The sequence below is a fragment of the Papilio xuthus genome, unplaced genomic scaffold (assembly GCF_000836235.2).
Source record: "Papilio xuthus unplaced genomic scaffold, Pxut_1.1 DF829758.1, whole genome shotgun sequence".
Classification (NCBI taxonomy): Eukaryota; Metazoa; Arthropoda; class Insecta; order Lepidoptera; family Papilionidae; genus Papilio; species Papilio xuthus.
The window spans coordinates 2,190,082-2,334,260 of NW_013528891.1; the positions used below are offsets into that span (position 1 = coordinate 2,190,082).

Sequence of the window (144,179 nt, forward strand, 5' to 3'; positions counted from 1 at the left end):
GGCACAGAGTAACACAACCCACCTTCCCCCTTCACCAGTCCATCCAGTACGCACAAAATCAGTCGCAGAGACTTCACCTATGCATACTAATACACGCTAACGGTACAGTCGACTCTAAGCGTTCTATGTTCCCTGTTTCGACAAAAATCACTTGAAAATCCGACGTTTTAACTTAACCGACGCAATAAGTCGCGTGCGGCGCAAACCGACAATTTACCGCTACTTCGTCTACGTAAGCCGTTTCCGACTGCAAGTGAAAATCTTAAGGAATTAAAACGTATCACAACAGGTACACGACTAAATTCATTGCCGAAAGTTAACTCTTGATAGGTGTCAATGTACCGAACGAATATTTTCACATCCAAGAAAAACTTTTAAAAGTTTTCATTTTCTTAACACTGTTACTACGAATCTGTACTGATGTTTATAACTATAATGTTTATAATATGTTGAATTAAATATATAAAAATTTAAAGACACGAAAAGACATGCGTGTCGTTTCGGTACGATGGGATTGAATCGACTGAATGCCGCGCCGCCGCCGCGTCTTTCCCCTCTGTTGTCACTGCGCAGGTAAACCAGGTGAGCGGGCGCGGCGTTGCCACACCGTGCATTATCATCGATGATGAGATAGCCTACCATTGAATTTTACGCATCGCTGCCAACACAATAAAAATACCGAAAAAATTAACTCGTTCCTTTACCATTCGAAAACAATTCTTGTAAATCTTCAATTATAATTAAAGATTTTTAAGTGTTATTATAAACTTATTTTATTAATTTATTATTATTAACAATTAGTTAATAATCAGATAATTTTACTTTCAAGTGCTTTTAAATTAATGAAATAAAACCTATAGATATAAATGTTTATATTTTAATCCAGTGGAAACTTCAGGAGATTCAAAAAGTAATTGATTATTTCAAGTAAGTATTGTTCCTCTAGAATATCATAATTACCAAACACTTTTCATAACAGACCCATAATAAAACTTGTTTCCATACTACCCACTACATTGGAAAAAAAGGGTTTTTTTTCTTTCGAGGTACGGAATCCTAAAAAAAACTGTTTTAAATCTCTGAAACATTGCCCTTCTCATCATCAACCTGGCCTTATACCTATTGGTCGGCACAGTATGTACTACTCCTCCATACATCTCTATCAGCCGTCATATCCGAATCTACCCCCTTCCTACGCATATCCTCTTTCACACAGACATTCCATACTTTTTTTGGTCTTCCCCTACCCTTGTAGCCATCCACATTCAATCTCATTCCTTTTTTGCTTAAATCATCATCATCCCTTCGCATAACATGTCCAAACCACGCTAATCTTTTACCCCTCAATTTCTCGATCACAAGCTTTCAAACTTCCAAAAAAAAACGTGATAACATTTAAATAAAATAAACCTCATATTTTATATCACTCAAATCGTATTTACTATCTGTTGCCCGCAATTCGGAATTAAAAAAAGAAACTTTATTAGTAGCCTGTGTTCTTTCAGACTATTTTATGTATGTATGCCAAAGTTCAGCGAGATCGATGCAACCGGTCTGGAGATACCTTCTTAAAAACATCCATCCATCCAAACATTCGCATTTATAGTATTAGTAAGACAAACTATAGCAGTGCTAGTAGTAGTTACTTACGGTTAATAAGTGTTGAACAGTTTTTTGTAGAAACTACGTTTAACGATTTTTTTATTCTCATTTTAAGAAATGTTAAGAATTTTTGCGACAAATATAATTAACGGTAAATTAAAAAGCATGTTACAATTACGAATGAATATAACGCGGTTGTTTAACTTTTAAAAAAGTTGATTCCAATCTGATACTGATAGTTTGCATACTCACCTTGGGTTTCCATTGCTGAAAACTGTAAACAAAAATATATCGTTGTTGTTGTTGTTTTTATTATTCACTCGAAAGAGCAGGCAAAGGAACTAAGCCATACAGCCTTGTCTTTTTTATTTTGAATATAGAGAATTTTATAATGTATAGGCCGCAGCCAAGTCTTATTTTTCTTCCTTCCATCTCTTCAAAATCCTATACATCGTCATGCCTTTGACTCTTTAAAAAAAAAACAATATTTTTCTGTAAATATAAAGAGGCATTTTTCTTTTTAAAAACGTCACCGTGAGAAAATATAAAATCTATTTCTATTAATTATGATGTCTGTGGCAGGTTTCTTTGCAACGAATTTAAAAAGTAAATTAGGTTTTTTTTATTAATGTTACCTTGTCTGTGGCATCAGTGACGTCTTTGCCACGGTCCATGACCAGCAACAGTCGGAACCCATTGTTTAAATAACCTTTGATTATTTTTAGTATATTTTAATTATAATATTAATACAATTCATATTATTTTAACTTATTCGTGGTTTGGCAAATATCCTAAGAAATATCTGAAGTAGTTCTATATCCATGTGATGACTGTTGTAAAGGTAAAAAAACATAAACGAACGCTATTCAGATTTTTTGAATTAAGGTTTCAAATAAAAACAAAACAAAATATCTGATTTGTGTTGCCAGCATGTGTAAAAAAATAATAAAGGCTTTTTAACGTAAAAAATTGGTAAAACAGCAAGCGGCCACCTAAATTCGCCAAAATAGCGAAGCAACCAATGCCCATAGACACCTACAATTGCAGGTGCGATGCTTACCTTTAATCACAGATAGTAGTAGTAGAATATTCCCCCTTCCAGTTATTTTCCAATAAGAAAAGGGTGGGAAGGAAACATGAATTAAAATTAGGCCTCGAGGACAACCTCAGGGAAAATTAATGTCGCCGAAAATACGTTAACTTATGAACGTTCGTTAGCTTATAAAAAAAACTAGCTACTAAATAATCAACAGATACTTAACAAATTGTAAAAAAGTCATATTTTGTTAATATCAGAAAATTAACAAAAAACAATAATATATTCTCAAAATTGACAAAAGCTAACGACTGCAACATATTAATAACAGCGTACACCTCCTTTAAAAGCCGGCAACGGTTCCTCTGGCGTTGCGAATGTCCATGGGCATCGGATCAAATAATTTTAGGTTATCCATTGCTCTTTTGTCCCCTTCTCCTATATAAAAAATATAAGGTCAATGAACTATACGCTTTGGCGCGAATCCTATTTGTTACTATGTGAGTAAAAGCTCGCTCATTTACATATTATGATAAAAAAACATATTCCAGTCTGAGGTCTGTCCATTTCGATAACTTTAAAGGTATTTAATGGATTTTGATTCAGTGATTTCCAAACAAATAGTCGTTAACATTAAGAGAGGTAACTTCAATTATTTCTTTATTTATTAATTTATTTTTTAAATAACAGACTAAATTTAACCACAACATATATTATAGTAACTACGAGTACCTAAACACCTCAAGGCCAAGCGATTGGAGCACCGCTTATTTCTGCAGAACGCGAGTTCTATCCCTGAATAAATTAAATATAATTTTAACTTTTTTAAGTCATATTTCTTTACATTAAAGAAAGAAAGAACATTAATCCGATGTTATTACTGTTAGGGAGAAAATCCGACACTGTGCCGGTGTACCGACGCAACACTAGGCTTATTTAAATGTCAACGTTTAAGTCCCCTCACTAATCAATCTGACATTTCACTTGGTAATGAAAACGCGCCATTCGCGCCAAAAGGATATTTTCTAAAATTACCTAATTGCTTCAACATAATAAAATTATCCTATTCAAAGTTATCATAGACTACACTTATTTAAGTTAAAATTTAAACCGTACTAAAAAGAAAAAAGTCTTTTGTTTTTAAATCCGCTCTTACTTATAGCAAAGAGTTTCTATTGTAATTTAAAATTGGAACGAATCCAGAAATTCGCGCCGCCTTCACGATTGAAACTCTCTTATTGGCCGGTTGCAATTTAAAATCCAAGATGGACGCCCACAACTCGGATTACGTACGTCCACATGTGACAATAACAATCCCGGCGACGAATGACTGACCCATTTATATTACCTACGTTATCGACACGCGGTCGTTTAGCTGATTATGTAATTAATTATGACTCGCTCAGTACTTTCGTTTGATAACACTGGTCTGAAAAAAATCACTCCTTTAATTTTTGATGGTGAATAATTTTAGAAAAGAAAATATATATCATAGAAACAAAAAGGTTAAAAAATAAGGTTGGTTTAATCAATACAGACATGTAATACCTATTTTATAATTTTTGAGTAAATAAATCGAAAATTACAGAGAAAGACGAAAAATTTGAATTTAAAAAAAAATTAAAACACAAAAAAAATATGTTTACAAAAATAAATTTAGCTCAATAAAATCTCCATATCCATTAAGAAATTTCTGAAAGGTTGATTTTGACAGTCCAGTCGTCAAATAAATTACCCCGAACATACACGAAATTGCAAACAGACAGACAAAAATGAAAAAAAAATCCCTTATCTGTAAACCTGACGTACAAACACTCCAATTTCATAAATTGTATAGATTTAATGAATCAAATTATACTTGGTCTTAGAATTAATTATTTGTATTCCGTCGCCAATACGCAGAACTGACGTAAAACAAAGTTCAAGAAGGTCGTAACTATAACGCATAAGAATTATTTTTAATTTCAATTAATTAACATAGTTAACTTATAGTTAAATAGAAAACAGAACAATTTAATAACTCTGGATAAAATGTTCATGATTGTAATCCATTTATGCGTTAATTGGGTACGAATAAAATTCATTGTAATTAAAAAAATAATTACCCAAACTCAAAATAAATCAGAGCATCGATGGCTCACGAATTAAGTCCTTGACTTGAAATCTGCGGGTCCCTGGATCATCCCGCCATATACCAATGTTCGATTTACATATGTACATTTATCAAACGTTCTTACGGTTAAGTAAAATATCGTGATGCAACCTGCACATATCTAAGAAGAAATTCAAAGATATTTGTGAAGTCAACCAATTCGCATTGGGTCAGCATGGTTGACTATGGCCTAGTAACCCCTAACTTAGGGTAGTCCCTGAGACCCTCAGTAGGGACGTATAGTGAGCTGATGATTATGATATACTGATCACTTAGTGTCATTTAATATTATATTTAAAATTGCAATTTACAATTACTCAACGGAATTCCCCAGAGTCTTATCGTATCAAGAAAATACTTTTTTAGCTTTATTTCTTCCTACTACCACGTTACTATTTTCCTTTTATCTACAATATTATGTGCAAAGTCTAATAGTGCGTTGTAAAATCTACATTTCGGCGATGCATGACCCAACCAGTCGTTCCCTACACGACACGCCTCAGTTACTTGCGCCTAGTTTTTGCCGATTGTTGCATTAACACTGGAAACTACGACATGCACAATAATAATCCTTTTTTTATTTAGCAAAACCAGTAATAAAATATCTCTGGTTTCCTGTACGTAGATACATATATACAAACACAACAGAGAGAACATTAAAAAAATCAAAAGTGTAAAAGGTTTAAGGTTAGAAAGAAAGAGGAAATGCAATATCTATTCTTTACAATAATTATCATATTACTCGTGCCCTTTTTCTTTTATAAAGTTCCTGGCGACAGCCAGCATAACACGATTACAAATTGATCAACTACGATTTCCTCATAAAACCTTATTTCATTTTTTTTTTCACTTGTCCGTTGTTATTCCTTTTTCCAATTGTCTGTTGAAGTTTTATTTTTTAATTAAGGTTAGGTTAATGGCTTAATATTAATATCATTGAACACCTTTCAATTAGTACGGCAAAATTATTACTTAATAATATTAAAGAATATTAAAATATGCTCTGATTGTTCGTTAGTCTGTATAAATTTCAGCTATTATAGTGCGCCTGACAAAATATATTCTTTTAAATTACTCAATAATTGATTTATTGAACCTTTCAAAACATTCCAAGTTAATGTAGAATGAAGCAATTCTATAGGCAATCAACGCAGAAACGTACTGCATTATGTTAAGATTCAAACATTAGAAAAATAACGTTGAATCGTTTTTTAAGGATTAAGGTTAGGTTAACATTCTTAGGTTTAAAGTTAAAATCTTACAAAGTAATATAACGTAATATAATATAATGTTATATAAATATATGGCGGCAGGACATAATTTTAAAATAAGATAAGTGTAACGGTCAAGCCAAGTCAAGAGCACAAACGTGTGGAATAATGGAACATATGCTGGAACTACCCATTTCTTTCGTTTTTTTACACCTTATCTTATAAATCCAATTTGTCTTCCCGAACTCATACAATATCCTGTAAAAAAAAGGTTTTAATTAATTGTATAACGTATCGCATTTGACAAACTACAGGCAACAAAATTTTATTTTAAGCTTGGCAACATTGTTAGTGACAGATGTTTACGCGCCAAACAATTGAGAACAATGGTTGCCTTATAGAGCCGTTTTAAAGTGTTGTATTCGTGTTTTTAATTGATTGCGTGTATTTTCCTTTAATTTGCTCAATTAACTTGTTCAATAACAGACTTGACACGAGTTTTACAAGATGTGTTCGATATTATCTTCAATGCTGAATGTATATTTTCAAAACTAAGTGATGGAGGCGCCAACTCCATAACTTTAAGCTCGTGTGCGAAATTTCGTGACATAATAAATATTGCATACTACAAAAAGATTCACGGATATGGCTACGATAACACCTCGTCGTTCTTTGCGGATTCCTCATATGCATACGCCGAAAATGACCGATAGGAAAAAGGGGTTATTTCAAGGCGAGGCACCCCCACAGCCGGAGTCTTTGACGAAGCATCGCCGGCTCCCCGTGCTGGACAGTGAGAGTGACAGTGATGACTGCGATCTTGGCATCATAAGCACCATTGATTCAAGCTCTGGAGAGGAAACTGATCAGAACACTCCTAAGACGCCCGAGAGAACACTGTGGCGTGAGTTATTCGAGTATTAATTTCAATTAGTGTCCGAATTTGGTCCTGTCTGTTCCTTTAACCTAGCCACTCGAGTAATTTTGTCATATTGTTATGAGTAAATAAGGTTTTATCACTACTACAACTTGGAGCATTTCCATAATCTTGGATAAACTAAAAGTAACATTGAACTAACAATATCCTTATTTCATACTGTTTTCCTTTTAGATACAGGTTTTTTATAGATATAGATATATAGATATATCTTATATATTAGATATAGATGTATCTTTGTACAGCAGGTATCCTGCATACCTATAACAGTTTATTTTAATATGTGTTTATTTTTTATGTTCACAGATGAAACTAGAAGCCAAACAAAGAAATTAAAAGAAACACATTACCTGAAGAATTTCATGAAATCACCTTTCACACTTAAAAAATATCAGACACAGTATTCATGTCCAGAATCAAAATGTGGTTCATCATCCACACCAGCTACCCCCCACCTCCGTAACCATCCTGTTACACCTTCATCCACACATTCATGCACCAGCATACATACAACTTCATCTACATCAAGCAAAGCTCGTAAAAGCCTTGCCAGTCTTATAGCTGATACAGAAAGCTGCAGCAGCTCTCTAAAAGATCTTAATTTCGATTCAGATTCTGCTACAGACTCAAAAGAGAACACACCAACAAAACCACTAAGACGGTCCTCCCGTAAACATAAAAATTCACCCAAACTTCACAGCTTTAAAGGTGTGCTACTCGAACAGAAGAAAAATGTATCACCCATAAAATATCCTGTTGTATGCCTAACAAAAATGGATTTCACCAATCTTATATCACCCACGCAAATGTTAAAAACACCACACAATACAACTGAAACTAAAGATTCTCCACCAAAATTAAGTCACAACAGACGTTCCATACTTGAAATTGAAGAAAGCCCCGAATCTGTTTGTGATAGTGAAAAGAGTCATAAAAGATTACACTATGATGGTATGTCTGATAATGGACCAAACTCTAAATTACCAAGATTAGACCCAAGTGTAGCACCGAAGGCACGGCTCTCTTTATTCAATAGTGATAAACTAAAAGAGATATTATCAGCTAAGTCATTCTATGGCAAAAGTAATCCAGACTTAAATACAAGTATAGCAACAAAACTTTCTAATGCTATAGAATCAACTGCAACTCATCCACGTCGTTCATTCGGTAATTCGAAACGCAAACGAAAGCCGGGACAGATTAATATGGGTGTTAAACACAAGATACGTAAACCTAAATATAATAAACCCAATATATCCAGTGTTAAAGTGAATACGAAAATTGGAGATATTAGTTCTCAAACTTTAAATAAAAGTGTCACATCTCAAAGTTCTACGAATGATGTAGAATTCAATGCAACGGAATTAGTAACAGGTGAGAAGTTTTTAAATATGTTTTTGTGTTTTCTTATTGGTTAGTTCAATCCAATAAAAAAAATGTAAAGTCCAAACTCATATTTTTTTTTCTTGTATTGAATTGAAAAATAATACTTTTACAAAAAAAAATGAAAAATTATTTGTTATAAAGCGAAAACTTAAGTTTTACATTGAATAGTTAATATAAAAAACTTTATGGATCCACAATGGGTAGGTTTGGTACAAAAAACAGTACTTAAGATATATTATTTAATTTTATGTTTTAAATATTACATTTTTTTTAGACAAAATCAATCCATTTGTACAAGAACAGCAAACAATAGAAGCATTATTAAGTCAATGGACGGAAGAGGAAGTTCCAGAATCTGAACTAAGTTTCCGGAAAACAGAAGTTCCATGTTTTAATAAATCAATAATAGAAGAGACAAGTACAATCTTCCAACCAGTTACGGCCACTCTGGTGGAAAGTTTACCACTTCCAGAAGACTCTGACACCATTATTGTTGAACTGGGTGCAACAAACAATGGCCAAGGTAATCCAGGTCAAGAAGAAATGGTCACCCAAGATATTATTATGGCAGATTCTATGACAGAAAACAACTCAAAAACTACAGAATTTCTGCCTGTTGATGGAGGATATATTGTTGTTGAAGATAATGAAATTAAAGGTAAGGTTCAGAAACCTTGGATTTCCTGTTATTACTTATTATGTAGATGACTGAGTAAAATAATGTGTTACCAGATAATAAAAATAAATTTATAGTAGTGAAATAGTTTTTATAATCAGTTCAATAGTTTTTGAGTTATCCATAACAAATCAACAGTTCTTTTATTATTTGAATCAAAAACAATGCATAAAAGTAGTTTTTAGCCCCGATGATGAACATGCTGTTATTATTAACTAGCTGTAGAGTTGCCTGCGACTCTGTCCACGGAGATTAAAAAAAAACACTTCATTAGTAGCCTATTTGTTGTTCCAGACTATGTTCTATGTTTGTGCCAAATTTAATTAAGATCAGTTGAGTCATTCCAGTGATGCCCTTTAACAAACATCCATCTAAACTTGCATTTATAATATTAGTAAGATTATACTTTGTATTTTTTCTAGAACCAGAAGAATTAACAGACCTGGACGCGATTGAGCGTGAACTAAAGATGTTAGATGAACAAATCCTACAGATGGCTCAGTCCAACAACATCAATGCTGAGGCAGTGCTCGCATCCACTGAGAAAGATATACCAAGAGTTAGTCCTGGTGAGTACATTCTTAGTTAAAACAAAGAAACTGCAGAAACCAGAGTTTATTGTGGTTTTCTGTTACGATTTTTTTTTTAATTTAAAAAAAAATTACCATATCATTTTCCATATATACAGTGACTAGCTGTCGCCCGCGGTTCTGTATTAAAAAAGCTTAATTATTAGCTGCCAGACTATGTTCTACATCTATGACTTATTTCAGCAAGATCTGTGTAGCCATTCTGGAGAAACATTCAAACATCCATTCATCTAAACATTGGCATTTATAATATTAATAAAGTAAAATTAGTAAGATGATAAGAATTAAAAACATCAGTCATTAAATAATTCTGTGTCTTCTGTAATAATTGTCAATATGAAGTTAAAAATGTTATTAACCAAAGTAACCTATTTTCTAATTTTTTTTTATTACAGAATTAATATCGGACGAAGAAAATAATACATTAAAAACCAAACCTATGAAATTGTTCTCGATTTTCAACAAACCGAATCCTGGAGTCTCCACTCTATCAAAAGGTAACATTTTTAGTCACTCATTGTTATAATTAATATCCTTAGTGACGATAATAGCTACTATTTACACTAAGATACTAATTAAGTGGTGGTAGTGTAGGTGGATTTGACAGAGTAAGGGACATATAGAAAGGGGAAATATCCTCTTTCTGTGGGACTTCTATCAATTTAAGGTTTGCACACATCTACAAATGCAGATGTCTATGGGCAACAGTTGCTCATTATTTTGGCGAAATCAAGTGACCTCTTCCTTGTTTGCCACCTTGTTAAAAAAAAATTAAATGTTTGACCATGGGTTTCTAAGAACAAAATCTATTCATCTGTCATTATTTAGTTTTTCATCTCAGAAACCCACGGTGAGTGGCAGTTAGTAGTATTCAAATTTATTTACAGTTTTTTATTTTATTATCTTCAATCTTCAGGTACAGATAAAAGCAGAAGGTCAATACTAAAGTCAATAAAAGACCAATACGTAATAGACGCTGGTCAGAAAAAATTCGGAGTCACTCAGTGCAATGAATGTGGAGTTATTTATCAGGTAAAGTATCTAGATATTTAATTCCTACTAAAATTCTCGTGTCACAATGTTAGTTACCATACTGTCCCGAAACGGCTTGACCGATTTTTATGAAATTTTATATGTATAGGTGTGAGAATCGGCTCCTATTTATTTTTTAATCACGCGCGGACCGAGTCGAGAGGGACAACTAGTTTTAATATACATTTTAACGTGTAACATATTGTTGACTTTGTATTTTCAAAGAGATTAAAATGGTTTATGTATTTAACAGAGCCAAGTTATATTTTTATAGATTTATTACATTTAAAAATGTTTATTTCCAGATTGGAGATCCTCAAGATGAGCATGACCATTTAGTTCATCATAATGCCACAGATGTGCTTAAATTTAATGTAAGTTTTATATATTTTTACCTAGTTTTTTGTAGAATTGAAGTTTTTTATCACTTGGGCACTATAAATATTTATTTTGCCCGCAACAATATATGAAAAACGTATTCAGAAAATCAGAATCATAAAGTCAAGTACAGTATTTTATTTTTTCAATTAATTTTATCTACAGTTATTTTACTGACTGCTATCATAAATAGCTGAAATAAAAATAATGCCAGAAAAAGACTTGGCACGAAAGTCTTGTTTCCGGGCCATAAAATCTTCAAAAAGACTAACCACAATCGAACCTCGGTTAGCAAGAATCATTGCTCGACGAACAACCTTCATAAGCGAGAAACTGGTTGAAATAAACCTTTATAACCGAGAAAAATATAGCGATTAGACTCTGGCTTATCTTGTCTTTGTTATATTTCCAGGGTTGGAAGGAGGAGTGCGTGGTACATCGTACAGAGAGCGGTCGTGTGGTGCGTGTGCGCGGCGGCTGCGGCGGCTGGCGGCGAGTGGCGGCGCTGCTGGCGCGTCTCGTGCACGCGCAGCTCGGATACGAAGCTGCGCTGCCCAATGAACAACATCACTATACTGTATATATACTTATTATATGTATTATTTTTCAATCTACCCTCTTTTACAAAAAAAAAAATTATGACTTCATTGTGGTTAAGTTGTAAAAATATTCAAAATTTGTCATTTAAATTTTCGATGTCAATTCAAAATATTTCATAAAAATCATGTTTCATACTATTGTACTAATTTTGCTAATATTATAAATGCGAATATTTGGATGGATGGATGGATGTTTGTTAGAATGATCTCCAGAATGTATGCATGCTCTTCAATGAAATTTGGCATAGATGTAGAACATAGTCTAGAAGAACACATGGACAACCAAGTTTTTTTTAAACTTCGCGCGAACAAAGTGACGGGCAAAAGCTAGTCTAACTATATTTTTCAAAATTTATTAACACAAATTTAAACCTTTTTGAGACCTAATAATATTATTTCTCATTACAGGCTTATTTGTATGTTGAAAAGAAGCAGATAGTAGGCTGCCTAATAGTGGAGCCTAAAGTCAAGGCTTACAAGTTGATACCTGGAGACCCGGACTGCTGTAGTGTCGAGGATTACCCAGTCAAGTAAGTACATATTCGTTATATTATTTGCAATGTTGTTTCATATCACAGTAGAATCAAGATAAAAGAGAAACCTCTATTAGCAAAAAAAATATCGCGGTCCCTTGGATTCTCGCTTATCCAGGTTTGACTGTCTTTTCTGAACTGTCAAGAGATTCCATAAACTACAATAAGTCTATGTCATAAATCCTACATATCTTCTTACGTATAAAATGCGAATGTTTTGATGGATGGATGGATGTTTGTTTGAAGATATCTCCAGAACGGCTGTATGGATATTGCTAAAATTTGAAATAGCTACTAATTAAGTTTTTCTTAATATCGGGTACGCAGAGTCGCGGGCTACAGCTAGTTAATAATAATCTTGTTAATACCAGATGCGGCGTATCTCGGATCTGGACGCACGCCAGTCACAGACGCAAGCGCATCGCGTCCCAGCTACTGGACTGCGCACGCGCAACATTCCTGCACGGAGATGTGGTGCGCTTGAATGAAGTCGCCTTCAGCGCCCCCACTGCAGCTGGGAAAGCCTTCGCAGCTAAGTATACTGGAACTGAAAACTTCTTTGTATATGTCGATTGATTGTTTACTATTTTATACAAAAATTCGTGGGTTTATTACTGATACATCTTAACAAAAACATTTTAACTAAAATTATTTCATGAACTACTCCAAGTAAGAGCTAGAACCCATGAACATTGTATGTTAACTATTAGACTATTGGCGCTTTAAATCCTCTATAGAAAGATATATTTTTGTAACTTGTTTCGGCAATGGAAACCCACGGTTATTGTTTGAATTACATAATGTAATTATTATGCTGTAATTACTTTATCTTTAGGAATATTCGTGTGAATTTTGCTCAATATGTGAGTTTAGATGTATTTAGCAGAAAATGACATTTAAAATGTGTAAAAATTGCCATTCGTGCCATAAGCAACTTAATAATTAAAAGTCTAGTTCTAGACAAGACATAAAATGTTTTTATCATTCGACTGTCTTATATACCTATGTTTTGCTTTAATTTTTTTTATAGGATAGTAGAGTTTTCACAAATTTTTTACAGCAGTTTTTTTAGATTGTACCAACGAATTGAGGTAAAGCCTGTTTGTTTGAAAAGACATTTTATAATTTTTTTTTTTGACATGAATCACTCGTTTTTTTTTTGCTAATATAATTTTGAAAAGATATATTTTATAATATAGGGACCAATATGTTTAAAATACTCTTTATGTTAAGATAAAGTGCCAAACTTATTGATATTTTTCTATGATTATAAATTAAAAAAAAATTTAGTTCTGATAAGATTTTTTTGATATCTTTTTTTCAATTTGCATGCATCATGTATATTAATAAAAAGTTTACTTTATAATTTTTATATAATAAGTTTTTCTTTTTCTACTAATCGATTTATATTTTGAAATTTTAATTCTGTTGTCTCAAACAATGAATTTAAAAAAATAAATAAAAATTTTCAATTTAAAAATTGGAAATAAATCTTTTTACAAGCATCTGAAATGGAATTTGTAATCTCTATTTTTTTAATTTCTATTTTTTTTTGCTACGCAATATTTCTAGATATAGTTGTATCTTAAGTTTTTTTTTAGTTATTTTAGGATGTTGCCAGTTTTAATTTATACGATACCTCAATATTACCCAAATATTTAATTTCTGTATATGTTTATGTTCTCTTACGGCTTAAGTTTTTTTCAAGTTAACACTTAAGTTAAAAATGTACTTATACATTTAACATGGCTGCCAAAATTCATAAAGTTATGTGAATAGTTTAAGTAGTTTATTAGTTTTTTTTTCTTTAAAAGGTTTTGATTTTTTTTATTAGTTTGTGCATAATTTAGAGTTCTATTTTTGCATTGTAAAATTACAATATGACTTTTTCTCTTCATACAATTTGCATTTGCTTTTTTATGACGTCATATTTCTGAAAATAAGCATTAACTAAACGTTACCGACGAAGGCTAAGTTTTTTTGTGTAGTTTTTTTTTTATTTTGTATAGTGCAGTTTGTCTGACGGGATTGTGATTTTTTTCTGTTTTTATTTCTTTAGACGTGATAAATTGTTCGTGAATTACAGACTGAATGAAATATTCATAATTTGATGTACGTCAAATACAATAAAAAATTTAGTTAATTTTTTGTTTCGAATGGTGAATTAGTTATTTTTGAAATTGGCGGATTTTTCATACTGTTGGTAACATATTTTTACTATAGGTATTGTACATTTATAGTCACAAGTCTTCAGCCTGAATCTCTTAAATGCTGAATAGTTTTAAGTTTGAGTTTAATTTCTTTTTTATTTATAGATTTTTTGACATTAAGCTTTTTGTAATTCTCTTTTGACTGCTAGAAAGCCTAGATTATGGCTTAATTCTTTGATATTATCTAGATTTATATTAATTCTAGTTTTCTATGCATTTAGTTAACAATGTTTTGTGTATTAAATATTTTAGAATGTAATTTTGTTGTTAGTTTGTATATTTTGTTTCGTTTTATGCATGTTTTTTTAAGTCAAAACAATTTATATTATAAAAAAAAATAGTTTTGAAACTTTTTACATAACTGACACATTTCTTGTCGCTTATGAGCCAAGTGCGGTTTTTTTTTGTTTAATAAAAGTTTTTAATTTTTCTTTATGTAAAGAAATATACTCTGGATAGTATATAAAAAGTTTTGTTAACTCCAAAGACGATTTTGTACCTTTCAATACAGCCATAGACTTGATATATTTATTTATAATTACATATCGAATATGTTTCTAAGGTAAATTTAAACGTAGATTTCCACTACACATGTTTACAGGAATAATCCTCTAATTTTCCTTGAAAGATATGAAACTGTTTTTGTGTTTTGACAGTGGAAACCTACTTTAACATTTGTTCATTTCAAGACAAAACTTTCTCTACTGTTGTGAATTAAATGTGATTTACTAGTTGATTTGAAATTAAAGTTGACATTTTTCTAAATATTTTATATTTTATTTAAAAAAAATCCACGGCCGAGGTGTAAAAAAAATGAAAAAGCACAATTTTTTTTAAAACAACATTTATTTTTACATACATTTAAGTCGGATTCAAAATGCCTGAAACATACTGATATTTGTGTACACATCAGTTACAGATTATATTAAAAATTTCAGTGGACAGTAAACAATATCTTTGCGATGAAATCACGTGGAAATTAATTAAAAAAAAATAAAAAAGCGCCTGTTTTTTTTAATTTCACAATCGCAGTAAATACTACTATACATCGTAAATATTAAAAATTTATTTTATCTTTAGGAAATTTAATTAGGTATATTTTTAAAATTAAAATTTGTTAAAAATATAGATTTTTAGTATATAATAAAAAACGTAGGTATTTAATAGTAAATAGACCGCGGTCCGCGCGAGCGTTTACCTCACACGCGTCCCCACGTGTCCTAACCAAAAGTACTACGGGACAATCGAGAGAAAAATATCTTTGTGCCTCTACAATTATTTATAAGAAAATAAACGAAGGCGCCCCCTAATTAAATGCCATCATAACGTATCTCCAAAGAGTGAGGGGGAGCAGCATAGATAAAATATTACCAAAAAATATTCGCAGTCCGCAGCTGCATTTTGTACGAACCGAAGGTCGGGCGTTGTCGCGCCCTCACATACGTTTTGTGCGCAAGTGTACATTCCATTTAACTACTATGAAGATATATATTTAAAAAAGAACAAAAAGGAAATGTTCAATACTATTTGGTTATTGGCAACGGACGTAACATTACCCACTACAAGGACCGGACCGCAAACTAACTCGACACTACGCTATCCGATTTTCGCTTAGAAAGAGTATGTAGAAATGAATTACATTCGGACTTACAGCGCGTATAGAGGTAACTACATATATAATTTACAATTACTCTTTTTAATTATTTCACGTCGACACTGGCAGTATATTATCTAAATATCGAAAAACATAGAAAATATTCTATATGCTACTTTATACATATTACATGACTCACTTGTTATTGCGATCTCTTACATCGTACGAGGACAGCGGCCTCTCGTCCAACACACAAATATATAGACTTTATAATCTATAGACTGACCACATCAAAATATCATAACAATCTTGCTACAAAATATTTAATACAATGAATATTAAATTGCTTTTTTATGTTTATTTATTTACCAAAGGCAAGATTGTATAGATCAAATATAGTTAATAGTCTATATATTAGTTAGTCTAGTAAATAGCGTATGACGTCATATATTTTACAAGAGAAATGATACATATAGTACATAGTGTAAATATGCATCGTGCGCTTTTAAATAAGTAACCAATGAAACGGATATGAACGAACTTCATAACGGCAGAAAAGATTCGCGTGAACTATACTCGCATACATTTTGATATCGTAGACAGTATGTTCCCGTGATAATGCGGATTGTCTGATAAGTTTAATATAAGCCTAATAAATCACAAAAGAAGTCAACGAGATTTTTTTTTGATGTACGAATTACGTTAAATTGGACAGTAAAAGTACGGTTTTGTAACCATTACAAAATCTAGTAATAAACGTAGCCTTTATGACCCGGGAATAGTGCAGCTTTTAACAGTGAAACAATTTTTTAAATCAATTTAATATTTTCAGAGTGGATTCAATGCAAACAAATCGTTCCCCTTTATAATATTAGTATAGAAAAATGTTTATATTTAAATTTTTATCAGACAATCCACATAAATCATACATAATTTGTATCCGACTGGACAATAGAAATGTAAAGAGAAAAATATCCTTAAAAACTTCAGCAGTCTACTTATATATATGTTTTGCATTCATCAATACCGCTTTACACTAGAACTTAGTTAAATAGCTACCAAATAGTTTTTTTTTTACTTTTTAAGTTACATGTACAATAAGTATTTAAGATGCCGTGTTTACAGTTCATCGACAAGCGAAAATAGCTGCCTTCTGTCAAGCAAAACACTAACTAAACTAGAATAAGTTTTCATATTAAAATATTCAACAAAATAAAACATAAAATTAGAAAACAAGAGTGAATAAATAGGTAATTTTGCATTTTTAAGATTTTTAGTATGTTTAGTATCATGGGTTTCTGAGACTCAAATCTCTGTATAAAACATATCATCATCCCTGTCACCTTTAATAGAACTATAGATAACAATACGTTTTAAACGGAGACTTTGAGCTCAGAAATCCACTATAAATCATTCAAAGTAATAAAATCAAAATTTAAAAATGCTACATAACCTCTTCACAACTCATGTCAACTATCAAAAAAACCCAAGCTTCGGTGACAGTAATGTTGCCAGTTGTAAAAAATATAAATTACATTGAACTTTGGCATCTTTAATTTTGCCCTCCAAAGAGGTTAACTTTAAAAAAAATCAATAAAACCTGTTTAATCTCTAAGATTAATAAATCTAATTAAAATGAATATCGAGAATAAAAAATCGAGACATGTAAAACATCCGATGTTTGTAAATGGTGACCTATCGGCACCATATATTACATTCCGCTTATATTCAAAATTAAACTTAACATATAACATAAAAAATTGAATAATATTAATATATATTAAAAAAAATAACATGTTATGTAAAATAATCTAAAAATGGCGATTGCACACATCGTAGAGATTTTCTAGCTTGCTCCAGGTGACAGTCAAAAGATCATTTTTATATGGTAACATTATTTGTATGGTGTTTCCGTCGGCAACACTTCATTATGGCACAAAACTATAAAACAATCTTATATTAAGGACCATACACGGTTATAACCTATAATTCAAATCACTACGAAAAATTACATAACCGTAATTAAAAAAAAACAACTGAATTTATTTTTGGTACGCAAAAATCCACAAACGTCAATAATGGTACTGTAAAAAAACTAAATGTAAAATAAACGTAATAATACGTTACTTTAAAACTCGTTGCAAACAATGGCTTGTTTATGCAATTATTAAAATCAAAAAGAACATTCTATTAGTTATAGAAAAATGACAAACAGGAAATTACATTTTTGACATTTGTCAAAAAAAAAAACCAACCCTAGTTGACTTAAATTACAGTTGCACTGTTAAAAAATATAGAGTCGATAAAACAGTCCAATATACTATTTTACCGACATTAAATCTTGCAAAATAAATATAAAATAGACGACACAAAAATCAGATTCCAAAACTAAATAACATAAATAGATCTCTCGATTTAAAAGCAAAACTATGCAAATGTAAGTACATAAACCTTCCTTATAAGTTAAAATATATATTAAAGTTAGTGACATTTGAACTTAGAATTAATAATCGAAAACTATTCAATGGAAATAATAAAATAATGAAAAAATATATTTTTTTTAAATACTGCTAACATGCCATCTACGGCCCGCATTGAATAGTTATATCTTTGGACCTTATTATTTCTAAAAGCTCTACTACCCTACATTACAACTAAAACAGCAAAGCCTGTTAGAGTTTAAAATTTGCGCTACATACTGCGGCTAAAACTCTAAAAAAAAAGTGTTAATATTTAAAAAAAAATTACATTTGGAAGACAATCCATAGAAACTAAAACTTACAACTTAAAAAAAACTATTAATAAAAACAAAAAAAAAAACAATAGGAAACATTATAATCACATTAAATAGCGTAATTCTTGAAACAATTATAAAAATATATAACTTTCTATCATCAGAGATATTGCTAAGAAAAATTTACATTTATATGTAAAAAATGTACAAGACAAAATATTTGTGCGAATTACTTTTTATAGTAAAAAAAATGTCTTGAGCTTATAAAATTGCATTAAAGTGATATGCATTAAGATATAATTAAATAAATCGAAATGTTAAGAAGCAAAAAAGTGCCGATATCAATAGATAATAAAAAATATAATAAAAACTAGCCTCAAAACTATCAGGCCAATGATCCTTAATATAAACAATGATTTATGAATAACAGATTGCATTTATAAAATATATTAGAATTTGTATATTGACAAATCTATAAGATTTTGAAGAATATATTTTTGTTCAATGCCAATAGAACATTGAAATGTAAATTTAAGATCATTTATAAATCTTCACATAAATATTACAACATAAGATATTTAAAAAAAACATTTTTTTTATAGATCCGATTTCGAAATTTAAAAAATCGCATTAAAATTTACATCCATAGACAATAGCAAAAAGACACAGCGACAAAAAATACAGAAATACGAATAGAATATTAAAAATTAATTTAATAAAATCTGCGATAAAAAAAATAAAATCAAAATAATCTATAAACAACTCTTGTGGGATGAGCGAAAAAGAAAAAAAATCCGTGTCTATGGCTGCGAGTGGCCGTTCGGAAACACCATGCGAACGACACAAGAGTGTCATAGAGCGAGCGCGAGAGATTGCATTCATCGACCAAATTATCTGTAAGTGGCGCCACTGTCGCTAGTAAATTCTTTGACATTTCAATACATTTCCTTTAGTTCTAATTTCCGCCACTTGAGAGATAAATTGGATATGTAAAACACCACAAAGTAGGGGCGTATACAATATAATTATAATATAGTGTAAATATTGCTGTGCCGTGTCGGTACATTGGTGTCATCCGGAGGCAGCTGGACCAGGAGTCGCCTCCAGCGCTTGCCTTTGCTTTGCTCTTCACGTTCTCTGAAAACATTTATTAAAAAAAATATTTAAAAAAGCAGATATGACTCCCCCTGCACCCTGACGACGAGAACGTGTCTAGATATTATGAGACAAGTGGTATAGCTTACCGTAGTGGTAGTAATGTTAGATATATTAATAACAAGCAGATCAAGCCAAGCTTCATCCCTCTCGGGCACCCTCCAGCCCCAGTCTCCATACGCTAAGCGGTCTAATAGCTCGGTGGCCTCTCAATCCGGTAACAATAACGATGTAGTAGCCCGAGCCGAGGAAGCCAGGCTAAACGCCATCTGCACTCGGCCACCTCAAGCCCGGTGAATATGTAACAGTGATTTCTCAGTAATAAAAAGAAATAGCTTACCGTTGTGTGAGGGTTAGGGGTAGGTGTAGTAGTTGTGTGGTGGTGTGTTGTTAGAGCAGCTCGTACTGGCGCAGGTGCATGCGCTGTATGATGTCGCGGCAGTCGTTGAACACGCGCTTTATGTTCTCCGTGTCGACGGCGCACGTGAAGTGAGGGTAGCAGTAGTGCTTGCCTTCGCCACTCGCTGTGCTGATGCGCTGTACGACATACAAAACAATCAGGGGTAGGTAGAAACAAGACCTCCAAAACAGATGTATAAAAAACATTTATCGCTTATAAATATATGTTTTTGTTATTTATGTATTATTAAAAAGTACTAGGAGCACAGTAACTTATGGGAGACATAAGTTATTTTTGCTAATTAAATTGGGAATGTGAAATGTTTTGACGGATAATTGTGGGTACATTAAATTTAAAATTATATAAAAATATGCATTTTCCTCCACCTTTGAAATCTTGTATAAAAACATATTACTCTTAAAACAGCCAACAGAGCACTTGTTTTCTAAACATGTTTATCAGTGGGAACATGCAATAATTAACGTGATAAAAAGTACTAGGAGCGCATAACTCACGAGGAACTCATCGCGTATGAAGTACTTGGCGCGGGCGACTTCCGGGTGGTCGCGGGCGTCGGGCGTCGCGTCCGGCGGCGTTTGGTAGCGCGCGAACTCAGCGAAGTAATCCTCCAATCGGGACTTCCCCGCCAGCACCTTCTCCGCGAGCAGGTCCTGCTTGTTCAGGAACAGGATCACTGATATCGTGCGCAGCCATCTGTACACAAAACATTAAATCCATGAATTACTCATCGAATGAATGATTAAATAACTGAGCGAATAAATAATTTCTGAAAGAATGACTTATAGTATATGTCATCATCATCTGTAGTTCATTATACGACCCAACTGAGAAGCTCGGAGCCTACCTTAAGTCAGTGACTAGGCCATAGTCAACCACACTGACCCAGTGCGGGTTGACTTCACACATGTCTTTACAGATAAGTGGACATATTGCTTGCATCACAATGTTTTCCTTCACCGTAAGAACATCTGATAAATGTACATATATAAATTTAAACAATCTGAACTGTTGCGAGAAGTCTTGCTATTGAATTAATTCTATCTATATATAAAACCTACTTAGACAAATAAAATGACAAAAAAAATGACATAACAGCTACAGTACAAAGAGGATATTGTAAAATTTGACGTTGACAGAGGGGCGCTAGTATGCTGTCATAATTTAGTTTGATATATACCAACCAGTTCAGACAGCTTTGGTCTATAAATTATGACTGGGCAAGTGAATGAAATAATTCTAGGTTACCTGTTATTCCATATGCTTTTGAATAGATCGAGCGACTCCCTCAGTCGGTTCTGTGTTGGATCCTCACGGAGCACCATGTTGTAGGAGGAGCAGGCCGTCACAAAGATGATGGCCGTCACATCATTGAAGCACTGGATCCACTTACGACGCTCGTCCCGTTGCCCGCCCACGTCGAACATACTGAAATACATTTATCTAATACTAGCTTTTGCCCGCGATTTTGTACGCTCGGAATTAAAAAATCTTACTAATATTGTAAATGTGTATGTTTGGATGGATGGATGTTTGTTTGAAGGTATCTCGGAAACAGCTGCACGGATCACGCTGAATTCAGCTTAGATGTAGATGAGCTGGAAGCTGGAAGAACATGTTGGCTACTAATTAAGTTTTTATTTAATTACGCACGGACGGAGTCGCGGGCGACAAGCTGTCGTACGTAGCAAATGTAGCCTATGTTGTTCCGTGATAATGCAGTTACCAAAGTCAAGTGTCAGAATGATTAGTGAGGGGACATAAGCGTCGACATTTAGTAAGGCTAGTGTTGCGCCAGTACACCGGCACAGTGTCGGATTTTCTTCCTAACATTATGAAGGTTAATTTAAACATATTGAATGGTGTACTAACTGAAAGTTGACTTTATCCACGACGAACTGTGTCTCGAATATTCCCGATGTGAGGACGCGGCAGCGGAGAATATCTTGCTCCGTAGGCGTGTAGTCCGGCTGCTTTATTATGTGCACCTGGTCTAGGAAACTAGAAAAACAAATAGCTTGTTAAAAAAAAATATTTCCTCAAAGATATTACGACAGAAAAAAATAACAATGTCATTTTGACGTAATATTTTGACCAATAAGGGATCAGCTGCACGATTCAATGATGGCATTTTCATAATTACGAAATTCCATAAAAAATCACGAATAATATGACATTTAGGTTAATTTGCTAATGTATTTCGATGGATCCGTCGCGTTTACGCACCGATTGTGTGTCTTATGTAAGGATACGTACTATTTAGCGCAATCTATAAGCTGGTACTCATTACTACGCTCGTATGTGCGCTGCACGCCTTGGTCCTTCCACAACTGTTCCGTGTGCTCGTAGAACTCCGACGGGTAGTCAAAATCGGGCTGCGACGCTACATCCTGGAATATAGGAGATAATACTTGAACATATTAGCTATGTTGGCTATTGTGACCAAAATTGTAATGTTTCGGTCAGTGGAAACATATGGTGGTACATGTTTACCTGAATGTAGTCGACGCGTGCCTTATTCTCCGGCTTCTCGAGCGGTATAGGTGGTGTCAACGTACTCATAGCCCCTGTGATTGTCTGAAACACGAATACCAATCTAATGAAATGGTAGTACAGTATCTTACTAATATTATAAATGCGAAAGTTTAGATGGATGGATGTTTGTTGGAAGGTATTTGGAGAACCACTCAACGGATCTCGAAATTGGAATAAATGTAGAACACATCATCAGCTTACTATACGTCCCAAATTAGGGTCTTGGAGCCTACCCCAAGTTAAGAATGGCTGACATAGTCAACCATGGTGGTCCAGTGCGGGTTGATTGACTTCACACATATCTTTGAATCTCTGATATGGGCAGGTTGCATCACGATTATTTCTACCCTAAGAACGTCTGATAAATATACATAGCACACGGGCTACTAATGAAGTTTTTTTTTAATTCATCGCGAACGACAGCTATACGATAAAGGTATATCTTACTAGGATAGCATCTCGTATATTCTTCTTAATGTCTTCAATCTTCTCGCGGCGCTCCTTGTCGGAGAATCCGTTGACGTGCAGGATTCGCATCTGCTTCACAATGGTCGACTTGCCGGACTCACCCGCACCCAGCAACAGTAGACGATGTGTCGCCCGATACAACTGGAATACAACGTGTTGTCTGTACAGCGTCTCGTCTTACGAGCTATTCAGTGTGGACTGTACTATAATTATGACCATAGACAAAGCTATGTGCTTTAATATAGTTACCTGCTTATCTTTCTGAAGCTGTCGAGTTATTGCATCGCTCCTCCGCTTCTGGGATTTGAGGTCATCGCCCTCGCTGCTCTTACCGCCCGGTGAGCCGAAACACCCCATCGCCGACCACGCCGCCCACCTACACACAAACAAACACACATCTTAATTCAAAAAGCTAGATTTTACCGTTTGCCGCGCAACAACTAATTTGAATTAAGATTTTAAATATTTATTAAAATAAGAAAAACCTTCAATACTACACTATCTTAAAAATACGACCTAAAACATGAGTAAAATTTTACAGGCCAGTGTTGTAAATACTTTATTAAATACCTTAAAACTCTAAACCGACATTACAGATATTGCTCACCAAGCAAAACCATTTTTTTTAATATTATAAGGTGGCAAACGAGCGAGCGGCCAACTGAAATCGCTGAAATAGCGAAGTGACCGTTGCCCATGGACATACGCAATTGCATATGCGTTGCCTACCTTTCATCGACGGAGGAGAGGATGCACAGAAAGAAAATATTTTCCCTTTCCATGCATCCTCTCATCCGAAAAGTCCACTTCCACTTCCCATCCTCTCCTTATAAGAAAAGGGTGGGAAGGGAAAGAGGACTAAATTAGGCCTCCGGGACGCACACTCATCAGACGAAACGCGGAATTGCTTCCACTTCACGCCTGTTTTCTGTGTGGTGGTGGTATTTCACCGGGCGAACCTGGCCGATTCGTGCGAAGATGTTAAAGCGGGTTCAACCACTCTTAAAACCATTTCTATAGACAATAATTAGCAATAAATAAAATTAATGAGATATTAAGCTATTGGCATCATGGTCTGACCCACAACATGCGTCATATCAGCCTAATAGCCTGACTTAATAGCCGGGCTAGCCATACCGAGGCGTGAGGAGATCGGATGCCGCGAATACGACCTCACTGCTGTTAGAGACCGGCGCCGCCTTGACTACAGTAGCCATAAATATAAAACGAGACTAGAACTTTTAAAGGTATATCCATCCTTAGTTGTTATAAGATTTATGTTTGACATACAACTAACTTTGATTGTATCCTCTTTCGAAATTCATTTAAAAATAAATACATTATTTTTTTTTTTCAAAAACTTTAAATACCTATATCTTACTTATGTTATAAATGCTTTTTGGACGGATGTATGGATGTTTGTTAGAAGATACCTCTAGAATGGCCTACATGGATCTCGTTGAAATTTAGCATAAATAGAACATAGCCTTTTTTTCAGAGGGGAATGCTTTATGCATACTCCGCGCCCAGGGCGGGGGGGACGCGGTAGTTATGTGGGATTCTCCTCCATAGCAGAGGCATACCCACTAAACCCCTCTGTTCCTCCAACGCATCGGGACGGGACCACGGGCACGCTTTCGCTCTCGTCCGCGGCCCAAATAGAACATAGCCTGGAAAACACATCATCATCATCATCAGCTCACTATACGTCCCCACCGAGGGGCTCGGAGCCTACCCTAAGTTAAGGGTGACAAACACATTGTCTACTAATTAAGTTTTTTTGTTCGACGCGGACGGAGTGTCGGGGAACAGCTAGTCTTTACGTAAAGTAGAAGTACATAAGTACTTATTCTATCATATATGCTTACAAAAAATTACCAAAAAATGTCCTAAATTTTCCCAAAAGTATGGCTACCGGTATAGGGCAATTCTATCCGCAATTGTCCCCGCGCGGCAATACAGCGAATATGCTAATGTGCTATTATACGATGGCGTGTCGCCACGGACGTACGCTAAGTGATTTTAGTAGCTAATTCGATCTGCCGTCTAACAACATAATTGTCAGTTTTCTAAACGAAAACGTTGACTAGAAAAGATTGTCATAACTATATCTTTGTATGTGCTAGAAATCATACTAATAGTATAAATGCGAAAGTTTAGATGGATGGATATTTGTTAGAAGATAACTAAAACGGCACAACGGATCTTGATGCAATTTGGTACAGATGTAAAACATAGTCTGGAAGAACACACAGACTTCTAATTAAGTTTTTTTTTATATTCCGCGCGAATGGAGTCGTGGGCGACAGCTAGTTTCGTAATATATTCTAAAGTTGCAGTGGAGGGATGTTTATTAGAAGGTACGGATAAACCGATCTTGACAAAATCTTACTTATTACGTTTTGTTTTTTAATTTTGTGCGGACGGAGTCCCGGGTGACAGCTTGTTCGTAAATTAATGTCTCAAAAGGTCGTCTTTTAAAACATGATATCTTTGGACATAGTTGAGTTAACCATTAGGTAATTAGTTGGCAATAGTAACCTTTAACCGCACACCTAGTCGTTGATTTGAAAGGAAACAAGATCGCATACCTACGTGTTCGTAACATGGAACTAATTCGGGTCGTAGGATACTTCGTGTATATTAGAAACGGACATAACAATTTGAATTACATTTTAGAACCGAAACATCTTGACTATTGGGTTTCTGAGACCAAAATATCTGTATAAAACATATCTTTGACAAAATAGAGATAACAATATATTTTAAAAGGCTCAAAAACCAACGGTTAGAGGTCCATAAAGAATATTCACAGACTTATGCATATCAAGAGATTTAACTGTAGATATCTCTCCTCTATTATATGCCACTTTAAAGACGTTACATGTAAAAAGTTAACATATGTTTTTATATATAATACATGTAGGGCATTCCCCCAATAAAATTGTTGTTGTATATAGAAGTTTGCTACTGTTAAGTACATAACGGAATTATAATTGAATACTATTCAATACATATGGCAATAAAAAGCGATAACTTATCATAAATTCATTGACAATATTTCAAAAGAATTCGCGTAATATAATGTAATATGAAATCGATTACTTATCACAAATTATCATTCTTTAGATAAGAATAAAATAATATTGCTTTATACATCTTGGATATGAAATTAACAATGCCCCCTGTATTGATAACTTAAGTCTCGAACCTGAGTGCAAATTTGATAATTAAAAAATAGTTCATATAGAATTATTCGTTGATTTAAAATGAAATTATCTATAATAGGTTAAAATAAACCAAAAATGAAGTAACATAAATTCTTGTTTTTGAATTGACGAAATTATTTACACACTAGCTGCCGCCCGCGACACTGTCCACGAAATGTAAAAATCTTAGTTAATTCCCGGCAATTATTCGAATTTTTTAAACCTTCCTTAGACCTCCACGAACATTTCAAGACGAAGATGAGATAAATCTGTTCAGCCGTTCCCGAGTTAAAACTCGCTAAAGCGAGTCTAACGAACAGCAATTGATTTTTACATATATAGATTTCTCTGGTCGTTACTGCTTTTCATTGTCTATGGATTCCGGAAATAGGTCTGTTTTTAATCAGTTTGTGATTGCCAAATTATAAAATTAAAATTATCTCGAGAGCTTTGTCATAATTTTCAATTGAATAAGACTATTCCCCCTCTATCTATCTCTCTCTCTCTCTCACTGCAAGAAGAGTTAAAAAGATCGACCTTTTTTATTTCAATGAATACGAAGAAGCATATTCTTATATTTCTCCACATCTTTATCTCTTTATAATAAAGTATCCTGCGTGATCTATTCTAAACGTAAGCTTTCATTGTCTCTCTCACATAGAGTAGTGGCAAGTTCATATTCCAGATAACAATTCGAGAATAGAACCTGAGTACAACAATTGGTAAAGAAACTGTCAAAGTATCAACTATCATACGTCAATCACGCGTCACGGTCATAGAAAGAGCGTAGTAGTCACATTACGTAAGCGTAACATAACTGTCGGTCGTCGTTAAAACACATATAAAACATATTTTCATCCCTCTCACTCATTTAGAATAGACAGAGACAGTAATATGTTTGAATACCAGTGATACGGCATAAGAATTTCACTAAAGAAAATGCCCATAGCAACTTGTGGATTCATGGCGCGTATCCACACAATACCAACGTAATATGGACTGAATTTCTTAGTAACGTAGGAAAGTACGCTCTCAAAGTATTGTCTTTCTCCTATTTATTTGTATTAATATTATACCAGGGCTTCTAAATTAATATCACACATATTATTTAAAGATATGTCAACCAACCTGTACTGGACCAGTGTGGTTGACTGTGGACTAGTTCACTTGGCAGGCTCTGAGCCCCTCGGTGGCAACTTATTTGACGACGACGACACACATTATTGAGAACCAAAATTTATAAAATTACGTATATTTTTTGGTTGTCATCTGTCCTTTTCTAATGTATTTCTATAGATTGAAGTTGTCATACACAATCCTATTTGAAACGCATTGTAAACACGAAAAAATACTAATCAGAGGGCTTAGCACGAATATTTGCGACACGCGCCTACATAGAAGAAAAATTGTATGAGAATTGTCGATATACTTTACGTTCGGTAGAAGCGCTGCACAAAACAAGTTTTGTCGATGACGTTTCGAAAACGTTCACACGAATATTCGTGTTAGGCTCTCTATTATTTAAAATACGGAATTGCTCAGGTAGATTTACTTTCTGGTGAACGACTATCATTAAGTATAAAGAATATATAGAACGAGCAACGATTAAAAAGAAATTAAACTGTTTGTGAACAAGATTTCAAAGTACAAAATGACTGTAATTCGAGTGTTAATAACTAGTTTAACATTAACCAAGGATTGTAAACAATTTTAAAATCCAATCACTTCATGAGACACTATGCTTCAAATTGTCATCATCATTAGCCTTTACGTCCTAACTGAGCGATTCGGAGCCTTTTTTTTCAGAGAGGAATGCTTTATGCATACTCCGCGCCCTGGGGAAGACGTGGTAGTTACGTGGGATTGTCCTCCATAGCGGAGGCATACCCATTAAACCTCTCTGTTCCTCCAACGCATCGGGACGGGGCCACGGGCACGCTTTCGGTCTCGTCCGCGACCCCGTATGACTCGGAGCTTGTCCTAGGTGACCACAGTCACCACGCTGGCTTTCTTCTGTTCCGGCGGTTTGAATTAGGGGACTTTTCTCTTCTATTTATTTATTTATGTATAGAAAAAGAGAACATTTACATTAACTACAACAATAAAATCATTTTATATGTATCTGGTACACTCACGTAATGTTTCAGAAGGTTCTTTATAATTCTATCAACTGCGACGTTTTCTATTGGTAGAAAATCCAAAGACATTTCCCGCGCGACGCCATATTGGATATGTTGAAACCAATTACGTTTATGTTAGTGTATTTTGATTTATTGTATGTGTAATATAGTTTACTAGATGTCCCGAGACTATTAAAAAAATAATAAAAAAATTAGCTTGTGTCCTTCTAGACTATGTTCTATATATGAACTAAATTTGAGCAAGACCCATGTAACCGTTTTATAGATATCTTCTAACAAATATCCATCCATACATTCGCATTTATAATATTAGTAGGATTTGCATTATTACATAAATTAGAAATCAATAAAGTAATTTTACTAAATTTAAACATAACGTATGCTAAATATTACGTTCAAATATTAAACTTTTTTTCACCAAATAATGTTTAGAATCAGTACAAACAAAACTTGTCAAACTTAATTACGACTCGGTCGCAGCGACGATGTCTCCAAAATAGTAAAATCTAATTTTAGATACAACGCGGGCTACTTGTCGAAGTATTGCAAACGAAAATACTCCTCCAACCCCACTCGGGGGTAACTTTTTATAAATAACTCGGTTGATGCAAATAGGTCAACTCTCCAACCTGATTAAAGCAGTAATTTTATGTCTTCTCTTATAACGAGCAATCGTCATAGTATAGTTTAAGACTAAAATATAATATTGCAGCCCCCACACATATACTTTCGTGATTTTACTAACATGTTCAGAAGAGATGGAATTCTTATTACTATTACGAAATATCGGGAGTAAAAAAATCTTATCGCGGTAAAAAAACTCGTCTCTTAAAAACTATAATTAATACGATACTATTTATTCAAAAAAGAGTAATTATTATTAGAAAAAGAAAATGTCAAAAAGTCTCATTGATTAAACGAAAAAAAAAAATTTTTTAAGTTCGCGCAGTTTCAATCTTATAAAAAATTTACAATATGGAAATATGTCTCTGTCTGTCAACATAAAAACCCTGTCGCATTTACATGACAAAATCCTTGACCTATCAGGACTTCCCACTCCGTATTCTAGATTGTTTACAATTGTGCGTTTTTTTTTAAACGCACTTCTTTTTTCATAAAATAATGAAAAAAAATTAACGAAGCAAAACCCGAGGTCCAGTAAGACAAACGGACGAACAGTTCACCGCAAAAACAGCAACTTTTTGTTTGACGTTCAATCGGAGCGAAGTAACTCTTCGTATGTTTAATCCCCAGTTGGGTTGGGGTTTTCGGGTTTTGTAGGATTTACCGGGACTAAAATTCCGTTTTGTTTTATTAATTCGGTAACAGATTCGCGACCCGCTTAGCTAAAGTTGGGTTTCAATTCGAAATTAACCGTTTGATGGATTTTAATGTGGTTACAAACTAATATAATAAAATTTACTTTAAAAACATTAATCAAGCATTGATAGATATTTACGTCAAGATTTTAATTTAAAAAAAAAAATTTACGCGTACCTTAGAAAAAGAGTCTTGACAGACAGACGGACGGACAACAAAGTGATTCTATAAGGGTTCCGTTATTTTTCTTTCGAGATACGGAACCCTAAAAAAATCTTGTTACGAGTCCGAAAAAATGTCTATACTGCTTTCATCAAAGATAGTCAAATATGTATCCAATTTCCTAAACGAAAAAAACGAAAAACTGGAAAAATCTTAACAACTGAAGGATACGTGAATATTCTTCAAAAGGAACATTCCAAATCTTTTTGTTTTAAACAATATATTAACGAAATCATATGATGTCTCCGTACTGAAGAGCCATTAAATATAATTGGCCACTACAGAAGTACTATCGAATGTGAACAACTGTATCTCAAGTACAATACGTTCGATTGTCAGAGGTCCTCGACTATTGCAGTAAAATACGCTTCAAGTTAAAACAACCTAATTATTATACAGCATGATGAAAGATTGAAAACCTGGTTAGTTTATAATCTAACTAGGAGTTGCCTGAGACTGCGTCCGCACGTAATTACAAAAATGTAGTATTAAATATAGCCTAAATCATCCGGCGATAGTGTGGCCTACAAACAGTGAAAGAATTTTTCAATTCAGTTTAGTATTATACTTTCAGAACTTATTCAATGCAAACAAACAATCAAATGTGTCTATTTACTATATTAAAATATATATGCGCAACATACATAAATATCTTTTTACTAATATGTATTAAGCATAAATTAAGCATCGTCCTGTATAGTAGTAAGAGATGGTCACCCTATAGTTACCGGAGCTCGTATTGTCAAATCGTATTGTGTGAACGCGAGTCGCGCAAAAACATTGTAACCATGAGAGATGACATCCTGACGGAAGTCTAAATATAGATTCGGCGCGTTCTTGCCGAATTTTGTATAAGTCAACGAGCCGTATTTCATATGGCTCAATTTCTTATACTTATATTTATGGGAATATTTTAGCATCAAAATATTATTCCATTACGAGTTGAGTTTTGTACGTAAAGTAATGAGATTGAATGTGGATGGGTACAAGGGTAGGGGAAGACCAAAAAAAGTATGGAATGACTGTGTGAAAGAGGATATGCGTAAGAAGGGGGTAGACTCGGATATGACGGCTGATAGAGATGTATGAAGGAGTAGTACATACTGTGCCGACACTCGATAGGGATAAGGGCAGGTTGATGATGATGAGTTGAGTTGTGTACGTACAATTTATATGTGCACTTATCTTATAAGGTTGATTGGCCCATAACAATGCCAAATACATATTAAGCGATAGTTTAGGATCTCATAAAAACAAATTATATAAATTAGATAAACCATAAATATGAACATAGTAAGTATATGAGTCTAATGTAATTAGTACATATCTCTAACTAGTTTTTTTTCAAGTAATTTACTAGATTAACATATTCGTATTACAAAAACTATGTACTTTGTTTCGTATATGCTTTTAAAATCTCGTAGTAATTTTGGTTGAAATAGGACTACGTTTTACATGTATCAAAATTCACAAATTCAATAAAACAGTTGCAAAGGATAGAATAGTTAGCAGGCGTTTCGGCCTCCGAAACATCTAGAGACGTGTAACCAGCGGCCCTATTCACTGAATAAATGAATAAGATTTTGAATGGATCTGGCACGGTATAACTTTCTAGTATCGCATCTTAAATAAGGCCTTCATACAGAGAAATACTGTTAGAACTTTATATGTACAATTCATATCTATACATAGTAATAAAATTGGAGTGTCTGTATGTAATCTCGAGAACATCAATTATGCCTACTAACTGTGGGTAAATTCTACAAAAAATAGATGCTGCATTATATTTCCTTGACCTACGCAATAAAAAAGTAAGTGCCTCGTTCATACCTACTATAAAACTGAGTCAATGTTTACACAAATTCCCGAAGAATCACAACCGCTCATGAAGCCACCGACTGAATACACTCCGCGAGAAAAACAGATATATTTTAGTGTGACCACGCAATAACATAACGTAGGACAAGTTTCTTACGAGATAAATCGTCGAAAAAATCTTTTATGATAACACAATATAGAACAAATGACAAATAAAACAGTGAATTTTCAACAATTTATATTCCACGACTTAATATAGTACGTACAGACATCACTTGTTAACCGTTAAAACTGACATGGTTTAAGTAATCGATATCCGTCTGACCTTAAATCAGAATATAAGGCTTTAGTGCCAAAGTTTAAAGTAGATTTCTGTTTAATATACTTGTAATCATGTCACATGCGTTAATACGATGAAAAAGATGCTTTCTTAGTGATTGATTAAAATTAAAATTAATAATTTTAAAACAATTTTATCTTTTCAAATACGGTAATATATTATACCATAACTGTTTTAATTGTTTTATAAGTAATAAGCCGATTTTGTAGTGGTAACGTAGATAAATGTTAAAAATATAATATAAATTCAAGGATTATAATGGTCACCCTACAAATCTTGAAGTGAAATACTGATGATTCATTTCGTTTCGCGTATATTCCAGATGTCAGTTATCTCCGGTAGATTATGTACCATTATGTGTCTTCCGATCAAAGGAGAGCAACCATTATTGTCAAAAATTAACACGTTCATTGCCGCTTCCATTTTTTTTTGTACTAAAGTGAACTCGACAAGCGAACCATTGAGGCTAACCGTAGGTTTCCGAGACCATATTCCCCTTTCAAAACATATTGACAGAGATGACGATAAGAGATTACGTCTAAGAAGGTAAGGGTATAAAGAATGGGTAATTAATTAACTCCGTATAAAACCGCGGGGAAAATCTAGTTGCAAGCATCTATCTTACAGGTGATGTCTATGCAACGGTCACTTTGCCATTCTAGCGATATTAGGCCACTCCTTCGTTAAGTACCATAGACTGCCAGAATATTTTTTTTACTATCAATGAACTGGTACAAAAATTCTAATGACTAATCATAGATCAGAATCCAAACAATATATTTAAAGATAACATAAAAACACTATCAAACTACTAATCAAGATTAATTTACACGATGTTATTTTATCTGTTCTATAATTAACAATGCACTACAAAACCAATTAATACAATGATAATGGAGTAGGCGTTGCAAAATACGCGGCCATAGACAAGCCGCCATCGTAGATAAATAAATAAAATTGATTGATTGATCAAGTTCAAGTTCATTGTTTATATTTTATTAACATTTATATTTATTACTAGCGCTAGCCCGTAACTTCGTCTGCGCAGAAATAAAAACGTATCCTATAATCTGCCCGCGTGCTTCATCTACCTTCCCGTCCAGGTCCCGTTAAAATCGGTCTAGCTGTTCCCGAGATTACCCGGAACAAACGCGGCCTTGCAGACAGCCATACAGACACACAAACAGACAGACAGCAAAAATGTTAAAAATTTGTTTTTTGTATCAGCAAAGGAGTCATTACTAGTACGAAATATTTAGTAAATCGATATTACGTACAGTTTATTATAAAACTACGGATTTTTTGGCGCGATCCTGGCACTTCACTATCGCTAGTCAATCTATTAAACGTCGGGAGAAAATGTAAATGACGTAATCCACAATTGTTCGGTGACTTATACAAGAAAGTCACATATCCAATAAACCATATATCGAGTCGTAAGACTTCCGTTGCCTAGGCGGGATATATAAGTGTAGGAATAACAAACTCAGTTAAAGCGATAAGATCGACACAAACGCGACAATTTTGGAGATGAAAATAGAATAGTAATCAGTTAGTTTTGGTTATAAATAGATTTTACACAATGACTTATAGTCTATTTTTAAGTATGCTAATGAAAATGACTTACAGTTTTTTATTTAAGATGACAGGAAAAAGAAAATTTCAATATAATATTAAAATAAGAAACCAAATAGAATTCGTAAACTTGACTAGCCTGGAATTTCTACCACTTTAAGATAATAAGAAAGTATACTCATTACAGAGCATCGGTGGCTCAGGGGTCAAGCGCTTGACTTATAAACTGCAGGTCCTGGGTTTGAATCCCGCCATGTACCAACGTGGTTTTCCATTTCCGATTTACAAATGTACATTTATCCGACGTTCTTACAGTGAAGGAAAACATTGTGATACAACCTGCACATATCTGAGAAGAAATTCAAAGATATATGTGAAGTCAACCAACCCGCACTTACACCGACTAAATGCACTAAACATATAAAGAAGTTGAAGCACAATACCTTGCCTTTACAAACCTTAGAAACAATTATTAGTAAATCAGTAAGCCTATCATCATCTCACAGGCCTTACCTGGCCGGGAGCTTAAGGTAACATAAACCTCAATGATTTGACTTAATATTTACAACTGGCAACCTGTTGCCAACCACTTGGATAAAAGAAATTAATAAATTAAATTAATTCATCAAGCCTATGTATAGAACATTAAACATTGCTCTAAAAATAACTACAACATTCATTTAAATACATAATTGGCGCTTCTGATGTATAAACAGAGATAGCGAACAAGGCCACAAACTTTTAGATACACATTTTAATGATACAAATTATCTATCTTGATTAATATTTTGAATACAGATTCAACTATGTAGCATATAATTACAGTTTTTTTTATCGTTAATTTAATAATATTACTATTTGAAGTAAGCTTACACTGGGATGTAATTCATCACAATTCATCAACCTGCCCTTATCCTTACAGAGGGTCGGCACTGTATGTACTACTCCTCCATACAGCCTAACAGCCGTCTGATCCAAATCTACCCATTTCCTACACATATCTTCCTTCAGATAGTCATTCCATACTTTTTTGGTCTTCCTCTACCTTTGTAACCATCCACATTCAATCTCATTACTTTTTTGCTTTGTAGTATATCACAATTGCCTACGACACAAAAATGATGAACATGAATATGTAAATAGTATTAAAACATAAGACAAAAAGTTTAGTTTAAATGGAAAATATGAAGTACTAGCTTTTGTCCACGACTCTATCCATGTCGAATTATAAAAAAAACTAACTTAATAGCTATGTGTTTTTCCAGACTATGTTCTACATCTATGCCAAATTTTATTAAGATCCATTGACCCATTTTGGTAATGTCTTCCACAACCATCCATCAATACAAACATTTGCATTTATAATGTTAGTAAGATAGCAGATTCTATATGAGTTTTAAATATTATAAATATTTATTTCATCATTTACAGTGCATATGTATTTTAAGTTTGTATGCACTAAACTTTGTCTATAGTTGAAAATGTGTATAAAATTTTCTAATCTAGATAAGTGCTAGTGACGGACCACAATACTTTTCTTAGTTATAGAGGCAGGTTGTCTGTATAATATTACTTTTGTTGACTAACTTAAGGCCTGTTCACATAAATTGCTGAATAATTAACGAACAAATAAAATAACTAACATATAATACCTGATAAAATAGTTTGTATTTCACAACTTATTTGGAGATTGTGAAATGTCAATGATGACTTTAATTGAAAAATAAGTTCCAAGTAGCTCATCTCGGACTTATTTGGACATTGTGGCTCTTTGATGAATATCAAAATATTATGACTAAAATACTTTCATTTCTTTTTTTTTTATAAGAGAAGGGGGCAAAAGAGCGGCGGAAACACCGAGGTGATCAACGACACCCATGGACATCTGCAACACCAGAGGAACTGTAGATGCATTGCCGGCCTTTAAGGTTCTCTTTGCAGAATAGAATCAAATGCAATATGTATTATATTTTCTGTGCTATGATTTTAAGGTTTTTTTTTACACTATGAGTATTTAATAACTTTCTACCAAGAATATTTTCTTTAAATCTACTTATTATAATATGTTACTAGCATTTTGAATATAAAATGTGAGTATATTCTTTAAGACAAGTATTTCTAACAATTAAAAAACACAATACTTTAGGTTTGGAATGCACCCTCTTATCCAAATGTAATTACGGCTTACATTATCAGAGTATAAGAAATCAGAATGCACCGATGACTCAAGGGTTAGACAATTCTTGATATGGGTATTTGACATGTATTTTAACAGAAATAAAGGTTATTTTTCTAAAATTTTGTAGAGGGATTTTTGAATATCAGATGGTACTGGCTTGTCATAGTCACTGAGTAAGGTACATATTAACTACAGTGTGGCTATCAGTAGACTGATATAAGCTGATGATAAATAAATTAAAATCGGCATAACTATATACATCCTCAGTCAGAAATGTTTAAATATGTACAGTCAGCTGAAATTTGTATACATTATAGGTATGAAATATATGTATATACATGTCCAGTATATGATGATGATTAATAACGGTTGAAAGCATACAGACAGATAAATGCCTACATATTTTTGAAACTGAATGTATACATATTTAGGCTGCTGACTGTACTTTGATACTAATATAAATATGTAAGTTTTACCAGCAGGTGGGTGTGGCGTTGTCCACGGTGTCTTGGTTGGCCTGCGAAGGAGACTCGGCTCCCCGCGCGCCACCCGCCACTGAGGAAGCCGTGGTGCCGCGCTGCTCCTTCACTGACCCCGCATCCTCCCTCACTGTTCGCACAATCGCAACCGCACTGATATTATCTCCAACTTAACGACACCACTATTTGCATCTCTACCTGAAACCACCACTACACTTTAACGCACTGCCGATTGCCTTACCACTTTTTCCAATGTACGAAGTATTCGATATCACTGACACTCGTCACTCGGCACACGAGAATCTCTAGCGTGCCATGTAAAAATCACCACCGAGTGGTGCGATCACGCCCAAAATCATCACACACGGATATATTCAGCATAAAAATGGCAACCTTCAAAAATAATGACCCGACTAATCTCACAAGTCCACCATGGAATATTGTAATATTTATAAACTTTCACAGGTTAATTATAGACCAGACGCTACTTTTAACGTTTGAACATAAGTAAAAGTTAAGAAAATAATATTTATAAATAGCTTGAGATTATTTTGATACAAATCTATATCGGTCAAACATCACTTCATACACACCCTCGATTTGGGTGGAGCAGATCCTCTTCTTTCTCTTTATTAAACGTTTAACATACGAAAATTAGCACGTATTAGTTAGTAAGACTACAATTAAATGACCTACACCCTGATAACTACAAAGACATTTTTGTAGCAATGACAGCGATCCGTATCGGCTTCACAGAACCTACAGAAAAAAATCAACATGTCGCCTGCTGTGATATTACAGAAAGGTGTTTTATAGTGGCAAGTTCAGTAAATCGAGATAAAGGGGCGTGGTCAGCTGAAATCGAGATTGTTTAAACCTGATGTAATCATTGTCGTCCGATTATTAATTAAAGATAAGTTATTCCTTAATTAAGAAGAGAAAACATCTTAAAGTTTTCAGAAGGTAAGTGTTTCTACTACTTCCTGAATCGCTAGTTGGACAATTCTTATATAAACTTTATTTTTACAATTACTTGATGATGTTTCTACTGTGATTAAGAAAATCAGTTTTTGAAAGCGTTAATTTTAGGTATCCCTAATTTTCAGTCCTTGTATTAATATCCATCCCAATAGGACTTTTAATTAAATCAGTGAAGAACAACGATTAGCTATCTGTATTTTTATGTTATCTTTTTGTATTGTCAGTTGTCAAATTGATTGGTTTTGATTGAGCTTACTTGTCAAAACCATTTGTGGCGCGGAGTTTTGTTGTATAAAAACTTAAGCATGTTAGTAACTAAGCTATGTTAAGTTTATGAATAACTAACAGATTTAAAAAATGACTACATACAATAAAACACTTCGATTATTAGCTTCGAAATTAGGTCTTCAAGACGAAGAGAAAGTTTTGAGGTATGAATTTTTTTTAAATTTAAACCGAATTGGAGACTGCTTTATTCACGATATTCACCAGAAAACTTCACAATTACAGGAAAGCGGCAGAATTGGAGCGTCTTTTACAAACCAAGACGATTGCGGGTAGCAATATAACTGACAACAGTAAAATGGTTATTTGTCTAGATTTAGCCGCAAATATATATGGCGTAGATTTAGATCTGGTTAGTATGATTAATTTTAAATAAAATACTTTTTAAAATAAAATAATGACTTCACATATTTCCACCTTTATAATTGTGTAACAGATAATTTCTCATTAATGTTAATTCAAGTTTTGTCTACTGAAAAAATAAGTAACTTAAAAGATTTTTTCTATGCTTTTGTATTTCTGTTAAGTTATGTAATGTTACTCTTTATATTATATTTCAGAAAACAGCAGTCAAATATTCAGGACTCAAACAACCAACATATGTAAATTCAAGAAAAATATTGGAAAATCTTTTAGAACTAAATGATGATAAAATATCAATTTCATTTTTATGTATATCACTTCAATGCACTGAGGTGCAGGCATTAGCTGAAGATATTCTAGAAGAGTATAAGAAAAAATCTAAAATGGTAAAAAGTAATAATATGAACATTACATTTTCACAATGAAACATACATTCTTATTGTAGACTAGCTGTTGCCCGCGACTCTGTCTGCACAGAATTAAAAAAAACTAAATGGGTAGCCTATATGTTCTTCCATGCTATATTCTATATCTGTGCCAAATTTCATCAAGATCTGTTGAGGCATTCCGGAGATATCATCACACATCCATCCATCTAAACATTTGCATTTATAATTTTAAGTATGATTTTTACTGCCATAACAACTTTACAAAAAAATTAATCATCATCTCCCTGCCCTTATCATACTCATATAGAGTTAGGACAGCACATTTTGTCTTCCTAATTAATCTCTCGTCCATCATCTTAGTATTCACTCCCTTTTTGATAATGTGCCCTGACCAGTCTATTCATTCATAAAAAAATTGTATTCTCTTAAAAAACATATGCCAGTATTTTTCTATGCATATGCTCAACTGATGTAATATATTAATTATTTATTATTTGTTTCAGGATATTGATATAAATCTACCACAGTATGTCTGTATGGCTGTATACCATGCTTGCAGGTAAAGGACTTTCTGTGTTTGTACTAAACTATTTACTTACCTGGAATACACTTAGCCTAAAAAAATGGTATAATTTTTATTTTATTTATTACTCTGTATCCTTTTATTTCAATTTGGATTAAAAAATAAAATAATCTTGAAGTGTTCTTTTAGACGAGCTGTCGCCCGCAACTCTGTCCTTGAAGAATTAAAAAAAACTTAAGTAGCCTATGTGTTCTTCCAGATTATGTTCTACATCTATGCAAAATTTCAGTAAGATCCATGCAACCATTCTGGAGATACCTACAAACAAACATCCATCCATACATCAAAACTTTCGCTTTTATAATATTAGTATAATAAAATGAATAGTTTTCTTTTCTTGGATTACAGAATAAATAAGGTTAAAATAACAAAAAGCAAAATAATTGAGAAGTCTCGTATGAAGCCGTCACAATGGAGTAAATTAGATGCAGAATGGAGTAAATTTGTTAATGATAATTTTGCTTCTGTTAAAAAGACAAAAGGTCGACCTCGGAAAGAAGAAATAGAAGGTATGTGTTGTATAAACTTTTTACCGTTACTTCCATAAAATTAAAAAGATATCTAGGATTAAATAATAACACTATAAGTTAAAAAAAATTGTACAAAGCAACAGTGATTTTTCAAACACTCAAATGTACAAGACTAGTTTTTAACCTGCTGTATTTAAAACAATCATCCAAACTACATTCTACATGTATGCCAAATCAGTAAGATCTGTTTAGCCGTTCTAGATTTACCTTCTAAGAAATATCCATCAAAACTTTTGCATGTATATATGCATGTGTAATCCTTATATATATATTTCTTCTGTGAGTGTGTATGTCACTGAACTTCTCTCAAACAACTGGACCGATTTTGATGAAATTTTTTGTGTGTGTTCAAGGGGATCTGGGAATGGTTTAGATTCACAATTTTGTCCGCTGGGCAATGTTTTTATAATTAATTTTTAATTTATTAATAGTTGTTGATTTTGGAATGTTTTACATTGGATCCGACAGACGGCGCTACCATCGCAGTGTCAAATTGTCAGACAACGTCTGTCGGGTCCGCTAGTCTATATATATAAAATCAATTGCTGTTCATTAGTATCATTAAAACTCGAGAACGGCTGAACGGATTTATCTTGTTATGGCCTTGAAATGTTCGTGGAGGTTTAGGGAAGGTTTAACAGATGAGAAAAAATGGAATAATTGCGGGGAAAACCCTTAAAACTGCCCTTTTCTTTTTCCCATATAAATGGCTGAATGGATCTCGCTGAAACTCGGCATAGATGTAGAGTATAGTATGGAAGAACACATAGACTAATAATTGTTTCTTTTTTAATTACGAGCAGACGGAGTCGGGCGACAGCTAGTAGTTTATTATATTATTAAGATAAATATAGTTACTTTAAACAGAACTAAGATTTTTCTTTAAGAATTGAGTAACCACATAAAATAACCATATTTATTTTTGACAAATTTTAGATATTAACAATGGAACAGAAAATAAAACATTAATTAAAGAAGAACTAATAGATCTGATTGAACCTTATGATGTTTGGAAGAAACGTATACTCGAAGAGGCTTATAAAGAACTAATGGAATTAGAAGAAATAGAAAAAGCACAGAATGTTATGCCTATAAGACGGTCCCCAAGAAAAACTCCACAAAAAACTTCACCATACAAAACACCTATTAAAGGAAAGGGGATTAGGTTATTATTTCCGAGGAATTAAAATTTGTTTTAATTTAAAAGTGTTTTGTATATTTTTCTAGGTAAACTCGATATAATTTTTAAAGTCCAAAAAATTAAATTTTTGTTTCTTATTGAACTATTTAGGACACAAACCTATAATATATTGTTACATTATTCTGAAGTCAAAATCTGTTTTAAGGTTAAAGAGCGGTTTGAAAACAACCATAAAAGCATTAATTTATCGTTGTTTTCTGAAATCAAAATCTATGTTTCATCTCTGTTTTGTGAAAGACAATGAGAGGGATGACGATATTTTATTGTCAAAGATAAATAATTTATTTTTTATACAGAGATTTTAATGTCACAAACCAACGATTAGACGTTCAGAGATAAGTTAAATCACTATAAAAACGGTAATAGACAACTCAAATTTATTATAATACACCAAAATTACATCTACAAGGCCATGGTTCAATCATTATCAACAAAATGTTCTTAAAACTTATAACATTTTCTCTATATTTTACATTTGTACAATGTTTAAATGGGACGAACGTGACAATTTTACAAGGAAAATTGAATAACAGCGACATTATTTTCGAAGACCCGAGTCGTCCAAGCCTTGCGTATCCTACTTCTTTGGCTTTTCTTTTTATCTTCACGACTTTACTTGTAGGTGTACTAGTAAGAGCGGTTATGCTTTGGACCATTACTGTCCTTCCTTATAGAGTTATTATGTTCTCTTTGGGTGGTATAGCTGGTTTCTGTGCCAATAGATATCCATCTTTTAAACCTTACGTAGAAATCTGTTATACAGATATAGATATTATATTGTTAGTATTCCTCCCAGTGCTAATGTTTAGCACGTCCTACGCAGTCGATTCCCATTCCTTCTGGAAGAGCTTCCCTCAGATTCTCTTAGTTGGTACTTTTGGTACCTTATTAACTTCCTTAATGTTGGCATTCATGGCTTATTATTTGATTGAATCTTCTTGGAATTTTACTACTGCTGTACTTTTTGGTGTGGTATGTGCACCGATATACCCAACTGAAGTTGTTAAAAGGTTAAAAGAAATGTCACGTGGGAAATACATAAGTGTATTGTTGCTGGGGGAAGGCTTGATTGGAGATGCAACAGCTATGATTGAGTTTACAGCTGTATTTGGTTATTTAGCTATGGCTATAAATGAAGCATCTCAAATAGCTCTGCTTCTACTTAGATATGCTGGTGGTGGGATTCTTTTGGGTATAGTTACTGGCAGGATTATAGCAGCTTTGCTTTCTATAACTTATAACGATCTATTGTGTGCGGTAACCGTCACTTTAGCCGGGGCATATCTGACGTATTATGTTGGGGAGAAGTTCTTTTACGTGTCCGGTCTACTGGGGACTGTGATAGCCGGTGTGATTGTTAGTAGAAGAAAGTCGACTGTGGCTGGGGATGTGGAACAAGTTGTGGCACATTTCTGGAACATTCTATCGCATGCAGCGAATACCTTAGTCTTTACAATGGTTGGAGTAGTTATCTTTGAGAAAGTTAGCTACGTGATGAGTGTCAGACAAGTTTCTTTGATCTTCGTGACTTATTCTACTGTTTATTGTTCGAGGCTTATGGTATATTCTGCAATGACGCCGATTTTAAGGCACATTGGTTATGGAATATCATGGCAACACTCTATGGCTTGCGTTTGGGGAGGGTTAAGAGGACCTCTCTCTTTGTGTTTGGCATTGATTGTTCTACAAACTCCTGGAGTAGCGGATGCTGGTGAGGTAAGTGTGCTATCCCTAAATATTTATTTTACTAATATTATAAACGCGAATGTTTAGATGGATGGATGGATGTTTCTTTGAAGGCATCTCTGGAACGGCTCAACGGGCCTGCAATATAGTCTGGAAGAACACATAGGCTACTAATTAAGTTTTTATTAACTCCGCGCGGACGGATTTGTGGGCGACAGCTATTATATTTATAAGGATGAATAAGACTTTGATAAAGAATGAGACTCTTCTTCGAATTTTTTAGATATTTATCATACAAACAGCAGGCCTGGTACTACTCTCTTTACTTATTAACGCTATCACAATGGGAAAAGTACTCAAGATCTTAGGATTAGCAGAGATATCCCTCGCTAAGAAAGCTAACATGACGAATTGTGTGAAACGAATCATGTTGACAAGAGATCGTTGTATTTCTATGCTGAAGATGGATAAGTTCCTGGCTGATGCTAATTGGGATCTCGTACAAGCAGGTTTTATAATATCTTTTAAATTTACCGTAGAATTTTATCATAAGGAAGCGTTAGTCGTCAAATTTAACAGGGAAACAGTGTTCATACTTAATCCATTCTTATAAGGAAAGGATAGAGGCGAAGTAGATTTGATAAAGGAAGGAACGCGTTCCTACGCGGGTATATGCTGTTTGTCCGTTTCCGATTTTAAGCACATTTCTTTCATGAAGTCTCGAGGAAAAAATAGGTGTAATGGTTAGGAGATAACACACAAATACAGTATGTAATTATATTAAAGGTACGACGATAAAACATCCATATCAGATACAAATGTCTAAACGTGATGATGATTATGAAGACGATACTTATATGGGCTATCATTATACCACATGTCCGGACTGCGAAAGGGAAATACCTAACGAACCCACTAAGAAAGAATTCGCAGAGATGATGAGGTAAAACAAACTTATAATTCAGAGTACGTAATTATCAGTCCTCTGTCTCACTCCTTTCTTATGCGTAAAAGATGGTAAGGAATAGGGATTTGATGGAGGAGGTGACACATAGGAAGTGGAAGAACTTTTTGTGCGTCCCCTTATCCGTCAATTAAAGGCAGGCACACATATAAGAGGCCTATCAGCAAAAAGTCCTGTGTTAGTTGGTCTTTATGTCGTCTTTTAAAATTCTGGCTCATTTTATCAATCAATGATTACAACTTGCTTCCCTAATATTGTTATAGCAAAATATTATTCTAAAATAGGTTTTGTGGACTCATACCGAAGTTAATTTTGGTAATATAAAAACGAATAGTTTTTTGTATCATTGTAGGGAAGCAAATCAGCGTGTACTTAAAGCTATGAAGATATCTTACTGGCGCCAGTACGAACATGGGAAAATAAGTAAAGATGGAGTAAGGACACTAGTGCAAGCTGTGGAAGTAGCCGCGGACTGTGACGACGGCAGAGTCAATCTGGATCTGCTCGGCACATTGTGGAAACCTAAAGTAATAACGATTAGTATCGCACTTTAAGTGGCCATTAAAGGGGATCCTCAGTGTAGATTTAAGGACCGTAAAATTACTCTAAGTGCGCAAGTTGTTTTTCAGATCAGATTTATTTATTTTTTTTATAAAATAAGGGGGCAAAAGTGCTTCAAAAAAGAGGTGATCATTGACGCCCATGGACATCCACAACACCAGATGCATTGCCAGCGTTTGAGAAAGTCATAGGATAGTTATGATCAAACAAATCAATACAGTCGTTTATTAGTTGAATACTCTCTCCCACAGACTCTGCAAATACATAGTCTGTTATAACATTTTTTACAAAGCAACACTGTGATGTCGCATCGTCCGTGTGGCATCACTCTTAGTAACATTTTAAGGCGCATGCGGTATGGTTACGTCGTAAGTTAATCAAGATGATGACACCGGAGGCTGCCACCGTGCAGATGCCACACAACCGTTGGCGTCAGCTCGCATACCGTATGATCTCCAGTGTATGGTTTGACGGTTTTATCTACGTCATGATATTGTGCAACACACCCATTATACTTTGCGAAGTGGCGCTGCGATCGCCCTCAACGATTGTTATTTACGCTATCAAATCTTTGAATTTGTAAGTTCCTTTAATATAAATTGATTTCACAGAACACTAGCTGTAGCCCCGTTCTCCGTCTGCGCGTAATTAAAAAAAAACTTAATAAGTAGCCTATGTATTCTTCAAGGTTCTACATCTATGTCAAATTGTATCGAGATTCGTTGAGCTGTTCTGGAGATACAACCATCCATTTCAATATTCGCATTTATAATATTAGTCAGATTTTATAGAATGTTAAATATAGATTGTATGAAGGATTGGCTGAAAGAATTGTATGGAAGAGTAGTAGTTATTATGCTGATCCTTCGCAGAGAAAAGGCTCTTAGGTAATAGTTATATTAGCAACAAATCGTCTTAGTATGAATTTTGTATCTTAAATCTCAGTTTTAACGCAAATAAAAGTAGAAATAGACTTTAAACAAAGACACGCAGATTTATTTGGCACAGTATAAAGAAAAAAACAGACAGATCAATTTACATAAAACCATATGCGCTTTCCAGATTTTTCTACATAATATACGTATTAGAAATGATAATAAAAATGATGGCGTTGGGTGTACAAGGCTACTTCAAGTCACATTGGAATAAGTTGGACTTTCTTATTATTGTTATGGCTACAGGCGGTAAGATATTCAAATACAAAATTGACGACATCGTGCAACAACTCTTCCATACGTAATTTCTAAACATCATATAGTTTAGTCCTCGTCCTATGTTATATTACATTGTGGATGATAACTCAAAAATTGCGTGTCTGGTTATAAAAAAAAAAATTGCGTTTGAATAAAAAAAAGAATCTTTAAAATCTGTCTACTAGAAGCGAAGTTCTGAGGTAACAATCGAGAAAAAAGTATAGAATCCTTTTTGAAGTCGGTATACAATACTATACTAAATCAAAACGTTCGTCATTTGTTTTAGATCTAGTCCTTGATGTACTCGACACATTGACTTCTTGGAATAAATGGTCTAATCTTAACTCTAGTGTGTTCACTGCTACTAAATTACTGAGAACTTTACGCTTTTTGAGACTTTGCAAGTTGGCTAGGTATTTAATTTATTAGTTACTAATCACGCTTTTATTAATCTTGCATAAGCATATGGGCATAAGTCCTGGTTAATTCTCTGCTGGACATTGGCCTTCCAAATCATGGTAGTCATTGGAATCTCCAAATATCCAGAGACTTCCTCCCGTCTGTATTAGACCATTAGGGCACCTGGAAGTTTCATCTGTCCAATGGAAGCTCACGCCTCAAGTGCACTCGTAAATAAGTTTACACATATATATACGTGATAATATGTTTTTTTATCGAAACTCCTTCGCTATAACAATCCAGGGTATCAGTTCCTAAGATAATGGCCTATATCGATAGGATGATCGATATACAACTAGCATTTGGATACGATGTTGGTAAGGTAAGTGTTACTTCCATTCAAAAACTAACCTAATTTGAAATAAAAAGAAAACGAAACTGCTATATTTTACCATAACATCAGACATACCTGAAACTTGCAGCAGATAAGTGATGAAGAATAAATACATTAAAATAAAAAAATTAAATAAAGAAAGCCTAATATTTTTAGGGATTTGTAACCGCGGAACAAGAAGTTTGTTCTTTGCTCCCTCAATTAGTGGATAATTTGCAAATACAAGAAAAACTCGATAGTAGGCTCGAAGCTGACAGGTGCATGTTTAAATTTCTATCAACACAAAATTGACATAATTTATTAACAATATTGCGTAAATAAAGATGAATTTCACAAGTACAACTACAACTGAATACAGGTCAAAAGTAGTCCAAGTCACTCTAGAAAAAGCGCTATCTATTTGTGAAATAATTTTTAAAAATAGTCAAATAGTTTTCAAAGTAATCGTAAACAATCAAATCATTCAAACATTAGCAACCTACCTTTAGAAAAATCCCGAAAAACCTACTATTTAATACGCTATTTGACACAGATTAACAGTGACTCGTCAGTTGGGTCTACTGCAGCGGGATAGACCTTGGACCGCCATCACTGTGAAGACCAGACAAGCAACTACTTCCACATTGAATATTATGATTCTAGATACTATGCAGTTAAAAGAAGAAGGTTGGAACATCCATTCTCTTTCTTCTATTCTCTGAAGGTCCAAATTATGCATGTGAACCTTTCCCCAACTTGACATGAGAAAACAGTTGACACCTAGCAGCGACTAAAACAATTGATAATCGAAACAAAGAAAATTTGGTTATTACGACTACATATTTCAGGTCTTTTCGATGTCGCAATAACCGCTTTTTTCGCATGTAAATTGTATTGCGGGTGTATAGGAAACTTGGCTATTATTGTAGGTTTTCTCGATGAAATGGAATATCGTTTATTGTTGAACGCTATACAGGAGAAAGTGCAGATGTGTCGACACAAAGGAAGTCTAGTTGCTCCTTCTACTCCAGAAGTAAGTTATTAAAAAATATGTTTTTTTTTTGTATTTATGGAAAAAAGTTTCTACGCTTTAAATTTTATATTGATTATTGTAATTTTTATGTTACAGATATTTTGTGGCATAATATTTGTATTACCTTTGCCTTTCCAGACTCAATTACGAGCAGTATCATGGCTGCAGGGTAACGAAAGAGTTGCGGACTTTTTCCTAGAAAATTCAGAAATTTTAAATTATAATTATAACGATGTGTTATTGTCTCGAGGTAAATTAAACATTATTTTAACTTAGTTATTTTTATAAATACTTACTTAATAACTGTTTTAACAGTTGCATTTAATTCTCTTTTTAAATTTAATTTTCTTTAATATTGTGCAAATAATTACAAAACTATAATGTTTTTTAAGGTGACGAGCCCAAAGGCTTATATATCTTGGTGTCAGGTCTTTTAGAAGCGACGTACGAACCACCAGAAGAAGACCTCGATGAAGCGATACCGAACTATGAATTTATTACAGATCTAAAGTTCAACGAGCCTAGTCAAGATTATATTGTTTCTGGCAACGCAATTGGTGTTTTAGGGGTTAGTATTTTGACAATTTTTAAATGGTACTTTTGAATCCAAAATATCCTACAAAAGTATGTTGTTTTTCTGAATATACCCTCAAAAAACATTAAATCATTATTTTTTCTCAAATTGCGATTTCCGTAGTATCATTTTCCGAAGACGCCATTTTGGCCGATATAAATCTTTGTCTATAAAAAACTCTCATTGTTGGTTTGTCGAGTAGAAGAGTATTTTTATTTCCTACGTGCAGTAATGCTGAGTACTAAACGTTTAAAAATCTTTTCTAGGCACTAACAAATCGTCCCTACAGCTACACAGTACGATGTGATACAGCTGTCCAGGCGTACTTTATCAAGATGCCCGTCGTCAAAGAAGCGTTCAATCTCGCACCACATCCTATAATGGGGTAAATCTTAACACATTCAATGCTACTTGGTGATGCATGAAAGTAACTTTTGATAATAGATATTGATTCTAAAATAGTTAGTCATCCAAATGACCAGGAGGACTGGTCTAATGTTAGGACATTATAACACAGGTATCAAGACGAAGTAAAATATGTTTGCTACTTACAATTGCTATGAATAAAGTTCACTTACCGAGGGTTTCTGACCTCAAAATCCCTTACCTCTCTTGATGACAGAAATCATTATCTTTGACAAAATAGAGTTGACAATATTGTTACATTGTTTCTTACAGAGATTTTGGTGTCAGAATCTTTTCTTGCAAGGTTAACACGTTCAGTACCAAAATCCCATACTTTGAGTTAACTTTTTGAAAATCGTAATAGCAGCATTGAAAGTGTTAACAACGATCTTCATTTGTCAGTCTTGAAGCGGCGATGTGGCGTGAGATCGGTATAAAATTATCAATGATGGTGCTTCCCGGTGTGCCGGCGTACCACGGCTGGTCAATAGAGCGGCTCAGCATGCGCCTCGAGCACGCCTTCGTACCTTGTCTTAGAGCGTTTAAGGTTTTATAATATATTTTTAACCGCAATCAGAGTTGTTAAATCTGTACTAAAGTTACCTAGATGCAGAATGAGTAATGAATATATACTAAGGGACTACTTAAGTTACCCTTAAACAACTGAATGAAGATTTAAATATGTATTATGCCATTGAAATCCACTTAAACGTCTTGATAGGCTTTGAACAGTGAGATCTTAGCATATTTGTAATCTTTGGACAGCTAAATATTTAGAACCACTGCATCACAGTGCGTCAAAATGACGTATGCGTGAGTTTTGTTTTAATTAAAAAAAAAACTGTTGCGTTCTAATGTTATTTATATTATACTAGATATTCGTTGTGAACGAACTGATGGAGGATATAGTGTTAATAGATGGAGTTTGTCAAGACATGGCAACCAGAGAAGTGTTTCAACCACCGTGTTATATACCAAGGTATCTAAAAATCCCCCTTTAAAGAATAAAAGTAATAAGATGATAGGAAATGCAGCTTATTCGTAATATATATAGCTTTACTTGCGATCGCCCGAGACTCCGCCCGCGCGGAAATAAAAGAGAACATAATTTGTAGCCTATGTGTTCTTGCAGACTATGTTCTATATGTATGCCAATTTCATCGAGATCCGTTCACCTGTTCTGGAAATAACTTCAAACAAACATCCATCCATCCATCTAAACATTCGCATTTATAATATTAGTATGATATACAACCTTTACTTTCCACTCTAATTCAAAAAGAAAACAATTGAATGATGTGTTACAGGTTTTTAGGTTTACTGGCCGTCGTCCACGACTTTGTCCGTGCGGAATTCAAAATAAAATTTAATTAGTATAGGCTACTTATTAAGTTTGATTGTCCAGACTATGTTCTACATGTAGACCGAATTCCAGCGAGATCCTTGCAGCGGTTCCGGAGATACCTTCTAATAAACATCCATACATTCATCCAAACATTTGCATTTATAATATTAGTAAGATAGGAGTCTTTTCGATATTCATATACATTCTTACTTGCTTTAATACAGGACAGCACATAGACTGGTGTTTCCCAAATCATCGCAGCTATTAGTATCCGGTACATGTCCGGAAACGAAACTCCTTATAGTCCCAGCTAAAGATACTGACGAACTGGACATTATGGAGGATGAAATAGATGATATGCAATGTGAATTGGTAGGTATACAAATGTGGGTAGTTTTACATTTTTGTAATAAGGGAAAATATGGGGAACTGATCGCCAACCTTCGCTAGACGGAGAGGCACCTCAAGAAGAAGTAGAATAAATGTAACAAGTAACAACATTACATCTATTAAAATATCTCTTACTAGCTGTCACCCGCAACTCCGTCCACGTGGATATATAAAAAAACTTAGTTAGTGTAGCCTATGTGTTCTTTCAGTCTATGTTCTTTACGTATGTCAAATTTAATCGAGATTCGTTCAGCCGTTATAGAGATATCTTCAAACACCCATCCATCCATCCACATCACATCCATCTAAACATTCGCATTTATAATATTAGTAAGTTAAATAAAAATCAGCTCTTCAAGGCATACATTCGAAAAAAAAAGAAAAATGAATAAATATTATCCTATGTCCGTCTCCTGGCTCTAAGCTACCTACTCACTAATTTTCAGGCATATCGGTAAAGCCGTTATTGAGTAATAAATAGTGTAACTAACGCGACTTTCTTTTATATATATAGATTAATCGATAACATTGTAAGAACGTATTTGTTGGTAAGAGAAGACGTGGGAAAGGTGGTAAAGAAGAAAAAAACTAAGTTTGAAACATTAACATTCTTCTGAAAAAACAGAAACGAAATATTTTCACTGATTTCCTTCTATAAGCAGAGAGAATTCTAGTATAGCTAGTAAGACCATTCCTTATAATTTGTATTGTGTAGGTATCAAATGCATCATCTCGCTGTCTATACCACAAAGTGTCACGTCGCGTGTCAAGCGAGTCTCGCGCTGCGTCGGTGCGGCGTGGTCGTAGCAAGCGACGCAGAGCTCCGCGCCGCGTCAACTACAGAGAATCTGTTTGGGGCAAGCAGATATGTTAGTAATCATAAACTACACTCAAGTAATCTAAAATCTAAAGTGAAATCCTAAACTAATAGTTTCGCTTAACATTACTTTTGCGCTTAGACTGCCAGGTTCCATTAACATCTTGATGGCTGGTAATCCACAAACGTGCAATTTTGGCGAAACTTCCTGCCTTGCACAGCCGTGTTGTGAAATGGTCTGTCCTGGGTAATATTTCCAAACCGCTACGACTTAGGGTCACAAAGGCCGGCAACGGATAAAAAAGTCGGATCTCTTTTTATATACATTACTTCTTCGTCATGTTTGAAGTATACATATTTCAAATTTCAGCGACTGCTGTTATGCCGGGAGTGGCGAGTGAAAAAGAGCTCAACTCCAAGTATTACAAGCCAAGCTTTGATGATTTGGTGAGTCAATTTTACTATGCTTTACATCCAATGTCTTAAAAAACTGAATCACTTAATACCTAGCGTACAATGAACTGTGTGTTTTTGCGTGTTACTATATTATTTAGATATTTGTATGTGTTTTTGATTATGAATGATGCATATTATTTCAATATAAATATTATGTAGCTGTCTTGTGTATAAAGATGATACGTTAGTAGTTTTTAAGTTTAATCGTTTGTACCGTAGTTTCCAGCGCCTGTACTTAATATATTGCCATCTCTCTCTTCCTCTTTGAAAAAGCATAGATAGCAATATGTTGTACAGGTGTACAGTGGGCTGAATTTTTATTTATTGGACTTCTCGTTCCACAGCCTGAAAAATTGGAAGCAAATAAAGACGGTAAGTAATGTTCGATGTGATATTTCATACGTTTTGAAATTTATAAGATGAAATTATTTATAATCTCTAATGCGCATAAAAAAGCGATTAACTTTTAGATATTGTAAGACACGGACATACTGGAATATCTTTAGCGTACTCTCCCACGTCGTCAGTTCACACACAGGCAGACCAAGAGGTATTTTTGTTTTAATATTTACATTACAGTGGAGTACGACATGACGTCGATGTTACGAACTAAAAACTAAGGGTTACAAAAATTTGCCATATTAGTTTTCATAACGTAATCGACCAAATATGTCTAAATCTATATGAGTTTTGGAGCTATATAAATGTAATACAAGAGCTAGACTAGGCTAAGCTAGTTTCATTCGTTCTAAACTGTCGTGTGTAGTAGACATTAGGCCACATTCGAGGAAAATATCCACCGCTTTAAATATCTAACGCACTTTTTTACTTTTATACGAAAGTACCATTTAAATATTTTTCAGATATATTCAACGTCATTGAAACGACAAAGGAGATTATCAGATGGAAAGAAAAAATAAATTGTCTTCGTGACGTCAGTCTTTTTTTGTTCATTTTTTGCAACATTTAATTGTTTTAACTACGTTTTTCTTTGATCAAAATCATATAAATGGATTTGTATTGAACCCATGCCATGTAGGATAGGATAGTTATTTAGGGTTGGATAGTAATTGCATTAAATAAAAAAATAATAACACAAATTGTTTTTATATTTTATTTTAAATGAAAATAGTATTATAAAAAAATATAAACTTATGGTCCCAAACCGCAAATAATTGACCAAAAAGTTTTTAAGCGAAATAAAGAAAAAAAAAAGGTTAGGAATGTAAATAAAATGCATACGGAAATACAAGCACCCGATTAACATATTTAAAACTTTCAATGAAGACAAATACATAAATAATCTTCAGCTTTATTTACTTTTCACATTATAATCTTAAAATTATTTGCAAGTGACACTTTATCTTACAACAAATATTTTAAACTATTTATATCCAAATAAAAATTGCCATTTTAAGGCTGATATTATTTATGCATATATTTATAAATATTTTTTTCCAGTCAGACAAAGTCATAAACTGGCTGAATGATATACTTTTTTAATTGTCATAGCAATAGTAAAATTGCTATTTTTTATTTTTCAACAATAAACATTAACAAGGTTTTTAATTTTCCTTGATACAACAATATAATCACTGGGCATAACGCTGGATTTTATCGCGTTTAAAAATAATTAGGAAAACTTTAATTTATTGAATGCCACTCCAATTTATTCACATTTAAAAAAAACTGGCCAGTAGCACTGAGTGTGTTAATGGACTGGCTATAAGAGTAGCATGTTGTGCTTATTTGATTTTCGCCATTTTGGCGTTGATTAGTGGTGTGGATTCGAACTAATAATTAAGAATTATATCATGTAACATCAATAAACGTATTTAAATCATAACGAATGAAAAGCTATCATTTCAAAGCAATCACCTAACCATTAATATAGATTTAAAATTACTAGTCTTTACATCCGATTGAAATTGGTGCTATTTCAATATTTCACATTATGGAATTGAGCACAGAATTTTATTACACTGCCTTTCAATTATGACCATTCACTAGATTACATTTCTGTACTTTGAAATATAATATTTACACAGGTGGTTTGTAATACAATATTGATGTTAAGTATTTTTCCTGCTTTAGAATGTGAAAAAAGATGCTATTGAATAAAATTTTCCTATATTTTCAAACACTTTATTATGCCCATAGTTTATTTAGACAGTCTACTTCCTTGGTTGTTGGATATGAGGATTGGGTTTGATATTAATATGTGTGGGAGGTTTAGGACTATGAGCTATTTGAGCAGCTTCCGGAGTAAAGTCTGCATTACCCCTGTTGGGAGCACCTGATATGGACACTGGGTTGGAAGGCACAGGCGATGGACCAGACAGTCCTGTCAGGTCTTCATTAGCAGATTCCTTAGAGTCTTTAGAATGGGGTGTCTTGTGTTGAGTTATCCTCATACCACCAGCTTTGACTGTAAAACATTAAGATATAACAAACACATTAAAAATATTTAATTTGTTGAGAAAAACATTGGGTAATAATGTTGTAACACCCTATACAATGATCACGGATACAAAATTATAAGACAATATTGAAGGAAAGAAAACGTTTAAAAATTATTTATTTAATATAAATGAAAACTGATGTAATATATTAGCAAGTCAGGAGAAAGTTGCAATTTTGTCAAAACTAAATATTGCTAATAGCTAAGAGTAGGAGTGTTCTAAGTTATTATGGATAATTATAATAATAAAATTAAAAAAAAAATATGAAGCCAAATATTTAATTTTATTTTGTAAAATAAACATTTTAATGATATATCCAATACCATAGGCTCTATCGCAGCACAGAAAGTTGATTAGAAATCAATTCAGATAAACCAGTTTAGCAACTGTACTTTGTTTTTGGATTTATTTCTACAGTAGCTTTTGTCTGTGAATTTTGCACGGAATTTAAAAGAAATTTAATATGCACTATTCAAGAGACTTATCTTTGCCAAATGCAATCCAAAATCTGTTTAGCTTTTTTAAAGTTACCTTCAAACAAAATCCATCTATCGAAACTTTCACTTTTTTAATATTAGTATGATAATTATACTTTTTGTACAGATGTGTGAATTATTTTGACTGCAGAAAAAGTGACTTAAACACTTTTTAAACATACATTTGAGGTAAAACACCAAAATTACCTTAACAATGACTACAATTATTATAAAAAAACAGGCCCAAAATATCTTATTCTTAAAAAATAAATTGTGGTCTATGTTAGTCATTGTTGTCTGCTTGACCGGTTACCTTATGACCTTGGAAGCGTATTCTTTGTTTGACAACATTCATTTATAACGTACAGGAAAGGTACATAACAAAATAATAATGATGTCACTTTCGAGGAAACTAATACAATCAAGTTATATCAATTATGTAAAGATAATAATAATAATTATATACCTTTATCATTATCTTTTGCAGTACTTCAATAAATACTATAATATTTCTGCATAAACTGCAAAGTAATTGTAAACAAAAGTATAAAACAGACCTGCCGGCGGGTGTCCTGCCTTTAGCTGAGATGTTTCTTCAGTAGACGACATTTTTCTATAAAATTGGAAATATAAAAAGATTGTCTAATATAATTCTGATAAGATTCTATCGTAAATAATAGTGATATGCAACGTGTAAGCACACACGATGACAATGACACGGTGCACAAAATACAGATAAAAATATTACTTGTGCTGGAATGACATTTTTGAAAACCGTTCAGAAACTCACTTTATATCTATTTTATATTGAATAGTTTATAATGTTTTCTTAAACAGTTTAGATTATTGTTATTTATAATTTTTGTTTGATAAAAAGTACAAACATTAACAAATAATATTTATAGCCTTCCTGGGAGATAATTCGACCGGCGATGTGGATATTCTTGTACTAATACCCCATTGGTCTTCGGTCTAATGTTATTTTAAGAATTTTGTTTATTTTATTTTTACCCATCTTAGAGAACATTAATAAAAATTAACAATTAAGTATTCCTCCTACATTTGTCTTTCAAACTTTGTTAAGCATTCATATTGTATAAAGAATATTTCGTTATGTTTTTTTATTTTATTTCATATACGAGTATGTACTTTTTAAAAAGAGCGCGATGGTTTAAGGGAAATCCACAGCAATCGTTATGAATATAATTCGAGAATATTTACAAGTAATTATGATACTTAATAGTTATGAACAAGGTCGTAAAATCGATGAAATCAGCACAATTTAGCTCTCTAATGGAGGTTATAACTAACAGCTATTCAAACAGAGATAATTATATAAATATACACCACATGCAACAGAATAATTATTATTTTGTGGTGTACAAGTGTAATTATATTTACTAATATTAAATTTATTACTAAATCACGTGATACACTATCCCGTGATACACACGTAGTGTGCAGTATGCTTTATGTTTATTCTTCTTTTTTAATATTTTTGGATTATTGCCAATTATTGCCAACTTTCAACAAAACAACTATAAAATAAGAAAAAAAACATAATAGAATAAAAATCGCTATTTTATTTCCATGCTTTTATTTTTAATCTTCTAGATGGAAAGACGACGTCCTTTTCATCGCAGCCAGGTCTAAGCATATCTTTCTGTATTTCCACAATCATTCTCAACATAAAGTTCACAATTTGACTGCAAGTTCCCTCTCTTAGTTTGGGGAATTCCCTTCCAGAAGGCAGATATGTATCCTCGATGCATATTGTTTGTTGCGTCAAAGATGAAATTAGTCTTTTTATAATGTCCACCTTTTTGTTCGCTGCCAACGGACGTAGTCTTATCATGAAGCGTAATAGGTATTCTATTAGTATGATGTCCTCCTGAAAAAAAAAATTGTCGATTTACCGTGAGTTTCTTATACCAAAATCTCCGTTTAAACATTTCGTTATCCCTGTCTTTATCTTTGCCAAAACAGAGATAAAGTATTAAACGGATTTTTTGGTGTCAGAAACACACGGTTAGAGGTTTTAATTTTGATGCCTTATTCGACCTATCACAAACCCATCTATGACTTAAACATATAATAAAGAGAAAACATTAGATAGTTTATGGATAAACTCAAAAACTTCTGAACCGATTTGAAAAGTTCTTTGACCAATAAAAAGCTTTTCTATAAGCGAATAACTGTTGCTATTTTTACATCATTATTTACCCAAGCGTAGCTAAGGCGACCTATTAGTTTATATAATCTTACCATGTCCAAGGCCTGTATACACCATTCCATGTTATGGGCGCGGCTTACGATCAGGGAGAGATCTTCTCGGTCCAGCACCGGCTCCTTCAGACCTTCTAGCCACTCGAAAAGCAACCCCGATAATATTAAAGGATCCTCCTGTTAAGAAAGCATTTGAAAAATTACTTTGTACATTTTTCCTACTGTGGCTGTGTTGTGATCTCCTGGTATTTAATCTTCGCTGATTATAAGTAAGATGTCATTAGATTTGTGTGTGTTGTTTGATTGGTCAGTCTCACCTCATCATAAATCATATCCATGGCTTCTCGTCTCTGATTGATATCATTGCGCAGTTGCTTTAGACGTTTCTGATTGTCTTCTGGAAGACATTGGTCTGAGACGAAGGCCTGGAAAATGAAGAAGTGTAAAGTTTTATCTAGTACTGAAATACAAATAAGTTATGCTTTCTTAACTGGGTTATCAGCGTAAGTAACAGCTCATATATATGTCCGAGTTCTAATAGATTAATTAGGTGTTAGTCAACCACGTCATTCAAACAATGAAAATCGAAACCGGGACATATGGGGCTAGACAAAGTACATTAGCTCCGATTGCTTCCATAACGAATTTCAAATATAGAACTGACAATAACTTTCGATAAGTCACGTAATAGTGCGTCAACTTCATACATTTTTGAAGTTCGCTATGGAATCGCTACGGAGCGAATACACTATGTCTAACCCCCCTGTATAGTAAAGGATTTAATCACTTAACTAACGACGTTTATAAATGCCTTTGTAAATAAGAATGGTAGTAAATGTCTACCTCATGCACTTGAACTGCTGGTATAGTACAATTAGTGGTTGTAGCTGTGATCCTACTGACTGACTCTAAGCTTCTCTCCACCTCCTCTGCTGGATCACGCCATTCCACCATTGGTAGAGGTAGAGACCCTGTTTGACCTAGAACATATCGTTGTCTCAATTCTTTTTCTGTGAAAGAGTGAGATAGCATATATTATACAATGTGAACGTCGGCAATAATATCAAATTGCGATCATCATTCCATTTACATACTCGACTAGTTTTATATTAAGGCAAATGCAAGAAGTATGCGTATTATACCGTTTTATTGCTCAATAAAAACTTTATTATCCATCATAGTAATTACATTGATAGTAAGTCGTTAGTAAGTCAATGATAACTTAAGACCTATATAGTATTGAGTTCATAGTATCAACAACATAAATCAAGCCCGTAATAAAGATGGGTAGGCTACCACGGACCTCTATGTGGTCCTGACACCTCTCGATTCTTCTATATACATGTACACATGTACGTCGGATTCAGTTGCTTAATACCGCCCTTATTGGTTACTTTATCAGTCCGAACGGTAAATGTCCGTTTTGCAAAGCTCCAGTCGACACTGACGCTAATTTTCGCGCCATAAATTTTGCTTTGTGTCCAAAACATTTAAGCATACCTTTTCAATTTTTTAAAAGGTATTAGTAATAGTAAAACAGATTTAAAAGTGCGGTACACATTTAATTTTTGGCATTAATATGAACTATGTATAAATAAAATTTTCGTGCCGCGATGTTAGTTACCATACTTCTCCGAAACGGCTTGACCGATTGTTATGAACTTTGACATATATTTAATAGATCTGAAAATCTGCTACTATCTATTTTTAATTTCGCGGGGACGTAGTCACGGGCGACAACTAGTAAAGTCCTGTTATCATTCTTCTAAGCGTTCTTTTACATACCTTTGCTTCTATAATAGTTGATGCTTTATATGATTGATAATGAATTTCGTAAATTTCTGGCTATCAAATACAAAAAAACTTTAGTTGTTAACAAGATTACCAGTTGGCATCTCTTCAGGTGTTGTCAGCTCTGTAGGTTTGTTCTTCTTAAGCCTGTAAGACAGGAAAATCTTGTAAAAAGGTCGGATATTGATTCTATAGTCCTGTCCACCATTTTCATGACAGCCGCACAACTTGAGAAGTCTCTCACAGATGCAGTAGACTATCTGAAATAAACAGATTGTGCTTTATAATAAAAATGAAAAAGCGTTCGTAAAAGTACAAAAGATAACTCTTGCGGTTGTTCCGCGCGGTATTAAAAAAAAATGAATTAGTAGCCTATATGTTCTTCCAGACTATGTTCTATACCTATGCCAAATTTCATCAAAATCCGTTGAGATGTTTTGGAGATACCTTCAAACTATCCATCCATCCATCTAAACATTTTTATTTATAATATTAGTAAGATTCATCTTCAGATGGTGAAATTAATTTACTTAGCTGTTGACATTCAGATAAAATTATCATTGAGCACTTCAATTCAAGATGTACAAAGAGAGTAAGCTGTTTGCTTGTTATCTTTTATTAAATGTCGAACAAGAGATCATAATTATATTTATAATTAGTTAAAACTGTTTTCTAAACAGATTACAAAATATACCACGTTAACGAGATATATAATAACTAATGCTTTTCAGTTGATTAGATGTCTTACTAATAATATAAATGGGAATGTTTGGATGGATGTTTGTTAAAAGACATTTCCAGAACGGTGGCGGAACGTAGAACATGTTTTGAAAGAACACATAGGCTACTAAATAAGTTTTTTTTATCTCGCGCGGATAGAGTCGCGGGCCACAACTAGTTATTTTTCCATGTGTGGGTATGGAGATGCCACATTAAATATGAAGCGCCGAATGGTTTTGTGGCAGTATTATTTGTATAAAATATGTATCGGAATTAATGTGTGAATTTACCTTGGGAATTTCTCGAAAAACACGCTCTTCTATTCCGTGGAGTGTAACTTGCTGCCGATATAAGTACTGCCTTAAAGTGAATTCAGCATATTTTCGACCCTTCGCCAATAATAAAGGCTCCCTGTATATGCATTTAAAAATAATTATCCTTGTAAATTAAATGCTTTTTTAATTAAAAAACATCCTGTGTAATGTTATTTGACACTCATATTTCTTAAATGGTGACTGTTAGTATTTGATTCTCTATAGTTTTTTTCAAATATCTTGACGGCTCTAAACAAAGCACAAGTCGCTGCGCAGAACAAAATTTTTGGTGTAGCGAGGACAATGCGCAGCGCTTAGCTCAAAGCCAGCCGCCAAGATATTTGAAAAGACAAGTACCAACTTAGTACTGAAGATAACAGTCTGCGGCAGTATGTAGTGCTCGAACTGCTGCACGCACAAGATCTGTCCAGATGTTTGCACAGCACGAGGTCGTTTCTTCCTCACGAGGCGTATCGCGTCATTAGCACGGATCCTCAGAGCGTAGACCAAGTAGCAAGCTATCAGGACTCCAGTTCTTCCCAAACCTGGTTATAAATAATTTATCCTTACACGACCCTCGTAAAACTTGTAACAGCATTATTAATCAAGAAAAGCAATTCTTGCTATGCACTGTCGTGAAAAAGGTGATTTTTTTGGAGCACCATCTTTTTTCTTCACATTCATATTTTAATGACAGGCCCAACCCTCTTCTTGTTATTATGGAAGACGAAAGACCTTGAATAATGAAGAGACGAAAGATTTTAATAATGAATTCGCATTATTGAGTTATAACCATTCGGTTAGCGGTATTTATTTCACTTTAATGCAAGGCTTGTTTTATTATATAAGTTGCACCAAAACCGACTGCTAATTCTACAAAATATATATGTCTGTTTATAATCTGTTTCAATTATATTTAAAAAACGAACTAACTAAGGTGACGCAGCAACAATAAATCTCCACTTTCCCCGATCCCTGAACGGCGCGGGATCAGAAACCTTTAAATTTTAAATACTTTAGCCATAGATCCCTACTACAATTCTTGATTTCCATAATCACATACGTACTTACAATTTAAAATTAGTTATATTTTAAAAAAGGATGAGTAATAAAAATCAGATAAAAATCATAAACGTTTATTGTTAGATTATTTTATAGTAGGAAATAAAACACAGTTATTCTAAACTCTTCAAAACATACATTACCAAGTTTTCAACTTCACAAATGGAAGTGGTTCTCAATTCGTCTATTTTTTTATTGTGCAGTTTCGTTTTGCTTTCACACTCCAGCAGAAGACAGGTGTCAAGTGGAAACAATTCCGCGTTTCGTCTGATGAGTGTGCGTCCCGGATGCCTTATATAGTCCTCTTTCCCTTCCCACCCTTTTTCTTATAAGGAAAGGATGAGAAGTGTAAGTAGACTTTTCGGATGAGAGGATGCATGGAAAGGGAAAATATTTTCTTTCTGTGCATCCTCACCTCCGTCGATTAAAGGTAGGCAACGCAACGCATATGCAATTGGGCAACGATCATTCCGCTACTTCAGCGATTTCGGGTGGCAGCTCGCTCGTTTGCCACCTTATAATATATATAAAAAAAAACAATAATTAAACTATAAACTCAAATAATAAAGTTTCTAAAACCGTGTTGTGAACTTTAAAATATATGAAAAGCCAGTCGAAAATATATTAAAACTGCGTTAACATGTTTTGTTATTTATAAACACGTAATGCGTCGTTTCTCATGAGCTACACTTAATTGATATAATACTACGAATAGACTTCTGGGACCTCGGAAATTGTCTAATAAATAAATTTACACGTGTTTAAAAATATATATTAACGTTCAGTACAATGATTTTTATGATTTCTAGATTAAAATAAAAAATAGTGCTTACGATACAAACGTACATCTTACTAATATAAATGCGAATGTTTAGATGGATGTTTGTTAAAAGATATCTCTAGAACTGCTGGATCTCGCTGAAATTTGGCTTAGATATAGAACACAGATTGGAAGAACACATAGGCTACTAATATATATTTTTAATTCCCTCCGGACAGAGTCACGCACGACAGTTATAACCCTATATTTATATAATTCTATACTGTATATGTACATTATTAGGTAGATATTGTAGGAGTTGTCGTAAAGGTCTACCCTTAATTTCTAATTTAGAGTAGGACTGATCGAGTTTTAGAGACGGTGACCTAAAACTGTTTCATGGTTAAAATATAACATTGGTTACTTTTTTGCAGTAAGTGATATACATTTTTCCCAAAACTTATCAACAAACACATCGTCTTTACACAGTTTGTGGTATGAATGCATTTTACAATCCTTAAAATATTCACCACTGACCTCACTAAGTTCTGGACAAACACATAGATGTATACTTGTCTGAGCTCCTTCTTTAGAATCCTTGAACATCAAAGTTGTTAAAATATATACGAGCTTTTCAGCTAAAGTGTGTAGTCTTTTGAATATATTTGTCCATACAAATCCAGGGTGCAAGGAGTTGACAGTCACCCCACTTGGTAGTCTTTTTACTAGCGCTTTCATCCAAAGAAGGTTGCATAACTTGCTATTCGCATATTTGGTAAAATAATATCCTTTTGTATTCACATCGCCCAGATCGTTAATATCCAATCTTCCGAAATTATGTAAAAAAGATGAAACAATAATAATACGACTTGGCATTGATGCTATTAATTTGTCCATTAATAAATTAGTTAGAAGAAATGGTCCAAAATGATTTGTTTGCAACACTAAATCAAGACCATCGTCGGATATTTTCAATGGAAGACCGGCGCAGCCCGCATTATTGACTAAGAAATCCAAACGGTCAACAGTCTTATTGAAATTATCAGCAAATTCTCTAATACTACTAAACTTGCAAAGATTCAAATGTCTGTATTCAACATTATTGTTCCCAGTTGTTTCGATTATATCGGCGATAGCTTGTTTTGATTTCTCTTCGTTCCTGCAAGCGATGATAACTCTTGCGCCTCTTCCAGCTAAGTCCCTCGCTGTTTCTAATCCTATACCAGAATTTCCACCGGTCACTAGAGCCGTTTTGCCGTGCAGTTTCGTCTTGCATCTACACACTCCCGATTTCGGTTCTAACCACATTTTTAAAGTTATAATTAAAAACACGAATGAAATAAACAAATATGCTATTAATTTAAATATAACTATCAATGCTTGAATGGTAATCATGTTGAGTGACCGAACGGAACGACACTTGTTGTGCCTGAGAATTCTAGAGGCAATTTAAAACGGCAACCACTTAAGTATACATAAGACAGGGTCATCGCTTAAATTGTTGTTATGTTACTGTAAAAGCCTGAACTCCGGTGAATTCTAAGATATACCAGTAAATCTATTTACCAACTAGGTTTAATGAAAATCCTAAAATATATGTGATTTTTCTGTTTATTTAGAACACTTACGAACTAGTGCGTTATAAGATTTTATTTAAGCATACGGTATATGTCGGTAAACTGTCGAAAAAGATTAAAATAGACTCGTCAATTCACTTAGTGAGATTGCAAGGTTTGGCGATACCGGGTGGACAAAGGGTGGATGTGTGCTCGTTAACCTAAAGGATGGAATGTACCTTCTTTTTATCCCGAACCGAACTGATATAAAATATTTCTTTTTATGATCCTGGAAATGTGTACGGTTCAACACATCTTATAGAAATTTGGCACAGATATAGAACATAGGCTCGAATATGAGATACTTTTCATAATTCTTTAAATTCTGCGCAGACGAAGTCGCAAGCAAAAGTTAGTATGTTTGATAATTACCTTGTTCACACGTTATCAAAACTAACCTTTGTGTATGTTTATATGTTTAATATTTATGATGCATACGTTCAAAACCAATGGAGTATTCATAGGGGTACATAGTTTGTTCCTTTTTTAGGCGACTTCAAAAAGAAGGTTGTGCTTGTGGTTGGTCTCCATTTTTTTTAATTAATTTTTTTAATATACATTTTTGTTATTAATTTAGATTGAATTTGGCATTGAATCATTTGCTAGACTTTACTAATAAACCAAAAAACCAGTTCGATTGCCTAATGATTTTTTGTTTATTTCTAAATTGCTGGATTTAAAACCAGCTTTGCTTTTTACCGAAACACTCTTTGCGTTTAAATTACTTAATTGTTATGTATTCCTTTAACCTATTTACGAATTTAAAAAATTGTATCCCAGTGCTGTAAGGGACAACATTCATACAGCATTGTTCTGCTTTTCTCCATTTCTTCTCCATTATATTGAGCTTTATTTGCCTATAATAAGGTTTAATATTACTTTGCATGTCTTAAGAACAAGCTTAAAAACGATGTACAAAATAAAATATATCTTGTTTCAATTAATTAAAGCTCAGATTCCTTTGCTTTATTTTCCGCCCAGGTCTGTGTGAACGTTACACATATCATCCTCACACATTTCATCCAAACATCTAAAATATTCTAAGTTCTTTCCTGGTTTTACCCCCTTTATCACTTCGCATAATTTTGGCCAATAAACCTATTGTTTTCTCTCATACACTTTTTTTTGAACATCCTGTATATTCATCTAATTTTTCTAGTTCAAAATTAAACTCATTAGGCAATTAAAAAGAGTTACATATCAAGTAACAACTAATGACACGCCATTTGCTACTATTTATTATTATAATTTGACCTCCTTATGATAGAAACCTTGCAATCCGTATAAGAGAAATCTTAGTTTACTGTTTCGCATGTTGAGTACTTAAATTAGGTACCAATTTATGCTTCAAAAAGATGGTGTTCTAAAAATCATTTTTTATGCATTGCATTTAGCCTATTTAAAAGTACATCTAAATTGTTACACATTTAAAATACGGGCAAGGACATGAAAAAATAATAATAGTGCGTTTTGTGTATAGTACAAATTATTATTATGAAATCAAATAATATATTTTATAGTAAGCACCTGAAATCGTTTCCAGACCCTAGAAGAACATATCCGCGGAAAAAATCTATTCTATTTAAGTGTTTTTTTTTATTGTATGTAATATTATGGGACATGCTGTATGTTAAGCATTTACCTGCATGGCAGTGTATGGCGACTCTACCCTCTTGCAACGCGAAGGACAATACTTTCGTCATATTGAGCAGGCCACTCAAGCTAGCTTCTCCGTAGTCCGGCCACGCGAAATTGTAATAATATACTGTGAAAAAACTAAAATATGTATTTAAATATTTTTGTATTTCGGTAAAAGGTAACGTATTTGTTAACACAGACTAAAAATTGTATAAAATTTTTTTATAGGAGAAGGGGGCAAACGATCAACGAATCGCCTAAGATTATTTGATCTGACGCCAATGGAAATCCGCAATGCCAGAGGAACCGCATATGCGTTGAAATGTTCTTTCTTTGGTATTAAGCGGATTGACTGTGAGTTTCTGACACCAAAATCTCTGTATAAAACATATCGTCATCCCTGTCATTATCTTTGTCCGAAATAGAGATATCTTATTAATATTATGAATGCGAGTGGATGGATGGATGTTTGTTTGAAGGTATCTCCGGAACGGCTGCATTGACGTAGAACATAGTCTGGAAGAACGCATAGGCTACTTATTAAATTAGTTTCAAATTCTACGCGGACGGAGTCGCAGGCGACAGCTAGAACTATATATTTTAAACGGCGATTTTTTTCTAGGAAACTTATGTGAATGAGTGAGTTAGTGATCGAATAAACGAATGAAAGAACGCATGAATGAATGACTCAAAAGTGAAAACTTACTGTTATTGGCCATAAATATTGTTGGATCGTATGTGAATCCGGAGCTCGTGAGTGGTGGACCACAGCTCGCGTGTTCACCTGACGTTTGCAGGTTGACCACCGTACGGATTCCCCAACTGCAATGAACAATGCATTTCCAGCTACAAGAAGACTAAACAACTCATGCTCAATCGGAAATTGTTTAATTTATAAGATTTTAAACACAAATACGCGGAATAGTATTACGATAATTCACCTTCGTTTTTAGGTTATGAGAAAAAGAAACAAGAACAGTTTAAAATTTGTTGTTTATATCTCATTTCTTTACGTCTTTTTCTTTATAGATATACCTTTATATTCGTTAATGTTTTAGATTATTTATGGTTGAAGTCGTCACATAAAGAGTTAACAGTTTTTTAAGGTACTGTACAAATCTTCTTTTGTAAGCATCATCTCTCTGTCCTTATCCCATTCTATGTGGGTTTGGAAGACTAGGATTTTATTCTAGATCGACCGATCGACATTTCATTCCTAGACTTGCCCTTATTGAATACTTGTAAATAAAAATACATTTAGTAAATTCGTACCTATGGAATTGTTGTATGATATTCCTGGCTGCGATGCTCGCGGTGCTAGGACGTGCCATCGCCAGAATGTCTTCGGTGACCCTGTCATATGTAACGTTATATTTATTACAAGCTCGAATATGTATTTTAATAAATTCTTGTTTATTTTATTATATTTTGAAGATGGTATTTTATTTATTATTCTTTTAAATTTAATTAAATATAAAATGATTATATCTTAGTCATTGATCAATCAACATATTCATGTTCTCAAATTATACATTTATTTTATTTTTAAATGTGAACCTAACGTTATCTTGATATATTAACATACAATTGAATGGACGTTTAAATATATTTTTGTACATTGGAACGCTAACAGTGATTGACCGTGCAGTCACGTGAGCTTTAACAGCACGGGTTTATAATTCGACTCTTAATCAGTTTATCGAGAATAATGATAAGCTAGATCGCCTAAGCTGTACAGGCGTCTAGGCTAGGGCGCGGTAGGGCGACCGCCCAGGGCACAGGACAAGGGCGCCACAGGTCTGCGAATTGCTCAGTCACACATGATAAAAAAGTCGTGTCGTACAAGTCTTGCCGTGGGAAGGTAGCGCTGGAATCGGTACTGACTCTAAACACTGGAATGTCTGCAGTCGTAGTTATGGTTTAAGTACTATTGAACAGAGCGAGATTTCTGCGTCACCCACTTTTTTACCATGTCTTAGGGGGGGGGGTGTAACAGGGTTCTGTGACCCTGTGTAATTTGACCTCAGTCGTCCCTTACTATCCAGCGCCCTGGGCGGTCGCCAGCCCACGCCCTACCCTTAAGCCGCACTCGAATAATATTGCATAATGCCATCCATTTCGCACAAAACTGCATAAAGTTGTATTCATACGTGTTCTAATGCATTTCAAGCAGTAGGAAATGTGCTAAATAAATGAATAACTCCGCTATAACTTTTTAAATTGAAACAGCCAGCATTTTGTTAGAATTGGGTCGTGAAAACAGTAATATTAGAATTTTATTATAACACGGAACAAGAGCTTGACGGAAGTCACGCGAGTGAGATCGTAGCTTTATAAAAAAATAACATTTAATTAATATAAAATATACGATGACGTGCTTGTATTTTTTAATACATCACGCTACGTTTACTAATCTACTTGTAAATTTAGTAAATATCCTATTTTATATGGAAATGGAACTGACAAACAATAGATTTGGGAGAATAGTGTAGCGTACAATATAATCACATACAGGATGTTCAAAAAAACGTAAATCTAATGGAAGACTACAAGTTTCTTGGGTAAAAATCTTCAAAAAAAGTTCGTTAAGAATAGAACACAAAACTGTCACACTTGTGTAAACACATTCTGTCTCTTTTTTCATATAGAGAATGAAAGGGACGACAATATATCCAAAGTTACACTTACCAATCCGAGTACAATCCTTGTATGGCATTTTCTCGTTTCGGCGGTAGTTCGTACTGGCAGCTAGCACCGCCACAGAACAACGCACACTGCAGAGCTGCCGGCGTACTGATACGCACGCGTTCGCTCAGTGCACTGTACTGCGCTGATGGTGAACGGTTGATACGTCTACGTGACTCCCGACTCCTAGGGAAACATGATTTTGTTGCATCATATCATCACTATCATCTCCATGCCTTTCTATGGAAGATCGGAACAGTATTACAGCCATTATAATATAATTACGCTAGAAATATTTCAAACAACATCAGATAAAATATATTGGTTAAGGAGAAACAAATACATGGCTGAACGTGATTTGGAGAATAAGAACCGGCATGTTTTTTTAAATGAACCCTACACGGATAAAGTCGCAAGCATACTGGTAAATTATTGCTACCGAATATAAATTAACTTTAAAAAAAAAATCTTACCTATCCAAGAAACGAAAGCGGTTAAAGTTTTCATGATAAATACTTGACCTACGATTTGTGCTGTGTTTCGTCATGGCGTGAAAAGTAACAAATGTTAAAGAAAGAAGCGTAGATAAAAGCTTTCATGTAAAGCGTTCCACTAACTGCCTCACATCGGTCATATAAAAAAAAACTAGCAATAATAGGTTGGTCTTTTGTTTATGTCGCGTCTGCAAATTAACTTTTAAAGTTTAGATTTAGTGTACAAAATGACTACGTGTTTGAAAATGATATAATCTGTAAACGATATTTATAATCGATTTTTGCTCATTACTAAAGTTACATATTCTTTACATGAAGATAGTTATGGTCTTATTCAATGGAAATGATAAACTTTATTGCTTTGTGCGCAAGCTGACAAAATCATTTCTTGTCTATGGATTTTTTTTTCGATTTTCGAACTTTAATTTGATTAAACTGTGATCACATTCTTATTAAGGTAAAATTTTTTATATTCGTTTATTATAATTTCTCATTTGTATTAAATTTGAGTATACACAGTACGATTCTTTCTAGGTAACTTAAAATGTTGTCTGCAAAATACAGATAATAATAGCAATAATATCACAATATAATTAATGCGTTGTTTCAGCCGTTTTTGATGTTAGTACAGAACTGGCGACATCAATTTCGTGTTAGAACCACTGAATCAATAATTATAATGACAACATTCATCGCCCCTTCGATGTTTATTTTGGGCCCTAATTGTTATAATCATACTAGCGGTCGCCCGCGACCCCATCTGTGTGGAATAAAAAAAACATAATTAGAAGCATATGTGTTCTTCCAGACTATCTTCTATATGTATGTCAAATTTCATCGAGATCCGTTCCGTTCCATACATCTAAACATCCCCATTTATAATATTACTATGGTAAGTAATATGACACAATAGAAAGAATTAAACAAGCTAGTACAATGTAACAATTCTGCTTACTTATTTAATATTTCTATCATCATCCCGCCTTTTTCCTAGCTGCCGGCACAGCATAAAACTATGATAGTGATGATGATGACGATGATGAAATACTATATTTAGTCTTCCTTACATCTTTATCACGATATGACCATACTTTCTTTCGCCTTGTTTACCTTTGTATTCATTAACTTTCGATCATAACGAGAGAAGGATCCGAATTTTTTTTAAAGATTACTTCAATCATTAAAAACTTAATTATTATGCTAAGTTTTTTATTGCCCAAGTTATACTACGATTAAGTTTAAGTTTTTTCGTTGCGAGCATTGTAAAGCTCGTGCATTAATTAAGATTATATTTTACGATAGTAATATACTAACTGACGCCCGTGATTCCATCCGCGCGGTATTAAAAAAAGGTAATAAGTAGCCTATGTTCTTCCATGCTATGTTCTACATTTATGTCGAACTTCAGCAAGATCCGTTCAACCGTTCCGGAGATACCATCTAACAAACATCCATCCATCCATCTAAACATTCGCATTTATAATATTAGTATGATTTTAATGTCGTGGTATTCACTATTAACTACTCCTGTTAATGCGAAGTTTTAATACTAATTATTCGAGTTCTCAATCATGTGACTAACAACAAAAATCAATGTCTGTTGCCTACATGTTTCGAATCTATTGGATATTTGATGAAAGATTGGCAGTGTGTTCTGAGCAGTTTTGCGAACTAAAACACCTAAAAAATTTATACATATAAATAAATTTGGAGTGTCTGTTTGTAACATTGGAATAACCGTTTTGTACTACATGTATATACATACACCAAAATATTTTTTTTACAATTTTTGTCTGTCCGTCTGTATGTTCCGGCTAACCTTTGAAATGGCTGGACCGATTTTAAAGTTACTTTTATTACCAGGTAGCTGATGTTATAAAGAGTAATTAAGGCTACATTTTATTTCAGAAGAATTCTTTTATTTTAGCAAAATAAAGTAATGTTGCAATGTCCAAGTACCCTGTTGCGCGTAGCTCAAAGACAGTATTTCAGACGGACAAAGTCGCGGGCACAGCTAGTAACAAATAAAGTTCAGATAATCACCGAAGCCATTGGCATTTCGACGCCATCAATGATTCAAGTTATTACGCGACGACGAATGAAACATGTTGATTGTGAATTAATAGCGTGAGCGATATTATAAAACACATAAACACGAACATGCTTTTACCAAACATTACACACAATCACACAAAAACACATACACTCAATTACACACACACAGACATACACTTCATTTAAACATTTTAAAATGACCTAAGCGTAAATACATGAAGAGAGGAGAAATGTCCTCGAGGTGAGGCTGGAAATGTTTCCTTTCGTGAAAGACAAATAGAATTTAGCGGGAGAGGCTATGTGAAAGGATGTATGCTTTTTATATGAATGTTTTGCCTCATGAATTAAGTTCCTTTTCTAATTTGATATTGTTTTTAGTAAGGGTGTTTAATTTTTATTGCATTCAATAAAATATCGTTCCCAAATACGACACGTACTTTTCCGTGTTATAACTTTGACCTATTCCGGTAACTTTGCCTATTACACGCACCCTGTTGCGTGACCGCTCAACACTTGCGTTCGATATCTTATCGTCGTATACTTTCAAGAAATAAAAATTATAAATAAACAAATAACGAATTTAGTTTTAAATTGATGCACCTGATTTGATGGTATTGTGCCTGACAAAATATTAACCGCAAAATATTAGTTTTGATCATTAGTAGGATGTAATTCAAAAGGCGCTAAGAAAAATCCCTCTTTGTCTATCAATATGTATTCAACTGGGATACCTCACACAGACGAAAACTATATAACATTCCTCCCGTATTCTTTAATATAATATTTCTAGCGTAATAATACCAACTTAAATAAAATACCAGGATTTGTGCAGTGTAATAAATAAAAACGGTGCTCTTCATTGCACTAATGAGCGTGTTTTGTAGGACACTAATTTGTTTACGTGAAAATATATGCGGCACTAACTAACTGACTTTATTATTTATTCTATTAGCGAATCAAGTTTATGTTTTTGTATATTATGTTTGTTCAAGCCCAAGCCCTTAAAGTTACCTACCTAGGACTTGATTTGCTGGTGCGTTCGGGAGCCACCTTCCTCCGGAGTAAGCGTCGGTACAGTCTCGTACAAACACTGAATCTTGAGCAATGTAAACGATCCCAAAAACCTCGTCGGTCTTCGATGTCAGTAGCATTGCCATTTATGTTTGTTTCACTCATATTAAATGTTTCAACTCCTCTGAGATTTTAAATTCATTATTTCCGACAATTTTTAAACATTTTATCTTTACATGTGCATTCATAAACAACTTTTAGTTGGGAAATAATGATTCAAAACTAATTTAGAGTTAAATAACCTATTATTAGCAAACATATATGGTTATACTAATGATAATTATCATAACCACAATACACATCATTATCAAAACGTGGATCAATTAAATATTCACTTGTTAAATTCTAATGCAATGTTTTTCTTTTAAATATTTGCTATTATATTTTTATTTTATTATTTTTTTATAACAGAAAAGGCCACAATATCTAAACAAATTAATGTTAATTACAATTATTTTCTCTCCTTCATTCATAAAATATATTATTTAGAAAATCATAAATAAATTCGCGATGCAAGATATTTTTCCGAGAAAGTCGCTCGCTCCGACAAAGGGCAAGGAGTTACTGTATTCAAGGAGTATCGACTATACAACGCGGTACTACGTTGACGACCATAAGGGTGGTGACACACTGATGACTAAACCTTGTTGTGTAAAAAATGATTCAACTTTATCAGTAACATTAATTCGAAAATCATCACCAATTCGATTTTATACTATAATTGAAAACAATATGCTGGCACCAAATTCACTAGAGTATAAAAAACTTGTAACCCATAATAAGATTATAAACTGACAAAACTCACAAGTGACTTAATAAAGTTGAATAAAAAGAAATACTATAACTCCTAAACTACAAGGTATAAATAAAAACTTAGTATTCTACTTTGAATAACTTAAGTCGTAAGTAACAAGTGATATTTAAGATTGATGTAGAAGTTTATTAATAGCAATGAACTAAGTTATTTTTGGTCCGTATTTTATGAGTACTTTTCACATTTTATCGTCGCAACTTTGACCTATGAAAGGTATAGAAAATTCATTATCAAGAATACATCATTATTTTTAAGTTTTATTAATATTCTTTAGTAAATTAAATTATTTCGTAAGATTCTCCTGTTAAAACACCCGTACAAAAACATATTGGTATCTCAGTTTTATCAAGGTGAATGAGAGGGATAGCATATTTTTGTACGAATGTTTCAAAAGCGAAAATCCACGTTAACATTTATGTATACAAGCATGTTATAATAAGCTCGTGTATACGCAGCAAATTCAAATGATGTTTGTACGAAGGCCCTTTAGAACGTAAGTTTGGAATACAAAGGCCCTTTAGAACGTATGTTTCGAACGAAGGGCCCTTTTAATTGTATTATTAGGCCCGTACACATTTCATCCTCTTTGTAGCAGGATCCATTTTGCAGACTTCAAAGGCGCTACATTTGACGTTATTGCAGTAGACTCCAGGGCCTCCAGCTGTAAACAACATAATACGTTAATCATATGGGGATTGGTTATCCGTGAAGAATACGATTTCAAATTAGTTTCACGGTAACTAAAACAACATTGTTAAAAGATTTTTAATATAAAAAGCATGCACGGCCACGAATACGTTTTCTAAGTTTTTTGTGTCAAAACAAGTAACGTCTACTGGTTTTTTTTTGTATCATTATTCTTTCTTATTAATGAATAATTTGCTTAATGTGTTGTCGTGTCTATATGTTTTTGCTCACAATTTTTTTGTTGAACAATCTATTCTTTTCGGTACAAACTAACTGCATCCCTATATTATACAAGAAATTATTTTGACAAATGCTGTGCCATAGGATATTATATTTTTCAGATATCTTAGCTACTCTTAACGTCGCGCGAGTCGCTCCGCAGAACACAGTTTTACGTTTAGCGGGACATAGCAGGAAAAGGGGGAGGGCACTGCGCAGAAGGTCAATGACCTTGGGCCGCTAAGACATCTGAAAAGAATAATACCCAAAATTTGACTTTAGTACTTACACTGTGTGCGCTTGTCGTTGTTACCCGAACTACCGAATGCCGCGGCGTCAATGCAAGACTTAGCATTGCAGCTGTTAGGGCAGCAGATCTTGCCGTGACTGCAATCGTAGTTCTGTTGACACTTTGGGCTGCAGCTGTAGATCTTTGAAGCTAACGGACAGCTGCCAGCTGTCGATTGAAAAATAATTATTTTTAGGTTAGGTTGTTATGTATTACTTCCTCAGTTTATTTATACCAAATTAAAAAATTTGATCATACTTTTGTAATATATATTATTTTAATATTTATTAAATTGAATCGCATATTAAGTCCGTTATCGATACTTTAATCATTAGAAAAAATGAGTCTGACTTTTTAGAAACAAGTCTAGAAAGTAAAAAATTTGTAACTTTTCGTAATAAATAAAAACGTCACTAACCGGAGGACACGCTGTCGATGATCATAAAAGCGGCAAAGATGCACAGAATGGTCGTTAACGAACCTGGAATACATCAGACACAAACTCATAAGGAAATATCAACTAGCATCTTATGATACTTTGTTTTCCTCATTTATTTGAATCTTGTCTTACCACAGAAGCAGATCTTTCTAGATCTTATATCTAACATATTATACAATCATTTTAAGCTCTTAATTCAAATGATAGGCAGATTTCAATTCAAATTAGCACGATCCTAACAACAAAACCATTTTAAACTCTAAGAGGGCCCTTCTTTTCATTCATAATATTTGCACGCTTTACTTTGTTTATTCCTTGTATTGCCATTGTTTGGTATCGTAAATCTGATTAATAATATTCGGCTGAGAGGTAGATTTTCAGTGCCGAAACACAGAAATATATTGTCATCCCTTCCATTCTCTTTGGAAAAAAGAGATATACCAATATGTTTCATACGGGTGATTCAGCATTGGATACCTTCATTTAATACGATAATATTGTTCCTTGTAGCGTTAGTGAGTCGATTATTATTTAAGTAGGTAATAACTGTAATCATTGCATTAAGAAACTCATCCGGACATTCACTTACAAGGATATCTATATGTCCTTACAACCAACACAACTTCAGCTTGTCTTATTTAAAAACAAAAAAAACTCGATGGTTTCGAAATCAATTCACGCACTTGATTTGAACTTACCTATACGAAGAAAAGAGATAGCAAGATTATACAAAGAGAAAGCGTTATCCTTATTCAATGTTTTTATTTACATGAATGTTTATGTGCAACATTTTTTATTTTTTTTGGATTATTTAAATATTTATATTTTTCAACTACCAAATACATTGTTACAGTTCTAATGATTTGTTAAATAAATATTAATTTACGTACCCATGTTGGTAATATTTTTTGCGAATAATGAAATAGAATACACACTAGTAGACAGTTCAAAAGACGGAGTACGACTGACCCATCGCGTATAAACCATTCTATAATGCATGCATTGCTAATAAGTGGTCTTGTACCATATAGACGTTTGAACGAACATCTTTTAGTACCTACCATATCAACGCCTCTGAGAGTTTATAATACACAACTTTTGTCTGTGGTACAAATTTGGCAAAGTAAACAGATAAAAAATAAAACCATGAAAATAAAATTATAACCTTACAAAGAATATAAAAATCCTGGCCTTCAATTGGCTTTTATTTTATTACGTCACTTACACATCATTCCCCAATATGGCGAGATTTTTATATAATACTAAAAAAACTTAACTAGTAACCTTTGTTTTTTTTTACATCTATTCTATTCTTAATTTCAGGGAGACCCATGCTGCCGCTTCTAATAAACATCTGTACATCCAAATTTTCCCAATAATAATATTAATAATAAAATCTGGATGACCGAGCTTTGCTCGGTATTTTTTTTTAAATTGTGTTTTTTGGAAATTATATTTAAGTACGAATTACTAATAAAATGATGAAATATGACTAATATTTTTCGATCTTACCGAAGTTTTAAGTTGATTATCGATAAAACACGAATAAATTGACATTTTCTTACAATGGTTCCTAGCTAGATCGATTTATCGCCCCTGAAACCCCCTATATACTAAATTTTATGAAAATCGTTGGAGCCGATTCCGAGATTCCAATTATATATATATATACAAGAATTGCTCATTTAAAGATATAAGATATAAATAATATTAAAAAAACTAAAGTGACCGTTATGCATACTAATTGGTAGAGATATTATTATAGGGAATGGGGTAAGTGTCACTTGTATAACTAGTTTTTAATGCAATATAAATATACACGGCCTAGATAAATATACAATCTAATTCATTGACCTAAAAACTGTTCGTTAGCGTCACTGGCAATATTTACCTAATTGATTTTACGTTTATCGATAAAAATATAATTTCATTAATGTTCGACTCCATTGTATTATATAAAATTCTAGAGTCGCCCACGTATACGCTGAAATAAAAAAAAAACAAATAGATTGCTTAGGGGTCTAGGTCCAGACCATGTTCTATATAGTGCATGCCAAATTGCATCGAGATCCGTTCAGCCTTTCTAGAGATATCTTCAAACAAAAATGTATCCATCCAAACATTCGCGTAATATAAGTAAACTATATTCTACTAAACCATAATTATGATAGCTCTTGTTTTGGAATTGGATAAAATATTAATTTTCGTCCAAAGTTATAAGTAACTTTAATTTAAATTTAGAATATTCATATATGTTTGTTTAACATTATTGAATACTGCTCATCTTTACTCCTCTCACTTACAATTATTAATCTACCAAGTACAATAATAGGTTCAAACGTTATTCTTGTTGTTAATCACAACAAAGACCCGGTTTATTCCCTGCCTCTTAAGGTTATAGGTCTTGTATATGAGTCATTTATATGTAGTCAGAATATTATAAGGAAAATGCAATAACTTGCATGCACTGCACTATATTAATTTTGTTTATTAAGTTGTTCGTATAATATGACGTAACGCATTTTATTACATTGTTTTTAAGGTTAAAAATGTTGCCCAAGAAAATGTAGCAGCTTACTAAAAGTATATGAAAATCATTATCCTTTTCTCATATGAGAAGTAGTGGCGGAATATGCATAAAACAGGAAAAGGCAATGTCCTTTTTCTGTTTATCCTCTCCACTGTCCTATAAAGGCACAACGTCATAAATAATTTTTGCAAATGTTTGTGGTTGCGGTTGTACCCCACGTCTTGTGGCCGCCTTCTTGTTTTAGAAAAAAAAACTTTAGTAGCATGAACAATATTAATTTATTATAACGCCATCTGTTGGAATAAGTTCTATTTACATTAAACACCAAGGATGTCAATTGGTGCTGTTGATGTTTTTGATTCGATAGTCCAAAAAAACTATAAACATCGAGTTAATCATTAATCGAGCGCCTTATTTTATAAAAAAATTTAATAAAAATGTGGCGCAAAGAAAACACTCTAGTTTCCATAGACAATGCGCACATAGTGGCCTCTGCAGGGAAGCAGACAGCAACAATTTGAAAATTTCGGTTTTGTTGTGAATGTCAAATTGTAACCGTTGCAAAGGTTGAAAAGTGATGTAAACAATTTATAAGAATATATTGTTCTAACTAAAAATATTTTATTGTTTTAAGAAAATATAGGCAAAAGTAATGATAGCGGCATTAATTTAGAAGTGTTTTTAGTTGTTTCATTGTGAAAATATGGATCCATTCACCCAGGTAAGTTTGACAAATCACGATAAAATAACGGTTGGAAATTCGTATGGGTTTGTTTAATTTACAATTTAAATACTCATTTTTAGCGTATGTTGGAAAGAGCGCGTGCTAGACAAGAGAAAATCGATCAGAAATTAGCAAACTCCGGACAAACTCCGAAACGAAAACCTCTCGCTGAAAACGTCGGTGTTGTAAAACCGCAATCTCCCGTAAAATCCCCAATTAAATCAACAAAAGAGCCAGTATTTTCACCAAAGAAACCTTCTAGAGAGTCTCTGAAATCTGAAACACAGAGAAAAAGTGTACAGAAATCTGATTTGATAATCGCTTCTCCTCAAAAACGGAATGATGTTATAGTAATGAAAAAGGAGTTCAAAAGTCCCAAAAAAGGCAGCTTGAATAGACGAAACTCGGACGTTTCAGTTGAGATCAATATATCTCATAGAAATGATATACAAATTGAAGTGCAAGTTGAAGAAAGAGATGTTCCTATAAGTATTTTGTATGATCCCAGCTTAGAAAGGGGCAGTAACATAGTCATTAAGGAAATTCAAGGTAAAAATATCCATTATTTCTTTTGTTCGTAGCTTTCAATTTAAAGTAAAGATTAAAATTGAAGAATTAATGTTAGTCTATTGTTACTTTACTCTAATTCATCATGAATTGTATTAGTTTGATGCTCATTTGATGATTATTATATTTAGAATAGTTATTTTTTTTAATCTAACTTACCAAGAAAGAAGGTAGAGTTTTTTTTCATCTTTTATGTTGTTAATTAACTTAAAGTTTTAATAAACAGTACATTTACTTTTGCAAATGAAATATTTGAAAACATTATAAAATTTATAACTCTCTAAAATTATCTGAATAGGTCATTAACATCTTGGTTAGTAATGATTATAAATTGAATATACTGTATTGTTTTCCTGTAAACAAAGGTCTTATTGTATTACTCATACAATCTGGATGTATTCCAAAGAAGCATTAGTAAATAATGTTTACATATATTTTGTAAATATATTTACTTTTGTGGTTGATTTGCCGCCTTGAATTTTAATATCTTCCAGTATAATTTGAGTGTTAGTGATTGTTACACCTATTTTGTGATTTTTTTAAACTTTTCGATGATTTTATATATCATGGTTGTTGAAACAGGTAAATTTTTAATTAACCTGTATTTTTTATATCAAAGAAAAAGTGAAAGTGATACTTTTGACTATATATTAGTTATAAGCATTTTTTTCATAATTGCTGGTTGTTTATATTTTATCATTTTAATAATTTTGATTAAAATAACTGCTTATTTTATTAAAAAGTCTTCTTTTTATTTAAAGCTGTTATTTGTAAATTAAGTTTTGCTTACAATTATTTCTTTATAATTTCTAGACGAAACATCCAAAGCAATATTGGATAAGGAAGCCAATGACATGGGAGACGTTAAGAATGATCGTCCAGCTCTACGCCACAATGTAAAATCCCGTTTGGATCGACTGGGAAATTTGTATTCTGGTAAGTTGTTAACATACAATATTTTCTTAAATTATCTTCATAGTTTTTTCAAAATTATTTAAAAATCAAGCATACATTTTGGTATGGTATTTTAGAATTAAGACTCTCCAATCTCTATCATTTAGTTTACACTGACAAAATATATGTATCAAGTATAATACTTTTTGTTTTAAAATAGTTTTACTCATCTGCTAAGAAAGTTCATCTCTTACGAGGTCTAAATAGCTCTTTCCATTGCATCAAGGTCAAGATATATTTTTATACAATGTTTTGTTGGCGGAAACTTAGTTAGCATGTAGTTTTTTGTACATCTTACTACTAATATAAATGCAAATGTTTACATTGATGGATGGATGTTTGTCTGAAGATATCTCCAGAACGGATTTAGATTAAATTTGGCATAGATATAGAACATAGTTTGGAAGAACATATAGGCTACTAATTATTTTTTTTTTATTCTGCGCGGCTGGAGTCGCGAGCGACAGCCAGTAAGAAATAATATAATTTAGTCTACAATAGTTTAAATTCCTCATTTAAAAATTCGACCGTTATATGGTGAGTCATATTTATCAACAGGGTGCGGTCTGATAAAAATATCGCTTCCTTTATGATTCACAAATCGGTGGAGTATTAGAAATCGGTACCAGAAGAAAAAATTAACATATGTGTATTTAATTTGAGAAAAAAAAAGATCATGTAAAACAAAAAATACTAAAATGAATTTTATACCTGTTTGATGTCCAATGAATCCCACAGAACTCGCCTCTCAGACTTATAACAAACACAAATTTTAGTTTGTCCCAAATTATAATTATTTTTTTCAATTAACTTTCAGACACACCAAACCTATCATCACCGATACATCGCACAGAAACTAATTTCACTGCTTCCCCGCCGCCTGTATCTCAGCCAAAGGAAAGACCAGCACAGGAAGGGAAGAAGAAATTCGGCAGACTTGCCGCACTTGCTGACCAGATCAATAACTGGGAGGATGACCTCTCACATCATAGTCACGTAAGTATTACAATAATCTGAATACGTGTTTTTAGCATTACTTTTACATTAGTTTAACATTTGCTTATTATGTTTTTTTTTATTTTATAAAAATCTAGCTGTCTCCCGAGACTCCATCTGCGTGGAATTAAAAAATAAAAACTTAATTAGTAGCCTAAGTGTTTTTCCAAACTATGTTTTATGATGATATGGAGATACCATTAAACAAACATCCATCCATCTATTTAAATATTCCCATTTGTACTAGTAAGATAATAACAGAATTTCATAAACAAAATCTTTTATTGGCATATCAAAAAATACATCTTAATACTCTTTATTTTTCTAACTTGATTACATGAGATCGAATACATATTTATGAATATTTTATTTTAAAAATTCCAGCATCCAGAAGTTAAGAAAACTCAGCCACAACAAAGAAGAAATGCGGATGACAAACTGGAAGCGTCAACACTGGATGTGTCTATACATTCCATTAAAGATATTAATAAAGTTCTACAGACTACTAGTAAACAGGTAAATCTTACTAATATTATAAATGCGAATGTTTAGATGGATGTTTGTTTGAAGATATCACCGAAACGGCTGAACTGATCCAGCTGATATTTGGCATAGTCTTCGAACATAGTCTGCAAGAACACATAAACTATATATTAAGTTTGTTTTTATTTGCTCATGGACGGTGTCGCGGGCAACAGCTAGTATGTATATAATTAAATTTGAGTGTCATTGAATATTAATAGTTCTTCAGCTGTTACTAGCAGTTAACCGCGACTTTGTCCGCTCGAAATTAAAACATCCAGTAATAAATATAGTCTATGTCGACCAAAAATAGTGTAGCTTCCTAACAGCGAAAGAATTTTTCAAATTAGTTCATTATTTCCCGAGTCTCAATGTAAACAATCTTTGTCCTGTTTGTAATATGGGTCTAGATTATTTATTTTTATAATTCCAGACAACAAAGCCATTCAATTCGCGCACCTTCACGAAGTCAGTGAACGAGTGCCAGCGTCTTGAAAGTCAAATTGTTGCTGACCTGGTGAGTTTTAGACATGTAAGATACTAACAAAGATTTACAGGAAATTTGTATGTAATATGGAGAAAAGTATGCGTTAAAACTCGAAAAATTAATATTTTAACGATCGATCAATTTCTACTATGTGCATTTGTTTTTTTTTTTAATTAAAAAAAATTGGATAGAAAAAAATGTGTACTTAAACAGCAATTTTAAAGGTAAGTAAATTATTTTTGATATAAACAATTTGATATGAGATTTTGCTTATTTTTTTTTAACAAATATTTGGTTTTAATACAGGATGTTCAAAATAATTAAAAAACGGAGTTAATATTTTTAAATATATTTTTTTTTATCTGTTACTGTGACTAACTCGACTTCCTATGATTGGTATAATGGTGTTGGGAAAAAATTTCATTTATTTATTTTTTTATTGACACGGAGCGGTTGTACGTAGTGGCGAAGTTGCATTTTAACTATAATGTTTTATAACGAAAAAAAAAACATTTCGAATAGTAATGCGTTTAAAAACGTAACAGAAACAAACTTGTAACTTTTTTCTCTTATTGACTTACGCTATTAAATTTTATCAATTTGACATTCCAAGGCAAATAAAAAAAAACGAAGCTTCATCAGTCCTGGTGAATGCAATGTTTTTACAACCAGGTCACATTGACCTGGTTAAATACGATATATGATTTTTATTTTTAGTAACTTTGTACTGAGAAAAAGCAGTAATTCGATGTAATTTATCCGACCTTATAATAATAATTTACATTATAAGATAATTACGATAAGTTTCTTGTTTTTCGTAAAACAAAAATTCTTAAGTTTTTTTTAAACGATATATTCACAGTAAATGTTTTCAATTGTTTGGGTATAGATGGCGTTATTATTATTTTTTTTTTTTCTCTTTATTTTTTTTAGGGACTTTTGTTCTTTTGAACATGTCAGTCCCATAATCAACAAACACATAATCAATCAACTTAGGAGCTAATTACAAAAATATAGTAAACTATACAAGCAAGCTATATAAAATAAAAAAAAGCAATGATAATAACAATAATGGCGTTATTATGAATTGCCATATTAACACAATTTCTATTCTAATCAGCAGCATAAACGTTATGATTTAAAAATATTGATGTCAATTGCTTATTATCCGTCCCCATTGAAGTACTCGGAGCTTACCCTAAGTTAGGGTGAATAAGGCATAGTCAACCATGCTGGCCTAGTGCGGGTTGACTTCAAACATCTTTGAATTTCTTCTATGATATGTGCAGGTACCATCACGATGTTTCCCTTGACCGTAAGAACGTCGGATAAATGTATATATGTAAATCAAACATCCAAAAACACATAGCTACATAGCGGGATTCGAACCTTCGACCCATCGACTCTCCATGACAGGTCTTCTTTCGAAAAAATCCCAACATTGAGAAAAATTTATAACTTGCTTATAAACATGACCCTAATTCTTAGTTTGACTTACTAGTTATATTTGGTAATGCAAATTCTATTCGAAATAGGCGCCTACTAATAACTCATGCCATATTGGCAGTTACCTTAATAGTAAAGCGTACAAACTACGTTGTATCATTTAGTTTGGCACAGAGAAGCAATAGAGACGGTTATGTTTTTTTTTTAATAATCTATAGTTTTCCAATAAAACTACTTTAACAATTTAAAGCAACAACAGACAAACAAATTGGAAACATATACATGGCATTATATAAATATGTTTTAAGCAACATGTTATAAGTGACGTCAGCATTATAATTTGGAAAATTGTTTAAAATTAGATAATTATTGTAAATCAAATCAGAGTGTACATAATAGATTTTTTTTTAATCGACTCCATTGTTTTCTTTGTTCTTTAATCATGCGTAGGCGTACGCGTGACAAGTGGCGATCCGTGCTTTGAATGCGCAAAGATATTTACTACGGAAAGTATTAGCGTAATCGATTTAAAGACAATGTTTGTGTCTTGATGTCATAATTACTGAATGGACATTAGGAGTTACAGTCGGTGAAACATATCTGACCCGGTGAGTTCCACAAATAAATATGTAAATATAAAATGATATCAAATAAAAAAAGCAAGCTAACTAGACAGTTATAGTCTGATAAGAATTTTGTGACTGGCATTGACTGGGGGCGCTATAACTTATAAGCCCACGAAGTCAGGTAATAAATCGATCTATAAAGACTATGCCACACGTGATATATCTTGGTATATTATCTGACATTTAAATACTGTAAATACAGGGTCACTGTATAAAAACGTCCCTAATGTCAACTTTAAATAGCAAAAAAAACTATATAATTGATTTGTTTGAATCTTATGGAAGGAACCGAATCCAAAATTTCTTTCACTTTCACTTACTTTCGACTTTGGTTTTTCGTACTTAATTTTAATCTCAAAATCGATACTTGGGTTTCCCCTAGTATATTGAAATGGTTACCTAGTAACGGAACCCGTTTTAGACAGACATCTTGCAGAACTCGTTTCCAATGGAGTCAATGTCGCGAACAGTGAACGTATGTACACTAAAGTATATAAGTATTTTTAGTACATATGTGCAAAGTTCATAGTAAAAAAAATATTAGAATCCTTTGGCGTGAATGACGTGCTTTCGTTACAAAGTCCAGTGTCAGAATGTTTAGTGAGGGGCCATAAACGTCGACATTTTAGTAAGGCCTAGTGTTGCGTCAATACACTGGCACATTTTCGGATTTTCTTCCTAACACTCCATAAAAAGTCTTTTTTCCTCTTTGTACTTAATAAAACGTGTCACTAAAGTGAAGCTTCCTTACTGTGGGTTTCTTACACCAAAATCACTGATAAGTATCGTCATCCCTGTCTTTCATCTATGACAAAACAGAGATAACAATATGTTTTATACGTAGATTTTGGTCTCAAGAACCAACTGTTAGTGATTAATATCTTCGCTCGTAGTTTTTACATGAGTTTCAAGAGCTGACAAACTAGATTAAAAGATATCTAGAGTTCATTGACATTAGACAAGAACAGATTTGCCAAACGCGTTACGAATACAATTTAAAAGTATAACAGTCTCTTTGACCTTTAAAGTAGCGATGCATATGTTAAAATATAGTGTTGTCTCTGTTTTTTCAAAGAGAATGAAAAGGATAGTAGTATGTTGTAATACATGTTCATGAGATCAAAATCCTTGTGTAAAACATATCGTCATCCCTGTGATTATCTTTTTTTTTATATCGTAAGGTGGCAAACGAACGAGCGGCCACCTGAAATCGCTGAAATAGCGAAGTGACCGTTGCACATAGACATAATTGCGTATGTCTATGGGGATATGTGTTGCCTACCTTTAATAGACGGAGGAGAGGATGTACAGAAAGAAAAGATGCACATAATCTTTGACATCTAACAATATATTTTAAACTGAGGATTTTGGTCCCAGAAACCCACGGTTAGTGCAGTGGAGTTCTACGGTACGATCTTTAAACGTTACTTTACTTAAACGTTACTTAAACAGTCCCTTAGGTTATACTTCTCATAATGTATTATAAGAAAACAAGTTTTTACACTTCACAAGAATATGTAGTTATTTGAAGCCATATATGGTGTTAATAATAATAAAATACGTTTAAGTTGGTTCCAGTAAAAGTAGTGAAAAGGTTAATCCTCTTAGGCTGGCGCAACTATTGCCCCTTGCCCCTCAAGTTGTAAGGATTAGTGTCATCTACGACTAGGAATTGTCAATAGCCCCAACAAAACTTGTTTTGAGTGCTCGTATAAAGGTTTAGTTCTATCGTTTACCTTGACTTTCTGAGACAAAAATCTGTATACAAATATACTTCTTCCTTGTCAAAACAGAGATAATTGATTTACAGGAGATTCGGTCTTAGAAACTCACGGTTAGTTGGCAGTTTTGAACTTTTCGTCTATATTTAGATTGATAATAAATCTTTTTATTTATTTTACAGTACAGTGTTCTTAATGTCATACATAGGCTTTATGTTTTGTAAGATCAAACATATTTAAAACAGTACTTTAGTTTTTTTTATATTTTTAAGAAACAAAAATTCAAGAAAAGTTTCGAAGAAAACATAAACATCTCTTCATTCGTTGTGCTCAGTATTTTAAACCCGTTTACGACTTACTCTGCGAACTTTACGGCGTAATTTTAAACCCTATTTAGTTACCGGACGTTTTGGGTGGCCGGGACAATAGTTGGCTGGGTTCCCGATACAAGGCACCTCTGTCGTTAAATTGTCGTTCCGGCAATACCTTTGGTTCTCTCCATTTGCCTTTCATCCTATTGTTTCCGGGTTATGACGAGCTATTGTTGATTTCGACCGTGGTTTATGTATCGCTTTTGTGTTTGAAGATTGCGAAAATATTTTTGTCATATTTTTTACATGCACACAGAAAGCTGTTCATTTAATGTGGTTTAAAAAAGATTTTTAGCATTTCAATATTCTGAAATCGATTTTTGAAGCAATATTATTATACTAGCTGTCGCCCGCGACGCTGTCCGCGCGCAATTAAAAAAAAACATAAGTAGCCTATGTATTCTTCCAGATTATACTCTATATGTATGCCAAATTTCATCTGGATTCGTTCAGCCGTTTTGGAGCTAACTTCAAAGAAACATCCATCTAAACATTCGCATTTATAATATTAGTAAGATATGACAAATAATATTAAGATATCGTACAAAACACAAAAAGGTTTAAACGTTTCTCGAACCTAATCATTGATTTGAGCAGTACGTTATTTCTTAATATTGAAAGACCATCAAATCATACTATCGGCAAAGATCAGTCATAAAATACAACATCATCATCAGCTCACTATACGTCCCCACCGAGGGGCTCGGAGCCTACCCTCAGTTAAGGGTGATTAGGCCGTAGTCAACCACGCTGGTCAAGTGCGGGTTGACTTCAAACATCTTTGAATTTCTTCTCAGATATGTGCAGGTTGTATCACGATGTTTTCCTTCACCGCAAGAACGTTGGATAAATATACATATGTAAATAGGAAATCGAAAAACACATTGGTACAAGGCGGGATTCGAACCCCGGACCTGCAGATTGCAAGTCAAGTGCTTGACCCCCGTGCCACCAACGCCCTAGTAACATAAAATAACATAAAATACAAAGTGTCAGTTAAATGTATGGTGTCATTGATAACACTGATGTATGGTTTTGAATGGGTGTTGTCCCATAATGTGAGATTTTATTGTCGACGTGAGCGTAGCACTCGTAGATCGAAACTTTGTTACTTAGATAACTTAAGTGTTATTTGACTTTATTTTAATAGTTATTTAAATTTAACTTGTTTTTTTATATTCATTTTAATGTTTGTTTTTTTTTTTAACACTGTGTCAATAGTCAAAAAAAAATCCTCAAGTAGAATTGACGTTATCTGGTACTTTTTTTTTAAAGATTTGTCAAACGCAACTGTCTGCAATTGAACGTTTGAGTCTTTGTTTGAAAACAGACAGAGGCATTACCAATTCTAAAATAAACATTATTCTTACAAGCTGTAGACAAAGACCAGCCCGTAAGGCCGCCATATACGGGCAGCTTCAAGTATACGCTACCGGCAGATATTTTTAGTGATGTAAACTTTGCTGGTCGCAATTCGATTGCTTGAAATTATCCGTGTATGGCAGCCCTAATACTGTTTATAGAAACGTTCCATTTCTCAAATAGGGAAGTTAGTTCGCGATGATGCAAAGCGGTAGCTACGTGCTTCGTCTGACGTAGATTATTTTGCTTACGAAACATTTATTCCTATCAATACAAGTATAAAAGAATGGCTTACATATAGTACGTTTTACAATAAATATGTCTATACTGTGTTCAAAATGGGTTAACAAGTAGTATATGGCCGTTTGAAAACCATATTTATGAACTCATGTCCCCACCGAGGGTTTGAGTCGACTTACTCTAGATTAAAGGTGAATAGTTGGTGCGAATTGATTGACCGTACTTGGTTGCAATAAAAAATTAAAATATCGCAGTGTAACCCATCCTTAAATAATAACATCAATATCACAGCATCACGACTTTCTAGAATCCGATCAAGTTGAACATCCGTCTCGTTGTATCTCTTGTCGGTACAACGCTATACATTTTAAAAGTAGCGTTATTATAGTTTGTTGAACCAACTTTTTGCGCGTATGCAGGTACGCGATCTCTGGTCGATCTTTTTTGTTGTAGAAATATTAGGCTTTGAGATGCTGCGGTCTACAAGATCTTATCTTGAAGTTTGAGATGTTGGTATGCATTGAGAAAAAAAATATATCGAACAATTTTGTTCCATAAAAGTAATATTTGCAAAGAAGTATTTTTAGTCTGTTGCCTTACTGTTGCTTGAAGGTTTATAGATAAAAGTTTAAAAAAGTGTCAAAGATTTCTTAAAAAGCTATTTTTTTTCATTCTATTTCTTTGTCTAGCGTCTTCGAAACACCGTACTAAATTTTCATAAATTATTATATGTCCAACAGTTTAGAATATAAGAGACCAACGTAAAAACATTGATTTTTATTTATATAGATAGACTAGCTATTGCCCGCGACTCCGTAAGCGCGGAATAAAATATAGGTCTAATTAATGGCCTATATGTTCTTCGGGACTATGTTCTACATCTATGCCAAAATACATCAAGATCCATGCAACCGTTTTGGAGATATCTTCAATAAACATCCATCCATACATTCGCATTAATATTAGTAAGTTTTAACAGACAAAAGTAAAGAAAGCATCTATTGTTTCAAAGTCAATGACATTTAGATGGGGAATGTCTATCACAATATCCGAGAGACCCCAAATTTAAGTGGTCACAATTATGTTAATGGACGTATATTATGTTGGTGGTAATAATCTTTATCACTTTGTCTTCAATAACTTTAAAATGTAGCTTAGAACTCATTGTAATGATATGTCATATTAAAAAAAAATATTTCAAAGTACGAAGAAATCCTTCTTTATTTATTTAAACGAGTAGCAGTAACATAAAATGTATGTTATTTAATTATTTTCAAACAATAAATTATATAGTTTGTTTAAATACCTAGGGATATAATGTAGCATTTTAATGGCAAAATTCTTTTTGCAAATGGACGGTCCATTGTTTTTTTTCGTTACAAATGTACAAACATTTTCTCTTTTAGTATATATTATTAGTTTAGATTTCCTTTAAATTTCGACTAATCTTTGCCTATTTATTAATCTAACGTTGAGACAACCTAGTGTCTGAAATTGTCTGAATCCGGATCTCAGGTCGATGAATCTTGGTCGCTTTTAAAATAGTCAGTTCTTTTTCCTTGATTCTAGTTAGAAATTCAAGATTATTCCAGCTTTTTATAAACTATGAATTTGTTACCTAATAAAGAAGACTATAAGCAATTTTTACAAATAAGAAATGATACAAACGTCTTAAACATTAGTCCACTTATGTCTTTTAAATGAGATCATGATTTTTGAGAATTTCAAGTTCTTTTTCAAAAGTATTTTATTGAATTTATACTTTATTTCGTAAAGTCTAAAGTCTATTATTGTTTCAAACGATCCCAATATATTGGCTTAAATGTATTTATGAATGATGTTCCCTGTTCCCTTCCCGTTTTTTAGTTGTGTACATATTGACTAAATGCGTACATATGTCGTCAATTTAGTATAAAGTCGGTCTAATCGTGTTATAAACGAGTTTTCTGGTTTTGCATATTTACTTGGCATGCATAACACCGCAGACTTCCTCGTTGTAATGACCGTTGTTCGCGAAAAGAAAAGCCGTCGTCTGCACCCGCGTGTAATTACGTACGTACAAGCAAGCCGGTTCCTGCACGTGTGATGTGGCTCAGCGCTCAGCCTGCACGCCACACCACACGCCAGTTGTTTGTAAGACGCCACCCGCGCACCACGTACCCGACGCTCTGTACAAAACAACCATCATTCATTGCCCATCGGCTCATTACCGCAAACTCATCCGTTTCCTTGTTACAAAATTTATCATACAACAGCGCCCTGTTCGCTTTACGCAACCAGACCAAAACAATGATGCAACTTCGCCACGATCCCTTTTAGCCGCCGGCTAACCCACTTTTCTGACGCCGCGATCGAACACGAACGTCGAATCGTGGAACCGCTCCGTGTCGCGTCGATACACGAAATGTAAAACACGTGCTCACCCCGCGCCGTCCGACGCTGCATCCAATCGTAGGAGGGCGAGGGGTATCGGCGAGTCTCCACGACCCAATCGCGCCTTGTGTACGATTTTACAACGCCGGAAATCACCGATCGCGGCCGACAGGAGCCGAAGCGCGTACAGCCAACCCCCAGTGTCGCTGCAGCCCCCGACATGGCGACAATGGTCGCCGGCTCGCCGCCACCCAACCCTGTCAACCCCGCAACCGTCACAAAAAAACCATCAATTAAAAAATATCGCGCTCCCACACCCCCGCGCAAGATACCCGTCGACGAGAACAGTGACAGTGATAAAGACAAGGAGAATAATGTGCTTCCCCAGGAAGAAAACGAGAATGACGTACCGGACTGTTGTGTACAAACAAAAACAGATACTGACAAGCCGGCTCCCGAGAAGGGATCGCCCTTGGTGAAGAAATTCGCGGCCCGACTGAATGGGAACGTAGACAGGAGCTCCGTGCTGTCCAAGGCAGCGATGTTCGAAGCTGGCAGCCCCAAGGCCAAGGAAAAAGATCCCGCAGAGATGTCATTGAGGGAACGGAAAGCGTTATTCGAAAAGAATAAGGGCTCGGCGATAATTCCGAAGGCGCCCTTCGGTCTCGCACCCTCCGTGAAAACATTGCAAGGGGAGAATAAAGGTAAGGCTATTTTTATTTATACTCGTAGTTTAGTGCCAATGGTTTACAACACGCGTATCTTTATATTTCCCTGCATCGTTATAGACACACAGTTTAATTTTAGATTTTAATTTGCATCTTATTTGCAATTTAACTCTTTGCTGACTGATTTTAGAAATGATTTTATTGCACCTTGTACATATAAATTAATTTATACTTATTAATAGTGAATTACAACCAGGAACTTAATTCCTAACGATAATTCTAAAGTACCCACACTTATAATATGATACCGAATTTATTAGATTTTATAACGCTTAAGTTATAAATGTAAAGGATCTTACTCCTTTTTCAACCAACAAATAAAAACTTTAAAAATATGAGATCTTTTTGTCACGTAGCTTTATCGTTTAAATAAATCGACAGCGGTCGAAAAAAGGTCGACAAAAAGCATATGTTAATACTGTTCCATGTCTATCAACGGACACGGAGTATTCGACTTTCAACCTTACGATTAATGAAATGCTTATATTCGAAAACGATAATCGTTTCAATGCAGTCAAAACGAGTTCAAAAACCGTTCGGTTTTTTTTTTCGCCACACATTAATTATGTATAAGAACGTAACGGAGATTCAGTCTTGATGCAAATCGCAACAACCGAACTTTACTTGGTCTTAAAATAAAATTTATTTTTTTATGGACGAATAATGTGACATAGAAGACAGGCGTCAAGTGGAGGCAAACCCACGTTTCGCCTGATGAGTGGTACCGGAGGCCTAGTTTTATCCCACTGTCTCCTTCCATCCTTTTCTTATCAGAAAGGGATAAGGAGAGGATGGGGATTTGAGGGATAAGGCGACGCATGGGAAGGGCAAATATTCTCTTACACTGCGTCCTCTTCTCAATCGATTAAAGGCAGGCAACGATTTTGCAGCTGCAGATGTCATTGGGCACCGGTCACTTCACTACTTTGGTGAAGTCAGGTGGCCGCTTGCTCGTTTGCCACCTTTTAATATATTAAAATTAATCACTTAAATACGACACCAATATATTAACTTATCTTACTTTACTATATGTTTTTTTTTGGTTCGTCTCTTTCAAATCTAAACCGTTTTTATAAAGATTTACATGTAGATTGTCATTTGAACCTTACTTTACAGTGTAAAGTTTCCAAAAAGTCACTGTAAGCGTTAGTTATTTGACCCTGAGTGGTTATCTTACGACCACACAATTTGTTATCACTGCTTAGAAATATTAGATTTAGTTACATGGTATGAAAATATATATACTGATAGTTATTTCAAACTCGTACAAAACTGCAACATACATAATGTTATAATTGCAGCGGTGTTAAACAGTGTAAACTCTGTATATACAGAAATGTATGATTTTATTCGAAGACGTATCCATTCAAGTGTATCACGTATAATTTTCACTTAAGTGAGTCAAGGCAGAGCTGTTTACAGGCCGTATTGAATAATATCCCCTCCAGATATCACAAACCTTTAAGAAATATGTGTTTGATTTAAAACATATGATGCTTTTACATATTATAATATGTGCATCTGAACTTAAAGGTCGTATGAGTTTACAAATTGAAAGTATTATGTTTATTAACTAAAGCTGTCGCTTGCGACTACGTCCGCGTGGAATTGAAAAAAAATAATAGTCTATGTGTTCTTCCAGACGATGTTCTACATCTATGTAAAATTTCAGGGAGATCCATGCAGTCGTATCGAAGATACCTTCTAACATTCATCCATACATTCGCCTTTAGTAAGATGTTTTTCCCGTTTAGAAGGGCCTAGCTTATACCACCCACGTGAATAACCACACCATAATACGGATCATATGTTAACTTGTATCAGTTTACCTTATAAATATCGGATGAAATTTGACACTTAAGCATTGATTACATTTACTTGAAGTACAACTTAGTTAAGTTGTAAAAGATAAGTTTAACCCCGTATAAAAATGTGCAGATAACTTTGGTTTGTTTTTCTCTTTTAAAGTTGGCAATCCCTTAATTTTTTATGAAATGAACAATCGAAAGAAGTTTTTCCATGCATAACTAGTTGTCGCTCTTGAGACCATTCGAGCGGTATTAAAAAAAACATAATTTATAGTCTATGTGTTCTTCCAGCCTATGTTCTATACGGATGCCAAATTACATCGAGGTCCATTCAGCAGTTCTGAAGATACCTTCAAACAAACATTCATCCATCTAAACATTCACATTTATAATATAAGTAAGAGCTCTTCTTTCTAACATGACTTTAATGATCAGAACTATAATTTAACCACAAAGTGTGCAACTTTAAATTCTTATTCACACCTTAGTTATGAAATCAGTTAGTAATAATGACCAATATGTATAATATTTGATCCATTCCTCGAACTCTTGGTACAAAACAAATAACGTAATACGAAATTTACGTTAATTGACATCAAATGCATATTCAGCTTTAATTATTAATGATTGTTTGTTTGAGGTTTATTGTTTATTTCAATTGATTTGCATTCGAGGAAAATGTATTCAAAATTGCACGATCAGTTTCTTTGTTTTTCCTTTGTCGGAATAACCAAAGGTCGGCAAAGCGCCAATAGCCTGTTGGTTAGGAGTATGGACTGCCGACCTTGAGGTAGTGGGTTCAAATCTGAATGTCGTGTTTGTATACGGTGAAAATATCGTTGACAATGTTCTATCTTTATTTTTAAATAAGTAATGGTCTCGAATAAGAAAGTTAAACTAGAGGATAAGAAGGAGGACCTTTGTTTATTTTGTATCTTATTTCAATATTGGTTACATTTAATTTTTTATTACTACGCCTTTATAAGCATTTAGAATACTAAACAATGAATCATATCGTAAATAAAAAAATGTATATTTCTCAACAGTTTAGACCTTCCCATCAGCCAGTGTTTTGTCACCGAACTATGACCACGATCTTATCTATTTAATAACAGTCAGCCATATTCATAATGCGAACATAGATAAAAATAGCATAGCTGTTAAATACATTGTAGAAATAAAATTATTATTATTTCGGCGTAATATGAATGTAAAAAATATACTTTAAGCGACTTAAGTTGTTACAAGTTTGCGATCGGTACGTAAAAATCTAAGTTGAAGTATATTTTGACGTAATCTTAATATGACTCACATTTTGGCGGGAATTTTTTAACCTTATATCGTGAAGCCTTCAAATTTTTAGCTCTTCGTTTACAACGAAACTTTATTTGCTTGTGCACTTTGTGTGAAAAGGTTTAATTAATGTGTACCGCCTTCATGGTCGTTCGTTAGTTTAAAAATAAACTTTTAAATTAAGCTTTTATACCCAATTTGAATTTGTAATTTATAACTTACACTAAGTACATACAGTAGTAAAAATACAAAATATTTTTTATTTGTCTAATCTTATTTCTCACCTATATTATAAATGCGAAAGTTTTGATGGATGGATGTTTGTTTGAAGATATTTCCGGAACGGCTCAACGGATTTTGATGAAAGTTGGAACACATGTAGTACATAATCTGCAAGAACACCTAGGCTATTTATCAAGTTTTTTTTCTTATTTCCACGCGAACGAAGTCGCGGGCGACAGGTAGTAGTTTTAATATTTTCCTTAAGTAATAATATTTTGTTTGATATTGAAACTAGCAAAGGCCTTAAGTACCGTTATAAAAAATATTAATTATATTATGAAGCGTTACCTTCATTTGTAAGACGTAATCAACTAATAATATTGTTCATGTATTTTCCTTAACTATTAACAGATTTTTTACATGAACAGACGAACGTAAAATTACGTTATTTTAATACAATCGGTTTAAAAAATCCTATCCGCGACTCCGTTAACGCGTAATTATAAAAAAAAAACTTAGTAACCTATGTGTTCTTCCAGACCGTCCACTACATATATGCCAAATTTCAGCGAAATCTGTTCTGGACATATCTTCTAACAAACTTCCTTTTTTTGGTTATTTCAAAGTTTGAAGTTTCCAGCTCATGACATATTAACCTACTTTGAACTTAAAGTTTACTAAGGGTTTACTTGATTAACAAAGAAACCTTGTAAACTTAACAAAGGGATATTGTTCACAAAATACACTGAGCATATGAAACCTGTTTAGTGCGTTATTTTATATGCATAACAAATGGGAATCCAACCTTTTGATTTTCTCGAAATATATTAAAAAAACATTAAATAAGTAATTTGTGTTGGGTTTCTAACATCAATATCTCCGTTTAAAACATATTGTTATCTCTGTGTTGTCAATAATAACGACAAGGATGACGATATGTTTTATACTTAGATTATGGTATCAGAAACCCACGGTTTAAGTCAAGTTTAATTATAATATAAAGCGGTTCATCTATCATGAGTTTTTATTCTATTTATGATGAATTCTTATTCCTTCCATTAAAAGTTGATTTTGAATATTTAAAAAATCCAATGAAATAAACCAAATTCTATGTAAGTTGGAATTACGAACTGTAAACCATATAGTATCACTCAAAATTTCCATGTATTTACGTGACTAATTTACACATCCTTATTTGCTTAATGTTTCCAGGGCTGTCACCTATACAGAAGTAAATCTTGTTTTATTCTTTTTACACTAGATATTAATTAACCGAAGCAGTCAGAGATACTAACGTATTTAAATGTATTCTACTTAAACATGCATAAAACATGTTTTTTGCAAAAAAAGAAGGAATTAATTTTATGTATAATAAATAACGAGTTTCCTACAACCTCCGTCTTTAAATTTAAACGGAAAAACATGTTTATCAAGTTTAGTCTTTTTAGTTTTCATCGACTATAATTAATATAGTTATGTCATTTATTCAAACATTGTAACCAAAAAGGCACATTTTAGTAAGCTTATAAACAAGTAGCTTAATTTGTATAAAATTATTTTGTGACAACCCTAATATTTCCGCTTTCAATGTCCGACAGTTTAAAAACTATTTCATACAATTGAATTGTTTTGTTCATATACAAAACTGTGTCACCGTATTTTCCTTTATGTCTACATTGAGTTGTTTGTCTTATTATATGTTCTAACCGTACTGTATCCGAAAATGGCAACTGATTTTCACAATTGTGTAGGGCTCTACTATATGCGAGTACTAGCTGTCGCCCGCGGCTACGTCCGCGCGCAATAAAAAAAAACATAATTTGTAGCCTATATGTTCTTCCAGACTATGTTCTACATCTATTGCAAATTTCATCGAGATTCGTTAAGCCATTCTATAGGTTCCTTCTAACGAACATTCATCCAAACATTCCCATTTTAATTTTAGTAAGATAAAACTTAAGGTCATGAAGACCGATACCGAGAACTGTCGTAAACCATAGTTAACAAAAGTATAATCCTATTTATAAACAACAACATTACTCACCTTTAACTTAAATGGGAAAGCAGAAAAACAAATTTATAACTGGACACTCACAAGTTGTCCTATGGGTACTTTTTACATAAAAAAAAAACAAAAATCACATTAGTCTTTTGTTGTGAATCAATACCTACAATAAGTCATTATAAGCCGCATCATCGGTATTTTAGGTCTTGCATAATAATTTCGTAACCTATACAATTCTGAAACTAGGTCTCTGAATAACGGAACGAATCTTCGAACTGTCATCTTGAGAAAGTTGAGGGAGGTCTCAAGGAAGTTACTTGTTTCATAGCTAACGGCTCTTTAAATGAATACATGTCGAATTCAATATGTTAATATAAAAAGTTGATAAAATTCGCAACTGTTTGTGATTCCGTTTGGGGAAAGTCGAGTTACCGGAATCGATTTGATTATAAATGTCGATTAAAGTTCATATGCTGTATTCTTATATCGATTTGTGCATATAGAAATAGCAGGATTATTAATATTGCTTAAGAAATATAAGTAAAATGGATTATTTAATTTTTTAAAGAAAAGTAACTGAGAAAAACTAGAAAATTATTGAGCTTATTAGACCTTTATTTATAGAAAACTTTTGCATCATTGAATAACCTAGACTATGTATTATTTTTCTGTGCATATCTTACTAATATTATAAATACGAATATGTGTATGGTTGGATGGATGGATGGATGGATGGATGTTTGTTTGAAGATATCTCCATAACGGCTGCATGGATCTCGCTGAAATTTGGCTTATAGATGGAGAACATAGTCTGTAAGAACACATAGGCTGCTAATTAAGATTTTTTATACCGTGCAGACGGAGTCGCGGGCCACAGCTAGTTATATTTCTTTGGTGAAACTTCAGAACGATGACTAAGCTAAAAGGAAAGAAAAGACGGTCGGGATTTGCAAGTCGGAATTCCGCAAACCGGTTGCTTGAAAGTTTCTGTGCGAGCTGCTATTATTATTGAGTCACTGAACGCCCTCTTCTTTGTCCTCTATTATGATACATTACTATGTTATTTAAACCACGTTTAACCGTTTAAATTATATGATATTTTATACATTTTTGATTAAACAAGAAGTAAGTGTGTGCCAGGATTGTGCTGTAAGCTGTCTTCTGGTTCAGCTTAAGAATTATACTAATAAAATAGTTTTAAACAAGCCTCTATAGAAATTTTAGAGGTAATTAAACTTTTTACCTTCAAAAATATAACTACGCAGTCATCATAGAATATTTTATCAGTCACCTGCCTTATTTAAGTAAAATGATGTAATTATGTGGATAATCGAGGCTATGGAACCTGTCAACCTCGCCCGATTGCTACTATACGCAATGTACGAAGCTGCGTAATTATAAAACGTTTAATAGTTTACTTCTCACCTAGTTATCCGGCAATGATAAGAGTTTTGTAGTCTGTTGATGGCATAAACTGGACTCAAAAACTACCGATTACTTAGAAAACTGATAGTGCGTTTCTGAGACTAGAGCCTGTTTGAAACATATTGACATCTCTGTTTTGTCAAGGATGACGATATGTTTTATATAGAGATTTTGATCTGATAATCCAACGGTAAAAGAAAGCGGAATATTTCGCAGTTATGCGATTTTGAATGTTTGTCGTCTGTCGTATTTTCCTTAAAATGTTTTACGTCTGATTTCCATGATATGGCATTTTAATGTAATCAACAGATGAAAGATTCTATTACTTTAGAAGTAAAGATGTTATGAAACAAATTACTATTGTTCAATATACTAATACTAGATGTCGCACGCGACTACGTCCGCGCGGAATTAACAAAAGCTTAATAATAGCCTATGTGTTCTTCCAGACTATGTTCTATGAAGCCGTTCTGATGATACTTTCTAACATACATTACCATCCAAACATTCGGATTTATAATATTAGTAAGATTAGAAAGATGTATAATGATTTTAACAACGAGGTTGACAACATTTCGTGCAATATTTAATTAATGAAACAAATTGTAATTAATTCTACGTCAATTGAATTAACAAACAATAGTATACAACTGCATGAATGTTTCCCATCGTGACTGTCACTCGCGATGTCTATTGTGAAAGAAAAACTTTGTGACAATGTTTGCAAAAATTACCATTAATTTAATGTGTTTTCAACAAATCTTTGTCTTGGCGTAAAACATTTATCGTAAGATTATAATCGTGGATTGTCTTAAACCTTTTGAAGAGTTATGTCAGGAATTTTGCCTTACTGTATTTATTTCCTTTGGGCATAGGAAATTCATTTGAATAATTTAATTAAATAGACATGGCTATGCTTAGCATTTCTCATCCAAAAAGTATGAATAAAATTTTCCAAGTTTCTCTTTACTCGATACTTTCAACACACCTTAATCCATTGAACCATAAACTCTAATAAAACATCGATAAATCTACAGCTTTATGAAGACAATACTGCAATAGTTCGGAAACTGGCAGCTGCATTATAAAAAGCATAAAAGCGCTTCCGCTGATGCGTATCGAAATGGTTGGCGACATCAATTGCGGTCGTGGGATTCGGTAGCCAGTTGTGGTAGTAGTCGAGTGGAGGTGGACTTATCGGCTGGCCATCCGAGAGGCGCCATTCCGCTGTGAGCTCACTCGCGAGACTGATCCGTCATCTTCATCTTACAATCTCGTTCTTTTTTTTTTTAAATTTGAACATAGAGAAGTTTTTTTTAAAATTTAAATAAAGGTGATTTTTTTGTGCCAGTTAAGTTTTTGATTATTCTGTCTGCATAGTGATAAGTCTTGGATTCGAATTTTGCAACTGAACAGAAATCTACTTTTAAGGATTGCATAAGGTAATGAAAATTGTTTTAGAAAATTATTTTATAAAAATAATATTGTTCAAATCTGATTTATTCGATCGTAATATAACCGCAGAAGTTAAACGTTGTCAATTAGTAGCACATTTATTTATTTAAAAGAAATTCACAAAAGCCAACCAGCATCTATAGTTTTTTAGATCGTTTGACGTGGTTTTCTACAAACAACTAGGTACCTACTCGCCTCCAAGTCTTAGATTATTTTAATTCCTGTAATAATGTAAATAATTTACTTGATAAAACGTAAAACATTATGTTGTAATCTTAAACGGTATGTCCGCATGTTCCTCACGTATAACAATTGCGTACTAAACGTTTTCCGTAATCATAAAGAAACAGTTTAGCACAACAAATATAAATGTTGATTTCTACAGATGTGTGACTACAACATGTATGTTATCTCTGTTTTTATCAAAGAGAATGAAAAGGATGACAATATTTTCGCGTTCTGTTGTATCGTGAGTGGAAACTAAATGTGTGAAAAAACAAATGACGAACATTTTTCGTTTTCTTGCTTCGTCTACATCTACGCACATGGTCTTCGATACGGGTACTCTGAAAACCCCATCGTGACAACAATATAAAAAGTTGTTTTTCCTTATACATAGCGGCAGTCCATCCGCATTCATGAGCGCTTTGCTATGTTATAAAAAAACAAATAAATATACGAAATTGAACTTTAAACACGATGTATACCGTTATTATATATACCTTAACCTTTATTGTACAAGTAAATAATTATTATTTAGTAGACTTATGTATTTAAATTAGCATATCTTCTGCTAATAACAATTATAATAGGTATTTATTCTGTTAGTGCATTTACTTACTACTGGACAGAAAAAAGTTTTTCTTATACAGCGTGATCCATTCTCATTTAAACACGTTTTATTTTAAGTAAACACACCATTGGCACTAAACATTGAACGATTACGGCCTATCATCATACAACAGTATAAAATTAATTTGTTTTTAATTTTCAGCAGACAAAGCGCGTCCTGCGCCGAATACAAAACAAGATAAATCAGACACAATCTCAGTGCATTCAACAAGTTCTAAAACGAACCTCTCCAATAATTCTAGAACAAACTCTAAAGACAGTGTGAATGAAGATACGATCAGTCAGAGTTCACTAGGAGGAGGTATAAAAGGAAAACTGGCGGCGCTATTTAATAAGGAGCAGACGATAAGCGAGACAACAATAGCTAATAAGTTTAAACAAGAAAGAGAGAAAGAGATGGAGATGTTGCAGAATAGATTCCATTATAAGGTATGTCTATAATCAATTATAATAATGATCAGTACAAACAAATTTTCGTTATGTTTAAATAGGATTTTTTTTATATTATGACGTATCGAGCGAGCGACCGCCTTAATTTGCCGAAATACTGCCCATAGACCATACGAATAGCGCCCATAGACATTCGTAATTGCCGATGCGTTGCCTACCCCAAATCAACGAAGGGCTCGCACAGAAAGACAATATTTCCTCTTACACGTCCCCTATTGTTCCCATTCCAATCTTTTCCTATAAGAAAAAGTGGGGAAGGGGAAGGGACAAAAATAGGCCTTCGGCATGCACACGAATCAGATGAAACGCAGAATTGCCACATCACGTCTTTTAATAATAAATTATTGTCGTTTATACGTGAAGATATCTATAAATTGAGTTATATAAAATAGGCTAACAATTGGTAAACCACGAGAACTTAATGCCTTGATTCCGTATCGGCAGTGTAGCTGGAGACCGCAATACCGATACTTTAACTCGGAATTTCAAAGATATCAAATGACTCATTACTGTACTTTAAACATATTCATGTTGGTTAAGGATTTATATTAATTTTATATATTACTAGCTGTCGCCCGCGACTCCGTCCGTGCGGGATTAAAAATAGATGTTGGCCGATTCTCAGACATACTCAATATGGTCACAAAATTACATAAGAATCGGTCAAGACATAACGGAGGAGTATGGGAACGAAAATTGTGACACGAGAATTTTATATATAATATAAGATTCTAAAGTATGTTCGTTAGTTAGTATATCTACACTTTTACTTTCAAATGTATATTTTATTATCTGATAAATATTATGATGTAAGGAGGATGGAATTTGTTAGAAGGTATCTGCAGAAAGACTCAACGGATCGCGATATAATTGTGCACAGATGTAGAACACAGTCTGGAAGAACACAACTATTAATTTTTTTTTTTATTTAGGCGCAGACGGAGTTTCGTGGGACAGCTAGTTTTATTTATATGTTCAATACATCAGCGTTATTTTCTTTTCGATTTTGAAATGACTTGCGAAATAATTTAATTAATTTCATCTAACAACAAATCAAGATTAATGTTGTTTCTTATCTTTAAGTAATATCACAACTACCAAATACATTTTCGATGTTTTTTTATACCTTGTTATTGTCTCTTCTAAGTTGCTAGTAAAATACTTTTAAATATAAATGACTTTTTGCTATATTAGTTTAGTGATTCATTCAATATAATTTGGTAAGTTTTATATATTTACATCTTACTAATATTATAAATGCGAATGTTTACATGGATGGATGGATGTATGTTTGAAGGTATCTCCAGAACTTCTGAACGTATCTCGATGAAATTTGGCATACATATTGAACATAGTCTGGAAGAACAAATCGGCTACTAATTACGTCTTTTTACTACGCGCGGACGGAGTCGTACATACGTACGTCGTACATATAACGTATTAGCTATTGTGTTCCGAAATTCTTAGCTTAACGGAATATCTTTGAATTAAATGTTTAAGTTAAAGGAATGAATATAAACTACGAGGTACCAAGTAGACTAAATCAAATATTCCCAAAATTAGACTGCCAGGATTTCGAACGAAATAACTTGTTAAGAAAAAAACTAGTTTGGTATCGCATTTAACACATTTTTATATCTTACTGCTCTTGCGAAGTAATTACGACGTAGCCCTTCACTGCTATAAATAGAAATCGCTTCTCGATTCGCCTATTTGCGTCTTTAGGACCTTTATTTGCGTTCAGTTTTTTTTTTAACATTGACGTGGTGATGTTCTGTTATCCATAACGTGGAATTTCACTGCCGACACAGATATAAACAGTGTCACCTTGCTCGTTCTCTTTAAAATGAATGAGATAATATGCTTTTACATTCGTGCGTCAACAGTGGAAGCTCACCATTAGATATCTTCTAAAGATAATTTAGGATCTTATCATATTTAGTATAAATCTTACTATCATTATTATATTGTAAGTGCGATAGTTTGGATGGATTAACAGATCTTCATAAAATTTGACACAAATGTATAACATAATCTGGAAGAACACAATAGACTATATATTCAGCGGACGGAGCCGCAGGCGACAGCTAGTGCCGTATAAAAGTGAAAACAAAAATCTTACTGTATGTTATCCAACAGTATCTAACTATGATAAATATGGGTACAAGATGTGATAATTTTTTTACCAGCTACGAAAGCTCCTAACCTCATTTCCAAACATCAGTTGACCTTTAACCCAGATGCGCTCGGATTTCAACTACTGTAATATAATAACACCATTTGTTCTATTTAAACAATCTAATTATATCAACTCCCATTAATATGTTTAGTTTTTGTTTTAAGGTTAACAAACTGTAAATATATCTGATTACTAGAAGTTGGTTATGTCAACCGGGGATAGTGTAGCTAACAGTGAGAGAATTTTTCAAATCCATTCCGTAGTTTGGGAGCCTATTCATTGTTAACTAACAAACTATCAATCAAATCTTTCCTATATAATATGCTAGACTAGGCATGTAGCGATTACTTCTTAGGCAAGATTTCTATATTTCTTTCCAATACAAATATAGGCTTAAACTCCAAAATAAATACGTTATGGAATGGTCTGTCCTCGGCGGTATTTCCAAACCACTATGACTTAGGGTCCTTCAAGAAGCGAGCTTATCACCATCTCAAAGGCCGGCAACGCTTCTGCGGTTCCTCTAGTATTGCTGATGTCCATGGGCGTCGTTAAACATCTCGTTGATCTCGGTGCTCGTTTGCCCCTTTCTGTTATAAAAAAAATAAAAAATACGTAACTAAGCAACATGTAGTACACTTTATAATATCTCTTTACTTTATCACAATTTTAATATACACAATTTAAAAAACGGAAAAAGTTACCGCTGCCATGTATGGAATTCGACAAGCCTCTGTTTCCGTAATTTTGATATAAGATCGAACATCTTATAACGAAGTTAACTTTCATCCAGCATAATTTTAACTCAACACTAATCCTTGTTTCAGCCTAAACAAGAGAACGCAGAACACAATGAGTCAGATGACGATCATAGTGAGAACGATCCATCAGAAAAGGCGCCTCTAATGGGCAGTACTATGAGTCTCTCGCAAGTCAAGAAACCGGAGATAGTATCTAATCTGCCTAAAGTCACATTTGATGACAAGGAAACACCTACTGAGAAAGACGACAAGGTTGTAGCTTCGCAACCGGTTAAGAGGAGAAGTGAGTACTTTATAGTTAAAGTTCGTTTACATTATGCCAGTACAGTAGGACAAAAGTGCTGGCATAGACTATGTTTACAATATGCCATTGGTGATTTTGACCGCTACTGTCCTTGTTTACTGACTTCTCTATAAGATTGTGGGTTTGCTTTTTTTCTTTTGTTTTCGAATTTAAATTAAAAAAAATCTTCTTTTTTCCAGGTTCCCAAGATTCTCAAGTGGTACTGTCAGTACTGGAAGACGTTAAAAGGATCAAAGTAAATACAAAAGAAACGAATGGAGGTCTTCCCCAACCGAGCATTTACCCACATTTGTCAGATATAGAAACAGATCAGTCCAACTCGCAAGAGGAATATTCCGACTGTGGTGGATCAAGGTGTGGACACTACGCCTTAGAATGCGTCTTTTTCTTCCTTTGTATTTGAACACCAACATTTGTACAAACATTTGGACAAACAAATGTTGGCGTTGGTTATGTTTACGCTTGCCGATGTTTGAACAAACGTTTGGTACAAGCGGGTTCATATCGCGAATGGTCTGCCATCTGTGATTTTTTTTTATAATTTGGTTTGCTTTTTCATTTTTTAGATTTAAAGTAGAACAAAGTCAAGACTTAATAGTAATAATAATAACGCACAGATGGCATATCTAGCCATATAATATTTATTTAGTAAATAAATTTAATAATAAGTTGAATCTAGTTTTAAGGTTAATCGTACTTATGTACGCAAATCGAACTTAATTGCTATTCGCAATCAATTACATATATGACAAGATAGAATGCGTTGATAATTTTTTAATTATTTGAATGAAATTTAGGTTGTACCATGGCAGGTTATTTTTTACGATTAAAAAAAATAGTTATCCCAGTTCTCTATTTAAAAAATGCAATGAATTCACAATATCGATTTTACTACAGTATCGATTTATTGACGAGTTGGTTGTTCTGCTAGTTGGCAATGACATGGTATCGACATTTTACGATATGCGGGTCTTTACAATAACTTGAGGATTATCTTAAAAGTGTAAAAGTATTCATACCATGAGTGCACATTCTGTTTAAATCCATGGACAAAATGCAAACGCTAAATAAAACTTTTTCTTAAAAAACTTTTTCATAAAGTACCCTTAAATTACAAAACATAAAATCTCCTCTACTTATGTCCTTATTTTGGCAAAAATAATCGAAATGGTGGAACATCGTAATTGCGGCCATGTTAGGAATTTGTCGTTTGTTTTGTTCGTTTAATTTTATTAGATCATGAAATGAGTTACACAATATTAGACAAAAAAAATATAAATAAATAAAGGTGGTAAAAATTTAACAAGACTTTATTGAATCGTAATAAAATCTAGTTTAACTTATTATAACAAAGGCTGAACATTTAAACAATCATTGTGACTAGATACCACGACTGAACTTTTGTACGTGTTTATACATTTGTTACTTAGTACCTTATCAGGAATGTTCTTTGAACAAATATGGACGTACGTCTTGGAACTGGTTTTAAAACCAATATCAATACTAAAGTATAGGATTTACTCAAGTTGGAACGAAATAATTGAGTTAAAGCCATTTAAAAATAAAATATGTTATTAGACGAATTATATTCTGACGTCATGACATAAAAGAAACTTCAAATGAGACTTGTGTATTCATAAACACAGTCTGATAGAGTAATTGCGTCACTCAGATTCTTTTAACAGTTGTTTAAGAAGCCCTTAAGGTAGATTTCTTTTACTAAATCACACTAAGGTACATCTTTAGTGAATCTAAAAGGACTAATTGTTGTAATTAAAGAGTTAGAAGACGCAAAAGTAGTTTAAAATTACTTTGTGTAACGAAATAAAATGAACTAACATATTTGAAACTGACTATACAAATACAACATATCGTTCTCTGCGCTGTATTGCGAAATTTCACAATAATTTGTAACGTTACACTTAGTCATTTAAAAACAAATGTTGCCAGATCATATTTCAATGTACGCCCAACTTTATTTTTAACGTAAACCATACCATCACACTAAATTAAATGTTATTGTGAAATCTACAGTTTTTATAAATTAAAACGACAAGACATAATAGAAATTCGGAATACTTTATCATTTGTTCTTTGTCTTTTGAATAAAAAAAAATCAGTCCAAAAAAATATGTCGCCCCGTAAACAAATCAGTTTGCGAAATCTAAATGATCCGACACATTCGCAAAATAACATGCAAATAGCCCATGGCCCGAATACACGTTGAATTATTAATCATTTACCCGTATAAGGCTTACTATCGCGTACATATTGTATATTTTTGTCGCTTATTTTGACTGAATGATAACATACAGGATGATATGGAGTTAGGTATATAGTTTGGCGTTTTATATCTAGCCTTTTCTAAACACCATTTAATAATCCATAGTACTGACATGTAAACAGATTTTTATTTATAAACACCACTAATTGTTGCCCGCGACTACGTCCGCGCGTTGTTAAAAAAAAAAAACTAACAACTAGCCTGTGTTCTTCCAGACTATGTTCTATATCTAAGCTGAATTTCAGCGAGATCCGTTTAGCAATTCCTGAGATACCTTCAAACAAACATACATCCATTCGTCTAAACATTCGCATTTATAATATTAGTAAGATTTATAAACACGATGTAATTCAAAATTATTATGAAAGCAATAATATCAAGTTTAAAATATTCGTAATAATAAATATATAATTACTAAAATAAGACTGTAGTGTTGCCTATAATATAGTTATAGTGTTTACGTTGTGAATAACCTAGAATTAGACCTAACAATCTATAATTAGGTTGTATTTTGCCCGTTCGCCTAATAAATATCAAGTACTAAACTACTTAAGGCCTTATAAGAGTTATATTCACAAATACATAGACCACTTTAAACGATATTAGATAAAAAAAAACTAAGACTTTAAATTAGTTTTACCGAACAAATCATATAAACATACCCGTAGAGTTACTATAAAAAGCCTTGCTAATTTAAGAAACTTAACCTTCCTACTTATTCCTTCTCTTACTTAATAATTAAAAAAAAAAGATACGATAGAAACGTTTAATTCATATATTCAATAGAAATATTACAATCTCTAATATAGACATGTTAAAACATAATTTATTTACTGTGGGTTTCCGAGGCCAGAATCTCAATTTAAAACATTGTATTTGACAAAATGCAGATAACAATATGTTTTAAACGGAGATTTTGATCTCAGGAGCCCATAGTTAAATCACTATATGTACAGTCAACGCCGATGGACATTAATAACTTTTGAATTGAATAGAATTTAATAGAAAAGAGAAATTCAAACAAGACTATTTTACCTTTATAAGGCTGTAATCACACTCTTAACAATCATTTTTGTATAATTTAAACGCTAAAACTTTCAAAAATAAATCCATAGACAATAAATGACATTATCAGCTAGTGAAATGAGTAAATAATTACTCTTTTCTATTGAATTGAATCATACATACTTTATGAGTATAAAATAGAATAACTGCAATTAGTTTTATTAGCAGTTAGTCATTATTAAGACGGAAAGTCTTATTTCCTATTAATTTTTAGCATAAAAGTACAATGTACATTTTTATATTAAATAGGTACAATTTAAAGATGTTCATAGCATGTTGTATGTGATTAGATATAGACAGAGCACACTTTAAAAAACTAAAAATTACAATATAATACTTAAGCAATTTAGTAACGTATATCATATTTCAATTCAAATTATCGAATATATAGTGTGAACATAGCCTTATTTTTAAGTTTATTTGGTTTATGCCTCTTTCCATAAGGATAAATATCTTTTAAACGTCAATTGCATTTCTAGTGTATTTAGTTATGTACACAAAATTAGGAATATACAGGTGTCAGAAGTTATCCGCAAAAAGATTTAAAAAATACAACTATAAAACCATAACTATTGCACTAACAATGTATTCGACTGTACATTTGGTCAGACAAACTTTGAAGCGGTTTAATAATTTTAAATGTTGGTAGCATAATAATGAAATTTCTCTTTCAGGTTGCCTTTAACCGTATATTTTCATTGCCGAAACACCTGACAAAATCATATTCTTATCACTTTCGTTCCCTTTTAAAAGAAAAGAGATAAGAATATCTTTGTACAGGTGTTTTAATGGAAATCCGCGGTATTAAATTTTAAGTTAATTTGTCTGTGATAATAGAAACTTTTCTATCAGATTTTTGTAAAAATAAAAATGTTGAACGCATTCAAACCACTTTCATTTCCTTTTAATTTGTTTGTGACATTTCTAGGACTTCTCAGTGTGTGATTAAAAGAAAATTAAAGATGATGACATATTTAATAATAAAAAAGTTTGGTATCCTCCTTGGTATTTAAAAAAAAAACAAATAAAATGTTTTTTTTATTTTATTTACACTCCTTTTTTTAACTGAGCTAGAGAGACGCAAGAGTGGGGTTGAGTTTTGTTACATATTTTGGCAGGGATAGCAAACCAATGGCATAATGTGTGGCGTCCCATTGGCACGCAACAGAATATTTGGCACGTCACAAAATTTAGTATGCGTTAGGTATTATATGAGGATCGAATGCAAGTTATCCCTTCGCTACAGAATGTTCTGAACAATCACAAAGTCAACCTAATTTTAAAGGCACTCTATGACTGATTATTTTTTTTCAATCAGGCCTAATTTAGTCCTCTTTCCCTTCCCACCCTATATCTTATAAGGTAAGGATAGGAAGTAGAAGTGGACTTTCCGGATGAGAGGATGCATGGGTAGGGAAAATGTTTTATTTATGTGCATCCTCTCCTCCGTCGATTAAAGGTAGACAACGCATATGCAATTGCGTATATCTATGGGCAACGGTCACTTCGATATTTCAGCGATTTCAGGTGGCCGCTCGCTCGTTTGCCACCTTATAATTAAAAAAAAAACATTTCTTAAGAAAGGCACGTACATACGAAAAGGTGCGTCGTCCCTGACTTATGACATAAATAATATTTAGTAGGTCCTTTTGTATTAATTTGATTAATTGATTAATAGCTAAGTATAGTAATACTAATTTTGAAGAGGGAAGTGTTATTAACCTGAGATTCATAGGTAATATGAATTATGATAAATATGAAAAAGAGACACATATATATTTACGAGACTCCTCTTATCATGTAGTCATAGGGTAGATGTAAGCGATGGAACCAGCAGTGCAATAGGAAAAGTAGCAAAAACTTTGTAAACAAGAGTAAATCCCTTTGTACTGACCTTGGCCAGCATACACGGACTACTTAAAGTAATTTGTCCTCACTGTTTCAAGCGGTACACCCTTCAATTTAACAGCAACTACAAACTGCAATCCATGTATAGCAAACTTTAACATTTTATGGCCAAACGCCTTGCAACTGTCGATGCCGATTGCTTGACGCAGTTCGTGTATTGCAGCTCTAATTATAATACATAGAATCATTGCTGGTGTTCTTCACGGATACATAATGGAATGAAATGTTAAATATAACAATAAGCTGATGGAATAAGGTTTAGGATAATATTTTCTGCCACAGAGAGTCCCAATGTTTTCTCTTTGACTGGTAAAAAAAATCAGCCGTATCTCTAATTATCAATCTTAATATTAGAAATGCAAACGGCTGTTACTATTTGACTTGATTTAACACTTAATCTAAGCACTATTTTTAACTTATAAAACAAATTACGAAACAATTCCTTCCCTATAAAACATTCCCTTTTTAGTGTTCTCTACTCAATTTCTCTGATTTTTTTTGTGACCGTCGCCCATAGACATACGCAATTGCATATGCGTTGCCTACCTTTAATCGACGGAGGAGAGGATGCACAGAAAGAAAATATTTTCCATTTCCATGCATCCTCTCATCCGGAGAGTCCACTTCTTCTTCCCATTCTTTCCTTATAAGAAAAAGGGTGGGAAGGGAAAGAGGACTAAATTAGGCCTCCGGGACACACTCATCAGACGAAACGCGGAATTGCTTCCACTTGACGCCTGTCTTCTGTGTGGTCGTGATATTTCACCGGGCCAGCCGGGCCAATTCCTGCGAAGATGTTAAAGCGGGCTCTACCACTGTTGAGTTTGCCGCGTGTAAAAAGGTTGACAGCGCCAACCTTATATTACTTTTAAAATTGATTTAGTCGATTTAACCTTATTATGTAAATAAAATCTTTATATAATAGTATTATATATTAAACAACGAAATAATCCATCAAGGATAACCAAATGAAGAAAGGAAAAACTATTACTTTGCATCACATGTACGCAACAAATAAATCACACATTGAGAAGTCTAATGGAAGAAGTCACGGCAAATTTGAAGGAAATGTAAGTTATTGATAAGAGACAGCACTAGTTTGTTTTTTCTGAATTGTTTTTTTTTTCAGTGCCGATACGTGTCGAGACAATTTAAACAAATCAGACAACTGGGCTGAGACGTCCTTTGGAAGGGAAGTTATGAATGTAAGTGTCAATATACTGAACCAATTATAGCTTGGCTGGCTGGCTAGCTGAGGCATACCTTCCAACATCCATCCATCTAAAAATTCGCATTTATAACATTAGTAATAAGTAAGATTAGTAAGATGTCTATTGGCAAAATAATCGCTATTTCAGCAAATACTGGCCTTTAACTCTAAAGGAGGCTTTAAGACTCTTTGGTTAAATGTGTAGTAAATTACAGGTTGTGAAGAAAAATAATAATAGTTATAAAAAGGCGGTACGTGAAGATGACTCTGATAGTTCTCACAGTCCATACGACAGTGAACTGGATGAAATGCTGGATGAAGCACTGGAAGACAGCGAAGGACCAACGCCACCTAAAATAAATAAAGTGAGAAAATTAATTATAAAATATCTAGATTAGTTAATCTAATATTAATAGTCTTAGTAATTATTTTTTTGTGTTTTTATATATATAATTGTTTTTTTAATAAGTAGCGCGTAGAAATACATATATTATGTGAGTTACTTCATAGACAATGAAAGGGATACTATATTTTTATACGAGACTAGCTGTCTCCCGTGACTCCGTGATAAAAAACTTAATTAGTTCCCGGCAATTAATTCGAATTTTTCTCACCGTTTAAACCTTCCCTAAACGAACCGACCTCAGCCGTTTTCGAGTTTTTGCGAGACTAATTAATATATAAATAAAAATTTGTCGGTGCCAGTTTAATCAAAATATTATATGACTTTGTAATTAAAATTAACTGAATTTAAATTATTCATAAGCTTCTTAGAAATTGTTTTTTTATGGTACCGAAAAATTTGATGCAATATCACACGTTCATCGCGTTTCCTCTACCTGTATACTCCCATGTCTTTTAATATACGTTTGGTTTGTATAATTTACTTGTTACATTATATATATATTATAACCATACTAGCGGTCGCACGCGACTCCGCCCGCACGGAATTAAAAAAACATAATAAGTAGCCTATGTGTTCTTCCAGACTATGTTCTATACGTATGTCACATTTTATCGAGAGCCGTTCAGCCGATCTGGAGATACTTTCAAGCAAATATCCATCCATCTAAACATTCACATATATATTATAATATGCTATAGAAAGATACGTTGAAAAATTCTTTATATTTTCGCCAATTTGTTTAGCTATGTTCATAAAGTCTTTACGAAAACGAAATTATTTTTCTAAATTAAGAATTTGCTAATTATCTTACAGCAGCATGGTCTGTCGTCAAATAGTTTCGTTTACGAAGAGAAGGCTAAATTCAAATCGCCAGTAAAGGTACCGCCTACCACGCCCGCCAGGCACGACCGCGGTGCGGAGCTAGTTCATAGCGTCAGCTTCTATAGGAGGATGCAGAATGCTGTGAGTATAACAATACTTACCGTTGGTTTCTGAGACTAAAATCTCGGTTTTAAAGCTATTGTTATCTCGATGACAAATTCATCGAATAAATTGAATTAGTCTAGTAATGTAGGAACGCCTAGGAGCGTATTATAGTTTTATAGACAAACTAGCTGTCGTCCACGACTACGTTCGCTTTTTTAAAAAAAGCTTAATTGGTAGCCTATGTGATACCTTCTAACATCCATCCATTCATTCATCTAAACATTCGCAATTATAATATTTTATTAGTAGGAAGTAAAATTAGTAAGACAAGACTCCTTTTGCTACACCTTTCCTTTATTTTTTTTTATAAATCTGTGTTGTGTGTATTTTTTTTTTCATTTAATTTCATAAGTATAAACACAGAACGGGATGACATAATCCAGTTTTTTTGAGACTAATTATACCATAAGAACTAGTATTGCTTGTTATTATAAGGGGTTTTATAATGTAGTCGTGTACTCCATCAACACCGCTACGTGTGGTGAGACACGAGTCGCCGGAGCGCGAAGTTCCCGCCACAGAGGAGCCCGTGCTGAATGTGACAACAGTGCGCGAGCGCATCAAAGAGCTGCAGAATGAGATCAACAAACAGCAGACCATCATATCACAGGTATGTTTCATATGAACCTGTTTGAACGTAGTAACAGTGGGTTTTCATTGTCAACATATTTTGTTGTCTATGATAACGTAACAATTTTTTTGTAAAAATGACTCGGTTTTAGAAACCGACATTAAAAAATACAAATATTAAATCTAAAATAATTGACATTTTCGTGGTTATTAATGGTTGCCCGCGACTCCTTCTGCGCGATATGAAAAAAAGATAATTAGTAGTCTATGTGTTCTTCCAGAGTAGGTTCTATGTTTATGCCAAATTTTAGCGGGATCCATGCAGCCGTTCTGTAGATACTCTTATACAAATATACATCCATCCATTTACATATTCGCATTTCTAATATTAGTAAAATAGTAAGATGTATCTACAAATTTGTGTACTAAATTGGTTTCAGGCTAGTCAGGCGCTGAACCTGTGCGCTTCCACAATAGAATTCAGCGGCTCCACAGAACAAGCGGAGGGTGAAAGATTACTGCTATTAGCCAGTAAGTTTTTTTAATAATATTTTTTAATTCTATTTACGTTTTTTTCTTGCCTGATATGGTTGATCGTCAGGTTGTCTGTGACTTCATGCTGTTTCATCTCTGAAATCGGTTAACCAATTTCAATGCGATTTCGTAAGTGTAATCTTCATTTCACGTTAAGTGTTGTATTCTATTATAGGTTGACCTCAGATTGCTTTAATCAACAGTATGAAATAAAGTTCAACTTATCCTGGACGTATGAGACGAACGGCTAAAGAAATGCACCTATTGTATAATTGCAGCTCACCGTCGTCAGGCGTGCGTGCACGAGGTACAGCGGCTGCAGGTGGAGGGCGCGGGGCCGGCGCGGTGTCAGGGCATGGCCTCGCTGCACCTGCAGGACATCAGTCTGCCGCTGCGCAGGGACTACGTCAGGCATCTCAATGCAGGTACCTTGACACGACAACTTATGTTGAGACTAGCTATCGCCAGCGACTCCGTCCACGCGGAAAAAAAACTTAATAAGTAGCCTATGCCTTCCTCCAGATTATGTTGTACATCTGTGCCAAATTTCACCAATATCTGTCGAACCGTTCTGGAGATACCTTCAAATAAACATCCATCCATTTAAACATTCGCATTTATAATATTAGTAGGATAGTAAGATTATACTTATTCTATATTAAAGGAAGTCCTTTTAGTTTTTTACTGAGTATGGATGCGGTGATATTTTACTTTCCCTAAGTCCCATCAAAATCGGTCCAGCCGTTCCAGGCATACAGACAGACATGAAAATGTTAAAAATTATTTTTCTATTATATTATCAGCAATATAAACATATTATGTATACGAAATGTAACATTTTTTCGATATTACAGACACTCTTTTTTGTATTAGCTTTCGCCCGTAGTTTTGTCCGCGCGGAAAAAAATAATAATTAGTAGCCTATGTGTTTTTCCAAACTATGTTCAGCCGTTCTGGAGATACCTTCAAACATCCATCCATCCAAACAATCACAGCACTAGCACTAAAGGATGTATACCTACTCGAGGCAATAAAGATAAGTTTAGTATTATATTTAGGTATATGTATAGAATAGAAGTGGATGTAGTTATGTTGTGTTGTGTGCACACAGACGGAGCGGTGGGTCACCAGGCGGTGTGCCTGCTGAAGTGCCGCGACCGCGTGGTGGCGAGCAGCATGCAGCTCACCTCGCCCAGCGCCACCACCCTGCACTTCCCCGACCTCATACGTATGGACGGACTCGCCAGCGACTTCAAGGTTAACCATCCTAACACCTCTCTTCTCACCTGCAGTCTTCTGCTGTTGCCAAAAAAAGGCTACGGATTGAAGGGTTAACCCTTTAACTGCTAACCAAACTGCTCTCAGACCTTAACCAAACTTACACGTTATGTAGTTTTCTTACATATATTTAATTGATGTATATTTTAATGATTTTCTGTATTTTTTTCCTTTCATAACATTGCTTTTGTTACTTATTCGATACGGAAATGTAAATTAATTTGAAATTTACTGAAATTTCCAGGTCACAGTTGAGATCTATCTGTTGCAAGCAACGAAAGAAATTCTTCCGCACGATGTTAAATATCACATCTCTAATAAAAAGGTAACTAAAACATTTTATTATAATATTTAAACATTCAAAATATCTTTAACTGTACCGCAGTGATTTTTTTTATTATTACTAGTGTTATATACTTTATGGTATTTTTTTTTTCGATTAACACACACAATGCTGATGATCCGTAAGTACTATCAGGGAATCTGGTAGTATTTCACCGTAAAAGTCACAGTCGAACACTTTGAGTCAAAGCAAACATATTATATCTACAAAAAAGTCGGTCAGTGATATACAACTAATCGCTTTTTACTATTATCCTGACTCGCGCGAATCGCTGCTTACTATTATTTTATAAGAGACGGTTGCAAGAACCAAGGTAATAATTCTGCAAGTGGAACACCGAAAATTTGCCTGACTGTACTAAAGTGATGTATAAGAAAAGTGAATTAATGGGCATGTTTCAGGGCAATTCGAAGCTGCTGACGCCGAAATCTAAGGTGTCAGAGCTAAAGGCGGTGCGGGTGCAGAGTCCTGCTGGTCCTCACGCGGTGCGCTCCCCTCAGTTCACGCTCCATGGATACTGCATATTCGCACTGCAGCAGGCCTCCAGGAAGACATTCACTTTGAATAAGGTATGTAATTATTACATGCCAAATAAAGGCTTAAATGTGGTACTAAATCCTATATTTGATGGCAGTTTAATTTATATTTATATCAGAAATAGTAAGCTAAAGTGTGGTAATAGGTAGAAATTGTTTTGGTATGTATTTAATATAATTGGCGAAGTATTTACGATTTATCCAAAGCTGGTATTATAAGGCCGTTATTTGGAACAAGAAATAAGTAAAAGACGCTTTAATTTAAAGTTGACAAAATATATTAGAACAACGCCATCTAGTTATATAACGACGACTTACGAAGGCGTCTATTTGAATTATAATAATGTGGGTTCGATCAGGTGCCTTGTGGCAGTCCTCTGGAGGGAAGTCTGAACGTGGAGATCCGCGCCAAGCTGCGCGTCTCCGCACCCGCGCCGCACGCCGCCTTCCTCACCGCCTTCGACGACGTGTCCGGCCTCGGCGCCTGGCACCGCCGCTGGTTCAAGCTCACCTCCCCTCGTCTGCAGTACTGGAAGTATCCTGATGATGCCAACCGCAAGGTAAAACATGTACAGATAACATGGACGTCGCGTGGGGGGTAGCTGACCTTCCCTTAAACCCCCTGGTGACGCCCAACGTCATGTTTGACCAATAAGGGAGCAGCTGCACGGCTTAATCATGCCATTTTCATAATTTCGAAATATAATAAAAAAATATCACGCATTCATTTTGCTAATGTATCGGTTTAAATAGTAAGGAATAAATATGAATTGAGCGTCGGTGGCTCAGGGGTTAAGCACTTGACTTGCAATCTGCAGGTCCTGGGTTCGAATCCCGCCTTGTACCAATGTGTTTTTCTATTTCCGATTTACATATGTACATTTATCCGACGTTCTTACGGTGCAGGAAAACATCGTGATGCAACCTGCACATATCTGAGATGAAATTCAAAAGATATGTGTGAAGTCAACCAACCCGCACTTGGCTAGCGTGGTTGACTATGGCCTAATCACCCTTAACTTAGGGTAGGCTCCGATCCCTTGGTGGGGGCGTATAGTGAGCTGATGATGCTGAAATATGAAATCCAGGTCATAAATTGCGTGGAGTTTCAAAATGGACGACTATCGCAAAAATTTAGGACATTTTTGGTAGATGGTAACCCTAAAAGGCTATGGCTATGTCGATTAAACTGCCATAAAACCCTTTATATTTTAGTCATAGGATAGAAGTATACACATGCGTTAAAAAGATTCATTACTTTACTAATATTTTTTTTTATCCAGATGCCAATCGGTGACATAGACCTATCAACGGTGGTATCAGACAGGGTCATCCGAGCTCCGAGAGATTTGTGCGCGAGACCGAACACGCTTCTACTAGAGACATCAGTACCCATGGGACTCGCGTGTCCGGAGTCCGGCTCACTGATCTACTTCCGGCGTCCGGACGGACAGATCGTCCGGCGACATCTGCTGGCCGCTGACACTCCTAAAGATAGAGACGAGTGGCTTGATTGTCTTAATAAAGCGCTCGAGTATGTGAGATGTTGTGCTACTGATGATGATTGAATTAACAATTTCATAGAGATTTTCTAATTAAATTGCATCTTAAGGTCTATTTCCACTGGTTTACAAAATGACACGTGTGATCAGTGTGTAAGTGTCATTGGATGCACTCTGGAGTGTTGTAAAAAATGCATCTTCATTGGATTAAGCTAAATCTAGATACAGACGTCGCCTGTGTCATGATAAAAAAACAAAAATACATTAAAGTATGGAAAATGATAAAGAAGAAGGTCATTTGGATATTTTATAATGCTTTAATTTTTAATAAGACTAGAATAAGATACATATAATGCAACATAATTACATATATAGATATTTTTTATAATAATAACACAATAGCAACTCGTCTAGACATAAAGATAAAGCTTAAAAAAATATTTTACTAGACTCAAAAAACTTTTCTATCGGTAAAAGTATTTTTATAATTGGCTAAAATATGTTTACAGTTTTATCGAAGCATTTTTTTTAATTTAAAACATAATTAAAAAAACTTACAAGTAAATTTTCAATAAATATGGGTACATCTAGCAACATTAGGTATTAATTTTAGTAATGTAGACTTTAAAACAATAGACAGGACAATTTTTAAATTGTAATTTTAACAAGGAAATTATAAATACAATGTTAATTTCTATTTTATTTTGATTATAACAATATTTTGTGGAATATTTTGACTGAAATTAATCAAAATGCAAATTACAACAATTCAGACATTAAACACTTTAAATGATTTTTTTTTTTAAGAAAAAGTAATTAATAAAGTTTTTTATTAATATAAAGAAATTACTTATATCAGCATTATTAATCATGTTAATACGATTTTTTTAAGATTTCTTGTAAATTAATTTTATGTTTTAATTAAATTGAAAATCCGCGGTGCTTTTTTTGTGGACGTATAATATCAATATTAGTTATGTTATTGGTCATAATAATATACTACTATGGTATATTATTCTTAAATTCATATGAGTTGTGTATTTTATCATTTTGACAGTAAAGTGCATTTCCACTGGCGAAATACTTAAAATAACTTTTTCATTCTGCTGCATTTATCCTGCTTCTCTTTTATACAACATATAAGTGTTATGATAGTGGAATTAGAGTTTAAATCGTCAGATTGGTCGGATTCAGTAGACATGAGAAATTATACGAAATCTATCTAAAAAATTACCTTTATAACTTCTGTAGTCACAGATTTATCAGAGAAGACATATTTATATCGTTAATTTAAACATAGCATGTTCCAAAATAAATCCATAGACGTCTTTAGCAAGTTAAATATATGAATATAATTTCTTATTTCCATTGAATTCGATTTTACATATTTTGGTAAATTTCTATACTGAGTGTTTACCCGCGGATTAATTATAATAATGATATAATGTGTATCATTTTGCAATAATTTTAATTATATTGTGTAAATACAATCAAATGAGTACAATAAAAAGTTTGTATAAGCTTGTCAATTTTTTTATTTTAGTTAAATTATTTAGCAAATCAAATTAGTATTTTCAGGAGGGAGAAAACTTTGTCGTTTACCTTAATTTTAAACCAAATTTATAATATATTTTGTATAAAACGTATAAAAGCGAATTTTTTCTAAAAAAAATGTAACTCAAAGAAGCATTTTATCTAATGACTACAATGTTTTATATAAGCTGGTTATATATTTTGAATGTTCACTTGTCATCGTCCTCGTAGTCCCAGGAGAGGTCGTCTCGTTCTGCCTTACGATGTTTACCCAACTTTTCCTTGCCCAGGGACTGTTTCAAGTCGTGCTGTAACAGAGAAATATATTGCAGCTTAAAAAAGAAAGTACGAATCATCTTAGCATAGAATGTGGTGCCATCTATCGGAAAGATGCGACTTCTATATTAATAATTTACTTGTATTATTTATTTAGGTACCTTTCTGTATGTAAATGCTAAAGCTATTAAGGTAACCTTGAATGAATGGTTGGATAATTTTTTTTTATATCAAATAAGTTGTCGCCCGCGCCTCCGTCCGCGAGTAATTAAAAAAAAACTTAATAAATAGTCTGTTCTTCCAGATTATGTTCTACAGTTGTACCAAATTTCATCGAGATAGGTTAAGTCGCTCCAGAGATACGATCCAACAAACATCCATCCATACTTTCGCATTTATAATATTAGTAGGATTAGTGAAATGAATGTGCAGTTTAATAACTACTATAAAGTTACAATAAACTGCCGGCAAATATGTGCGAACTGGCTGCAGTCGAAGCGGGACTCGGCGGAGGGCGAGCGCTTGCCGGCGCTCCAGTCGCGGCTGAAGGTCAGCTGAGCCGACACTAGCGCTGCCACCAGCGCGCACACCAACACCACACGAACACCTCTACACACAGACTTAAAATGAATTAACACACACGCTAGATTTAAAATTAATTCGTTATTTATTAATCATATAAAACGCTGAAATCTTCTTTACACTACTGTTTAGTTGTGGTATCTCACCGATAACGGGTCATGGGCCCCTCAAAAATTAGTTTTCGTAAGTTATTTTGGTATTTTTATTAAAAATAATGCTTGCCTGCACGGAAACATCATATTGGAAGTTTTCAAATTAACTGAACAAAATTAAATCGAAGACAATTTCATAAACAAATTCACATCATATGTCATCCTTTTAAAATATCACTATCACTAAATTTCAAACATCCCGCGAGAGTTCCAGAAGATATTTGCAAGATAAACGCAAACGTACCTTTTTATATGAAAATATTTTGTATCTGTCCTGCGCAATTCAAGCGATTGGCGGAAAGTAGGCGTGGATTTATGAATCGGACTTGTGAATAGAAATCGAAAGAATAGAGGGATTACAAATACTTTGAGTTTAAATCTATAAAAAGAACATCAACCCGACTGTCTGTTGTGTTTTTAAGCTTACGTTTCTACATAAATACAATATACATAAATTTAAGTGCAAAGTCAGTGAACTATAACTATTCTATAACCGAATAATTAGTCTTAAAAACACACTTACAAATAATTAAAACACTGCTTATGTTAAATGCATGCTCAAACAATGATAAAGGAATGTCATTTTATTATCTTTGATCAGATCTCAAGATGTTTTAATGCGAAAAGTTTTGGTAGCACAAGCTCACTAAAAGAGTCCCGAACTAAACAAAAACTTAATGGTCACAGTACAATATGTTCCCAAACATATAAATAAATTCCTTTGATCGGATAGCCCTTTGCCAGCGTGCAGTATCCACACAATAGCGTGCGAGCGGACATATGGCGCTACTTGTCCTTTGTCCCACCTACCATTGTGTGCGGTTATTTATGTATTTACAAGCTCTCAAAGAGTTTCTTAACATTTATCTACATATATTTGAAAGATAGACACAAATTCGAAAGACTTCTTATATTAATAATTTATATGTGTCAATCATTTACACCGTTATCTTTAATATGTTTCACATTTCAAAGACAAAATTGACAAAACAAAGAAATTTAATCGCAGTGTAAAATTAAAGCGCCTGTCAAAAATAAATAGCAAAGTAAATATTATAAATAACTGCTATTTCGACTAATAAAGGCAAACCTCCACAAACACCCACTGTTTTATTAAAGGAAGGCATAATACTTATTTGAAAACAAAATACAAATCTTTGAATTATTCTACATTCAACATATGTTGTCCGTTATTATTTGAGATATATATAGTCTTTATTCCCCTGCATCAACATGCAAGCAGTATTGCACAATATTTCATCTATTGCGGTTGTCATGCGTTTTATAAGATAATAGTCTGTGATGATGATTGAATACTTCTCCATACAGATAACTAAACCTTAATACCTAAGAACAGATATACATATTTGAATTCTAATACCGTCGATTTCTGAGACCAACAAAAATCATCGCCGTTTGGAACATATTCTTACCTCTGTTTTGTCAAACATAATGACAGGGACGATATGTTTTATACAGAGATTTTGGTCTCAGAAATCGGTAAATGACTGGATAAAGCACATTACACACTATATCTATTCACTCATCCACCAGTGCATTACACAATGTCAACGTAATCTTGGCTACCCTCGGCTCTTTAACATTCCATTTTATAAATAGACTAACAATGTAGTTGTTACATACCGTTCACCTTTAGTGAACAGTGTCGATGGCTCAGGGGTTAAGCATATGACTTGTAATCTGCAGGTCCTGGGTTTCGAATCCCACCATGTATCAACGTGTTTTTTATTTTATTTCCGACGTTCTTACGGTGAAGGAAAACATCTTGCTACCTGCACATGAAGTCAAGCCGCACTGGGCCAGCATGGTTGACTATGGTCCAGTCACTCCTAACTTAGTGTAGGCTCCTAGTCCCTTACTGGAGACGTATTGTGAGCTGATGAATAAATAAATTAGTGATTTGAAAACGGTTCATAATTTTACGGTGACATTTTAGAAGCAGAGTTTTAAGAGTGGTAGAACCCGCTTTAACATCTTCGCACAAGTTGGCCAGGTTCGCCCGGTGAAATACCACCACCACACAGATAACAGGCGTGAATTGGAAGCAATTCCGCGTTTCGTCTGATGAGTGTGCGTCCCGGAGGCCTAATTTAGTCCTCTTTCCCTTCCCACCCTTTTCTTATAAAGAAAGGATGGGAAGTGGAAGTGGACTTTCCGGATGAGAGGATGCATGGAAAGGGAAAATATTTTCTTTCTGTGCATCCTCTCCTCCGTCGATTAAAGGTAGGCAACGCATATGCAATTGCGTATGTCTATGGGCAACGGTCACTTGGCTACTTCAGCGATTTCAGGTGGCCGCTCGTTCGTTTGCTACCTTATGATATAAAAAAAGCAGTATTTGCAACGAATCTTTGATTTTTTTTATAAATCTTTTTAATAAATAAATCAATTTATATTACATTAACTTTACAATGGATAAAGGAAATAACAAATATCTTATCTTTAATTTCACAAAGCTATCGGCCTCGATAACATTCTGATATTCATTTTAACAGCAAATCAAATAAAAATGTACGAGAAACATAATTTTTATTTTATATTACTATATATATTTGTTACTAACTGCACTATACAGAAACTACTCCATACATTAGACATGGAACAATGTAGAGATACTTTACTGTTTGCATAAAAAAACAACTCTCTTATTCTCTACTAGCTGTAGCCCGTGACTTCTCACGCGCGGGATTAAAAAAAAACTAATTAGCAGCCTATGTGTTCTTCCAGACTGTATGCCATAAACGAGATCCATGCAGCCGTACTGGAGATCTTTTAACAAACATTCTATTCATCTAAACATTCGCATTTATAATATCAATATAGTGAGATGATATAATGTCTGCTATTCATTTGTTTATTAGTTGATATTCAATTTATAACAGGAGACATTTATAATGGAATTTCACAGAATAACAGAAGTAGTGATTGAATCATTTGAAATCAAAGTACAATTTTACTATCACATTGTTTTGACGTGCTTACAAATATCTTTATACTTTTACATTGTAAATAAATACGTCATTTCATTTAATTACAATATTGTCCATCTCTTTATATTTACGAATGACGAAAGACATTCGCAATATATTTTGTGTTTGTGTTTCAAATTTCTATAACAATGTTATTAAAAACATTTAAAAATACGTTGATAATGAATTACAATATATTCATAATCTCTACGGAAATGATTTCGTGAATAACTACGTACCTTGGTAATAACACAAAACTTCTATTAAATTGTAGAATTATTGGGACACAAAGTTTAGTACGAAATTAAATGAAAAATCTTCTCAAATAAATGCATATGTTCCTTTGTATTCGTCTGTCTGTTCATACCTCTTGGTTAACGGTGTGATAGTTATGCGTATTTTAGAAATATAATTGAAACCTTTAGAATGTTTTGTAGTTTGTTCACTGTCGATCGCATCTCGTTCAGTAACACGCAGCACTATTTATAACTCGTTTTATTCCGTAGTAAAAACAATAGGATTCGATCGATTGATGATTTTGTCAAAGAAATCTTGACCTTCACATCAATCTTATTATTTCGATAGCTTGGTGATAGCAAGACAGATTTTTTCGACCATCTCGAATGGAAAATAACAAGTCAGTGTGCAATCGACATTTACGTACGCACCACGTCTCTCCGCGCTTATTATCTTTGCGCGGGAAACTATATGTCAAGCGAAACGAGTATATCCAGGGGACTTTACTAGTCGTGAACACCAGCCTGAGTTGACTGGCCGATTGACAGACGCGGTAAGTTTGTATTGTTTTTTTTTCATAATAAATATGGCTTGATGCAGAAATTGTAACATGCCAGTATTCTTAAATTAATTAAAAAAAATTACGTCGTCGAGTTGAAAAAAGTTTTTTTTTTATTTCCTTAGTCACTTTATAGCGATTGATTAATTTAAATTATTCGTTGCATTGAAGGAAATGTAGAATAAGTAGAGCGTTTTAATTTCCATTCTTTACCCACTTTCAAATCCCGTTTGCTGCAGTACAGTACTATAACCATAGAGTAAATAATGTTTACAAACAACGGGACACACTATTATCTATGCCTTAATTGATATTGACAGTTAAATATTAGTTGCCCTAATACTACTAGTTGCCCTATTGGTCGAAATACGAACTTATATTAATCCCCTCCATGACTAATAATTAAATATTATCAAAATTCGTTATAATAACATTTAAAACTTTAACAATAACTTCAATTCCAAAACATTTATACGACCGTTCTTCAATATTTATCCTTGCAGCTGTCTTTCCGAAGCTAAATACCGCTGAATGTCAAAATTATATCAACATTTAACGAGCAATTAGTAAATAATTACATTTAATTACGATTAACAGTTAATTTTAACTTCCGGTTTGTTTAACGAAAGTAATATTCGTTTACGAAACATTTTTTGCTTATGCACTGTATTTTGAATCGATTTGTTTCAAATTTAACCAATATAAAGATCACAATTACAGTAGAAAGATGGTAAAATATTTGAGAGTCGATCGAAAAAATTAAATAAGATAATAAACCGGACAATTTCGGTAACTATAAACTATAAAGCGATGCATTTAGAATTAAAAGAAGCCTTTCGTAAGCCATTGTAGCCTGCATACGTAACGTCTCGGATTAGAGTCGACAAAATATTGATTTCACTACACTTCAAGAACCAAGGTCAGGGAACTTCCACAACACCTGGATGGCTGGCATTTCGCAATAGTGCCGTTCTTAAGGAATTTCCTCCTACGCAGTCCCCCTACTCTTCAGCGGTATTTCTAAACCAGTATGACTTAGTATCCTTCACAAAGTGAGCCAACAATCACATCGGTGTTCCCATAGTCGGACAAAATTATAAATGCGAATGTTTAGATGGATGTTTGTTTGAAGATAGTTCTAGAACGGCTGAACGGATCTGGATGAAATTAGGCATACATACACAACATAGTCTGGAAGAACACATAGGCTACTAATTATGTTTTTTTTTAATTCCGCGCGGACGGAGTTGCGGGCGACAGCGACGGTAACAAAAAGTGACAATAATCTTGTAGTGTGGGCAACAAACTATTTGTTTCATCAGAACCTGGATCAGCACCAGTTTTTACCAGTCAAGTTGTTTGGTCTGGTTTTTACCGGCTTAGTTTGTCAGGCTGGCTTATAACTATTAGATTCAATATAGAATTGAACAAGTTTGTTTGTGCATTACAAGAATCTATTAAAAAGACAAAATATAGCAAAACAATAAAGTACTCTTCAATTCTTGAATAAAGTAAACAGATGTATGTCAACTATTATGTTATTTTATGAAAATTATAAGATATAATAAAAGGAAATTATATAATAACTTTCTCTCTCCTGTAACTCTGTACGCAGGGAATGGAAAAATAATAATTAGTAGCCTATGTTCTTCCAGACTATATTCTACATCTATACCAAATTTCAGCAAGATCGATGCAGCCGTTCTGAGATACCTTTAAACATCCATCCATTCAAATATTCGCATTTATAATATTAGTAAGACAAGTCTTGCATAAAAGTGTTTTATCAAAAACATTTCGTAATTTACCAAACTTTTAGAAAAATGTGCACTTTGTCTATGGTCGAAATATATGTATCTTGGATTAGGACTAAAAGATAATGCATCCAGTTTACCAAGTTAAAATATTTTTGCATATTTAAACACTGCAATAATATTTTATATTACACTTATTGGAAATATTATGAAGGTCATCGTTACGAAGAAAATCAAAACAAACTTATTTACTAAAAACACTCGATCTAAATCAGACTGTTGTTTACAGCATTACGAAGATATGAGATATAAAAGCATGATGTAATATGCCAACGAGACTTGATAGTGAGGACCTTCAGATAAGATGCTCTCTTTCGACCCCCACGGAGTTGTTGCGATCTAGTTTATTGTAGCGCATACTTAAGGAACATTGCTTTAGTAATGCAAACATAATATTCTATTTATAATCACAAAGGGGTAGACAGAGACGTATTTCGATTTGACGTAATCACACAATTATTATCTTGGTTCTTACGATCATTATTTTCGATTTAAAAGTCAACATGATTTTAAATAATTTGTTAATCTATTCGACTTTCGCTTATGGTTCTAGAATATTAAGCAGTGACTATTGAATGCCTAAACTATTCAGTCCGATAGATATCTCTAGAATTTCTATCTTGATAAATCTAGATTTATCTGTACTGCTTTAAGTTTTATTGGAGCTATTATTTAATAAAATCAGATTAACTTATGATTGTTTGCTTTTTATGTCTACAAAATGGCATAAAATCGGAAGCAACGCAAACGGAAAATAAAGCCTGCTACACACCTTTATTACAAAATTCTAACTGAACAGTCCAACTGTCCAGTCTGTCAGTTAAATTGCAATGTTCTCAGTTTTGCCTAAAGTCGAAATAAAACGTAATGTGTGTAGCGGTCTTTAAGGTAAACGTAACCTTTGTATATTGAAGTATCCATTAACTATTATCGTGTCACATTATTGAGGTTTCAGTGACGGATCGTTCACTTATCTAACGCTTGGTTTCTTTAATAATAAGAATAGAGAACGCAACAAATGACGTACGATAATATCCGCGTTGACGTCAATGCATTGCGGATGATTTGTCGTGTGTTGTTTGTTTATGTAAAGAAAGTCACGTTTTCTTACACAAGACAGAATAAAGCAGGGATCTTCGTAACCTTTGTTTCTTAGCAAAGCTGATGCCTAATGTTACCGTCAAATAGTGTACTTCGTTCAATTTTTATTTGTCAAATTCTCTTGTATATTTCGATATTATTTCGACACTTTGTAAAAGTACACTTCATCATTTGATAAGGTTTTATTAATAGATATGTAACCTACAGATAGAGTTTTTCATATGTCTAGTTAAGAGTCAATTTTCCAAATGTCATTATAATCGCTATCGCCTGCAACTCCATCCGCATAGAATTAAAACAAGACGTAATAAGTAGCCAAATCTTAGCGTGTTCTGGAGATACTTTCTAACATCTATCCATCCATCCATTCAAACATTCGCATTTATAATATTAGTAAGAAATATCTATAGTTATTCCGATCAATGCATAATTGTTTTAAATAAATTAAAAGTAAACAAGATATTGTAAAACTGTATGAAACATAAAGACAAACTTGTAAGTCGAGTGTAACTGACCTAAAACAACTTTCGTAATTTTACTTTTTATAACTTGAAAGTGACAGGTATTTTACAGTTTTATCATAAACTAGCTATCGCCCGCGACTCCGTCCGCGTGGATATATAAAAAACTTAATTAGTGTAGCCCACCCATACATCTATCCACATCACATCTAAACATTCGCATTTATAATATTAGTAAGTTAAATAAAAAACAGGTCTTCAAGGTATAAATTCAATTTTTAAAAAATGAATAAATAGTATCCTATGTCCGTCTCCTGACTCTATGCTACCTCCTCCCCATTTTTCAGGCATATCGGTAAAGCCGTTCTTGAGTTATAAATAGTGTAACTAACACGATGAAAGTCGTGTTAGTGTGTTAGATATAGTAAATGTTGCCTTTGGCAATAATAATAATTTACTGCAAAAAAAATATATAGAAAGACCACAAATTTAATATTAAAAAAGATCACTACAATTCCTATTCGTGTGGACACCTTTTTTTTTTAATTTGTTTTTTTTAAATAGTCATGACAAGATATCTAATGTTATTAAAATTTTTAAATAGATGTAGAATGAAATTTTTTTTTATAATAATTTAAAGCAAGTCATAATTTACCTAATATCTTAAAAGTTAGTCGTAATGTAAATAAAGCGAAGTGTTTGATATTTTATCGTATCTTATCATTTTATTCTAAGATTGTATCTTCAATTTACCAAGTTGAAGTGAGACCTTGATTTCTATAAAAACACAAATGTAACAGATGTGATAAATTACTAATTTGCATTGGAAATTAAAGTTTTTTTTTATAATAATAATAGCAAGAAACAAGTCAAGTAGGAAGTTTGGTTGATTATTAGTTGGATGAGTAGACATTCTTACGGTGATGGAAAACATCGTGATGCAATCTGCACATATCTGAGAAGAAATTCAAAGATATGTGTGTGAAGTCAACCAACCCGCACGGGGCCAGCGTGGTTGACTAAGGCCTAGTCACCCTTAATTTAAGGTAGGCTACGAGCCCTTCAGTGGAGACGTATAGTGAGCTGATGATGAGTGACATTAATTTTGTTTGATGAAATGTTTTCCCGTAGGTTTACACCGCGAAAACATTTTGTCAACGATCTCTGTTTTGTTTCGTGCCATGGAAACTGAAGTTTCTATCAGTACGTTACTAGCAAATCGTGAACCCCGTCCGTTTGTAAGCGGCCTAGGAAATTATTAATCTTTGAATATTTAAAAATACTTTTTTTTCTTTTGTTTCAGCAATTAATTGAACAAACGATAGCAGATACAAGATTGTAAAAATGGTGCTCATATTGACGAGGTTAACAAAAAAGTAAGTTATACGACCTTTTTAATGTTTTTTTTTTATAGAGGAGTGTGTAACAGCATATTAAGGGCACAGTTACATTGGTCAAATATGTTGACATTTTATGAAGACTTGCTTTAGTTTTAATCTCAATTAATAAAATTCAAAAACGAGTATCACATCTATAAATAACAAATTAAATGTCGTTGTTAAAGTTCATAATGGCAGAGTACGTTGAAATACGTGTCATGATGACGTAGTTTGTATTTTCACTAAACGAGCGAATGTTCGTGCGAATATTTTGCAAAAGACGAATGAAAAGTCGATCTGCGATCGTGTCGTAATAGTCAATCTGCAAAACTATAGGTCTATTCTACTTAAGGCTTCAAGAGATGGATGATTATCTGTTATTTAAATCACTTTTTATCACCTGTGAACTGTTTTTAATAAATCCTGGCACTTTATGGATATTTAAAAACCTTAACCTCAAACCCCTAACAACCTAAACTGCACCCATCTTATTTAAAATTAGTTAATTATCTCGAAAATGATCTTTAGTATAAGAAAAACAACTGATACTGTACATATTCGAAAACCGTATTCGCGTGTATATTTTAGCTTCTTAAATTCGCGTAGTGAAACCGTACTTTAACTGCTATCAACCGGTTGCAAAGTTCGCGCGGAGGCCCGGCCTCCACGCCCCTATTTCATCAGCACTCAGTCGGCAACTATGCGCTTATCTCTATATTTATTACAATTATTACCAACCTTTGACATTATTAGCTCTTACACTAACACTTGTTATTTGTTTTTCTTTTTTTTGTTAGTATAACCTCTATGGTGTTTATAATTTAAAAATTAAACAATCGAAAATGTGCGATAATTTTTGTTTTATTGCAATCGTATAGCAAATAATATTACCAGCTCTAATAAATATACAATATGTCATTTAAATAGTTTCTAGAATTCGAATAGTTCTGGTTTTATATTATAGATTAACACGTTGAGCGCCACGCGTATTTCTAAGACAATCCCGTTCACGCCACGAGCGCTTATACGCACTGGTATTAAAGGGCCAATGTTTCCAATCGCAGTACAAAATAGTTTACATTTTTAACGCAAAATAGTGTAAAATTTTATAGTTCTCATGTTACACGCTGTCAGACACCTATAGTTGGCGCGACCTAAACAGAAAATCTAGTGTCAGCCACCGATGGCTGACGTGGCGCTCAACGTGTTAAAAATAAAAACAGGAAATCAATGATATGGAACATAAAGACAATGACTGGCATATATAACTTTGTTGAATCTGCCAATATTTACATTACGTGTGACCCGGTCGATATGATCTTGGAAATTGCCCAAATATATTTGATAAGTATATATTATAAAACAAACTATAAACAAAATTAAACAGTTTTTACATTAACTGATCTTTAGAAATTAATAGATTTAATTAGTTTGAATCCTCACCACCGCTATTGACTGCAACCGTCAGCGACAAAAGGGCGAAAATCAAATAGGCACAAAATACAAAGAGGTATAGCCTGTCTATCTATAGAGGTTAGTTTTTAAATCAAACTGGCATTATGCCAGGTATTGACACATACTATTTTTTCTTTTTTTTTTCAAAGAGAATGAGGGGTATGACTATATGTGAATACTCGTGTCATCGCAACGTTTAAGAATTAAAAAAAATCTTACTTAGAGTGCATTTCATTTAATCCTCGTTAACTTTAGATAACTCTTATGCTTCCCGCGCATTGTTATATGTCTGATCAATATGGCGTCGCCGGGAAAATAACGAAACCGTACAAATTGTTTATCATGGATGTAGATGTCTCTATTAGGTCGCGAACCCGGTATATTATGTCTTGTCTATCGCGGAATTGATTGTCTGTCCTTGGTTATATTTATAGGTTAATTTTTCTAATACTTTGTACATAAAGTCGAAATGAACGTGTAAACCGTGTAAATATCTAACATAACCGTTATATACTTAGTTATATATTAAAAATAATTGCAAAATTAATTAAATTGCACAATAAACTATTTAAGTACCATTTACACTTAACTAATAAGGAAGAGTGTTACAGATTGTAATTGATTTTTAATTATTAACAAAAAAAAAAGTGATAGTTTATGGTCGTAAAGGTGAATGTATAGTGAAATATCTTCCTGGTTCAATCACGTGGAATTAAACCCGCTCACTCAACAACGAAACTCGTTTAAAGCTTATGATACATTACTAAGCGAAAGCGATTTACAGCATAGAGAATTTAAAAAAAAACAGATTTTCTAGTATAAAGTAACCATCAATATGATACGTACGTTGAGAAAGGGTAGACAGAAACAACAAACTTAACGCTTCTTATAATAAAACAAACGCTTGAATGCGCTTCGGTTAGTGTCTTATTTTTTTTTGGCTTTCACACGAAGTGTATTTAGCCACAGAAAATAAAGAGACAAGTATAAAAACTCGGGAACCAAATTGCGCAAAAATTGTAGGAAAGTGTCTAACTTACACGCCTTTTATGTGTTACATGAAATTTAATTAGGCTTGAAAAACATCATGATTATTTATTTAATCAGTTTCCGCACCCGCTTTGTTATGTGCGATTACCTTTACCGCCACACCCGTAACCTTCGAACCACCTGTGGCGTCAACAAAGAATTAAGAAAACTCGTAATAATAAACGTACTTAGCTGTAATATATAATATTCTCATGTCACAATGTTAGTTACCATACTCCTCCGAAAAGGCTTTACCGATTTTTATGAAATTTTATATGTATATTCTGTCCATATAAAATTTCATAAAAAATTTATATGTACTGAATATACATATGAAATCTTTAGATCTGACAATCGTACTATCTATTTTATGGTCACGCGCAGACGGAGTCGCGGGCGACAGCTAGATCTATAATATTCACAAGACATCGGCTTAATAGTGACATATAACTGACTAAAATAGTATTAGGCAGTACTCGCCTCGGCAGGGAACTGCCGCACCACCAAATTTGTTTTTACATCATAAACAAAATGACTTCACTTACTATGGGTTTCTAGATCAAAATCCCCGTTTAAATCATATTGTTATTTCTATTTTGTCAAAGACGAGATAGAGATTTTAGTCTCAGAAACCCATGATTAGTTTGTAATTGGATACTACTTCACAATATTACAACATAGCTATTTTACGTGTGGGCAGCAGAATAAATTCCTGACAACTTGGCTCCACAAAGAACACGTACAAACAATTCCATTGTACAAAGAATGATCCAGTTAATGTTATAAAAAAAACAAATCATTGATAAATGACGTAATAAATACTATAAATAAAGTTAGTTTAACCCTCACCTAATCGTTATCGGTGATGAAAATGTAAGTGTTTTGCTTTTACGCGATTTATCAAATTAAATTCACTAGATAATTGATATTGAATAATGGTAATTACTAATAAACATTTATGATAAAAACTTAACCTTAAAATATTTAAGCTTGCCATTTTTAGGGTTTCGTACCTCGGAAAAAAAACGGAACCCTTATAGGATCACTTTGTTGGTCGTCCGTCTGTCTGTAAAGACCGTTTTTTATATTTAATCTTACTAGTATAAATGCAAATGTTTGAAGATATCTCTAGAACGGCTGCTTGAATCTCACTGATATTTGGCATAGATGTAGAACATAACATATGCTACTAATACTTTTTTTTTAAATGCGCGGGCGGAGTCGCGTGCGACAGCTATTTTATAGAATAATTTTCTTAGCTAAACGTAAAAAATTCAAAGTATAAAGGTCAATATTTCATTTATAAATTGTTGGTAACTTTTTAATATTTACAGCTTGCTTAAAGACGTAAACTGTCATTTACATTTTAATTTGTCTATGGTTTATTAATACATTTTTAAAAACAAGATGGATAACAAGTTTTGTGCCTATTCGATGAACCAGGATGTTACGAATTATTTAATGTATATTTATTTATACCAAAACGTATTACATAACATGCGTAAATGTCATGCTTATAAATACCAAAATATTTTTTAAAACTTGTAAACCTCTTTAATCCTCGAAAAAATAACAATAAAAACACATAATATAGATACATTCGTATAAATTTAAAAGGCTTTCAAAGGCAGTCTCTTAATAGAGATATAGTAAGATAAATATTAAGGGATTGGTTAATTAAAAGTTTAACTATTCTGCACGTGGCAGTAAGACGAAATTGTAACCCTTCTAAAATCAGGATGACGCAATCGTACCTTGAGCTTTGGATAGTAACTGATGAAATATACCAATAAAATTTCACCTTGATTTGTACATGTCATTCTCCAATAATAATACAAGTTGAAACAACAAGCCTCTCCATTATGTGACGTATCTTTGTTTTGACACGTAGATGACCCGCCTTTATTTCCAACCAATCAGCGGCCGCCATTTTACCGGTCCTCTCATATATTACGCGCGCTTTGCTAATGTTGCCATAACGTTTGAAAACGCATTTCGTAACGTTGTTATTAAATGGGTGTTAGATTTACTATTTTAAAATATTATAGATGGCTTTTATTTCTATCTAGCTTTAGTAATTGTGATAAAATTTACATTTAACTATTTTCTAAATATTTATTAATTTAGTTAGAGTACTATTTAAATTATTACAATTAATGTTTGTATTAAAAATGTTGCACTTTAACACTGTGCCTGAAAACTACGTCAAGAAAGTCGCGGAGTGAGTATATTTTTTAATTTAATATATTTTGTAAAAATGTATTTTTAATTTTATAAATTTTATATTTATAGCTAAATATCCTATTTATATAATAATATTATTAGTAACAATTTTATACAATTAAAATATTAAAAAAAAAGAAATATAAAAAAAATTATCGCTCGCAATAGCAATATAACAATAAAATAATGATTCAAGAATTTGTAAAAGAACTTTTTAATTGCAATGAACAAAGAAAAGTCTTTGTTTGAAATTAAATTCGTAGCTTAGTGTTCCATTTCTTTATTTATATTTAATTTTATAATATTTGATTTAAGACATATATTTGCAAAAAAAAAATCTTTTTCCTCTTTAAATACTAGTAGTTCCAGACAGATTCTCTTCATTTATTTTATTATGGTTAATTTTGAAATCGCAATTAAAATATTTCCAATATAAAACTCCCTCAAGTCTATTTAAAACAACCTCATGAAAAAAGGCAAATGGTCTCGCAAATGTTAAAAAGAACATGATAAAATTAAGTTGATTTATTACTCTTTGTTATCAACAGATGCGCGCAAGTGGCACTGGGATGCAGTCGGGCCGCTCATCAAACAGCGCTACGAGGAACTATCAAGCCGAGTCCTCAATTAGCCGCACTCACACCAAAGGTAGGTTAACACATTCAATGCTACTACTATTTTACTCATAAAACAAGTCGGCACACACATAAGGCTGTTAGAAACTATTCGGGCAAACTTATGTTCAGACAAGGCTGGCTAAACAAAGTGTAATCGCTCTGAAGCGTTCTATATTGCATTTCAAAAATGTATGGATCTGACGCGCGACAATCACGTGACCTATCGAAAATTATTGTCAGTTCTATACATTTTTGAAGTTATTTTTTTTTATATCAGAAGATGGCAACATTTGATATAAAAAAATACTAATAACGAGCGAGCGACCACCTGAAACCGCTGAAATAGCGAAGTGACCGTTGCCCATAGAGATTCGCAATTGCATATGCGTTGCCTACCTTTAATCGACGGAGGAGAGGATGCACAGAAAGAAAATAGTTTCCCTTTCCATGCATCCCCTCATCCGGAAGGGGTGGGAAGGGAAAGAGGACTATACAAGGCCTCCGGAACGCACACTCATCAGACGAAACGCGAAATTGCTTCCACTTGACGCGTCTTCTGTATGGTCGTGGTGTTTCACCGGGCGAGCCAGGCCAATTCGTGCAAAGATGTTAAAGCGGGCTCTACCACTGTTAAAAAGGGAATGTTCGTCATGGAATCGCTTCAGAGCGAATGTACGTCGACTGTATTCTATACAAATACTGTCTAGTTTGACCCGGTCAACTTGTGACCTTATATCTATAGTCCATTTATTGGCCCCTTTAAGATAGTAAGTATCATTAAGAAATCCGGGGCAAAGTATAGTTCGATACGTTCGTGAACTAGTCATATTGACTCACACGTTTCATTACAATTCTTTAATTAGGTTAGGAGTCAAATGTTAATTTACCTTCATAATATGCGCTGCTGTTTGTTCTAAATCTTACTTCTTACTAATGTTACTAGCTGTCACCCGCGACTCCGTCCGCGCGGGATTAAAAATAGATGATGGCCGATTCTCAGACCTACTCAATATGCTCACAAAATTTCGTGAAAATCGGTCAAGCCGTTTCGGAGGAGTATGGGAACGAAAATTGTGATACGAGAATTTCATATATAAGATAAATGCGAATATTTAGATGGATGGATGAATGTTTGTTTGTCCGGGATGGCTGAAAGGATTTTAATGAAATTTGGTACACATGTAGAACATAGTCTGGAAGAACACATAGGCTTGTATTATATTTTATTTTACGTCACAGTCGAGTCACGGGCGACAGCTATTCCAGAATATTATAAGCAATAAATGTTTTTCTTTAAAACACAAATACTTTTACATTTCATGATGTCTGGATTTTACATCTCTTTATGCAAAAGCTATGCGAGTAGGTCCATAATTTTCCAACAACCGGTTCTTTTTATATAGTAAAGACAAAGAGAACTTATGATGCAATAATAAACATAAGTGTTACTGGCATTGATAACGACGTACTAAAAAAGGAGACAAAGTTTTTTTAGCAAATACTAGTTATATAGAAAAAAATTCCATACCGTTTGAGCGATTGAAATATTGTGTTTCGAACAAAGACATTCATATAAATACTACATGTAACAGACTGTCGCTAATCCAGGTTCGATTATAATTCGTTTAACTTAATAATAATATAGCCCTTTATTCTGAAATTATTTGATATTATAATATATAGTTACAGATATTCATAATTTTTTTTTATTAAAATATTAACAGTTTTTTTTTGTAAATTTACTAATATTTCTTTAACCGTTCCAACTAAGCTCTAGGCTTGTGCTAGGATATGGTTTACAATAGTCGAATGGCGGGATTCGAACCCCCGACCTCGTGGTCGGAAATCCGTACCCTTAACCATTAGGCTATTGACGAGAAATTTATAAGATGTCCCTAATCTCAGTGTGCCTCTTGGCATCTAAACATTTCCATTGTTGCCTGTCTTGTGCGACTCTCCTCCAATTCGTTTATCTTAGTCGATATTTATTAATACTAACTAATTTTATTCAGAGAAAAGTTTCCTTCGAAGAAACTCTGAAATATCATTTTTCTGTTTATTCTCTATCCTGTCTACTAAACATAGGCATGGTATGTGTAACTTTGTTTGTTGTTGATGTTTTTTCATCTTATTAAACTATAGTCAAACCTGGATAAGAGAGAAACCTCTAAGCCAGAGATTATCCAGTCCCGATGGACAACCCCCATAAGCAAAAAACTTGGGTTAAAGTCCCATATTGCAAGAAAAATATCGCGGTCTCTTAGACTCGCTTATCTCGTTGGCTGCATTTAAAAATAGATTAAAATCATTGCTTATCGGGAAATCTCTGTATTCATATGAAGTGAAAATTTTGAGTGATTTTTTTTAATTCGTACTCTTACGACCTGTAATGTAAACATTACCATTGTATTGTATTGTACTTACCTGTTGTGATATAGGTTCGTGCTTTCGTTGAGCGAAGCGCGTCACTATGCGAGCCGGAACACGTCCATGTATGCGACGGCTCCCCTGCAGAGGCGGCCGCGTTGCTGCAGCTGATGCAGCAACAGGGCACGTTGCGACCACTGCACAAGTATCAAAACTGGTAAGTCGTGCTATACTGTCTTACAGCAATATGTTGCTTATCGTTAGACACAAGTATTAAAATATTACGTCACCTATTGTCTTTAAAAGTATATTTTGATTATAGAAAGTCTAGCCGACATGTAGAACGACTGAAAATTATTTTTAACACTAAGATAAATAGCAGCTACTTATTGGCAGTACAAGATTTATCCTTTTCTTTTCTGACATTAAAAAAAACTTTCCGACAGTTGGTTAGCTCGCACCGATCCCGCGGATGTCGCCCGCGTGGAGTCAAGGACCTTCATTTGCTCGGACAAGGAGCGTGACGTGGTACCCGCTGCCAGGGCCGGACAGAAGTCCGCTCTAGGCAACTATATCACACCGATAGATTATGAAAAGGCGATCTCAGAGAGATTCCCTGGATGTATGCGAGGTGAGAAATGTTGCGTAAATTTCTAACCCGTTTCAACTTTAACTTGGATAAAGTACACTTGTATGTATGTAAACGTTCTGTTTGTATGTCCAAGGTCGCACAATGTATGTGATCCCATTCTCCATGGGTCCAGTGGGTTCTCCGTTATCAAAGATTGGAGTCGAAGTGACGGACTCTCCTTATGTCGTGTATTCAATGCGCGTCATGACTAGAATGGGTAAGAAATATAAATTTTATTTAAAACTAACACGCAACTTCGTCCGTGCGGAATTATAAAATATAATAATAAATATAGGCTATATCACCCGGGTATAGTTTAGTTTCCCAACAGTGAAAGAATTTTTCAAAACGGTCCAGTAGTTTCGAAGCCTTTTCAATTCAAACAAATAATCCAATCGTTCCTCTTTATAATATTAGTCAAGACCAGCTATTTTCGTTTGAAAAATATAAGCAATATAACAATTAATTAAAAAGTATAAGAATTAATTATATTTCTACTATTTCGAATAAATTCTTGCTTGTAATAGTAATTGGTTGTTGACAATAGTTTAATAGAGGGATTCTATTATTTGACGATGAATGTAGACGTAATGGGCTTTTGGTGCGTCAAAATTTCTTTACAGCATTTTACCACATAGTAAATCTTTACCCAGGTGCCCCAGTATTGGACTTGTTGCGTAAAGACGAACAATTCGTGCGATGTTTGCACGCGGTGGGCAAAGCGGGCACACCAGGCTGGCCATGCGACCCCTCACGCACTATAATACTGCACAAACCCACTGACAATGAGATTGTCAGCTATGGTAAGATCATTTATATCTGCTATCCCTGTCATTCCTTTCAAGAAAAACAGAGATGATGTATGTTCTCCGCGGATTGTTTGTCTGTCTCCAAAGCCAAACTCAAACAACTACCTCCTGTAGCCCCAAAAGGGCTTGACTGATATAATAGGCGAGGTGATATTCGATTCGTATTGTTTTCTAGAATATTATAGGGATATAATCAATGTATTATATATTATAAGTTTTCTATTGTTTCTAGTAAAGTTATTGATATCCGTCGTGAGTCGCTTTAAGATGTTATGTTCGATTGACTTAAGAAACAAGGCTAAAAAAGTATGGATGGATTGTGTGATAGAGGATATGCGTAAGAAGTGAATTCAGATATGACGGCTGATCGATGTATGGAGGAGTATATACTGTGCCAACCCTCAGCAGGGATAAGGGCAGGTTGATGATTGACTAAAGAAACACGATAGGAGTGATTAGTAAATTAACTTACGTATGAACAGGCAGCGGCTACGGTGGTAACAGTCTCCTGGGTAAGAAATGCTTCGCGCTTCGTTTGGGTTCCGTGCTTGCGCGACGTGAGGGCTGGCTCGCTGAACACATGCTGGTAAATACAACATACATATATTATGTACTATCTTCAGAAATACATCAGTTGATGAAGTGTAGTAACTATTAACTTTTTATAAAAACACTATTGAAACTTGTTGCATAGATTGCTACGTAGAATATAAAATAATCAGAGGGTACATCGAAATTATATAATATCGATACATAGAGTATAGAATTAATGTAGCCTCTTAATACCTACACTATATAGATTATCTTTTTGTCTATGTCATTCATTTATCATTCGTTCAACACTACTGTATTTTTCAGATCGTCGGTATAACAGACCCAAAAGGTCGTAAGCGGTACATCGCGGCAGCGTTCCCATCAGCATGTGGCAAGACTAACTTAGCTATGATGACGCCCACTCTACCTGGTTACAAAGTGGAATGCGTCGGTGATGACATTGCCTGGATGAAATTCGATAGTAATGGAGTATTAAGAGCTATTAACCCGGAAAATGGATTCTTTGGTGTTGCACCTGGTGAGTTAAAATATTATGATTTTGCCCCAATAACTTCCATTTCAAATTTGAAAAGAAATTATATGACGTATAAACAAATTAACTTTACTGTTCATTAACTTAATGAAAACAATTTAAAAGCATAGAAAATTGCTTATAACCTACCATAAAGTAAGCCCAAGAAGTCTGATTGAACAAAAACAATGAAGTAAACGTTTTTTTTCTAATAAGTGTTTTTGTGTTCACTTTGATGTCAATCTAGGTAGTAATTTTTAGGGATTTATTAAATAGTTCCTTATTATTTTATTTAAATTAAAAATATGAAGAAATATAACAGATTATAAAGAATATTAGAATAAACAGCATTTGTGTAACCTTATCGACATACTATCGAATACTTGACGGAAACCTTCACAGGAAGATCACTGTCTTGACATATGAGAGGTTCTTTGACTCACTTTATAAAACTGGTGCATAGATAATAGTTTTCATTGAATATATTGATAATCGTTACTAGTTGATTACCGCGGCAATGTCTGCGAAGAAAAATTACTGTAAAAATATCGATACCAGTTAATATGTCGATCAAAACGATATATCGATTATCGAGAACAAAACTTTGATTACATATCGATTAGTTGTCCCTGCTCTATTCATTGTCTTTTTATTAAGATAAATATAATTAAATTGTGTTAAGAATTACCTATTAGGTATCTCTGAGTGCGGCAATCTCCACTAAGAAATAAGCTAACATCGATATTAACTGAGTTATTTGTCGTAAAGGTACTTCAACGGCAACAAACCCAATAGCAATGGCGTCCATATTCCAAGACACGGTGTTCACTAACGTAGCTGAGACGAGCGACGGTGGTGTGTGGTGGGAAGGCATGGGCAATGCCCCGGAGAGCCTGATCGATTGGAAGGGACAGCCCTGGGATCCTAGTAAGAAAACGTTAGCCGCCCATCCTAACTCACGGTATGTCTATATATATCAATTTCTTATGCACTTTTATTCTCTTTTACATATATTATATTAATTGCAGTCAAATTTACATTATCATAATTTAACCTTATTTAACAACAATATAACTCACGCCCGCAAGCTAGAGGGTTAGGCAGGGACCATGGACCTTCATATAGCTCGGTCATGTACTTCCATCGATTCTTCTACATTCATACATCTACGTATACATGTACGATCGATCTGGCCATTAAAAATCCATCTGGGATTATACTTCTTCCTCGTCTTCTTTAAGTTAGGTACAAATGCAAAATTAGGTCCCGCGATTAAGTATTATTTGTTTTCAGGTTCTGCACTCCAGCGGAACAGTGTCCTATAATCGACGGGCAGTGGGAAAGCGCTGAAGGTGTGCCGATATCCGCCATCTTGCTGGGAGGACGGAGACCGGCGGGTGTGCCCCTTGTAGTGGAGGCACGGGACTGGCAGCATGGTGTCTTCATGGGGGCCACAATGAGGTCTGAGGCCACTGCTGCAGCTGAACACAGCGTAAGTAGATCAGCTATCTACTTATTAAGAAATAGTACGATAAATACGATACCTCGCTTTTCACATTCAATTATGTCTTGAAAGGAGAATTGTGGTATTACATTTTCTATATTACGACTCGGAGTGTGAAATCGATCTTTTATATTTCTAATTTTATCCCCTCCGTAGGAAAACGGATGATGATTTGATATTTAAATGCAGTTTTTGTATATCTTTATTTATAGGGTAAAGTGGTGATGCACGATCCATTCGCAATGCGTCCATTCTTTGGTTACAACTTCGGGGAGTACCTGCAGCATTGGCTCTCGATGCCGCAGCCAGGTCGCAACATGCCAAAGATCTTCCATGTCAATTGGTTCCGGAAAGACGCTCAGGTAGAGGCATACTACATTGAAAGGAATAACACTAAAGAGGGTTTTCAAGATATTGCACACAATTTGATTTATTATTTTTATTAAGCAAGAATTAATTTCAGGGCAAATTCCTCTGGCCTGGTTTCGGTGATAACTCTCGCGTGCTCGACTGGGTACTCCGCCGCTGTGATGAGGAGCCCTGCCACGTCGAGACTCCGTTGGGCTACGTGCCCAAACCAGGAGCCCTGAATACTGATAACCTTGAAGATATTAACATGAAGGAATTATTCAACATCCCTAAAGACTTCTGGAAGCAAGAGGTATATTCTTTTATTTATAATTAAAAAAAAACTATTATTGTATTTATGAAATTATTCACAATTTACCGCCTTTCTCTATAATTTATGGTTTTATGAGTGACATAATTTTGGTGCAATTACATTATGGTATGTAATTTTATTTTTGTAGGCTGATGCAGTAGAAAAATACTTTAAGGAAGAAGTAGGTGAAGATTTGCCAAACGAAATGTGGGATGAATTGAAGAAATTAAGAACAAACATCGAGAAATCATAGACTTATAAACCAAAGACAACTGAACGAAACTTCAAACTATAATCATTAAATAAAATTTGTACATAAATATTATTTATACGAACATTCCAATATAGTAAATAAGTATTAGAATTAAGTAGATAGTAATATGCCAATCACATATTTTTATCCTTAAAAAGCAATAAATGAATATCAGAAAATATTAAAAAAAAATCGATATTTTAATCACGTATTAAAAATGCAGTGGCTGTGTTAATTACGAACTATTGTATAAAAGAAATATACTTTTATAAGTGAACTACGTTGAAATAAATTCATTTTAAATTTAATTTTTCTTTTTTTTTCAAGGGTGTTATTTTGACAGATTTTTTTTTTAATTTTGTAAGAGATAGAGGCAAAAGAGCAAGAAGGAATAAAGTTTCGCCTGACTAAGTTCAAGTTTACATCTGTATGGCTGTCCTAGAGACCATAGCCTTTTATAAAAAATAGTGTGCTAGTGATGTACTTATCACATTTTCTACCAGACAAAAAACTGAAAAAAAGATAAGGAAATTAAAAAAATATGTAAAACATAATCTCTATGATTTAAACAACAATTAACGTAATAGAGAAATATATTAGTCCTTATTTCATATGCTTAGCAGAAAACACTCGAACGCCATCTTGAGTTGACGCACGCGCGTATTTAGTTAACAATGCGTTCACATTTAATTTCTCTGTTGCGTACGACCTGAAAAAATACCATTTTTATTATTAATACAATCATATTAATAAACCTAGTACTTGCTTAAATAAAATCTTACACAATATACGGTGATATTTCATCCACGGTCCATTTCGCCTTCGTACGGAATAATGTTTTAAATCTTTCATTGATATCGTCTGGAAGATCGTTCTCAGAAAATCCCCATACTACTTGTGGCGTAGTATTTTTATCCACTATAGCTATTCCAGATAAAAGACTTTCCTAAAATAAAAAAAATGATTAAGCCATTTACAAAAGAAACATTTTTCCTACGCCTTCTTTTCTTAATTAAAAAAAACCCTATATTTTCTTACATCTGTTACCATTCCTTCAGGAACCGAATCCCTCCACGCTTGTAGAAACTCTGCAAAATTAAATTTACCCGCACTCTTCAACAAAACTCTTGCTAAAAATCGACATACTTTATCTTGTTTGTATTGATAATATTGTATTTCATCCTCTTTAGACGTTTCTACAGTATAAAAACTAAATAATGCCTCTAAAACCGGCTCTGGAACTAGATTTTTCAGACTTTCAAAAGTAGTTTCTTTGGATATTCTATTCAAAGGCCATGAATTCTCTTCGATCAAATCTAACATATACGAGAGAACTCTAAATTCATAATCGAATTCGAGTAATCGATAGTATTCATCGATTTTCACGGCTTGTATTTTATTTAATTCTACTTCTAATTCTGCATTAGATGCTTGCACTTGTTCAAAAATAGCGTCATAATTAAGGAGCTTTGCTTTATCTACCGCATATTCAAGCTCAGGACCTTGATATGATGTTGGTTCTAAAATCTTTCGTAATTTAGACAAACGAGGCTTGCACGGTTTTAACTCGTAATAAGTAAAGAAGGTGTTAACAACGTCTTTGAATTCAATCTTTCTAGGTTCTAATGTACCATCATCTGACTCGTTTGATTTGTTTAAACTACTATTCGATTTATCGAAAGAGTTATCGGAATCACATTCCATTGAATCGTTTGTTACAATTTCATCTCCTGTTGATACCGCGTACAATAACTTCGGTACAAGTAAAAGACTATTGGACGTCTCTGCTTCTTTAACATCGTAAGTTTTATCTTCTGTGCATAAAACAACATTTTCATCAAGATCTCCTGTGAAAAAAAATAAAGATTACATACGGACCAGAATCCTAGAACAGTCTTTTCTCTATTTTGTTTTTTAATACCTTTAAATACCAATTTATTGCCGGATTCAATTTCCTTTAGCAATTTATCATCCAACTGCATTAGCCTCAAGTTGTCGTTTCTAACGCTATCATCTGGGAACATTAATACTTGTGTGATATCAGTCAGCTCGGATTCGTGTAACTTTGCGATTTTTATTACTTTTCTTACATCCTCCGGAGTTCTTTGGTCGCTGTAATCAGAAGATGTTATTTTTTAAATAATAAAGTCGTTTTAACAACAGTTAATCAGCTTTTATATGAATTGCTACATATTCGTCAAAAAAATCGTTCGTACCATACGATTTCTTGAAATCGATTTTAATTTGGTACAGACCTAGAATGATAATGGCAACACATAGTAACATTGACATTGACAGTTTCTTTTTCAGTGACATTTAATTCGATTTTTCGATCCTCGCAAATTTCTTCTAGAATTCATTCACTTTAGTTTTTGTTAACCCTAAGCAGAATTAGTTAAATAAACACAAAATGTCCATTTTCAGTGATATATTACCGATAAATAAAAATGAAGAGAAGACACAAGGTGGAGGCAACCTATCCCCTTATTTGAACTTCGATCCCCATTATATTCCAAAAATGCAGCCAGAATTTATCTATCCTGATGATAGCCATATGGCCTCTACAGCAAGAAGATCTAATGTGGCTCTTCCTATCATTGGAATGTCTTTCATGACTGGATCAGGTACATTGTGTGATATAACCTCAAAAGTTATTGCTTTTTACATAATACAACAATAATCGCCTTGACCCTATAACTTACAAGCTTAAAATTTACTTTACCAGAAGTTTCTATAAAAAAAGTGAAAAATAATTTTACATTTTGACCTCCAAAACATGCAAATATTTGTACCCAAGTGTACAATTTATTACCCAAAAACATTGAAATTTTGCTGTTATCATATAAGAATTTTTAGCCATTAAGAAATATATCTCTTATTTATTCTATTAGTATTAATTATAATCAATAATTGAGTCTATTAGTAAATCAATTTGATTAGATTGTTAATTTTATTTAAATTTAGTAATTTAAAAATTTTAAGGTCTTGGTGGAATGGCTGGATTATACAAAGGTCTGAGAGCAACAACACTGGCTGGGCAAACAGGAAAAGTTAGAAGAACACAAGTTGTCAACTATATTATGAAACAAGGTTTGTTTTAAAAAAATAAGGTGCAAAGTACTTTAAAAGAATAATTTATATTAAAAAGTATTATATATTTATATTATTATATATTAGTATTTATGTGAAAAAGTAATAAAAGCAGTTGGTAGCGTATATGTTCTTCCAACTATACTAAATTTCAGAGAGATTGATGCAGATGGAGATATCTTCAAACAAACATCCATTTGCATTTCTAATATCTAAGATTCTAAATAAGCAGAGGACAAAAATGATTTACATAGTTATGAAATGGCTTTTTTTATTAACTGAGCATCTTCATTTAACCTCCATAGTAGTAATAGTGCTAATTTACACATTATTAGTTGCAGATGCAATTCACACAGCTATATATCAACTCTGATGCAATTTATTTCAAAACTATTTTTTTCTTCAGGTACCACAACAGGCTGTACATTGGGTATAATTGCGTCCTTCTACTCATGCATTGCTCTTGGAGTAACTTGGTTAAGAGATAAAGAAGACACCGCAAACACATTCATAGCAGCCGCCACAACGGGTGTCATATACAAGAGCACGGCCGGCTTACGATCCATTGGTTTAGGAGCTGCTGTGGGGTTAACACTTGCTGGAGTTTACACATTAGTTACAGACAACGACAACATATGGAGCAAAGCGAGATACAATAGATTGTGATTCTACTCACTTTTAGAGATAGCACAGATAAGCAATGCCGCACTATGGTTTGCAAAATATTTACGTATATCTATGATCAAGATTACATAAATATTATATAACTTGAATTTAATGGAAATAAGAAATACCATAATCACAGAATAATTATCAATTTAAATACTGAAATATTAAAAAAACAAATCCATAGACAATAAATGACATTGACAGCTAGTAAGATATGTAAATATAATTTCTCATTGCCATTAAATTCAACCATAAATGCTATATTAATGTGGCATAGCTTCTTCAGTTGTTATCTATATAATTTGTATATATAGACTGTTATTTTTTAGTTGTTACTGCAATTGGCACCAAAGGATCTCTAAGTGTATCGGACTTACTAACCCCATGTCTGTAGCACTTGTCTTTATAATGTGCCCAACCTGGATTGTTCTGTTGTTAGATCATATTGTTCCTGGATCAACACAGGAGAAGCACAATTAACCGTAAGCCTTTAAAAAAATAAAACTATTGATTTGAAAAAAAAATAGGTTTTTTATTAACTTTTTTCCCACTTCCATAATATAATTAAAATTATGGTTTATTCTACAAGACAATATCAATTGGAAGCTAATTACAGCTCAGTTTTTATAGAATAAACACTGAATAAAATATCATATAAGTATTGTAAAAAATTTAATTTATATAATATAATTTTACTGGCCAACACCCACTTTGAGTCACTGCGCCAGTGAAGTATATAATTTTAAACTGTGATCATAAAATTTTAAAATATATATTCCCACAAAAAAAGAGAATAGTCAAATATAAATGCAAGTATGGATTTTTCAGTGTTCATTTTATAAAACATTTTTAAATCAAATCAGGTTGAGCATAGCATTCAGTTAGCAGGGTTAAAATTAACCTATCCTATCTTAATGAATAATAATAATTAAAATATTGTTGTGAAATAAGTTTAATTCTACGCAACAAAATAATTAAAACCAAAATATTTTAATTCAAAACTAAATTCTTGTTATTGGCAATAATAATTCTGTAATTCGTACAAAATAATCATGCAAAATATTTGGCACAAAATATATTGACCATTTTCCTCTCTAATATGAATACAATAATATTTTAGTTTACAAAACTATATTGTGATATATAAACAGTTGGAGCAACAAAGATAAAAATCTTTGTAATGGAAATCTTCACAGTACATATTGATAACATGAGTAATATTATGTAACATACAAATATAATTCATACATAGTTGGATGGAATTTTACATACTTGAAAGATAACATCACACACAAAATCATAGACACAAATTAGAAATTTTAAAATAGCGATGCCTAACGTATAGATGTCCATAAAGTTAATATGTTTAGAACTCCCAACTAGTTCACCGAATTAAGTAAAAATGATTATGATAATCTGCAAAATATGTAGGAAAAGTTGTTCTTTTACTTTTAAAATAATTGACAATCAATATTTATTACACATCACACAAACAAGGTATCTTTTATATAATACTTTGACATTCAAAAATGTTATATATTCAAGACATTCCTTACACTTCATAACTAGTAATTTAATTTACATAATCTTTATATATTAGCTTGAAGACAAACATATGCTCATATGGAGCTACTTAAAGCAACATATAACTAATCAGGTGCTCTTTATGTATTTCAATGAATTAATTACATTGACACAATTTTCTTACAAATATCCATATCTTAGCCGAAGATGACAATTACTTGTCAATATTTTAAGATTTCTATTAACGCACAAAAGCTTTGGAAGCAATTGTTGTCCAGTTCGTGTATGTGGTCCATAATGAGACAAGGATATTTAAAACTTTTTATATAAAGAAGTAAATCTAAAACCAAATATTTGACTGAAAAGTGAACTCAAAAATAATAGCTTTGATAAATGGTCTAGATACTATGAATTATTTTGGTCATAATTTTCTTGTAACAACCACAAACCTTATTTTATTGTAAGATTAATTCTATTAAAAGACATTTATTATGGCTTCAATTGTACATTAGCTTAAGAAATATTCTAGGCAATTTTGTTATGTTTTGGTTACTTACAATAATTTTAATTAAAAACTAGTTTTAGTAGTTGTCTAAGTGCATATTTACAAGTGCTGGAGTTATTTTGAGATAGAACTGAAAATCAATTTTCACAGCTTTATCTGCTAAAGTTACATAATTCAGGAATTTTTGGAATAAGTATTGATTCAAGCACATTTTTTTATAAAGATTTGGAATCAGAAGAATTGAATTGATGTTTTAACAGCTTATAAGATGTCCTATTTTGTTATTAACTATCAGTTGTGTCGAATATAAGACCTAAATAAATATTTCAGCTTTTCATTTAGAAATAATATTCAATATGACATGCATCTTATATTCAAATTTTAGAAAATAATTGCACCATGTTTTGGTCCAATGAGTTTACATGCATATTATAGATTTGTCAAATCTTGATTGGTTCCTGCAGTCTTCGCTGCAACCTCTTAACTCTGAGGCGCAGCATTTTAAATGTCACGAGGCTGCATTCAATATTGACTTCATATCTTCAGGCAGCACACAGTTCAGATCATCGAGACGTCTTGCGAGTAATGTACGAGTATTATCAGCCACAGGAGGATCACTCTTTAAAACTTCTCTCAACTTCAACACCATATCAACAATCTCCACCTCTTTCTTACCAACTGACCATTTCTTAAGATCGCTTTCAGCCAAAGCCTCTAATTGCAAAGCATGCAGTTTATTTGTCAAATTATTATGCCTTTGATGGAACCAGGCACTGAAGTTTGGTGTCCTAAA

General features: G+C 33.4%; 15 protein-coding genes across 28 annotated transcripts in view; 6 read left to right on the top strand and 9 right to left on the bottom strand.

Moving 5' to 3' along the window:
• The window catches only part of fus (epithelial splicing regulatory protein fusilli), a 65,913-nt gene extending 65,377 nt beyond the window's left edge, over positions 1–536 (bottom strand). For 3 of the 4 annotated variants that reach the window (XM_013326137.1, XM_013326129.1, XM_013326121.1), the window contains exon 1: positions 1–536. This exon is cut by the window's left edge and continues 147 nt beyond it. The gene's annotated coding sequence lies outside the window, so the exon portion shown is untranslated. The other variant, XM_013326144.1, reaches the window with a different exon arrangement.
• A 5,845-nt stretch (positions 537–6,381) lies between these two features.
• eco (Establishment of cohesion) lies at positions 6,382–13,066 on the top strand. Its single transcript, XM_013306222.1, has 10 exons — positions 6,382–6,905; positions 7,245–8,312; positions 8,599–8,982; positions 9,423–9,569; positions 9,986–10,087; positions 10,507–10,622; positions 10,928–10,996; positions 11,413–11,577; positions 12,008–12,129; positions 12,504–13,066. The coding sequence occupies exons 1-10, from the start codon at positions 6,647–6,649 to the stop codon at positions 12,706–12,708; spliced, it is 2,637 nt and encodes an 878-aa protein (XP_013161676.1). The 5' UTR covers positions 6,382–6,646; the 3' UTR covers positions 12,709–13,066.
• Positions 13,067–19,280: 6,214 nt separating this feature from the next.
• Positions 19,281–37,401, bottom strand: LOC106128743 (G protein alpha s subunit). 5 transcript variants are annotated; one of them, XM_013327212.1, is made up of 11 exons: positions 37,123–37,401; positions 36,527–36,723; positions 23,496–23,622; positions 23,226–23,387; positions 22,737–22,820; positions 22,500–22,633; positions 22,116–22,244; positions 21,492–21,671; positions 20,741–20,939; positions 20,166–20,362; positions 19,281–19,807 (listed from the first exon to the last, which is right to left on the bottom strand). In XM_013327212.1, exons 3-10 carry the CDS (start codon positions 23,601–23,603, stop codon positions 20,216–20,218), a joined length of 1,143 nt encoding a protein of 380 aa, XP_013182666.1. In that variant the 5' UTR covers positions 23,604–23,622; positions 36,527–36,723; positions 37,123–37,401; the 3' UTR covers positions 19,281–19,807; positions 20,166–20,215. The 5 variants fall into 5 exon arrangements, with proteins under 5 accessions (XP_013182666.1, XP_013182659.1, XP_013182679.1 ...); XM_013327205.1 differs by having other exon boundaries at positions 36,527–36,727; XM_013327225.1 differs by having other exon boundaries at positions 37,226–37,331.
• A 333-nt stretch (positions 37,402–37,734) lies between these two features.
• Positions 37,735–40,875, top strand: Orc6 (origin recognition complex subunit 6). Of its 2 annotated transcripts, none has more exons than XM_013327235.1 (6): positions 37,735–37,941; positions 38,021–38,147; positions 38,356–38,544; positions 39,051–39,106; positions 39,479–39,639; positions 40,591–40,875. In XM_013327235.1, exons 1-6 carry the CDS (start codon positions 37,868–37,870, stop codon positions 40,845–40,847), a joined length of 864 nt encoding a protein of 287 aa, XP_013182689.1. In that variant the 5' UTR covers positions 37,735–37,867; the 3' UTR covers positions 40,848–40,875. The 2 variants fall into 2 exon arrangements, with proteins under 2 accessions (XP_013182689.1, XP_013182695.1); XM_013327241.1 differs by having other exon boundaries at positions 40,597–40,873.
• A 387-nt stretch (positions 40,876–41,262) lies between these two features.
• LOC106113594 (sodium/hydrogen exchanger 10) lies at positions 41,263–52,020 on the top strand. Its single transcript, XM_013306431.1, has 22 exons — positions 41,263–42,577; positions 42,831–43,056; positions 43,334–43,490; positions 43,864–44,038; positions 44,419–44,651; positions 45,135–45,256; positions 45,552–45,678; positions 45,968–46,046; positions 46,215–46,315; positions 46,591–46,724; positions 46,967–47,070; positions 47,209–47,320; positions 47,463–47,638; positions 47,911–48,029; positions 48,452–48,596; positions 48,925–49,028; positions 49,619–49,766; positions 50,500–50,653; positions 50,972–51,048; positions 51,402–51,429; positions 51,528–51,607; positions 51,921–52,020. The coding sequence occupies exons 1-22, from the start codon at positions 41,297–41,299 to the stop codon at positions 51,975–51,977; spliced, it is 3,939 nt and encodes a 1,312-aa protein (XP_013161885.1). The 5' UTR covers positions 41,263–41,296; the 3' UTR covers positions 51,978–52,020.
• A 176-nt stretch (positions 52,021–52,196) lies between these two features.
• Positions 52,197–54,634, bottom strand: Drp (death-related protein). Its single transcript, NM_001312739.1, is given in 2 exon segments — positions 52,197–53,485; positions 54,553–54,634. Coding segments are annotated over 2 exon segments (306 nt in total). The 5' UTR covers positions 54,605–54,634; the 3' UTR covers positions 52,197–53,231.
• Positions 54,635–55,521: 887 nt separating this feature from the next.
• LOC106117526 (protein tyrosine phosphatase domain-containing protein 1) lies at positions 55,522–70,532 on the bottom strand. The gene is made up of 13 exons (XM_013311902.1): positions 70,372–70,532; positions 66,811–66,993; positions 65,395–65,475; positions 64,829–64,944; positions 64,127–64,249; positions 59,408–59,591; positions 59,023–59,143; positions 58,107–58,272; positions 57,065–57,201; positions 56,539–56,646; positions 56,261–56,398; positions 55,620–55,886; positions 55,522–55,533 (listed from the first exon to the last, which is right to left on the bottom strand). Exons 1-13 carry the CDS (start codon positions 70,530–70,532, stop codon positions 55,522–55,524), a joined length of 1,797 nt encoding a protein of 598 aa, XP_013167356.1.
• Positions 61,037–62,303, bottom strand: LOC106123478 (retinol dehydrogenase 11). Its single transcript, XM_013319876.1, has one exon. The coding sequence runs from the start codon at positions 62,261–62,263 to the stop codon at positions 61,289–61,291; it is 975 nt and encodes a 324-aa protein (XP_013175330.1). The 5' UTR covers positions 62,264–62,303; the 3' UTR covers positions 61,037–61,288.
• A 953-nt stretch (positions 70,533–71,485) lies between the features above and the next one.
• On the bottom strand, positions 71,486–73,831 carry LOC106121414 (WAP, Kazal, immunoglobulin, Kunitz and NTR domain-containing protein). Its single transcript, NM_001312582.1, is given in 4 exon segments — positions 71,486–71,902; positions 72,437–72,604; positions 72,855–72,917; positions 73,766–73,831. Coding segments are annotated over 4 exon segments (336 nt in total). The 5' UTR covers positions 73,770–73,831; the 3' UTR covers positions 71,486–71,801.
• Positions 73,832–75,943: 2,112 nt separating this feature from the next.
• Positions 75,944–114,046, top strand: scra (anillin, actin binding protein). 5 transcript variants are annotated; one of them, XM_013326251.1, is made up of 21 exons: positions 75,944–76,126; positions 76,210–76,678; positions 77,510–77,632; positions 78,468–78,646; positions 79,031–79,162; positions 79,602–79,685; positions 87,877–88,498; positions 97,725–98,011; positions 101,039–101,255; positions 101,456–101,630; positions 107,663–107,738; positions 107,959–108,108; positions 108,963–109,112; positions 109,588–109,746; positions 110,147–110,237; positions 110,519–110,665; positions 111,352–111,497; positions 111,763–111,843; positions 112,263–112,430; positions 112,757–112,957; positions 113,681–114,046. In XM_013326251.1, the coding sequence occupies exons 1-21, from the start codon at positions 76,109–76,111 to the stop codon at positions 113,963–113,965; spliced, it is 3,960 nt and encodes a 1,319-aa protein (XP_013181705.1). In that variant the 5' UTR covers positions 75,944–76,108; the 3' UTR covers positions 113,966–114,046. The 5 variants fall into 5 exon arrangements, with proteins under 5 accessions (XP_013181705.1, XP_013181712.1, XP_013181719.1 ...); XM_013326258.1 differs by having other exon boundaries at positions 108,966–109,112; XM_013326265.1 differs by having other exon boundaries at positions 97,728–98,011.
• A 1,497-nt stretch (positions 114,047–115,543) lies between these two features.
• Positions 115,544–116,450, bottom strand: AKH3 (adipokinetic hormone 3). Its single transcript, XM_013312016.1, has 3 exons — positions 116,437–116,450; positions 116,164–116,317; positions 115,544–115,740 (listed from the first exon to the last, which is right to left on the bottom strand). The coding sequence occupies exons 1-3, from the start codon at positions 116,448–116,450 to the stop codon at positions 115,642–115,644; spliced, it is 267 nt and encodes an 88-aa protein (XP_013167470.1). The 3' UTR covers positions 115,544–115,641.
• Positions 116,451–120,064: 3,614 nt separating this feature from the next.
• LOC106125961 (phosphoenolpyruvate carboxykinase [GTP]) lies at positions 120,065–137,777 on the top strand. 2 transcript variants are annotated; one of them, XM_013323494.1, is made up of 14 exons: positions 120,065–120,222; positions 124,908–124,980; positions 130,239–130,338; positions 132,746–132,891; positions 133,121–133,305; positions 133,400–133,522; positions 133,959–134,108; positions 134,597–134,700; positions 134,973–135,186; positions 135,949–136,141; positions 136,474–136,672; positions 136,897–137,046; positions 137,148–137,345; positions 137,494–137,777. In XM_013323494.1, exons 2-14 carry the CDS (start codon positions 124,949–124,951, stop codon positions 137,596–137,598), a joined length of 1,899 nt encoding a protein of 632 aa, XP_013178948.1. In that variant the 5' UTR covers positions 120,065–120,222; positions 124,908–124,948; the 3' UTR covers positions 137,599–137,777. The 2 variants fall into 2 exon arrangements, with proteins under 2 accessions (XP_013178948.1, XP_013178861.1); XM_013323407.1 differs by lacking the exons at positions 120,065–120,222; positions 124,908–124,980 and adding an exon at positions 129,460–129,688.
• Positions 137,778–137,912: 135 nt separating this feature from the next.
• LOC106117691 (sister chromatid cohesion protein DCC1) lies at positions 137,913–139,730 on the bottom strand (the record flags this gene model as incomplete). Its single annotated transcript, XM_013312133.1, has 4 exons — positions 137,913–138,307; positions 138,381–138,544; positions 138,637–139,445; positions 139,520–139,730. Coding segments are annotated over 4 exons (1,290 nt in total), but the record flags the coding sequence as incomplete, so codon positions are not given.
• A 209-nt stretch (positions 139,731–139,939) lies between these two features.
• Tim23 (translocase of inner mitochondrial membrane 23) lies at positions 139,940–141,847 on the top strand. Its single transcript, NM_001312221.1, is given in 3 exon segments — positions 139,940–140,222; positions 140,581–140,688; positions 141,095–141,847. Coding segments are annotated over 3 exon segments (582 nt in total). The 5' UTR covers positions 139,940–140,008; the 3' UTR covers positions 141,355–141,847.
• A 1,449-nt stretch (positions 141,848–143,296) lies between these two features.
• Positions 143,297–144,179, bottom strand: part of LOC106126096 (protein DENND6A) — a 2,495-nt gene continuing 1,612 nt past the window's right edge. The window contains exon 1 of the mRNA XM_013323599.1: positions 143,297–144,179. This exon is cut by the window's right edge and continues 1,612 nt beyond it. Coding sequence (XP_013179053.1) covers positions 143,895–144,179 — 285 coding nt within the window. The 3' untranslated portion in view covers positions 143,297–143,894.

Excerpts from the sequence above, each read along its gene's own strand:
- eco (XM_013306222.1), top strand. The coding sequence starts at position 6,647 with ATGGCTACGATAACACCTCGTCGTTCTTTGCGGATTCCTCATATGCAT. Across the intron at positions 9,570-9,985 it reads TATACCAAGAGTTAGTCCTG|AATTAATATCGGACGAAGAA; the intron begins GTGAGTACATTC and ends TTTTTATTACAG. Across the intron at positions 10,997-11,412 it reads CAGATGTGCTTAAATTTAAT|GGTTGGAAGGAGGAGTGCGT; the intron begins GTAAGTTTTATA and ends TTATATTTCCAG.
- LOC106128743 (XM_013327212.1), bottom strand. The coding sequence starts at position 23,603 with ATGGGGTGTTTCGGCTCACCGGGCGGTAAGAGCAGCGAGGGCGATGAC. Across the intron at positions 22,245-22,499 it reads CTTATAGATTGCGCTAAATA|TTTCCTAGACCAGGTGCACA; the intron begins GTACGTATCCTT and ends TTGTTTTTCTAG. Across the intron at positions 21,672-22,115 it reads GTGGATAAAGTCAACTTTCA|TATGTTCGACGTGGGCGGGC; the intron begins GTTAGTACACCA and ends AATGTATTTCAG.
- Orc6 (XM_013327235.1), top strand. The coding sequence starts at position 37,868 with ATGACTACATACAATAAAACACTTCGATTATTAGCTTCGAAATTAGGT. Across the intron at positions 37,942-38,020 it reads GACGAAGAGAAAGTTTTGAG|GAAAGCGGCAGAATTGGAGC; the intron begins GTATGAATTTTT and ends TCACAATTACAG. Across the intron at positions 39,640-40,590 it reads TCGGAAAGAAGAAATAGAAG|TTTTAGATATTAACAATGGA; the intron begins GTATGTGTTGTA and ends ATTTTTGACAAA.
- LOC106113594 (XM_013306431.1), top strand. The coding sequence starts at position 41,297 with ATGTTCTTAAAACTTATAACATTTTCTCTATATTTTACATTTGTACAA. Across the intron at positions 43,491-43,863 it reads GAATTCGCAGAGATGATGAG|GGAAGCAAATCAGCGTGTAC; the intron begins GTAAAACAAACT and ends GTATCATTGTAG. Across the intron at positions 46,047-46,214 it reads TTGGATACGATGTTGGTAAG|GGATTTGTAACCGCGGAACA; the intron begins GTAAGTGTTACT and ends TAATATTTTTAG.
- LOC106123478 (XM_013319876.1), bottom strand. The coding sequence starts at position 62,263 with ATGATTACCATTCAAGCATTGATAGTTATATTTAAATTAATAGCATAT.
- LOC106117526 (XM_013311902.1), bottom strand. The coding sequence starts at position 70,532 with ATGAGTGAAACAAACATAAATGGCAATGCTACTGACATCGAAGACCGA. Across the intron at positions 59,144-59,407 it reads ACTGTTATCTTCAGTACTAA|GGAGCCTTTATTATTGGCGA; the intron begins GTTGGTACTTGT and ends ATGCATATACAG. Across the intron at positions 58,273-59,022 it reads TTTTTCGAGAAATTCCCAAG|ATAGTCTACTGCATCTGTGA; the intron begins GTAAATTCACAC and ends TGTTTATTTCAG.
- scra (XM_013326251.1), top strand. Across the intron at positions 109,113-109,587 it reads ATAGGAGGATGCAGAATGCT|TCGTGTACTCCATCAACACC; the intron begins GTGAGTATAACA and ends TTTATAATGTAG. Across the intron at positions 110,238-110,518 it reads AAGATTACTGCTATTAGCCA|CTCACCGTCGTCAGGCGTGC; the intron begins GTAAGTTTTTTT and ends GTATAATTGCAG.
- AKH3 (XM_013312016.1), bottom strand. Across the intron at positions 115,741-116,163 it reads ATATTTGCCGGCAGTTTATT|CACGACTTGAAACAGTCCCT; the intron begins GTAACTTTATAG and ends TCTCTGTTACAG.
- LOC106125961 (XM_013323407.1), top strand. The coding sequence starts at position 129,624 with ATGTTTGTATTAAAAATGTTGCACTTTAACACTGTGCCTGAAAACTAC. Across the intron at positions 133,306-133,399 it reads ATTCCCTGGATGTATGCGAG|GTCGCACAATGTATGTGATC; the intron begins GTGAGAAATGTT and ends TGTATGTCCAAG. Across the intron at positions 136,142-136,473 it reads GCCGCCCATCCTAACTCACG|GTTCTGCACTCCAGCGGAAC; the intron begins GTATGTCTATAT and ends ATTTGTTTTCAG.